Source organism: Pleurodeles waltl, chromosome 6 (assembly GCF_031143425.1).
Source record: "Pleurodeles waltl isolate 20211129_DDA chromosome 6, aPleWal1.hap1.20221129, whole genome shotgun sequence".
NCBI classification, from domain to species: Eukaryota; Metazoa; Chordata; class Amphibia; order Caudata; family Salamandridae; genus Pleurodeles; species Pleurodeles waltl.
In genome coordinates this window covers 96,650,211-96,794,389 of record NC_090445.1, presented here as the reverse complement: position 1 = coordinate 96,794,389, position 144,179 = coordinate 96,650,211, and positions in this window count along the sequence as shown.

Below are 144,179 nucleotides of genomic sequence, written 5' to 3'. Positions count from 1 at the left end.
ATCTATTTCGTTAAGGTGAGCCTCTTACACATCCCACCACCACACTCGAGGTATGGTCATTAATGGTTCATTTTCTTCTACTGTTTAACGTGTCGTATTCTCCATAATAATAGCATAAACTGTGTCAGGATTTCTTGCCACACACATTTTATTGCTTTTATATTCGTATGTTTGTGAATATAAATATAATTATATGTAAGTGCATATTTAAAACTGAACTAATGTGAATCACATCACGTATAGAATTACGATGGAATTACAGTCAATGTAATTCAGTAAGTAAGAAAACATTACTGCTCGTTACTCGGATTCAAGCATGTGAATCTATGAAAGATCCAATACTGGAGAAGAAAATTAGTTACTTACCTGTAACTGCAGTTCTCCAGTATTGGTATCTTTCATAGATTCACATGCGACCCACCCTCCTCCCCTCAGAGGCTCCCCTATTTTACAGATATTAAACTTCACACTCCTAATAGAAAATCTGAGGGAATTCAGCCTCTGCTGGGAGTCTTTGGGAGGGGCTGAATCCTGATTGGTTGATACTCAAGTTTGGGTCTTTTCACAAAACAAAGTGGATAGACTGTAAAATACCTTATGAGGCCTACTTGGGCCTACTGGTTTATTTTTACTGAATTACTGCTTTTTATATATTTAAGTTTACCGTGAGGCTCCCACCTCGACGACGGGGATGATTCAAGCATGTGAATCTATGAAAGATACCAATACTGGAGAACTGCAGTTACAGGTAAGTAACTAATTTTCTTATGGCTGATATTTTCTCATACAGTCATTCTGACAAGAATAAATGCAGGCAGTCGGGCCCGATTCTCATAGGATTCTTTCATTTATGTCTTATTGTGCAATAGTTTATGCAGAACGAAACACATGTAAATGCTTATTTTATCAAAAAATATTTTGTTACGTATGTGTTAGTATAGACTTAGACTTACAAAAATGTTTTCCTTGGATTCTGAATACCAATCTGTCTGTCCTTCCAGCATACCGTGAGCCGGATTACACATTTCAAATAACTGTTCGCTACTCCACAACACAGTGCGATGTACCTTCCAATGACAGGTTCTTTGAGGAACTTAAAACCATACTGGATGATCTAATATTTGGTCTGACTTGTCAGTTAACGGATGCTTATTACAAATGTCACGTCATCAAAGCCCCAAAGCATGGCCTCCAGAATGAAATATTTATAACCTTCAGATGTAAGTATAAACGGTTGGAAAACATTTTATTCAATTAATCTTTATTGCCTTTGTAGTTGAAAAGTAAAGACATTATGAGAGGATGTTAACGTTTTCCTAATGCTGCTATAGCCCTGTTCTAAACCGTGATACCTCAACCAGTCCATATTTTGCCCACCTTGTTGCATTTATGAATGTTCACTTTATACTGTACTCTGGATAACTGTTAAACTAGAATCTTATTGTAAGGAAATGCCTCCTTGGCATGGTTACCCCCTAACTTTTTGCCTTTGCTGATGCTAAGTTATGATTTGAAAGTGTGCTGGGACCCTGCTAACCAGGCCCCAGCACCAGTGTTCTTTCCCTAAACTTTACCTTTGTCTCCACAATTGGCACAACCCTGGCACTCAGGTAAGTCCCTTGTAACTGGTAGCCCTGGTCCCAAGGGCCCTGATGCCAGGGAATGTCTCTAAGGGCTGCAGCATGTCTTATGCCTCCCTAGGGACCCTTCACTCAGCACATGCACACTGCCTCACAGCTTGTGTGTGCTGGTGGGTAGAAAATGACTAAGTCGACATGGCACTCCCCTCAGAGTGCCATGCCAACCTCACACTTCCTGTGGCATAGGTAAGTACCCCTCTAGCAGGCCTTACTCCCCTAAGGCAGGGTGCACTATACCACAGGTGAGGACATAAGGGCATGAGCACTATGCCCCTTCAGTGTCTAAGTCCATTCTTAGACATTGTAAGTGCAGGGTAGCCATAAGAGTATATGGTCTGGGAGTTTGTCAAACACAAACTCCACAGTTCCATAATGGCTACACTGAAAACTGGGAATTCTGATGGATACAACTACCTGTGGATTCCTCACCTAATGAATACTCCCATGGCGCCAGCATTCGACTGAAATCTTCTTCCTAGTCTCTGCACGTCGACGAGGACGTCACTCTAGCCCACGCGACGCCGTCTGACGTCATACAGGCAATAAGAGGTCCTCGACGATGTGCCGACGTCAGTTCCCTTTTTTCCGTGCATTCGAAACGGTTATCTTCGAGGGAGCTACTGTTACTTTAGTGGTTACAGTGTGTTTTCTGCTGCGTAGTTCTTCTCTGCGGTAACAATGTCTCAGAGAAAGTCGGGTTTCAAGCCCTGTCGAGAGTGTGGGGGCAAGATGTCCGTTACAGATCCTCATTCCGACTGTCTCTGGTGTTTGAGCTCCGACCACGACGTTGTGACTTGCGATTCATGTCAGCACATGAATCCGAAGGCCCTCAAGGAACGTGAGGCTAAATTATTCCTGGCGAAGTCAAAGAGAAAGGAAAAACATCACAAAAAATCTTACTCGCCAAGGTCTCATCGCGTCATCGAGACTCCCGGCGCCGTAGAGATTCACGGCGTCATTCAAGCAAGGAGACTCGTTCGAGGTCGCCTTCGGCTCGGCGTCGGAGGACTTGGGAGGTCAGTCCAACGCTCACGCCGCATCCATCGACGCCGTTGCCCTCTCCGGCGTCACCGACTTCGCCTGGACAAGCGTCTGTGGTTGAGGTGATGCAGCCTCTTGTGATGTCTCCGGCGTCGCGGACGTCGAGGCCGGCGTTGGGGTCGCCTTCGATCCAGGTACCTCAGTATCCGGCTTTTCCAGCCCCTAGAGCCGATAGTACCGCATTTCTGAATGCAATGTATACCATCTTTCAGCAGATGGCTCCAGGAGGTGCTCCGGCTGGTCCTTCGGGGCCTTTGGCCTTTTCATTGGGTGATCCTGCACCTCTTCGGCCGGCACCCTTTATGCCCTTTCTCCCTTTTGGGAATGTGGGCTCGGCGCCGGTGTCGGCTCCGGTGGCCGCTCCGGTGGCTTCAGAGGGATTGGCTCCGGAGGTTTCCATCCCGTCGACGTCGGGATTTCGTCCTGTGACTCCGGTGGGTCCATCGGCTCCAAGATCTCTTTGTCCTGCTCCTTTATCGGCGCTGAAGCTGCCTGTGGCGCCGGATGCGGCGTCGGATGCTTCTGGAGATCGGCGCCGATCTTCGACTTCGGCAGAGGCCATGTCAACTCCGCGTATTGAGCAGAGACTACATTCAAGGAGGCGTGCTCTCCGTCTGTTGGAAGAGCAGGAGTACCAGCGAGTCCTGGAGGAAGGAGAGGTTGAGGACTCTGGTGATGGACTGCATGGTCTGGATACGGCCAGTGGGCTGGATACTTCCCCTGAGTGGGACCTTTCATCTCCAGGGGAGTATACGGAGGAGGCTGCTACCTTTCACGCGGTGGTGAGGAAGGCGGCTAACTTTCTGGACCTGCCTTTGCCGGTGGCAGAGGCGAAGAAGAATTTATTGACGGAGGTGCTGCATCCGGCCTCTGCTGCAGCGGAGCCTCTCTTGCCGTTTAATGAGGCTTTGCTTGATCCGGTATTGGAGGTGTGGAAGAAGCCTGTATCTTCCTCGGCAGTTCATAGGGCTGTGGCCAGGAGATATCGGGCTGCACCATCTGACCCTGGCTTTCTTTCAAGACACCCTACGCCGGAGAGCTTGGTGGTGCAAGCCTCCTGTTCATCAAAATCAGCGCCTGGATCTTTCCCGACGGTACCAGGAGACAGGGACTCCAAAAACCTGGATGCGCAATCCAAGAAAATATTTTATTCTTGCAGTTTGGCGTTGAAGGCCACCAACGCAACTTGCATTCTGGGGAGATATATCCATGCTCTTATGGATGATATTTCATCTTCTTTTACGGAGCTTCCCCAGGGTCTCTTGGATGTTGTCTCAGACGCCCAGGCTGCCGCAACCCAGATTATCCAGTCTGGGCTGGACACGACCGACTCGGTGGCTAGGGCGATGGGCACGGCTGTGGTGGCAAGGAGACAGGCCTGGCTCCGTAATTCAGGGTTTTCTGCGGATGTACAGTCGACCCTATTAGACCTCCCGTTTGATGGGGACAAACTGTTTGGAGCAAAGGCAGATTCGGCCTTGGAGCGATTTAAAGAGAGCAGGGCCACAGCCAAATCGTTAGGGCTGCAAGCTCCTTCTTCCTCTGCCTCTTCCAGGTTTTTCAGGAGGTTTCGTGGATTTGGGCGTGGCTCTTCCTCCTCTTCCTTTCGGGGGAGGTTCCAGCAACCCGCCTCTTCTCACCCCTATAGATCATTTAGAGGGAGAGGTAGGGCCCGCACCAGAGGAGCCTCTCAACAGCACTCTGCTTCTTCCTCGTCCTCTGGAGGGGTGCAGCAGGGAAAGCAGCCTTAGGCTTCCACCATTTCCCACTCACTCTTCTCCTGTAGGGGGAAGATTACGGCATTTTCTCCACAAGTGGGAGACTATTACAACGGACACTTGGGTTATCAGTATTGTGGAGAAAGGCTACACCCTTCCCTTTCGGGAGTTCCCGCCCCTCCTCCCGCCCCGCCCATCTTATTGTTCAGAAGAACAACTCCTGTTGCTAGAACAGGAGGTTCAAGTCCTCCTTTCAAAGAGCGCGGTGGAGTTGGTTCCAGAGCAGGAAAGGGGTCAAGGTTGTTACTCAAGGTACTTCCTGATTCCCAAGAAAGATGGTCGGTTGAGACCGATCCTGGATCTGAGGATCTTGAATTGGTTCCTCAATCAGGAAAAGTTCAAGATGCTGACCCTAGCACAGGTGCTTTTGGCGTTGAACAAAGAAGATTGGATGGTGTCTGTCGACTTGCAGGATGCTTATTTTCATATCCCGATACTCAAGTCGCACAGGAAGTATCTCCGGTTTGTGGTAGGGTCGCAGCACTATCAGTTTGCGGTCCTCCCGTTTGGTCTTACTTCAGCACCTCGAGTCTTCACGAAGGTGATGTCAGTGGTTGCGGCAGAGCTCAGAAGGAAGGGGATAGCAGTATTCCCTTACTTGGACGACTGGTTGATCAAAGCCAAGTCCCCGGAGCTTGTGTCGTATCATCTGCAGTCAACAACCCAGTTGTTGTTCGACCTGGGCTTTTCGGTGAACGTGCCCAAATCTCACCTGGAGCCCTCTCAGCGCCTCCTGTTCATAGGGGCAGTACTGGATACAACATTGAATCAAGCCTTTCCTCCGCCTCAGCGGGTTCAAGATATTCAGGAATTGGTTCCAATGTTTCGAGATGGAGCGGTAGTTCCAGTCCTCAAGGTCCTTCGTTTGCTCGGTCTGTTTGCCTCCTGCATACTGTTGGTCACGCATGCTCGCTGGCACATGAGGGCTCTTCAGTGGTGCCTCCGAAGGCAGTGGTCTCAACACAAGGGAGATCTAGAAGGTGCGGTCAAGATCTCCAGAGATGCTGCTGTGGACTTGAAGTGGTGGATTGCGAGCAACAATCTTTCACAAGGAAAGCCGTTCGCGCAGTCGCCACCAGTGGCCACGGTCATAACGGATGCTTCCACTCTAGGGTGGGGAGCTCATCTGGGGGATCTGGAGATCAAAGGACTTTGGTCTCCAGAGGAACAGATGTTTCATATCAATCTGTTAGAGTTACGGGCTGTACGTCTGGCTCTCAAGGCCTTCCTCCCATCCCTTCGTGGTCAGTCGGTACAGGTCCTGACGGACAATACTACCACGATGTGGTACATAAACAAACAGGGAGGAGTAGGGTCGTACCTTCTCTGCAGAGAAGCTCTTCGACTATGGTCCTGGGCAAAGGACCATCAGATTTGCTTGGTAGCAAATCATTTGGCCGGGGTCTTGAATGTACGTGCGGACAGTCTCAGTCGCCAATTCTCGTCCGACCACGAGTGGCGTCTCCATCCAGATCAAGTTCGTTTAATCTTCCAGATGTGGGGGTTTCCTCGGATAAATCTGTTTGCCACTCGGGAGAACGCGCATTGTCCGTTATTCTGCAGCCTCCAGTATCCGGTGCAGGGAGCATTGGGGGACGCGTTTCTGATAACCTGGTGCGACCAGTTGCTTTACGCGTTTCCCCCCATACCCTTGATTCCTCGAGTGTTGAGGAAGATTCGCCAAGACCGGGCCCAAGTCATCTTAATAGCTCCGGATTGGCCAAGGAGGGTGTGGTACTCCGACGTTCTCCAACTCTCGCTGTGCCCTCCGCTCCGTCTCCCTCTCAGGGCAGACCTCCTCTCGCAGTCGCAGGGGCAGGTTTTACACCCCAACCTCCAGAGTCTACACCTACATGCCTGGAGATTGAACGGGGCAACCTGAGTTCCTTCTCTCTCCCGCCTGATGTAGTGGATGTTATCTTAGCGGCCAGGCGACACTCCACTAGATCTATCTACGCTAATAGGTGGTCTAAATTTGTTACGTGGTGTGGTGAGAGACAGATTGAACCCTTACATGCTCATCTGTCGGACGTCTTGTCTTTTGCTCTGTCTCTAGCGCAGAAGGGTTGTGCAGTGGCTACCATTAAGGGTTATTTGTCGGCTTTGTCAGCCTTCATTTGTCTTCCAGACCAACCATCGTTATTTAAATCCCCTATTGTTCTCAGATTTTTTAAAGGTCTTCTAAATAAATATCCTCCAAAACCATTCGTTATGCCTCAATGGGATTTGTCCTTGGTCCTCACTTTCCTTATGGGGTCCCCTTTTGAGCCTATGCATTCTTGCCCCTTAAGGTATTTGGTTATTAAAACAGTCTTCCTGGTGGCTATAACATCTGCAAGGAGAGTGAGTGAGTTGCAGGCCTTATCGGTAAAACCCCCTTATACAACTTTTTATGGGGATAAGGTGGTGTTGAGGACCAAGGCTGCTTTCGTCCCGAAGGTTGTTTCACCCTTCCATTTGGCCCAGACAATTACTTTGTCCACGTTCTATCCTCCGCCTCATCCTTCAAAGGAGGAAGAGAGACTACATTGCTTGGACCCAAAGAGGGCGTTAAGCTTGTTCATTGATAGAACGAAGGATTTCAGGCTGGAGGATCAGCTGTTCATCGGATACGTGGGCAAGAGGAGAGGAAAGGCAGTCCACAAGAGAACACTCTCCAGGTTGGTTGTTCTTTGCATTAAAATCTATTACTCTTTGGCAAAGAAGGATCCTCCTGATGGCATTAGAGCTCATTCCACCAGAGCTAAGTCGGCCACTTCGGCCTTGGCCAGAGGTGTTCCTGTGGTCGACATCTGCAAGGCCGCAACTTGGTCGTCCCTTCACACTTTTGCGAAACATTACTGTTTGGACTCTGAGGTCAGAAGGGACGGCCATTTTGCACGGTCAGTGCTGCAGGATTTCTTGGTTTGACCATTTCGGCACCCACCACCGGGAGTGGTACTGCTTTGGGACTCTATTCATTAGGTGAGGAATCCACAGGTAGTTGTATCCATCAGAAGAACGAGTTACTTACCTTCGGTAACGACTTTTCTGGTGGATACATTAGCTACCTGTGGATTCCTCACGGTCCCACCCGCCTCCCCGTTGCCTTTCTGGTCTTACCAAGTAATCCTTGAGTGCGCTCCTCTTGGTCTTCAGGATTGCAATAGATGATGTATATATGGATACTTGTATATATATATATGTATATATTTTTGTGTATATACATGATTTACATATATTTGTTGGTTAAAAAAAAAAAAAAAGAGAGAGTTATATTAAATCGACAACCATTTTATTGCAATGTTGTGTATTTTACAATGTTATGGGATGTTGCCTTGCTCTTTCATTGCATTGGGTTGTTGTTCTCATGCACGTAAAAAATGTTGGTACTGACGTCGGCACGTCGTCGAGGACCTCTTATTGCCTGTTTGACGTCAGACGGCGTCGCGTGGGCTAGAGTGACGTCCTCGTCGACGTGCAGAGACTAGGAAGAAGGTTTCCGTCGAATGCTGGCGCCATGGGAGTATTCATTAGGTGAGGAATCCACAGGTAGCTAATGTATCCACCAAAAAAGTCGTTACCGAAGGTAAGTAACTCGTTCGTTTGGTATCAAACTTCTCAGCACAATAAATGCACACTGATGCCAGTGTGCAATTTATTGTAAAATACACCCAGAGGGCATCTTAGAGATGCCCCCTGAATACATACCCGACTTCTAGTGTAGGCTGACCAGTTCCTGTCAGCCTACCACACTCCAGACATGTTGCTAGCCACATGGGGAGAGTGCCTTTGTCACTCTGTGGCCAGGAACAAAGCCTGTACTGGGTGGAGGTGCTTCTCACCTCCCCCTGCAGGAACTGTAACACCTGGCGGTGAGCCTCAAAGGTTCACCCCTTTTGTTACAGCGCCCCAGGGCATCCCAGCTAGTGGAGATGCCCGCCCCTCCGGCCACTGCCCCCACTTTTGGTGGCAAGGCTGGAGGAGATAATGAGAAAAACAAGTAGGAGTCACCCACCAGTCAGGACAGCCCCTAAGGTGTCCTGAGCGGAGGTGACCCCTGCCTTGAGAAATCCTCCATCTTGAGTTTGGAGGATTCCCCCAATAGGATTAGGGATGTGTCCCCCTCCCCACAGGGAGGAGGCACAAAGAGGGTGTAACCACCCTCAAGGACAGTAGCCATTGGCTACTGCCGTCCCAGACCTAAACACACCCCTAAATTCAGTATTTAGGGGCTCCCCAGATCCCAAGAAATCAGATTCCTGCAACCTGAAGAAAGAAAGACTGCTGACCTACAAGCCTGCAGAGAAGGAGGAACACGACAACTGATTTGGCCACAGCCCTACCGGCTTGTCTCCAACTTTGAAAACCTGCTCCAGCGATGCATCCGACAGGGACCACCAACCTCTGAAGCCTCAGAGGACTGCCTTGGACTACAGGACCAAGAAACTCCCGTGAACAGCAGCCATGTTCAAAACGACCCCCCTGAGCCTCCACAGCAACGCCTGCAAAGAGAATCTAAAGGCTCCCCCTGCCTGCGACTGCCTGTAACAAGGGACCCCCTCCTCCCCCGTGCCGGCCTGCACCGCTAGAGTGATCCCTGGGTCCCTCCATTGAAACCTATATAAAACCTGACGCCTGCTTTGCTCACTGCACCCGGCCACCCCTGTGCCACTGAGGGTGTACTTTGTGTGCCTTCTCGTGTCCCCCCTGGTGCTCTACAAACCCCCCCTGGCCTGCCCCCCGAGGATGCAGGTACTTACCTGCTGGCAGACTGGAACCGGAGCACCCCTGTTCTCCATAGGCGCCTATGTGTTTGGGCACCTCTTTGACCTCTGCACCTGACCGGCCTTGAGCTGCTGGTGTGGTAACTTTGGGGTTGCCTTGAACCCCCTACAGTGGGCTGCCTATGCCCCAGGACTTAGACTTGTAAGTGTTTTACTTACCTCCTAATCTAACCTTTACTTACCTCCCCTAGGAACTGTTGATTTTTGCAGTGTCCACTTTGAAAATAGCTTATTGACATTTTTACAAAGACTGTGCATGATATTGTTTTCATTCAAAGTTCCTAAAGTATCTAAGTGAAGTGCCTTACATTTAAAATATTAACTGTAAATCTTGAACCTGTGGTTCTTAAAGTAAACTAAGACAATACATTTTTCAATATAAAAACCTATTGGCCTGGAGTAAGTCTTTGAGTGTGTGTTCCTCATTTTTTGCCTGTGTGTGTACAACAAATGCTTAACACTACCCTCTGATAAGCCTACTGCTTGACCACACTACCACAAAATAGAGCATTAGAATGTTCTACTTTTGTCACTATCGTACCTCTAATGGGAACCCTTGGACTCTGTGCACGCTATTTCTTACTTTGAAATAGTATATACAGAGCCAACTTCCTACAGTGGTGGATCAGCGGTGGGGTGTAAGACTTTGCATTTGCTGGACTACTCAGCCAATGCCTGATCACACGACTAAATTCCAACAAATTTCATTAGAAACTGATTTTTGCAATTTGAGCTATTTTTCCAAATGTTTAAAAGACCTGCTAGGGCCTTGTGTAAGTCCCTGTTAGCATTTCTTTTAGAGTTTCAAAGTTTTGTAAAAGTTTGGATTAAGTTCTAGAGATTGTTTTAGATTCTTAAAAAGTATCCCAACTTTTAGAGAAATAGGCCCTCATTCTGACCCTGGCGGTCGGTGATAAAGCGGCGGCCAAGCCGCCAACAGGCCGGCGGTCTAAAATATGCAATTCTGACCCTGGCGGGAACCGCCAACACAGCCCGCCAACTTAACACTCCGACCGCCACAGCGGTACAAACAAACAGCGCGGCGGTTCCCGCCAACAGCCCGGCGGCAGACAAAGTACCGCCCACCCTATTACGACCCACCAATCTGCCACCTTTTCCGGGGCGGGAGCACCGCCGATAAGAACACGGCGGAAACAGACTACGAACGGGAAAACGCTCACCTCTACGCACTCCACGCGAGAATCCGGCAGTATGGAGCCAGAGTTGCAGGTCATCCCCGCACTCCTATTCCTGCTCATATACCAGGAGCACGCCCGGCGGCGCGGAAGACATCGGTGAGTACGGCACCTACGACACAGGGGAGGGAAAAGATTACCGGCACACACCCACCCACCCACACCCACTACAACACACACATCAATGCATTCCCACAGATCACTGTCACAACCCACAAACCACCCCCCTCCGAAATAATGCAAAGACCAAAAGAAGAGATCATAAACGGGCAGATATATTGAAATATGTACACCATTAATCCCAATAAATAAATAAACTATGTACAAAATATATACAGCTACTAAATGTAGTCCAACCACTGTCCGTGGATCACAGGGGTCCTGTGCAAAGGGGCAAGGCCCAGTCCCACGACAAGAACTCCACGGAGAGAACACTGCAGGGGCATCAGAAAGAAAATAGGACAGGCACCTCAGGGGGAAGGGAAGGGGGGGCACCTCAGCCACTTGAGTACACGACGCCAGATCCACAAGGGGACTCCATGACCACTGGCCCATCCTGGGGAGAGCAAAGCCACAGTCCATACAGTCCATACAGTGGGTGGCCTGCCCACTGGGCCATCCTGGGGAGAGCAAAGCCACAGTCCATACAGTCCATACAGTGGGTGGCCTGCCCACTGGGCCATCCTGGGGAGAGCAAAGCCACAGTCCATACAGTCCATACAGTGGGTGGCCTGCCCACTGGGCCATCCTGGGGAGAGCAAAGCCACAGTCCAAACAGTCCATAACAGACTCCACTGCCACTGGAGGAGGCATGTTGGCCAGAGGACATCCTGCAGCCCTGCCCGAGACAGATCCTGCCCTGCCACGTCTGCCAAAGGGCCAGCGGTTCTTGCCCTGAAGGGCCCAGTTCAGCGGTTCTTGAGACGGCGGGGCCCAGTTCAGCGGTTCTTGAGACGGCGGGGCCCAGTTCAGCGGTTCTTGAGACGGCGGGGCCCAGTTCAGCGGTTCTTGAGACGGCGGGGCCCAGTTCAGCGGTTCTTGAGACGGCGGGGCCCAGTTCAGCGGTTCTTGAGACGGCGGGGCCCAGTTCAGCGCTCCTTGCCTTGAAGGGCCCAGTTCAGCGGTTCTTGAGACGGCGGGGCCCAGTTCAGCGGTTCTTGAGACGGCGGGGCCCAGTTCAGCGGTTCTTGAGACGGCGGGGCCCAGTTCAGCGCTCCTTGCCTTGAAGGGCCCAGTTCAGCGGTTCTTGAGACGGCGGGGCCCAGTTCAGCGGTTCTGGAGACGGCGGGGCCCAGTTCAGCGGTTCTGGAGACGGCGGCCGGTCTATGGCCAACTGCTAATTGCCTGGTGGTGCCCTCCTGGGCAGCGGGGATGGTGCTCCTTCACTGCCCACCTGGGCTGTGGGTGGTGGGGCCCTCCTGGCCAGCTGGGCTGGGTCCTCCCTGGGCAGCGGCTATGGGGGTGGTGGGCTCTCCCGGGGCAGCTGTGCCGGTTCCTCCCGGGGCAGCGGCTATGGGGGTTGTGGGCTCCTCCTGGGCAGCAGGCCTGCTGCCTGACCTCTCCGACTTGCTGCCCTTGCCCTCCTTAGTCGTGGGCCTGTGGCCCTTTCCTCCCTTTGGAGCTGTGGCTGGTGACTGTCTCTGGGTGGTGTCCGGGGGGGATGTAGAAGGCGGGCTCCTGCGGCGACCCTTCCGCCTTCTGCTCCTCTTCCCAGGGGGTGGGCTGGCTGTCCCCTTGCTGCTGGGCGAAGATCCAGACATGCGGGCTGGCGGGCTCCAATACCCCTGCACCCTTGTCAAGGGGGCTGCAGGGCTGGTGGTGGCTGAGGTGCTCTTCTTACCCCGACGAGAAGGAGGGGGGGGCTCAGGGTCAGGAAAGAAGTTAGTAGTGGCGAGGAAGAGCTTCTTGGGACAATGGAGAGTGGTAGGTACAGTGGGAATGGGAGTGGAGGGAGAGGATGTGGTTGTAGGTGAGTCACGTTTGCTGTCTTTGGGTGCAGGTGCAGGAGGGATAGGCTGTCGTGAGGTGGATGGCTGTTGGGTGGGTGGGTGGCTGCGTTTGTGTGGTGTGGAAGAGGGGGTGACAGACACAGTGGGAGAGGACACAGGGGACGTGTAAATGGCAGTGGGGGTGGTGACTGCACGTGTGCGGACTGGAGTGGAGGGTGTGCTGGTGATGGAAACATTGGCTGATGGTGAGGTGAATGGAGGTGTGAGTGTAGACGTCACAGGGAGGGAGGAGGGAGACGAGGAGGTGGGGGTCACAGAGGTGGTAGTGACTGTTGGCATGTCTGCATCGGAATGTTGCGTGTGTGAATGTCTGCGTGATCTGTGGTGCTTATGTTTGGATGAGCTTCTCTTGGGTGTTGAGGTGTGTGCAGGCTGGTCTGATGGTGTGGGTGGGACAGGCAGAGGAACAGGAGACTGGGAGGAGGGAGTTAGTAGAGGCAGGCAGGAGACAGGGACAGTGGCTGCCGTCAGTGCTGAGGCCAGAGCCTGGAACGATCGCTGATGGGCAGCCTGACCCGAATGAATGCCCTCCAGGTACGCATTGCTGCGATGAACCTCCCTCTCCACCCCCTGGATGGCATTCAAAAGGGTAGTCTGCCCAACAATGAGCGTTCGGAGGAGGTCAATGACCTCCTCACTGAGGGCAGCGGGGGTAACAGGGGCAGGGCCTGAGGTGCCTGGGGCGAAGGAGATGCCCGGCTTCCTGGCAGAGCGGGCACGGGGCGAACGCTGAGGGGCTGCTGGGAGGGCGGAGATGGTGCGCTGGGTGGCGGCTGTACCTGTAATGGCGGGGGGCACGGATGGTGCCACCCCCGCAAGGGAGCCCCCTTCCGAGGACGTGTCCGTGTCGCTGCAGGGTCCAGTCGTCCCCGTCGTGGAGCTCCCCTCGCCCTCCGTCTCACTGGTCCAGTCTGACTCTGTGGCATGGCCCTCCTGGGCCATGTGAGATGCAGCTCCCTCCTGCCCCGATGCCACTTCTCCTCCGCCTGATGATGCTGATGCACACAAGCACAGAAAGACAAACAAAAAGGGGGGGGGAGAGAGAAATAAAGGGATATTGAGTACATGGATCTCCGGTACAGTTAGCGGACATGACAGACACAGATGCCCCCTGCACTAAGTTGCGCACTTGGGGTACGCTACGCATTCCGTGGAACATGCCCTACACGCCTAGAGTTGACAACTGCACCCATGGATGACACGGCCCAGGGATGGCTGTACTGACAAACTACTGAGGGTGGTGGCTGGGGACACAGGGGCTTACGGGGGTGCCCAGCCTACAGATATGGCCCTGGCCTAGGGGGACCCACAGCCCTCCTCCCCCACCCAGACACCTCCACTGCGCGACAACAGAGTAGATAATGCTTGTACTCACCCCCTTGTGTCTGCTGTGCTGCCCTCACGCGCCCATCCAATTCAGGGTAGGCCACCGCCAGGATCCGGAACATCAGGGGGCTCAGTTGACGGCAGGCACCCCGCCTACGTTGGGAGGCCATCCCCAGCAGAGACTCGGCGGTCTTCTTGGTCCCGCGGCGGATGTCCTCCCACCTCTTGCGGCAGTGGGTGCCCCGTCGATGGTGGACCCCCAGGGCCCGGACTTCCTTGGCGATGGCACGCCAAATCCCGATCTTCTCATGGGCGCGGACCTATGTGACACGTACAGGGAGGGAGAAATACCACGTTCAAGTTTCTCAGCATTTTCCTTTCCAGTGGCCCAACGCCCCCCATCCCCGCCAGGCCCCCCGCCAGGCCCACCGCCATGCCCAACATGCCCCCCATCCCCGCCAGGCCCGCCGCCAGGCCCCCCGCCAGCCCCAACATGCCCCCCATCCCCACCATGCCCCCCGCCATGCCCAACATGCCCCCCATCCCCGCCAGGCCCCCCGCCATGCCCAACATGCCCCCCATCCCCGCCAGGCCCCCCGCCATGCCCAACATGCCCCCCATCCCCGCCATGCCCCCCGCCATGCCCAACATGCCCCCCATCCCCGCCAGGCCCCCCGCCATGCCCCCCGCCATGCCCCCCGCCATGCCCAACATGCCCCCCATCCCCGCCAGGCCCCCAAGCCAGCCAGTGGCCCCAAATCCATATTGAATTAAACTCACTTGTTGGTCTGGAGGACCGTAGAGTAGCGCATACTGGGGGAGGACCCCATCCACAAGTTTCTCCAACTCCTCTCCAGTGAAGGCAGGGGCCCTTTCCCCAGTCGCAGCAGCCATTGTCCCTTCCAGACCGAGGTCACAGCAACACTTGCAGTATAGGTCCTCTCCTGTGAAAGTTCAAGTCGCAAGTGGATAAGTAGATAGAAAATGGCGGTCACGTCCGCGGCGGTGCGTACCGCGGCGGTGCGTCCCGCCACCGCCGGCGCCCTTCGCCATTGGCTCCTGAAACCCATAGGCTTCAATGTTAACCAATGCGGCTTCGCGCCGCGGTCTTCGCCCGCCGCCCGCCGCGGTGTGCCACGCCAGCGCATTGACCTCACATCCCATTGTCACACTTCACAGGTCAGGCAGCCGCCATTTCCAGGGCCCACATGGCTCAATTTCAACTGCGTCACACAGGCCTAGGCCTTGCATAGCCACTCAGACACGCCATTCACTGCATAGAGAATCGTATACTGTGCTAGCTGTGAGTACGTACCTGTGGGTTGCTTGACTGTGTGCTCCATGTTGTCCTTCCTAGGCACCGTCCGCTGGGTTGGGCGAGGAGACGGATGAATCCTCCCGTGTACCGACCGCTGGTGGACCTGTCGACAATGGAAGAACGCCACATTATCCTGACCTACCGTCTTAACCGTGCCACTATCCATGAACTGTGTGCCCAGCTGGAGCCCGACCTGATGTCCCCCATCCGCCAACCCACAGGGATTCCCCCTCTGGTGCAGGTCATGTCAGTACTACATTTCTTGGCAAGTGGGTCATTTCAGACAACCGTGGGAATTGCTTCCGGGATGTCTCAGCCCATGTTTTCGAAGGTGTTATCCAGAGTGTTGTCTGCCCTGATGAAATCCGTGAGGAACTACATCATTTTCCCTGAGGTGGGCGAATTGGCTACAGTGAAGGGTGATTTCTACGCCCTTGGACATATTCCCAACGTAATTGGTGCCATTGATGGGACCCATGTGGCTTTGGTTCCCCCAAGAGACAGGGAGCAGGTGTACAGCAACAGAAAAAGTTACCATTCAATGAACATCCAGGTGGTGTGTTTGGCTGACCAGTACATCTCGCATGTAAATGCCAAATTCCCAGGGTCAGTGCATGACGCCTACATCCTCAGGAATAGCAGCATCCCTTACGTGATGGAACAGCTACAGAGACACCGTGTATGGCTAGTGGGGGACTCTGGGTACCCCAACCTGTCGTGGCTACTGACCCCAGTAAGGAATCCCCGGACCAGGGCAGAGGAACGGTACAATGAGGCCCATGGGCGTACTAGGAGGGTGATCGAACGCACCTTTGGCCTCCTAAAGGCCAGGTTTCGCTGCCTGCATATGACAGGTGGATCCCTAATGTACTCACCTAAGAAGGTGTGTCACATCATCGTGGCCTGCTGCATGCTTCACAACCTGGCTTTGCGCCGCCAGGTGCCTTTCCTGCAGGAGGATGGTCGAGACGGTGGTGTTGTGGCAGCGGTGGAACCTGAGGAGAGTGACGAGGAGGAAGACGACGGGGCTGAAACAGACAACAGGGACAGAATCATTGAACAGTACTTCCAATAGGACACAGGTAACATTTCAAAGATAATTTAGTAAATGTTAACTACTCTCCAACATCTCTGCTGCCTGTCTATTTGCCCCAGTGTATGATGACTGAGTTTTGGCTTTTCCCTCCCTATTTCAGATCTGGGGTCCCCACTACGAGTCCTGTGCTTCGTTTCCCCATGGACTACAGCTTTGTGGCAGCTGTTTGTTGACTTCACCATGTACAAGGACATATTTGCACTGTCATGTCAATTACAATCTATTGAAATCACAGCCAGACTCCTGATATTTTGGTGCAAAATACGTGTTTATTTAAGTGCTCAAAATGGGATGGGTGGTTTCAAGTGGGTGGGGGCTATGGTGAAGGAATGTCCATGGCAGAGTCCAGAGTAACAGTCACACAGGTGCATTGTCCAGAGGCCTGTGGAGAGATGGAGCATGGGCAGTTCAAGGATGGACAGGGTGACAATGTGGGACAGTGGGATGACATCAGGTGGTATCCTTTGCTGGCGGGGGTCTTGACATCCTACTCTGTCTTCTTGCGAGATCTCAGGGCCCTCTTGCGGGGTGGTTCTTCTCCTGCAGGAGGTGGGGGTCTGGTGGGCTGCTGCTGTGCGGGGGCCTCCTGTCCACTGGCGCCGGCGGAGGTGGATGGCTGTTCTTGGTCCAGGCTAGTGGCAGGGGCCCTTGGGTGTTGTTCAGTGTCCGCCCTGCTGTTTACGAGGTCCTGCAGCAGCCCTACCATGGTAACCAGGGTGGTGTTGATGGCTCTGATGTCCTCCCTGTACCCCCGATAGTGTTCCTCCTGCAGCACCTGGATCTCCTGGAACCGGGCCAGTACCGTCGCCATCGTCTCCTGGGAGCGGTTGTATGCTCCCATGATGGTGGTGAGGACCTCGTGGAGAGTGGGTTCCCTGGGCCTCTCCTCCCCCCCCCTGTCGCACAGCTGCCCGCCGAGTTCCCCTGTTTCCCTGGGCCTCTGCCCCCTGGCCGGTGTGCCCACTACCACTGCCCCCAGGTCCCTGTTGTTGTTGGGGTGGTGGGTTATCCTGGGTGCCCTGTAGTGGTAGACACACCGCAGATTGACGCGCCCTAGAGACAGAGGCATGGGCCCGCTGGGTGGGAGCTGTGCTGGTGTTCCCAGAGGGGTTTGGGTCTGTAGTGGCCTGGGCCTGTGTGAGGGGAACCGACTGTCCAGAGGTCCCCGATGGTCCGGGCTGGTCATCGGTGTCCAGGTCGACAGAGCTGCTGTCATCGCTGACGGCCTCTTGGGTGGGGGGTGTAGAGAATTCTGGCCCCTCCGCCGCGGTGTGTTGACGGTCGGGTCCTGCAGGGGTATAGAGGTATGGTTATAGTTTCAATGTGTGGCATATGGGTGTATCTGTGGGTTCTCGTGTCCCCAAGTGCTGGCATTCGTGTGTGGGGGCTTTGGTGAGGGTGGCTTGTGGGGGGGATGTGTATATGCATTGGGCATGCTTTGGTGATGGGTGTCCATGCTTAGTGGACGCATGCAGGCCTAGGTTTTGGGATGTGTGGGTTGTGATGGTGAGACATTGGCGGGGAATAGGTGTGCTGGGGGTGGGGGTGAGGATGGTGGTGGGGGTGAGGATGGTGGTGGGGGTGAGGGTGGGGGTGAGGATGGGGGTGGGGGTGAGGGTGGGGTTCGAGGATGGGGGTGAGGTTTGGGGTCTGATTTGGCATGCAGGTGGGGGGGAAGCAGTATTGAAGCTTCAACTTACCAGTATCCATTCCTCCGCCGACTCCTGCGAGGCCGTCAGGATGCAGGATGCAGGATGTTCAAGACTTCCTCCTCCCATGATGTGAATTGTGGGGGTTGAGGTGGGGGTCCTCCGCCAGTCTTCTGCACGGCGATGTTGTGCCTGGATACCATGGAACGCACCTTCCCCCGTAGGTCGTTCCATCGCTTCCTGATGTCTTCCCGATTTCTGGGGTGCTGTCCCACTGCGTTCACCCTGTCGACAATCCTCTGCCATAGCTCCGTCCTCCGGGCAATGCTGGTGTATTGTATCTGTGTGCCGAACAGCTGGGGCTCTACCCGAACGATTTCCTCCACCATGACCCTGAGTTCTTCGTCTGTGAAGCGGGGTTGTCTTTGGGGTGCCATGGGGTGGTGTGTATGATGTGTGGGGTGGAGTATGTGTATTTAAGTGAGTTGAGTGTGGTGGTGTGTGTTGTTTTGTGTGTGGATAGTGTGTGGGTGATGGTGTTGAGTGGCTGTGGCTGTTATTTTTTGGATGCTGGTGTCTCGCTCTTGCCTTCTTTCCGAATTTTTTAGCGTAGGTGTTTGTGGGTGATGTGGGTGTGTGTTTTATATTGTATTGTGTGTGTGGGAGTGGTGTGTGTATGTGTATCAGGTGTGTGGGATTCAAATCGTCCAATGTGGCTGAGTTTTGTTCGTTTGTGTGTATTCTGACCGCGGCGGTGTGTCCCGCCAATGGAATACCGCGTTTGAATGACCGCCGCGTGGATTCGTGGGTCGTAATGGGATGGGCGTATTTCTGTTGGCGTGGCGGTGGAGGTTTGGTCACCTCCACCTTTCCGCTGCCCGCTGGTCTGGCGGTCTGTTGTGGCGGTCGGATTTTCGGAGGTTTGCCTTCTGCGGGTCAGAATGACTGTGGCGGGTTTCCGCGACCGCGGCGGGATTATGGAGGATTTCTGACCGGCGGTAGGCGCCTTTTACCGCCGAGGTCAGAATGACCACCATAATGTCTAACACAGGAGAGATGGTGGTGGAGCTCAACCTCACCCCTTACCTGCATCCAAGGATGTCAGAGTTAAGGACTCTCTGTAAGATAAAAAATATAAAAACTGGATCAAACCCTACCAAAATACAGCTCCAGGAGCTCTAGGCAGAGTTTGCTAGAGACCACCCCTCTGAAGACAACCTCCCAGAGGGGGAAACTAGTTTCCTGGAGGATAATTTCCCCCTTGTGTCCTAGTTAGGGAGATCAGGGCTCCTCAAACCCTGACTCCACAAGTGATAGTCAGAGATGCTGCTTCTCCCACAGGAGAGTCCAGCTACTCTGGAAGCATTGAGGGCAGCCTCAATGAAGATGACCTCCCGTTAGCCAGGATGGCCAAAAGATTGGCTTTGGAGAGACAGCTCCTAGCCATAGAGAGGGAAAGACAAGAGATGGGGTTAGTTCCCATCAATGGTGGCAGCAACATAAATAGGGTCAGAGAAAATACTGATATTCTAAAAATCCCCAAAGAGATTGTAACAAAATATGAAGATGGTGATGACATCACCAAATGGTTCACAGCTTTTGAGAGGGCTTGTGCAACCAGGAAAGTAAACAGATCTCACTGGGGTGTTCTCTTTTGGGAAATGTTCACTGGAAAGTGTGGGGATAGACTCCTCACACTCTCTGGAAAAGATGCAGAATCCTATGACCTCATGAAGGCTACCCTGATTGAGGGCTTTGGATTCTCAACTGAGGAGTACAGGATTAGGTTCAGGGGGGCTCAAAAATCCTCGAGCCAGACCTGGGTTGATTTTGTTGACTTCTCAGTCAAAACACTAGATGGTTGGATTAATGGCAGTGGTGTAAATGATTATGAAGGGCTGTATAATTTGTTTATGAAAGAACACCTTTTAAGTAATTGTTTCAATGATCAACTGCATCAGCATCTGGTAGACCTAGGTCCAATTTCTCCCCAAGAATTGGGAAAGAAGGCAGACCACTGGGTGAAGACAAGGGAGACCAAGACTTCCACAGGGGTGAGCAAAAGAAAGGGGTCACAAAGCCTCCCCAGGGGAAGAGTGTTGAGACATCCAAGGGAAAAAGTAAAGAGTCTTCTACAGAGCCCCAAAAACCTGCACAGGAGGGTGGGTCCAAAGCCTCTTCACAATCCTCATTTGGGTACAAGGCTAAAAACTTTGATCCCAAAAAGGCCTGGTGTCGCAGCTGTAGTCAGCATGGACATCAAACTGGAGACAAGACCTGTCTCAAGAAAGGTTCCACTTCAACTACTACTCCAGTTAGCACTAGAATAGCCAGTCTCTAGGTGGGATCAACAGTTTGCCCAGACGAAATCAGGGTCCACACTGAAGCTACATTAGTCTCGGAGGGTGGGGTGGACTTAGCCACACTAGCTGCCTGGCCGCCTAACATTCAAAAATACAGGCAGCAGCTCGTTATTAATGGGATTAGAGTAGAGGCCCTGAGGGATACAGGTGCCAGTGTCACTGTGTTGACAGACAAGCTGGTTTCCCCAGGACAATTCCTGACTGGACAAACGTATCCAGTCACCAATGCTGACAATCAGACTAAAGTACATCCCATGGCTATGGTAACTTTAGAATGGGGAGGGGTCACTGGCCTGAAACAGGTGGTAGTCTCTTCTGCTATACCAGTTGAATGTCTGCTTGGAAATGATCTGGAGTCCTCAGCCTGGGCTGAGGTAGAACTGAAAACCCATGCAGCCACGCTGAGTATCCCTGAACTAGTGTGCGTCAAGACTAGGGCACAGTGCAGAGCTCAGGGTGAAAAAGAGGTGTTGGAGTCTGGAATAATGGCCCAACCCTCCAAGAGAAAAGGAAAGAAGACTGGGGAACCAGCTTCAGCACAGAAAAAGAAACAGAACCTCTCTTCTCAGGAAGAAGTTCTATCCCCTGAGGTAACTGAGCCTATAGAGTTAGAACCTTATCAGGTTGAGCTCCTGGGCCCAGGGGGACCCTCAATGGAACAGCTGAGCAAGGGGCAAGAAACTTGTCCCTCTCTTGAAGGCCTAAGGCAGCAAGCTGCTGACCAAGACAAAGGAAATGTCAGTGAAACACACCGGGTCTATTGGGAAGATGGACTCCTTTACACTGAGAAAAGAGATCCCAAACCTGATGCCACTAAGAGAGTGGTAGTGCCTCAGAAGTTTAGGGAGTTCCTTCTGACCTTAGCCCATGACATTCCCCTTGCTGGGCATTTGGGACAAACCAAGACATGGGAGAGGTTAGTCAACCATTTCTATTGGCCCAATATGTCCCAGAAAGTGAAGGAGTTTTGTGCCTCCTGTGCCACCTGTCAAGCCAGTGGTAAGACGGGTGGCCATCCAAAGGCCCCCTCATTCCACTTCCAGTGGTGGTGGTCCCCTTTGAAAGAGTGGGAATGGATATAGTGGCTCCACTTGAACCTCCTACAGCCTCAGGGAATCAGTATATCCTAGTAGTAGTGGATCATGCTACTAGGTACCCTGAAGCAATTCCCCTTACGTTCACTACTGCCCCTGCAGTAGCCAAAGCACTCATTGGTATTTTTACCAGAGTGGGATTTCCTAAGGACGTGATTTCTGACAGAGGTACCAACTTCATGCCAGCTTACCTAAAACACATGTGGAATGAGTGTGGGGTGACTTACAAATTCACCACACCATACCATCCACAAACCAATGGTCTTGTTGAGAGATTTAACAAGACATTGAAGGACATGATCATGGGGCTCCCTGAAAAACTCAAAAGGAGATGGGATGTCCTCTTGCCATGCCTGCTTTTTGCCTACAGAGAGGTGCCTCAGAAGGGAGTAGGGTTTTCCCCCTTTGAGCTTCTGTTTGGCCATCCTGTTAGGGGACCACTAGCTCTTGTGAAAGAAGGCTGGGAGAGACCTCTCCATGAGTCCACTATATCTTGCTGAGACTATGTACTAGGCTTACGTTCCAGGATGGCAGAGTACATGGAAAAGGGAAGTAAAAACCTTGAGGCCAGCCAACAACTTCAGAAGATGTGGTATGACCAAAAGGCTGCTATGGTTTAGTTTCAGCCAGGGCAGAAAGTCTGGGTTCTGGAGCCTGTGGCTCCCAGGGAACTTCAGGACAAATGAAGTGGCCCTTACCCAGTGCTAGAGAAAAAGAGTGAGGTCACCTACCTGGTGGACCTAGGCACTAGCAGGACCCGCAAGAGGGTGATCCATGTTAACCGCCTAAAACTCTTCCATGACAGGGCAGATGTAAACATGTTGATGGTTACAGATGAGGACCAGGAAGCAGAGAGTGAACCTCTCCCTGATCTCCTCTCCACTGACCCTAAAGATGGCACAGTAGATGGAGTGATCTACTCAGACACCCTCTCTGGCTAACTGCAGGCAAGTCCTCCAGCATTTTGCTGAGCTCTTTTCCCTAACCCCTGGTCAGACACACCTGTCTACCCATGATGTGGACACAGGAGACACCATGCCTGTCAAAAACAACATATTCAGACAGTCTGACCAAGTGAAGGAAAACATCAAAGTGGAAGTCCACAAGATGCTGGAGTTGGGAGTGATTGAGCACTTTGACAGTCCCTGGGCTAGCCCAGTGGTCTTGGTCCCCAAACTTCACACAAAAGATGGCAAGAGAGAGATGAGGTTCTGTGTGGACTACAGAGGGCTTAATTCTGTCACCAAGACAGATGCTCACCCCATCCCAAGGGCAGATGAGCTGATTAACAAATTGGGTGCTGCCAAATACCTGAGTACCTTTGACTTGACAGCAGGGTACTGGCAAATAAGAATGGCACCAGGAGCAAAAGAGAAAACAACATTCTCTATACCTGATGGGCACTACCAGTTTACTGTGATGCCCTTTGGCTTAAAGAATGCCCCTGCCACGATCCAAAGGTTGGTGAATTAAGTCCTTGCTGGCTTGGAGTCATTTAGTGCAGCTTATTTTGATGATATTGCTGTCTTTAGCTCCAGCTGGCAGGATCACCTGGTCTACCTGAAGAAGGTTTTGCAGGCCCTGCAAGCAGCAGGCCTCTCTATCAAGGCATCTAAATGTCAGATAGGGCAGGGTACTGTGGTTTACTTGGAACACCTTGTAGGTGGAGGCCAAGTTCAGCCACTCCAACCCAAGATCCAGACTATTCTGGACTGGGTAGCTCCAAAAACCCAGACTCAAGTCAGGGCATTCCTTGGCTTGACTGGTTACTATAGAAGGTTTGTGAAGGATTATGGATCAATAGTGACCCCCCTCACAGAACTTACCTCCAAGAAAATGCCCAAGAAAGTTAACTGGACCTTGGACTGTCAAAAGGCCCTTTGACACCCTGAAGCAAGCAATGTGCACAGCGCCAGTTTTGAAAACTCCAGATTACTCTAAGCAGTTCATAGTGCAGACAGATGCCTCTGATCATGGGATAGGAGCAGTCCTGTCCCAATCAAATGATGATGGCCTTGACCAGCCTGTTGCTTTTATTAGCAGGAGGTTACTCCCCAGGGAGCAGCGTTGGAGTGCCATTGAGAGGGAGGCCTTTGCTATGGTCTGAAGAAGTTGAGACCATACCTTTTTGGTACTCACTTCATAGTTCAAGCTGACCACAGACCTCTCAGATGGCCCATGCAAATGAAAGGAGAAAAGCCTAAACTGTTGAGGTGGTCCATATCCCTACAGGGAATGGACTTTATAGTGGAACACAGACCTGGGACTGCCCATGCCAATGCAGATGGCCTTTCCAGGTTCTTCCACTTAGAAAATGAAGACTCTCTTGGAAAAGGTTAGTCTCATCCTCTTTCATTTGGGGGGGGCGGGGGGGGTTGTGTAAGGAAATGCCTCCTTGGCATTGTTACCCCCTAACTTTTTGCCTTTGCTGATGCTAAGTTATGATTTGAAAGTGTGCTGGGACCCTGCCAACCAGGCCCCAGCACCAGTGTTGTTTACCTAAACTGTACCTTTGTCTCCACAATTGGCACAACCCTGGCACTCGGGTAAGTCTCTTGTAACTGGTACCCCTGGTACCAAGGGCCCTGATGCCAGGGAAGGTCTCTAAGGGCTGCAGCATGTCTTATGCCTCCCTAGGGACCCCTCACTCAGCACATGCACACTGCCTCCCAGCTTGTGTGTGCTGGTGGGGAGAAAATGACTAAGTCGACATGGCACTCCCCTCAGAGTTCCATGCCAACCTCACACTGCCTGTGGCATAGGTAAGTCACCCCTCTAGCAGGCCTTACAGCCCTAAAGCAGGGTGCACTATACCACAGGTGAGGGCATATCTGCATGAGCACTATGCCCCTACAGTGTCTAAGCAAAACCTTAGACATTGTAAGTGCAGGGTAGCCATAAGAGTATATGGTCTGAGAGTCTGTCATACACGAACTCCACAGCACCATAATGGCTACACTGAAACCTGGGAAGTTTGGTATCAAACTTCTCAGCACAATAAATGCACACTGATGCCAGTGTGCAATTTATTGTAAAATACACCCAGAGGGCATCTTAGAGATGCCCCCTGATTACATACCCGACTTCTAGTGTAGGTTGACCAGTTTCTGCCAGCCTACCACACTCCAGACATGTTGCTGGCCACATGGGGAGATTGCCTTTGTCACTCTGTGGCCAGGAACAAAGCCTGTACTGGGTGGAGGTGCTTCTCACCTCCCCCTGCAGGAACCGTAACACCTGGCGGTGAGCCTCAAAGGCTCACCCCTTTTGTTACAGCGCCCCAGGGCATCCCAGCTAGTGGAGATGCCCTCCCCTCCGGACACTGCCCCCACTTTTGGTGGCAAGGCTGGAGGAGATAATGAGAAAAACAAGGAGGAGTCACCCACCAGTCAGGACAGCCCCTAAGGTGTCCTGAGCTGAGGTGACCCCTGCCTTGAGAAATCCTCCAGCTTGAGTTTGGAGGATTCCCCCAATAGGATTAGGAATGTGTCCCTCTCCCCACAGGGAGGAGGCACAAAGAGGGTGTAACCACCCTCAAGGACAGTAGCCATTGGCTACTGCCCTCCCAGACCTAAACACACCCCTAAATTCAGTATTTAGGGGCTCCCCAGATCCCAGGAAATCAGATTCCTGCAACCTGAAGAAAGAAGGACTGCTGACCTACAAGCCAGCAGAGAAGGAGGAAGACGACAACAAATTTGGCCCCATCCCTACCGGCCTGTCTCCAACTTCGAAAACCTGCTCCAGCGACGCATCCGACAGGGACCAGCGACCTCCAAAGCCTCAGAGGACTGCCCTGGACTACAGGACCAAGAAACTGCCATGAACAGCGGCCCTATTCAAAACCAGCAACTTCTTTGCAACAAAGAAGCAACTTCCAAGGACTTCACGTTTCCCGCCGGAAGCGTGAGACTCTACACTCTGCACCCGACGCCCCTGGCTCGACCTGCAGAAAACCAACACTTCAGGGAGGACTCCCCGGTGACTGCGAGCCCGTGAGTAACCAGAGACGACCCCCCTGATCCACCACAGCGATGCCTGCAGAGAGAATCCAGAGGCTCCCCCTGACCGCGACTGCCTGTAACAAGAGACCCGACACCTGGAACCAACACTGCACCCACAGCCCCCAGGACCTGAAGGAACCGAACTTCGACGCAGGAGTTACCCCCAGGCGACCCTCTGCCTTGCCCAGGTGGTGGCTGTCCTGAAAAGCCCCCCCCCTGTGCCGGCCTGCTCCACTAGAGTGACCCCCGGGTCCCTCCATTGAAACCTATAAAAAAAACAACGCCTGCTTTGCTCACTGCACCCGGCCGCCCCTGTGCCACTGAGGGTGTACTTTGTGTGCCTTCTCATGTCCCTCCCCGGTGCTCTACAAAACCCCCCTGGTCTGCCCCCCGAGGACGGAGGTACTTACCTGCTGGCAGACTGTGACCGGAACACCACAGTTCTCTATAGGCGCCTATGTGTTTTGGGCACCTCTTTGCCCTCTGCACCTGACCGGCCCTGAGCTGCTGGTGTGGTAACTTTGGGGTTGCCTTGAACCCCCAACAGTGGGCTGCCTATGCCCCAGGACTTAGACTTGTAAGTGTTTTACTTACCTCCTAATCTAACCTTTACTTACCTCCCCTAGGAACTGTTGATTTTTGCAGTATCCACTTTGAAAATAGCTTATTGCCATTTTTACAAAGACTGTACATGATATTGTTTTCATTCAACGTTCCTAAAGTATCTAAGTGAAGTACCTTACATTTAAAATATTAACTGTAAATCTTGAACCTGTGGTTCTTAAAATAAAGTAAGAAAATATATTTTTCAATATAAAAACCTATTGGCCTGGAGTAAGTCTTTGAGTATGTGTTCCTCATTTATTGCATGTGTGTGTACAACAAATGCTTAACACTACCCTCTGATAAGCCTACTGCTCGACCACACTACCACACTACCACAAAATAAAGCATTAGAATTATCTACTTTTGCCACTATCTTACCTCTAAGGGGAACCCTTGGACTCTGTGCACACTATTTCTTACTTTGAAATAGCATATACAGAGCCAACTTCCTACACTTATTATATTACAGTACTTGTTTATGGAATCTTGATTAATATTTCTGAAAGCTGAATATAGCCCAAAATCTTTTAAGCAGAGTTTTAGTTTTTAATCATAGAAAAATGGCTATTATCCAACTTGCGTTTTCTTATTATATAGCTGTTTAAATGAAACATACATAAATCAGAAAAACCTACTAGAATATCTTTCATTTTATTTGATTTTCTTCCCTGTAAAAGAACGTATCAAAATAAGGATGGTGTTAAAAATTGGGTTACTGGTTTACTTGGGTATGAGCCCTTGTCAAGCAGCAACCACCATAACCACAATCCTATTCAGGGTAAAGTTAACCTGTACTCAACCTCTGGTATCTTGGCACAGAGCAGCCAGGCTTAACCTAAAGGCAATTTGTGAATTATTTGTGCAAAGACATCTCAGAAAAAGATTCCACACCAGGTTAGAAAAATAACTCCGATTTTAATATTTTAATAAAAGAAAGAAAACCAAAATGACAAAAATCAAGTAAGTAGAACTTGAGCTATGAAATGTTAAATAACTGTAAAATAGTGCTTGAAAGCAGGAAGTACCAACAGGGGATATCTGGTCTTGCTGGACAGGGACAAAGCCAAAAGGTCAGGTCGACCACAATGGCTGGCTACAGGGACCCAGTTAGGTCCGCTGAGTCAAACTACCTTATATGCTGGTTGTAGAGCATTGTGTGGAACTGAAAAACAGATGTGTCGTGCAGCTGAGACGATGCGTTGGTTCCGAGATGTGGCAAGGCTGCCTTCCAAGGTCCTGTTTTATCGTCATCGAAGATCCCCAGGTATAAAGGATGCGTTGAGCAGCTCGGGCGGTGCATTGTGTCCGATGAGCACAGAGGCTGCGATGTGGAGATGTAGTGTCATCATCAAGGCTGCCATTGACAAGGGATGCGAGGAGCTGGCACCAGGGAAAGCATCACATAGGTGCTGTTCCGAAGGCGATGTGCCTGTCCCAAAATGCGGCGATGCAAGATTGTTGCGTCTGTTCCGATCCACTCAGTAGTGGCAATGTGCCGGTTCTGAACCACACAGCAGCTGTCATGTGTCAATTCTGCTCCCACACCAGAGGATGTGTCAGTTCCACTTGAGCAAACACCTTAGGCACAGTTCCAAGGGTCAAGAACTGGGGTGGCACCACTCGGCAGGGCAGACTCACAGATGGCAGGAGGAGGGTGTTTGGAAGTCTTTCAAGTCCCTGAGACTTTAGATCAGGAGGCCAGCCAGTAGCTCTTGGAGTCACCTAGGTTTAAGAGGTTCAGACCCGGTCCTTCTCACCCAGGCAAGAGAGAGCAGCAAGCAGCAGGGCGGCACAGCAAGACCAAAGTCCAACAAGCAGCAGTCCAGCAGAGTGGCAGTCCTTCAGTAGCACAGCCATTATTCTTCCTGGCAGAATAGTCACAGGTCCAGAAGTGTACTGTGCGGGAATACCTATCCCATAGTGCTACAGATCAGAGGAGAAGCCCTGCAACACCTGCCTCTAATCCTACCTCTGGATCTGTTTAGCACAGCCTGCAACCCATGGTGCAGAAGTCATCACCGGAGCCGTTCTGCAGGACTACCTGTCCCATGCTGCTACGGGGCAGAGGAGGAGCCCTACAACACCTGCCACTAATCCTCCCTCTGATGCTTTATCGCCAGGAGGTGTCCAGGCCCGCCAGAACCCAGAGATGGCTGGGCTGGGCCACACCCCTTGGTCCTGCTCTTTAAAGATACTGTGAAGTTTTGTTAAGCTTGTTACTCAGTTGCGTCTCATCCTAGCTTCTCTGACATTTTGGTGCCATATTATGTGCCTAAATTCAGTTTGCTTCCTTTTGTTTATCGTGGGGTCTGGTATTTAGCGCTTGGTGTAACAAATGATGATAAAGCACAAGTTAGGCCCAAATCTAGAAGGATCGGCACCCTAGATGGGGACATAGAAAAGGTGGTGGGTGCCCTTGATAAAGAAATCCTCCCTTCGGAGAAGCGCCTCTCAACAGTTTTGTCTGACTCAGATGTATATTATAGCACCACAGAGCTAGATTTTGAGGACAGATTCCAATGTTTTCAGAGCAGTCTCGCCCCCTCTTGTCTATATAGCCACTCAATCTCTGGCCCTACCTGCAAAACGGAAAAAATGGTCCTGTGCCTAAAAAGGTCCTTAAGACTCTCGATACTGCAAAGACAACCATGCCTGCTCATCCAGACTTGACAACACTTGTAGAGAGACGGTTGAAGACCTGATTAGGCAACTGGGTAAAGAAATTGATGATATTTTTGACTGTAAGATGTCTGGGCTGCTTTAACGCTTGGGGCAAATTGAGCTAAATTATCTTCCATGGACCCTAGCAGGAACGGTTGTAGGGATGAAGGGGATGTATTAAAAGTTAATTCCTCCTAGTTAGCCCCAAGATCTGCGGGCAGTGCAGTCCTTGCAAGAGGAGAGGGGCGGTTATTTGTGAAATGACTAGTCTGACCTAGCTGCTTCTTTCCCTCAGGGCCCAAGAGAATGTAAGTTGTATCACTTATCGATCGAACACACTACCGCTGAATACATTAGTGCCGGGATCCCGAATAGCAGGAACTCCCTCACCTCAGCCGAGATATCAGAGTCAGCCAAAGGATGCATTTTTAGATGTGACCTCCCACCGGCAGCTTGTCCCTATCTGGTCATATTAGCAGGTGTCCGTGAATTGCACCCAAAAGCAAGTGAGTCCACCCTAGAGTTAATTAATCAAGCCGCACATTGGATTAAGGGGAACTCTAGGCTCCAAGGTTGTATATTTTCTGAACTTTTTGTGGCCAAAAGGGTGGGTTGGGTCAGGAAAATGTGAAAGGTGTTAGAGGGAGACTCTGTTACTGTTACTTCTGATGGATACAACTACCTGTGGATTCCTCACCTTATGTTCACCCTTGCGCCAGCATCCGACGGAAAATCTTCTTCCCAGCTCTCCATGTTGACGAGGACGTCACAACTGCACGCCTCCACCCAACTCCGTCTGACGTCACTGTGCCAATAAGAGGTCCTTGCCGGCGTGCTGATGTCAGTTCCCTTTTTTCTGTGCCTGCGCCGCTAACAGTTTTCTCCTAGCTCTCGCTTCTTTTGGAGGGTTTCATTTTGTTGCTATCAGACTTGTTAGTTACAATGTCTCCCCCTAGGAAGTCCGGTTTGAAGCCTTGCAGAGAGTGCAGGGTCGCATTTCAGTCACTGAACCTCATGAAGATTGTCTTTGGTGCCTTAGCTGTGAGCATGACATCGAGGAGTGTGTGTCTTGCCAGAGCATGATTCCAAAGGCATTGAAGGAAAGGGAGGCCAAACTCTTTTTGGCTAAGGCGGATAAGGGTCATAGGAGCCATCGTAGATCCTCTTCCCATGCTTCTTCAAAGAAGCATAAGAAACTTCTCCGTCATGACTCCTGGCGCCTTTCGGCTCGGAGCCGATCGAGATCGCCATCTCGTCAGTGCTGTGCAACGTGGGAGGTGAGTCTGACGGTGACTCCTCAACCCCAGAGCCCTGAGGCTTCTCCGGCGCCATCTGTCTTTGAGATTGTGGCGCCTCCGGACAGTCCTCGATTTTCACCTGCTGCTCAGGAGTCCGATGTTCAGCAAGCACAGGTGCATCAGGGAGACCGGCAGTATCCTGCCTTCCCTGCTCCGGGAGCAGATCCGGCGGCATTTGTGAATGCCATGTTCTCTATGTTCAATGCGATGGTCCGTGCTGGTGCACCGGCTGGTCCCACGGGTCCATTGGCATTTTCGTTGGGCTCCCCTGCTCCGTAGAAGGCGGCGCCGTTTATGCCATTCCGTCCGGCTGAGGGTACTGGACCGGCGCCAATGACATCGCCTTGAGGCCCTGTGGATCCCATGACGTCGCCTTCTAGATCTTTGGTGCCGATTTCATCACCCCGTCAGCCGGCGCCGATGGTGGAGCCACGAGCATCCATTAGGATCTGTGCCGGCGCCGGATCCGAATGTTGGATTCGACCGGAGTCAGCCTTCCTCTCCTGTTCTACGTCAAGTGTTGAAGCCGGTGTCTTCGACGTTGGCAAATTCCATGTCGACGCCGAGGTTGGAGGCTCGATTGAGGTCACGCAGGAAGGCCTTGTGACTCTTAGAGGAGGAAGAGTATCAAAGACAGTTGTTGGAGGAAGGAGAGATTGTCGAGCCCTGGGGAGAGTATCAATGCCTAGATTCGGCCAGTGGGTTGGATACTTCTCCGGAATGGGACTTGTCTTCACTTGGGGAATTTACGGAGGAGGGAGCTTCTTTTCACACAGTGATCAGGAAGGCAGCAACGTTTTTAGAACTTCCATTACCTGCTCCCGGAAGTTAAGACGAACATTTTAACAGAGATCCTGCATCCTTCTTCGGCTTCTGCAGATCCTTTGCTTCCATTCAACGAGGCTCTTACGGAGCCCATATTAGAACTTTGGAGGAAACCTGTATCGTCGCTTGCTGTGAATAGAGCAGTGGCAAGGAGATACAGAGTGGCGCCTGGTGATCCGGGGTTTTTAATCAAGACCTCCTACGCCAGAGAGTTTGGTGGTTCAGGCCTTTTGCTCTACACGGTCTGCTCCAGGCTCCATCCCTGTGATTCCATCAGACAGGGAATCCAAGCGGATGGAGCAATCCACAAAGAAGACTTTCTCGTATTGCAGCATGGCTCTCAAGGCTGCAAATGCTACCTGTGTGCTGGGTAGATATGTCCACGCCCTCATGGACTCTGCGAAGGCCATTGTTCCTGACCTGCGCCCAGGATGTACAGAGACCATTTGGGAGAACTCCTATCTGATCCTCAGGCTGCGGCAAAACAAATAATCCAGTCTGGTCTGGAGTCTATGGACTCGGTGGCCTGGGCAATGGGTACATCTATTGCTACCAGGAGGCCCACGTGGTTGAGGTCCTCTGGGTTTTCTTCAGATGTACAGACCACTTTGTTGGATTTGCCCTTTGATGGGGAAAACTGTTTTGAGATAAAGCGGACTCTGCCCTAGAGCACTTTAAAGATAGCCGGGCCACGGCAAAGTCTTTGGGATTGCAAGCCTCCTCTGCTACCCCTTTTAGGTCCTTTCAGAAGTTCAGGGGGTTTTGGCGTGGAGCCGTTTATCGAGGGAGACCCCAGTCCTCGGTCCAGAAGTCTACCAGCCTCCCATATCGGTCCTTTGGAGGGCGGGGGAGGGTTAGGACAAGAGGGGCCACCCAACAACACCTTACGTGATCATCTTCCTCTGGAGGACAACAGCAAGGGAAGCAGCCCTAGTTTTCTCCCCTTTATCGACTATACTTCTCCTGTAGGGGTAAGATTACATCTTTTTCTCCATGAGTGGGAGTTAGTTACACCAGACTCAGGGGTTCTAAATATTGTGAGAAAAAGATATGCTCTCCCTTTTCAGCAGCTTCCTCCTCCCATCCCTCGTTTTGTTCAGAAGACCATCTCCTGTTGTTACAGTAGGAGGTTCAGGCCCTGTTGTCAAAAGGTGAGGTGGAGTTGGTTCCAGAGAAGGAAAGGGGTCAGGGTTGTTATTCAAGATACTTCCTGATCTCCAAGAAGGACGGTCGTTTGAGACCAATCCTAGACCTGAGGATTTTGAATTGGTTCCTCAAACAGGAGAAATTGAAGATGCTGACTCTAGCGCAGGTACTTCTGGCGTTGAACAAAGAGGATTGGATGGTGTCTGTCGACTTGCAGGATGCGTACTTTCATATCCCTATACTCAAGTCGCACAGGAACACTACCAGTTTGCAGTCCTTCCCCATTTGGTCTTACTTCAGCACCTTGAGTCTTCACAAAGGTGATGGCAGTGGTGGCAGCAAGTCTCAGAACTAAGGGGATATCTGTATTCCCTTACCTGGACGATTGGTTGATCAAAGCCAAGTCTCCAGAGCTTGTGTTGCATCACTTGCAGATGACAACTCAGATGTTGTTCAGGCTGGGTTTTTCGATAAATGTACCCAAATCTCACCTGGAGCCCTCTCAACTCCTCCTGTTCATAGGGGCAGTACTGGATACAATATTGAATCGGGCCTATCCAGGATATTCAGGCGTTGATTCCAATGTTTCAAAATGGAGCGTTTGTTCCAGTCCTCAAGGTCTTACGCCTGCTCGGTCTGTTCGCTTCTTGCATTCTGTTGGTCATTCATGCACGTTGGAACATGAGGGCTTGCCAATGGTGCCTCCGCAGGCAGTGGTTTCAACACAAAGGGGATCTTGAGGAGTCGATAACGATCTCCAGAGACGCTGCAGCAGATTTACGATGGTGGGCTGTGGACGGCAACCTTTCTCAAGGAAGGCCGTTTTCACTGCCTCCTCCGGTGGCCATGGTCATGACGGATGCTTCCACTCTAGGGTGGGGAGCTCATCCGAGGGACCTGGAGATCAAGGGTCGTTGGTCTCCAGTGGAACAGACTTCTCATATCAGTCTGTTGGAATTGCGGGCGATACGTGTGGCTCTCAAATCCTTCCTCCCGTCCCTTCGCGGTCAGTCAGTTTAGGTCCTGACGGACAACACTACCGCGATGTGGTATATATAAACAAGCAGGGAGGAGTAGGGTCGTATCGCCTCTGCAGAGAAGCTCTGCGTCTCTGGTCCTAGCTTCAGGACCATCGGATTTGCTTGATAGCAAATCATCTGGCCGGGGTGCTCAACGTGCGTGCGCACTCTCTGTCGGCATCTTTCGGCCGATCACGAGTTGCGTCTCCATCCGGATCTGGCCCTGCACATCTTTCAGATGTGGGGTTCTCCAGTGATAGATCTGTTTGCCACTCAGGAGAACGCGCACTGCCTGTCATTCTGCAGCCTCCAGTATCCAGTGCAAGGAGCTTTGGGGAACACGTTTCAGATCTCTTGGTGCAACCAGTTGCTTTACGCGTTTCCCCACATACCCTTGATTCCTTGGGTTCTGAGGAAGATTCGCCAAGATCGGGCTCAAGTTATTTTAATAGCCCCGGATTGGCCAAGAAGGGTGTGGTACACGGACTTTCTCCAACTATCGCTGTGCCCTCAGCTCCGTCTCCCTCTCAGGGCAGACCTCCTCTCGCAGTTGCAGGGGCAGGTTCTACACCCCCACCTCCAGAGCCTGCACCTTCATGCCTGGAGATTGAACGGGGCAACCCGAGTTCCTTTTCTCTCCCACCAGATGTAGTGGATGTTATTTTATCAGCCAGGCGACACTCCACTAAGTCAGTTTATGCCGGCAGGTAGGCAAAATTTGTGGCTTTGTGTGGGAAAAGCAAATTGATCCTTTGAAGGCCCACCTTTCTGATATTTTATTATTTGCTTTGGACTTAGCAAAGAAGGGTTGTGCAGTGGCTATGGTTAAGGGTTATTTAAATGCTCTGTCAGCCTTTCTTTGCCTCCCGGATCAGGCCTCATTGTTTAAATCCCCTACTGTGGTTAGGTTTCTTAAGGGTTTACTTAATAGGTTTTCTCCCACTCCTTTTCATATGCCTCAGTGGGACCTAAATCTTGTTTTAACCTTTTTAATGGGGTCACCATTTGAGCCCATGCACTCTTGCCCGTTAAGGTTTTTCGTGCTTAAAACAGTTTTTCTTGTTGCCATAACCTTGGCTGGACGGGTTAGTGAGCTTCAAGCTCTTTCTGTTAAACCCCCCTTTACCTTGTTTTTCCCAGATAAAGTGGTGTTGAAAACCAGGGTGGCTTTCCTGCCAAAAGTTGTCACTCCATTTCATATAGGGCAGACTATTACCCTTCCATCTTTCTACCCTCCTCCTCACCCCTCGAAGGAGGAAGAAAGGCTTCACCGCTTGGACCCTAAAAGGGCGCTTAGTTTTTACATTGAAAGGATGAAGGACTTTTGCCTGGAAGATCAGCTGTTCGTGGGGTATATTGGACAGAGGAAGGGCAGAGCAGTCCATAAAAGAACAATCTCCATGTGGGTTATCCTTTATATCAAGATCTGCTACTCGTTGGCGAAAAAAGTTCCCCCTAAGGGTATCAGAGCCCATTCCACCAGGGCTAAGTCTGCTACTTCGGCCCTGGCAAGGGGGGTTCCGGTGGTGAATATTTGCAAGGCAGCAACTTGGGCAGCCCTCCACACCTTTGCAAAGCATTATTGCTTGGACTCTGAGGTTCGGAGGGACGGTCATTTTACACGATCTGTGTTGCAGGATTTCTTGGTGTAATCAGCCAGGCACCCACCTCCGAGATCGGTACTGCTTTGGGACTCAATTCATAAGGTGAGGAATCCACAGGTAGTTGTATCCATCAGAAGAACAAGTTACTTACCTTTGGTAACGCTTTTTCCATTGGATACAATAGCTACCTGTGGATTCCTCACAGTCCCACCCGCCTCCCTGTTGCCAGTCTGATTGCACTAGGATATGTGGTTGTATAGATGTATGTATATATTGATATTTTTCCTGTATATATAAATGTTGGTTTTGATTATGATGCATCATGAAGGTTTTGTGTGTTCAGTGGCATGTGTAGCTGCAGATACACATGCTGTGCATTATCCTGCCATCTAGTGTTGGGCTCGGAATGTTACAAGTTGTTTTTCTTCGAAGAAGTGTTTTCGAGTCACAAGACCGAGGGACTCCTCCCTTTTCGGCTCCATTGCGCATGGGCGTCGACTCCTTCTTAGATTGTTTTCTTTATGCCATCGGGTTCGGACGTGTTCCTCTTCGCTCCGTATTTCGAATCGGTAAAGTTAGCTAAATATTGAAAATTCGACAGTATTGTTATCGCTCGGTAACGGATTAGTGTTATTGTATCAGCACTGATCGCAGAGGCGCTCCGGCGGCCCTTTGGTGCTTCCGCTCTTCAGCTGGGCCTGGTCGGCCCAAACGCATCCATTGACGAAGACTAATGGATCGGACCCCCTTCCGCTTCTGTCCGAAGTGCCACTCTAAGTATCCTTATACAGACCAACACCTGGTCTGTAATCTGTGTTTATCACCAGAACATAGGGAGGATACTTGTGAAGGCTGTCTGGCGTTTCGATCAAAAAAGACCCTTCGTGATCGACGAGCGAGAAGACTACAAATGGCGTCGACACCGAGAGAGCAACTCGACGCCGAGGAGGAGGAAAGAATTTCCATCCAAGGGATGGACTCTGACGATTCCGAAAGTGAGCGAACCACGACAATGCAGAAAACAGTGAGTAAAACTGCCCCGTCCAAAACTTACACAAAGATCGTTAAGGCCAAGGGGACGCCACCGCCAGCAGGCTATGGCTTAACCCATCGAAAAGAAGGTGACCAAACATCGGCACCGAAAAAGGCCAGAGATATGCCGAAGACTTCCGACTCCGGACGAGATTCCGGCACCGAACGATCTCGACACCGAGAGTTCGACTCACCCAAGTTGAGGAAAATAACGTCGGAACCGAAAAATACTTTATCAGAAACATCGGTACTGAAAAAAGTGGCTTCGAGCCGAAAAGAAGCTCTTACACAGAAGAGCAAGGACTTTCCAGCCAAATGCATGAAAAGCACAGATTTGAGCAGGAAATAAGTATGGTTGAGCCAGACCATACGCAAAAGAGGTTGCATATCCAGAAAGAGACTGGGAAAATACAAACTCTTCCTCCAATTAAAACAAAAAGAAAGCTGGCATTTCAAGAGTCAGAAATGCAGCCAAAGGTGGCCAGAGAAAAAACACCACCACCAAGTTTTTCTCCACAACCTTCCCCACTACACTCACCACATTTGTCTCCGGTGGGAAAGCCTCCTATGCATTCACCGACGCATACAGGAATGACACAGGATGATCCTGATGCATGGGACTTGTATGATGCACCAGTATCAGACAACAGTCCGGACTGTTACCCAACAAAGCCGTCACCTCCAGAGGAAAGTACTGCATATACGCAGGTACTATCAAGGGCAGCTACGTTCCATAATGTAGCAATGCACTCTGAGCCAATAGAGGATGATTTCCTGTTCAACACCTTGGCATCCACCCACACTTCCTACCAGAGTCTGCCAATGCTCCCGGGCATGCTCAAACATGCAAAACAGGTATTCCAGGAGCCAGTCAAAGGAAGGGCTATCACGCCTAGGGTGGAGAAAAAATACAGGCCTCCCCCAACGGATCCTGTGTTTATAACACAGCAACTTACACCAGACTCAGTGGTTGTAGGAGCATCAAGAAAGAGGGCAAACTCTCAATCGTCAGGAGACGCTCCACCACCTGACAAAGAGAGTAGGAAGTTTGACGCAGCGAGCAAACGAGTGGCAGCACAGGCAGCCAGTCACTGGCGGATCGCAAACTCACAAGCCCTACATGCTCGCTATGACAGGGCACACTGGGACGAGATGCAACACATTATACAACACTTGCCTAAAGAACACCAGAAACGTGCCCAGCAGTTTGTGGAAGAAGGACAAGCAATTTCCAACAACCAAATAAGGTCTGCATTAGACTCGGCAGACACGGCAGCACGAACGGTCAACACTGCAGTAACCATTCGCAGGCATGCATGGTTACGAAGCTCTGGATTCAAGCCAGAAATCCAACAAGCAGTGTTGAACATGCCTTTTAACCAGAAACAATTGTTTGGGCCGGAAGTGGACACAGCAATTGAAAAATTCAAAAAGGACACGGACATGGCCAAAGCCATGGGCGCGCTCTACTCCCCTCAGGGCAGAGGCACATTTAGAAAGCCACAATTTAGAGGGGGGTTTCGAATGCAAACACCAGAGCCTTCCACCTCGCAAACCAGACCCACCTATCAGGCACAATACCAGAGGGGAGGGTTTCGTGGCTCATATAGAGGTGGACAATTCCCAAGAGAAAGGGGAAAATTCCAGATACCTAAAACAAGTTAAAAAAAACAGTGACTTCAATGTCACAAAACCCCAACACTTAACACCGGGGGGGGGGGAGACTTACCTCATACTATCAAAACTAGAGGCACATTACTACCGACGCATGGGTCCTAGCCATTATCCAACATGGTTATTGCATAGAATTCACAAATTTCCCGCCAGATGTGCCCCCAAGGGCACACAATATGTCCAAGCAACACTTACACCTATTACAACTAGAGGTCCAAGCATTATTACAAAAACAAGCAATAGAGTTAGTACCCAACCATCAGAAAGGAACAGGCGTCTACTCACTATGGGGGTCATTCTAACCCTGGCGGTCCAAGACCGCCAGGGCTAAAATGACGGGGGCACCGCCAACAGGCTGGCGGTGCCCCGCTGGGCATTCTGACCGCGGAGGTTCAGCCGCGGCCAGAAAGGGAAAACCGGCGGTCTCCCGCCGGTTTTCCGCTGCCCAATTGCCGCCATGGGGATTCTGACAGCCCATACCGCCGTCCTGTTCCTGGCGGTTCGCCCGCCAGGAACAGGATGGCGGTATGGGTTGTCGTGGGGCCCCCGTAAGAGGGACCCACAAAGAATTTCACTGTCTGCATTGCAGACAGTGAAATTCGCGACGGGTGCCACTGCACCCGTCGCACCTTCCCACTCCGCTGGCTCAATTCTGAGCCGGCGTCCTCGTGGGAAGGGTGTTTTGCACTGGGCTGGCGGGCGGCCTTTTGGCGGTCGCCCGCCAGCCCAGTGCAAAACCCAAAATACCCTCAGCGGTCTTTTGACCGTGGAGCAGTATTTTGGAGGGGGGAAGTCTGGCGGGCGGCCTCCGCCGCCCGCCAGACTCAGAATCACCCCCTATATTTCCTAATTCCAAAGAAGGACAAAACGTTAAGACCTATATTAGACCTCAGAACATTGAGGCGGTCATTCTGACCGCGGCGGGCGGCGGTTGCCGCCCGCCATGCGGTTACCGCCGAATGACCGCCCCGCGCTCAAAAGACCGCAGCGGTCATTCCAACTTTCCCACTGGGCCGGCGGGCGACCGCCAAAAGGCCGCCCACCGGCCCAGCGGGAAAGCCCCTGCAACGAGGAAGCCGGCTCCGAATGGAGCCGGCGGAGTTGCAGGGGTGCGACGGGTGCAGTGGCACCCATCGCGATTTTCACTGTCTGCTAAGCAGACAGTGAAAATCTGTATGGGGCCCTGTGAGGGGGCCCCACGACACCCGTTCCCGCCATCCTGGTTCTGGCGGTGACAACCGCCAGAAACAGGCTGGCGGGAAGGGAGTCGGAATCCCCGTGGCGGTGCTGCAAGCAGCGCCGCCATGGTGGATTCCCTGGGCCAGGGGAAAACCGACGGGAAACCGCTGGTTCCCCTTTTCTGACCGCGGCTTTACCGCCGCGGTCAGAATAGCCCAGGAAGCACCGCCAGCCTGTTGGCGGTGCTTCCGCTGCCCTCCGCCATGGCGGTCATGGACCGCCAGGGTCGGAATGACCCCCTGAATCTCTTCATCATGTCGGATCACTTCCACATGGTAACACTTCAAGACGTGGTTCCCTTACTAAAAAAGGAGGACTACATGTCAACGTTAGATCTCAAGGATGCCTACTTTCACATACCCATCCATCCTTCTCACAGAAAATACTTAAGGTTTGTAATACACGGTGTACACTATCGATTCAGAGTGTTACCGTTCGGGATAACAACAGCCCCAAAGGTATTCACAAAATGCCTTGCAGTAGTAGCCGCTCACATAAGGAGACAGCACATGCACGTATTCCCATACTTAGACGACTGGCTAATAAAAACCAGCACTCAACAACAGTGTCTTCTTCACACGCAATACGTTATAGAAACTCTACACAAACTAGGGTTTTCTATAAATTACCAGAAATCACATCTGCAGCAATCCCAAATACAACAATACTTGGGATCAACACTCAACACACAAAAGGCGATTGCCACTCCAAGTCCACAAAGGGTCCAAGCGTTCCAAAATATGACATCAAGCACACAGCCAAACCAACACTACCTAGTAAGGTTTGTAATGAAACTTCTAGGCATGATGTCTTCATGCATAGCCATTGTCCCAAACGCGAGATTACACATGCGGCCCTTACAACAGTGCCTAGCAAAACAATGGACACAAGCACAGGGTCAACTCCAAGATCTAGTGTTGATAGACCGCCAGACACACTTCTCGCTTCAATGGTGGAACCCTATAAATTTAAACCAAGGGCGGCTATTCCAGGACCCAGTGCCTCAAGATGTGATCACAACAGATGCTTCCATGATGGGGTGGGGAGCACACCTCAACAAGCACAGCATACAGGGACAATGGGACAATCAACAAAAACAACTCCACATAAATCATTTAGAACTGTTGGCAGTGTTTCTAGCATTAAAAGCATTTCAACCACTAATAGCCCACACACACATTCTTGTCAAAACCGACAACATGACAACAATGTATTATCTCAACAAACAAGGAGGGACACATTCGTCACAACTGTGTCTCTTAGCACAAAAAAGTTGGCATTGGGCAATTCACAATCACATTCGCCTAATAGCACAATACATCCCAGGCATTCAGAACCAGTTACCCGACAATCTCAGTCGAGATCACCAGCAAACACACGAATGGGAAATTCATCCCCAGATCCTACAGGATTACTTCCTACGCTGGGGAACACCAAAAATAGACCTATTCGCAACAAAAGAAAACGCGAACTGCCAAAACTTTGCGTCCAGGTACCCACACCCTCAATCCAAGGGCAATACGTTATGGATCAGTTGGTCAGGGATAATTGCTTATGCTTTCCCCCCTCTCCCACTCATTCCTTATCTGGTAAACAAACTAAGTCAAAACAGACTCAAACTAATACTTATAGCACCAACCTGGGCTCGCCAACCGTGGTACACAACACTGCTGGACCTATCAGTAGTACCTCACATCAAATTACCAAACATGCCAGATCTGTTAACTCAACACAAACAACAGATCTGACACCCGAATCCAGCATCGCTCAATCTAGCAATCTGGCTCCTGAAGTCTTAGAATTTGGACACTTAGGGGGTTATTCTAACTTTGGAGGAGTGTTAATCCGTCTCAAAAGTGACGGTAAAGTGACGGATATACCACCAGCCGTATTACGAGTTCCATAGGATATAATGGACTCGTAATACGGCTGGTGGTAAATCCGTCACTTTTCTGTCACTGTTGGGACGGATTAACACCTCCTCCAAAGTTAGAATAACCCCCTTAGACCTTACACAAGAATGTATGGAGGTCATTAAACAAGCTAGAAAACCTCCTACAAGACATTGTTACGCAAACAAATGGAAAATATTTGTTTACTACTGCCACACTAATCAAATTCAACAACTACATGCTTCCGCAAAGGACATTGTAAGCTACTTATTACACTTACAAAAGTCTAAGCTAGCATTCTCTTCAATTAAAATACATCTCACAGCAATATCTGCCTATCTGCAGATTACACATTCAACATCGCTTTTTAGAATCCCAGTCATCGAAGCATTTATGGAGGGACCAAAAAGAATCATACCCCCAAGAGCACCACCAGTACCTTCGTGGAACCTTAATATTGTATTAACACGACTCATGGGACCACCATTCGAACCCATGCACTCTTGTGAAATGCAATACTGAACTTGGAAAGTAGCCTTTCTAATAGCTATCACATCACTTAGAAGAGTAAGTGAGATACAAGCATTTACTATACAAGAACCCTTTATACAAATACATAAACATAAAGTGGTTCTCCGTACAAATCCCACATTCCTACCAAAGGTCATATCGCCATTCCACCTAAACCAAACAGTGGAACTCCCAGTCTTCTTTCCACAACCATACTCAGTAGCCGAAAAAGCCTTACATACATTACTGTAGACATAAAAAAGAGCACTGATGTATTACATTGACAGAACAAAACAATTTCGTAAAACAAAACAATTGTTCGTAGCCTTCCAAAAACCTCATGCAGGTAATCCTATACCCAAACAAGCCATTGCCAGATGGATAGTTAAATGTATTCAAACTTGCTATATTAAAGCAAAAAGAGATCTACCTATTACACCAAGAGCACATTCCACTAGGAAAAAAGGCGCCACAATGGCTTTTCTGGGGAATATACCTATGACAGAAATTTGTAAGGCAGCCACCTGGTCTACGCCTCATACATTCACAAAGCATTACTGTGTAGATGTGTTAACAACACAACAAGCCACAGTAGGACAGGCTGTATTAAGAACATTATTTCAGACAACTTCAACTCCTACAGGCTAAGCCACCGCTTTTTGGGGAGATTACTGCTTATTAGTCTATGCACAGCATGTGTATCTGCAGCTACACATGCCACCGAACGGAAAATGTCACTTACCCAGTGTACATCTGTTCGTGGCATGAGATGCTGCAGATTCACATGCGCCCTCCCACCTCCCCGGGAGCCAGTAGCCGTTATTAGTTGAATGAAAATTGTAAATTTGTAAATAAATATTATTTTAATACACATTATGTGCATACATACCTACTCAATTCCATGGGCACATCTAGTATATTCACAACTCCTACCTCACCTTCTGCGGGGAAAACAATCTAAGATGGAGTCGACGCCCATGCGCAATGGAGCCTAAAAGGGAGGAGTCCCTCGGTCTCGTGACTCGAAAAGACTTCTTCGAAGAAAAACAACTTGTAACACTCCGAGCCCAACACTAGATGGCAGGATAATGCACAGCATGTGAATCTGCAGCATCTCATGCCACGAACAGATGTACACTGGGTAAGTGACATTTTCCAAATATGTATTTATTGGAGTTATTATGGAGTCGGTTTTCACCTGTTTGCCTCAAAGGCACGTAAAACTTGGGTGAAACTGATGTCAGCACGCCAGCGAGGACCTCTTATTGGCACAGTGACGTCAGACGGAGTCACGTGGAGCCGTGCAATTGTGACGCCCTTGTCGACGTTGAGAGCTGGGAAGAAGATTTTCCATCGGATGCTGGCGCAAGGGTGAATTCATAAGGTGAGAAATCCACAGGTAGCTATTGTATCCACCAGACAAAGCGTTACCGAAGGTAAGTAACTTGTTCTTTTGGGAATCCCATGATGGCCAGGCACTTGATTGGGCATCCAGGGCTAATTAATGCCTATTGTGGTAAGATCAGGGTTTTGCCCCTGGGTTTCTTTTACAGGCACCTGGCCAGAAGGCCTCACTCCACGCTCTCCTCAGATATCTAATATTACTGTTCCCGTCTTTAACCCTTTTTTTCCCCTTGGATGACCTATCTGAAAATAATTGACTCAGCTGAACCTAACCGCTCTCCCACCAAGGACCCCGGGCAGGGTATGTGCCTCGTCAGGGCTTTCTGCACCATCTGCTTTATTTTGGAACCTGTTAATGTCCACAAGTGCAAATAGGTGGCCATTCCATCTAATAAGCCTAGCCCAACTGGTGACAGGGATTTGAATCAGGGTATGTATACAAATATGACATTGCTCTATTTCAGGAGACATGGGCCACTAAGGAAATAGTTTTGGGTGATTATTATTCATACTCGGTTCTTGCAGTTCGCTCTGCTGTAGGCAGTGCCAAGGAAGGCTTAACATCTTGGTTCAATGTCACCGTGGATTGTACCGTCACACCAATCTCCTGATAGCCTTTTAATTCAAGCCTTGTTAACTACATGGTCAAATGGCATAAATATTATCCTAGTCAATTTTTATAATGGTTTCTTTCACTCAGACCATATTGACAGCTTAAAGAGCTATCAGATTTCATATCAAGTCCTGAAGAACACTTAGCATCCTTGCACAATGGTTTCAGTATCATTATAGGGGGTGATGTCAATGTAAAACTAGTGCCCACCTGAGTGGAGAATGTACAAACTATGTTTAATAGCCTTAGAACTGGGAGTGACAGACAACCCAGGGATAAGAGAGGGCAGGTCCTTTATTAATGTATTAAACTGTTTAATCTCCAGAATGTTGCTGAATATCATGATCCACTCTATTCTACTAAAGTACCTTTTGAGAGGGGGAGAATTCCTCTGTGATAGATTACATTTGTGTAAACCAGGTGCTCTGTACTTGAGTCGATGAGGTCATAATTGATGAAAGATCTCATAGTGACCATAACCCCCTGTGCCTTGAATTACACATCCCAAGGAAGTGGGGGAGGGCTGAAGGGGAAGGATTCTCAATTTCAGCATCTGGAAACTAAGATGCAAGGGCAGTGATCAGTATGGAGAAAGTGGACATGGTCATCCTCTTCGAAAAAATATGTTATAACCACCTCCCTGTGGTACTAGCCAGTTTCCTGAGTGCTTTCACGCTGGGTCCACCAATGTTGCTGAATTAGTGTAGTAGTGAGTAGTCTGCTGATGAAAACCAGCAGACCAAGGCCAGATGGGCATACACAGTTTGACCAGGCTTGTAGATAGACCTCAAAGCAACTGCACGAGGCCTTAAAGGTTAAACCCAGGGATATGCACAAAGTGCATCAATGTAGACTGGATTTCAGGATTTTGCAAAGGGTTAGACGAAAAGAACTGCAAGATGAGTCCTGGGAGATCTGGTGAAGGCTTGCAGACTGAAAGACACCAGAGCCTTCTGGGCTGCCATGGAAATATCAAATCAGTGGGAGTAAAATCGAACATTGTTATTGCCACTATTAGTCAGGAAGCCTGGGTTGAATTTTTTTTTTAAATGTATGGTTCCTCGAGTGACTCTGGGATTGCTGAGGAGGAGGTAGAATGTATCTTATTAGTGGAATTCTGTGTTGAGGAAGTAAGAGAGGCAATTAATAAAGGCCCATGTAAGAAGGCTTGTGGTGCGGATGGGGTGCCAATTGACTTACATAAATCTGCCCTGAATCTTTGGGCTCCTTTACTCTGCAATTGTTTTTTAATGTTGTCTGCAAGAGAGGTCTACCTCAGTCTTGGCGATCAGCCATAGTTGTCCCTGTTTTTAAAAAGGGAAACCCCCAACACCCTGAATGGTACCGCCCAATATCGCTACTGGACTCCGCTGTGAAGCTGGTGGGCAGAATGGTGTTCGACCGCCTCTTAGACTGGGTCGGGGGTAACTGGTATCCTGTCTGAGGCACGGTCTGGATATTTTGAGGGGCTTGGCACAATGGAGCAATGTCTTAATTTGTACCTGTGATTAGTAAATACACCACTGCCAAGCAGGACTCCATGTGCCTGGCCTTTATGAATCTGTCCTGCGCCTTCAGCAGTGGGGGGAGGTCCCTACTCTGGGAGATTCTGATTGGCATTGGGATCGATGACGACCTGGTCCAGTTTTTTAGAGTCCTCCACATCGACCTCTCTGCATCGGTCCAGTTTGGACCCTCAGGAGAGAGGACAGATGGTTTTGAGATAGGACGTGGGGTATGCCAGGGGTCTGTTTTAGCCTCTCTGCTGTTTCTGCTGTACATGAACAGTCTAGGTACCTCCCTCACTGCCAAGCTTTTCGATGCACCTTCTATCTGCAGCATACAGGTTCCCGTGTTATTATATGCAGAGGATGCCGTTTTGTTGTCAAGAACTCCCAGTGGCCTAAAGATACTATTACAAGAATATCTTAGCTTTATAGGCCCCCTGAGTTTGGCCACTGATCGCTCCAAAACCTTCACAATGATGTGCAACTTAAAACAAGTTCACCCTGTGGCTCTTACCCAGGATTTTCCTACTTGTGTGTAGTTTTTTTTAATGAAAATGGGAACTGGGGACCTTGTATCTCTGCAGTCCAGCAAAACTTTTGAAGTTCGGTTGAGTATGTTTTCAACCTGGCCAGACGTGTTGGGAAAAACCTCGAGGTATATACGAAAAATTGTTTCCCCATCTTAATGTATTGCCCTGGCATGTGGGTATATAGTTACCCCAAGTCAATTCAGGGTACACAAAATAGTGTAATGAGGAGACTTCTGGGTGTTCCACCTACCTGTTCCACCTTTAGTTTGCATCAGGGTTTGTTAAGGGTGGAATATGTGGAGGACTCCATTAAGCTAGCCCTGTGTAAAAATGGCACCCCGTTGCAGTAACTTCCCAATTTTTTCTTTGTTTCTGGATTCAACTTGAACTTGAGTGCACTGGGATCCTGCTAACCAGGTCCCCACTTCCAGTGTTCTTTCGCTAAAATTGCAAAGGTATTGCTACATTTGGCAACACCTTTAACTGCCACTATATCACCCCAGTAAATGGTACTTGGGTACCCTGGGCATGTGGTTCAAAGGGTAGGTCCCTCAGGGCAGCAGCAAAGATTGTGCCACTCTCATGAGCCATGCATTCAGATGCACCCATTACTGCCATTGCAGGCTGAGTGTCCTGGTGCAATCCTAAAATGCAAACTCAACATGGCACACAGCCTATGTGCCCTGTCCACTGCACACTGCATCAAATATAGGTAAATCACCCCTCTAGCAGGCCTTCCAGCCCTAAGGCAGGGTGCACTATACTGTATGTGTGGGCATAGATGCATGAACAATCAGGCCTAAAAAAATCATAAAAATGTTAGTAGACCTGCAGGTCGAGTAGCTTGAATAATCTACTCGACCTAACTGTAATGTACTTGACCCGGAAATGGGTCTCAAATTGTGTGATCCTAGGCAAATATTGTATATTATATTGTATTTTACAGTCACCTTTTTCTTCATTCTCTCATATGAGTGCACCTTCAAATAAGGGAGTTCAGCTTTTCTGCTGTGAAAAACTCCTCTTTTGTTTCATTAAATACACTAAACGTTTGCTCCATGTATAATAAATCTAGCCCACATATAGGGTACACATGATCCATGCATGACTTGTGTAGGAAGTTGGCTCTGTATGTACTATTTCGAAGTAAGAAATAGCATGCACAGAGTCCAAGGGTTCCCCTTATAGGTAAGATAGTGGCAAAAAGAGATAATTCTAATGCTCTATTTTGTGGTAGTGTGGTCGAGCAGTAGGCTTATCAGAGGGTAGTGTTAAGCATTTGTTGTACACACACAGGCAATAAATGGGGAACACACACTCAAAGACAATTCCAGGCCAATAGGTTTTTATATAGAAAAATATATTTTCTTAGTTTATTTTAAGAACCACAGGTTCAAGATTTACAAACAATACTTAAAATGAAAGGTATTTCACTTAGGAACTTTATGAACTTTGAATTAGCAAAATAGCATATACAGTTTTCACACAAATGGCAATAAGCTATTTTAAAACTGGACACAGTGCAAGTTTCAACAGTTCCTGGGGGAGGTAAGTGTTTGTTAGTTTTGCAGGTAAGTAAACCACCTACAGGGTTCAAAGTTGGGTCCAAGGTAGCCCACCGTTGGGGGTTCAGGGCAACCCCAAAGTTACCAAACCAGCAGCTCAGGGCCGGTCAGGTGCAGAGGTGAAAGTGGTGCCCAAAACACATAGGCTTCAATGGAGAAGGGGGTGACCCGGTTCCAGTCTGCCAGCAGGTAAGTACCCGCGTCTTCGGAGGGAAGACCAGGGGGGATTTGTAGGGCACCGGGGGGGGGCACAAGTCAGCACAAAAAGTATACCCTCAGCGGCACGGGGGCGGCCGGGTGCAGAGTGCAAACAGGCGTCGGGTTTGCAATGGAGTTCAATGGGAGACCCAGGGGTCTCTTCAGCGAAGCAAGCAGGCAAGGGGGGGGGGGGCTCCTCGGGGTAGCCACCACCTAGGCAAGGGAGAGGGCCACCTGGGGGTCGCTTCTGCACTGGAGGTCGGATCCTTCAGGTCTTGGGGGCTGCGGGTGCAGTGTCCTTACCAGGCGTCGGGTTCTTAGAAGCAGGCAGTCGCGGTCAGGGGGAACCTCTGGATTCCCTCTGCAGGCGTCGCTGGGGGGGTTCAGGGGGGTCAACTCTGGCTACTCACAGGGTCGCAGTCGCCGGGGAGTCCTCCCTGTAGTGTTGTTTCTCTGCAGGTCGAGTGTCGGCTGCAGAGTGCAAAGTCTCACGCTTCCGGCGGGAAACGTGTTGTCTTTAAAAGTTGCTTCTTTGTTGCAAAGATGTTTCTTCTTTGGAGGGTGACTTATCTATGCCATAGGCAGTGTGAGGTTGGCATGGCACCCTGAGGGGAGTGCCATGTCGACTTAGTCATTTTCTCCCCACCAGCACACACAAGCTGGCAAGCAGTGTGTCTGTGCTGAGTGAGGGGTCTCCAGGGTGGCATAAGACATGCTGCAGCCCTTAGAGACCTTCCCTGGCATCAGGGCCCTTGGTACCAGGGGTACCAGTTACAAGGGACTTACCTGGATGCCAGGGTGTGCCAATTGTGGAAACAAAGGTACAGATTAGGGAAAGAACACTGGTGCTGGGGCCTGGTTAGTAGGCCTCAGCACACTTTCAAATCATAACTTGGCATCAGCAAAGGCAAAAAGTCGCGGGGTAACCATGCCAAGGAGGCATTTCCTTACAATTTGCCTCCTAGTTTATTAATAGGTTTGCCATCAGGCATCAAGTGTTTCTTGTGTATGTTTAAACACTGACTTTTAATAAACATATTACTAAAGTATGATGTGGTAGCGTACTATCAATTACAGACAGTAAATTTCCAAGAAATGTCCAAAAAACTTCCCACTAACTTGCAGCTTTACTGATAAAACTATATAGGCGGTCATTCCAACCGGCCATTCCGGCTTTCCCCGCTGGGCCGGCGGGCGACCGCCAAAAGGCCGCCCGCCGGCCCAGCGGGAAAACCCCTGCAACAATGAAGCCGGCTCCGAATGGAGCAGGCGGAGTTGTAGGGGTGCGACCGGTGCAGTGGCACCCGTCGCAATTTTCACTGTCTGCATAGCAGACAGTGAAAATCTTTGTGGGGCCCTGTTAGGGGGCCCCTGCACTGCCCATGCCAGTGGCATGGTCAGTGCAGGGGCCCCTAGGGGCCCAACGACACCCATTCCCGCCATCCTGTTCCTGGCGGTAAACACCGCCAGGAACAGGATGGCGGGAAGGGGGTCAGAATCCCCATGGCGGCGCTGCAAGCAGCGCCGCCATGGAGGATTCCCTGGGCCAGGGGAAAACCGGCGGGAAACCGCTGGTTCCCCTTTTCTGACCGCGGCGAATCGCCCGGGAAGCACCGCCAGCCTGTTGGCGGTGCTTCCGCTGGGTCGGAATAACCCCCATAGTGTATTAAGAACAATCTGTGAAATTGGGTTTCAGAAAACATTAATCATTTACCAAATAAAATGTTCTGACTTTTTTTCATCCCCTAAGAATATTTATTTCATCACTCAGAAATACACAGAAGGGTCTTTCACAACTACTGAAATATATTTTGAAATGTTTGTAAAGTTGACTTAGTTATCTAAATTTTGTGTATTAGGAAAAACCTGATCCCAACAGCCTTCCATTTCACATAGGTCAGACAGCTCACCTTACAAAATCCTGGAACTCTACAGTCACAAAGAAAAGTATTTGCATTGCAAGAAGACAAACTGACTTTTGACCTCTGTCTCTGAACACAGAGCAAATGTGACAAGAATATGAATCAAAACCATTGTAATTGCTAATTCAGTTTCTGACTGAACAGAACACCTGTTCTTTGTCCACTGAGAGAAGGGGCGAGTAGGATCTAAAAATAGCTCGACCTCATAAAATAAAACTTGCTATAGCGAGTGGTCAAGTATCCAGCCCTGACAATATGCCCCTAATGTGTCCTTGTCAAACTTGGGACATAGTAAGTGAACAGAGCCGCCATTTTCAGTGTATGTGCTGGGCCCTGGTCAGTACGAGTTTCACAGCTACATGATGGCTTTTCTGAACCCTGGGTTGTTTGGTATCAAACAACTCAGAATGATAAATCCAATCTGGTACCAGTATTGGATTTATTGCAAAATGTACCTAGGGGCCACCTTAGAGGTGACCCCTGCTAAGCTAACTAACACTGGCATGGTTGCTGGCCGGTCACAACCAGCCTGCTACCACCAGACAAGATTCAGGCACCCAGGGGTGAGACCCCCTGCTCTCTGGGCCCAGAAGAAAGCATTTTCTGATGGATACACCTACCTGTGGATTCCTCACCAAAAGAATTCTCCCCTCGCGCCAGCCCTCGACGGAAATTTCTTCTAGCTCTGCACGTCGACGATGACATCACAAACGCCCGACTCCACGTGACGCCACATGACGTCATCCAGGCAATAAGAAGCCTTCGTCGACGTGCAGACGTCAGTTCCCTTTTTTCCGTGCCCGAATAACGGTTACTTCTTCGAGGCTCACAGGGAGCTACTGCCATGAAGTCGAGGCATGCGGTTCGTGTCAACGCATGAACCCTAAGGCATTAAAAGAAAGGGAGGCGAAATTGTTCTTGGCCCGGTCCAAGAAGAAGAAGGAGAGGCGTCATAGGAGGGAGTCTTCGTCGAGATCCTCGAGGTCTCGCCACCATCATAGTGGCTCTCGGCGCCGTCATGGATCTCGGCGCCGATCGAGCAAGGGACGGTCCAGATCTAGATCGGCTTCTCCATCGGCTCGGCGTCGTCCGACGTGGGAGATAAGCCCGACCATCACCCCTCCGACGACCAGAGGCCTGAAGGTTCTCCTGGCCAGGAGTTACCTGGACCCTCTTCGGCAGCCTTGCCTGCGCCGGTGCAGCAGCAGCAGTACCTGGCTTTTCTGACTCTGGGTTCGGACCCTGCGGCGTTTTTAAACGCTATGTATAGCATCTTTACTTCTCTTCCAGGGGATCCTCATCAAAGTCATAAACATTGAATATTCCCCCCCTTGTGCGGGGACCCCGGAGCATGCATAAAATACACACATATAAAGTATGAAATATGCACGAAAAAAAATATATATAGCATTTTTAGTAGACATATCTTTCATACTAAATTCATATATACATGTGTAAAACAGCAATGCAGACTATAATCATAAACAAGCTAAAATGCGTTATTTCTATGGAGTTTTTTTATTTTATTTTTTAAACATTATAAAATTACAAAAGCGAATAAATATCTACCCAAGCCCCCAAAACTGGGCTTAGGGAAATAAGCAGCAGCAATATCTAGAGAAAAAAGAGAAAAACTACATTGAAAAACAATGGAGCATTCTTAGCCAATAGGCTGCATGCAGGTTAACACAGGAGAACCATAAAAACTTTGGCACCGTGCCTTTAAGACCCTGAGCACCTCCAGTATCCCACCATGCCTCAGGGGTGAAGGAAAGGTGACAGTTGGTTCACAGTTAGGTCAGTTCTTTTTTCCGGCTTCTTCTGAGAGGATCCTGGAGCATTGAGCTCTCTGTTTTTTCTGAGTTTTTCTCAGAAAAATCCTTTAAAACAGCGTTTTTTCCTGTTTCACTCGACAGATAACATCTTTGTCTGAGTTTGGCAGTTTTTTCCTGACAGAAAAATGCCTTCACTTTTTGTCAAATGCCCTTCTTGTGGGAAGAAGAAAGCCCAGTCAGACCCACACTCTCTTTGTATTGTGTGCCTGCCTCAGAGTCACTGCCCTGACACTTGCAAGCACTGCAAGAATATGTCAAAGAGGACTCTGAAAGACAGAGAGAAGATCAGGCTACATGGGCTTCATGAGAGGCAAAAGACATTGTCCTCTTCACTTCCCAGGCAACCAGCAGGCCATTCTCAGGAGAGAATGGCCAGGTCGACGTCAACAGGTAGGAAAGTCGCTGTCGACATCGTCGGTGCCACTGTCTCACCGGCATAGATCGCCGTCGACGGCGACCCGCCCGACGTCGAAGGGTACGGCGTCGAGGGAGCATGGTCATCGCAGGGGCATATCTCCGTCGACGGCAGCCTGCCGATCGACGTCGAGCCATCACTGGCGCACCCGTTCGCCGCCGAAGACTTCACGCCCCTTGACGTCAAGAGACACAACGTCGAAATCGCCATGATGGCATGAGCGACACCCGCCGTCGGCCACTCGCCGCTCCACGTCGAGGCACACGACGGCGAGTAGGTCAAGGTCCAGAGATCGCCGCTCGACGTCAAGACACTCTACGTCGAGGCACTCAACGTCGAGACATTCAACTTCGAGACCGGACCAACCAGTGTGCACTTCGACATCGGCACAGCAGTCGACGTCGGCACAGGTTTTACCTGTCTCGCAGGAAGTAGAGCATCGTCCTCCAGCAGATAAGGCACCATCTCCAGTGGTCTCCATACAGAGCGACTCATCTCATTCGAGAGCAGCATCATCGGGGCATGTTTCTCCCATCAACTTATCACCTAGATGGTTGGAGAGCCTGAATAGACCAGCGGCCTTCCCAGATTCACAATACTGTCGAATGTACTCTCCTACTGCCTCTCTCCCGAAAACACCATCGCCGACAGCGCGGACAGGACGGGCTCGTTCTGCTCCTCGTCAACCGACCGCGAGGCCTGGCCGCTCTGTTACAGCCTCTCGCAGCAGGTCTCGTTCCCAACGGAGTTCCAGGTCACGATCACGACACAGAAGATCACCCTCTTGGTCGTCGTCAGGATCATCTGTTGGGCGTTACTCCCCCACCCTGACAGATTCTCCACCTGCTAGGATCTCACCGGTGGATGACATTACCACTTTTAACGAGGTGCTGTTAAGGGGAGCGCAGAAATTGAGTATAGAGGTTCCGGAGCCAACTACCTCCTCGTCAGTCATCTTTGAGACTCTGCAGCACAGATCAGTTTCGAAAAAGCTACTACCACTAGTGCCTGGCTTATTGCAGCCAACCATGGACACTTTTCTGACCCCAGCCACACTCAAGTCTGCCCCGGCTAGGATAAAAAAAAAATACAAGGCTCCCGAACAGGATCCTTTATTCCTAAGAAAGGATCCGCCACCGGATTCTGTTATATTGGCCGCAGCCCGAAAAACCCACTCGGTGGCATCATCCTCCACGGTCCCCCCGGATAAAGAGAGCAGGCATCTAGACTCTCTGGGGAGAAAGATGTGCGGTACGGCGGCATCTGCAATTAAAGTCTCCAGCGCTTCTGCACTCCTGGGCAGGTATGACCGTTCTCTGTGGGACTCCCTCCACAGATTCACAGAAAAATTGCCCAGAGAAGACAGACAGGACTTTCAAGAAATCCTGTAAGAGGGATGCCTGGTATCCAACCAGGTCATCAGCGCGGCGGCGGATGGGGCGGACTTAGCTGCGCATGGGTACGCGCTTGGAATCTGTGCTAGAAGGTCTTCCTGGCTGAGACTGACTGGTTTAAAGCAGGAAGCACAGCAGCGCATCCTAAACCTCCCATTCAGCGGGAACTCGCTGTTTGGTACCCATGCAGATGAAGAGATGGCCCGCATGAAGACAGAGGTGGACACCATGAGGGCAGTAGACCTGGAAAGGAAGAAAGATTTCAGGCGGAGGTACAGGCCTTATGACAGGCGCCCGTTCCAGCAGAGGGTTCAAACCCCTCACTGGTCCCAAAGGCCACAACAACGGCAAGGACGCCCCCTTTTTCAGGCTCGTAAGCCCACAAGGGAGCGAGGGTCAAGTAGACCTCAACAGTCCACACCGAAAGCGCCGGCCAAACAATGAGATCTTGCTTCCCTCGACACTGTACACCACTCCGGTGGGGGGAAGTATCACGGGTTATCTTCACGAGTGGCACTCTATCACAAAAGACAAATGGGTGCTCAACATTGTCGAAAATGGCTACTCTCTTCTTTTCAGACAGCCTCCACCACACTTGCCACCAGCCAGATGCATTCCATCTCATCTCAGCCTGCTGCGCAAAGAGGCTCTCGCCCTCTTACAAAAGAAAGCAATAGAAAAGGTTCCACCTGCGCACAGAGGAAAGGGGGTTTACTCCCGTTATTTTCTGGTGGCGAAAAAGGGCCGAGAGGGCGTTTTCAGACCAATTCTGGACTTACGGCTGCTGAACAAGTACATAAGAAAACAGAAGTTCAGGATGCTAGCCCTTCACCAGATTTGCCCGCAACTACATCAGGGAGACTGGATGAGCTCCATCGACCTGCAGGATGCATATTTTCACATTCCAATAGCTCCCAAGCATCGGAAATTCTTGCGTTTCCAAATAGCTACACAGCACTATCAGTTCAGAGTTCTACCATTCGGAAATCTGCCCCGCGTCTTCTCGAAATGTGTGGCAGTGGTAGCGGCACATCTTCGAAAACAAAAGATCTTCGTCTACCCATACCTAGACGACTGGTTACTGAAGGCTTCCTCTCCGGATCAGGCGAGAAGCCATCGGGACATTGTGCTCAGGGTTTTCGAGTCTCTAGGTCTTCAAATCAACTACCAAAAGTCAACCTTGATTCCAACACAGAACCTTCACTACCTGGGAGCTATACTAAACACAGAGCTCCAAAGAGTGTATCCTTCGGAGGAACGACTTTTATCGATACACAGGAAGTGTCAAGACCTGTTAAAAGCCGACGCACCTACTGCCCGTCAGGTGACATCGCTACTGGGCTCCATGGCTTCATGCATTTTCATTGTCCCAAATGCCAGGCTGCACATGAGGCCCCTTCAAGAGGCATTGGAGAGCAACTGGAGCCAAAGGACAGGTCGCTGGGAGGACAGAGTGTGGCTACCGACAGCGGCACTTCAGTCATTGCAATGGTGGATGCACAGACCTCACCTGTCAGTAGGTTCTCCGTTTCACCAGGTAGTTCCATCCGACACTCTGGTAACGGATGCGTCTCTTCAGGGATGGGGGGCTCATCTGGGTCCCCTCCAAGCTCAGGGCCTGTGGTCCGACAAGGAAAGGAACTACCACATCAATCTGCTGGAACTCAGAGCGGTCCATCTGGCTCTCAAGTCTTTCTCTCCATTGGTTCAGGGGAAATATCTCTCATAATACAAACGGACAATACAACCACAATGTATTATTTGAACAGACAGGGGGGAACGAGATCCCTACCCCTACTCGAGAGTCCCAAACGATATGGCATTGGCTCATGGCCAGGGGAATGTCAATTACAGCGGTTCACCTGCCAGGTCAACAAAACGTGGAAGCAGATTTCCTGAGCAGACACCTAGAGGACGCACACGATTGGGTCCTACACGGCGAAGTCGTCGAGGACATCTTCGCTCAATGGGGTCGACCTCAGTTGGATCTCTTCGCAGACGAAGTAAACAAGAAATGCCCAGACTTCGCATCCAGGTTCTACCGTCCGGGATCTCGAGGGAATGCCCTGTTGATCGACTGGTCAGGGATATTTCTCTACGCCTTTCCACTGATTCCCCTCATACCGGCAGTGATCAACAAACTTTACAAATCCAGAACCAGAATGATTCTCATAGCGCCACAATGGCCCCATCAATTCTGGTACACAGATCTCCTCAACCTTTCGGAAAAACCTCACAGGAGGCTGCCGTGCAGACCAGATCTTCTGAGCAGGATGGAGGGCAGGATTCTACATCCCAACCTACCCTCTCTGAGCTTAACAGCATGGCTCCTGAATTCCTGCAGTATGGACACCTAGGGCTCTCGCAGGAGTGTATGAACATCTTGAAAGAGTCCAAACGGCCTTCCACGCGGCATTCTTACGCTTTTAAGTGGAAGAGATTCTACATATGGTGCTGTCAACAAGGGCACAATCCCATACGGGCTCAGGAGGATGTCATACTGTCTTATTTACTTCATCTGGCAAAGTCCGGTCTGCAGGTATCATCTATTAAGGTACATTTGTCTGCCATTACAGCCTATCGTAAGTCACCTTCTCAGGAATCCTTCTTTACGAAACCAGTAGTCAAGGATTTCTTAGAAGGTTTGAAGAAAGTTTTTCCGCCCATTCGAGACCCTCTCCTCCATGGGAACTGAACATAGGGCCAGATGTAGCAACCCTTTTGCGAGTCGCAAACGGCGAAAATCGCCGTTTGCGACTCGCAAACGTGGGTTTGCAATGCACAAATGCATATTGCGAGTCATTACCGACTCGCAATATGCAAGTCGCAAATTGCTTTTTTTGTACATCTGGCCCATAGTACTGTCAAAACTTATGGGCCCTCCTTTCGAACCTATACACAAGGCCTCTTTACAACACCTTACGTGGGAGACGGCTTTTTTGGTAGCCATTACTTCCGCGAGGAGGGTCAGTGAGATTCAGGCTTTGTCTTCCAAAGAACCGTACACAGTTTTTCACGACAATAGAGTGGTTCTGCGAACTCACCCATCTTTCCTTCCGAAGGTGGTGTCAGAATTGCACATCAATCAAACTATATCTGTACCGACTTTCTTTCCCAATCCGGAGACTCCGGCGGAGAAAGCATTGCACTCCTTAGACTTGAAAAGAGTGCTGAAATTTTATTTGGATAAGACAAAATCGATTAGACATTCCAACCACTTGTTTGTAAATTATGGTCATTTGAGGACAGGAGAGGCAGCATCTAAACGAACGATATCAAGATGGATAGTTTCTTGTATTGTTAATACTTACCAGCTGGCTAATAAACAATTACTAGCTAGGCCTAAAGCGTATTCCACAAGGGGAAAAGCGGCTACTGCTGCCCTCCTTAACAATGTCCCAATCTCTGGGATTTGTAAGGCTACTACATGGAAGTCTGTACATACTTTTACTAGACATTACTGTTTAGATTCAGATGCAAGAGCAGACGCCCAGGTTGGGCAGGCCTCTCTGAGAAATTTATTTGCATAATACGTATCTATTCCTGCACTTCTATTAGACAGTCCGCAGAGTTTAGGGATGGGCTTGCTAATCTATTCAATGTTTATGACTATTGATGAGGATCCCCTGGAAGAGAAGGATTAGTTACTTACCTGTAAATCCTAGTTCTCTTCCAGGGATATCCTCATCAAAGTCATAAACAACCCACCCTCCTCCCCGGACGCACGTCTCCTAGAAGTGCAGGACAGACTGTCTTTCGAATCAGTTTCACAGATTGTCACCGTAAAAAAGTACTGACCTAACTGTGAACCAACTGTCACCTTTCCTTCACCCCTGAGGCATGGTGGGATACTGGAGGTGCTCAGGGTCTTAAAGGCACGGTGCCAAAGTTTTTATGGTTCTCCTGTGTTAACCTGCATGCAGCCTATTGGCTAAGAATGCTCCATTGTTTTTCAATGTAGTTTTTCTCTTTTTTCTCTAGATATTGCTGCTGCTTATTTCCCTAAGCCCAGTTTTGGGGGCTTGGGTAGATATTTATTCTCTTTTGTAATTTTATAATGTTTAAAAAAAAAAAAACTCCATAGAAATAAAGCATTTTAGCTTGTTTATGATTATAGTCTGCATTGCTGTTTTACACATGTATATATGAATTTAGTATGAAAGATATGTCTACTAAAAATGCTATATATATATTTTTTCGTGCATATTTCATACTTTATATGTGTGTATTTTATACATGCTCCGGGGTCCCCGCACAAGGGCGGGAATATTCAATGTTTATGACTTTGATGAGGATACCCCTGGAAGAGAACTAGGATTTACAGGTAAGTAACTAATCCTTCCATGACGCCGGGTGGAAGTCGTGCAGGTCCGTCTGGTCCTCTGGCCTATGATTTGGGTGTTCCGGCGTCTTACAGGTCGGCGCCGTTCACCCCATTTTTATCTGCTGCACCTGAAGCGGCGCCGATGCCTATGACGTCGCCCAGGATTACTACACCTGTTACGGCGCCGTCGGATTCGCCTTCGATCCAATCGACGTCAAAGACCCCTTTGGTACCGGAGCCCCCGGCTTTGGACGGATCCGAGGTTCGGCGCCGACGGAGATCTTCGGCATCGGCCGACGCCTTGTCGACTCCAGGCTTGGAGTCAAGACTTAAGTCAAGACGTCTGGCTCTTCGTCTCTTGGAGGAAGAAGAGTACGCGAGGCAACATCTGGAGGAAGGTGAAGTCTTAGAGCCCTCTGGTGACTTCCAGGGACTGGATTCAGCTAGCGGCCTAGACACTACCCCGGAATGGGATCTGGCTTCCCCTGGAGAGGTCACGGAGGAGGCTGCTTCATTACACGCAGTCATTCGTAAGGCTGCAGACTTTTTGGATCTTCCCCTTCCTACCGCGGAAGTCAAGAGGAATTTGTTGACAGAGGTTCTGCATCCGGCATCTGCTTCGGCTGAGCCTCTTCTGCCATTCAATGAGGCTTTGCTGGACCCATTAAGGATATCTGGCTAAAGCCTGTGTCCACCACTGCGGTCAACAGAGCGGTGGCTCGGCGGTACAGGACGGCACCTGGGGATCCGGTATTTCTTTCTAGACAACCAACTCCGGAGAGTCTAGTGGTGCAAGCCTCGTGTTCGTCTAGATCTTCTCCTGGTTCGTTTCCTGGGACTCCTGCGGACAGAGAGTCGAAAAAGATGGACCATACCGCTAAAAAGACATTTTCATCTTGCAGTATGGCCCTGAAATCTTCTAATGCAACATGCATACTAGGGCGTTACATCCATGCCCTTATGGAAGAGGCAAAGGGCCACCCTAATTTGTCCCAGGAGATGCTACAACTTTCGGCGGATGCTCAGGCGGCTGCAACGCAAGTGATCCAGTCTGGGTTGGACACTTCGGACTCAGTGGCTAGGGCTATGGGCACGACCATAGTCTCTAGACGACAGTCTTGGCTTCGATCATCTGGCTTCTCTTCGGACGTGCAGGCCACTCTCCTTGATCTTCCGTTTGATGGGGAGAAGCTCTTCGGCACAAAGGCTGACTCTGCCCTGGAACGTTTTAAAGAAAGCAGAGCGACTGCTAGGTCCTTGGGACTCCAGTCGTCGGCCTCATCCTCCTTCAGAGGCTTTCAGAGATTTAAAGGATTTGGACGTGGTTCCTTTCGAGGGAGATTGCAAGGACCGCAACAATCTGCTTCTACCCTGCCGTACAGATCCTTCAGGGGCAAGGGCAGAGTCCGTACGAGAGGAGCCACTTTGCAGCACTCTGCCTCTTCCTCTTCCTCGGGAGGGGTGCAGCAAGGAAAGCAGCCGTAGTCCTCCTCCACTCCCTGTCCATTCATCTCCGGTAGGGGGGAGACTTGCCCATTTTCTTCTGATGTGGGAGGTTATAACATCGGACTCCTGGGTCATCGACATTGTGAAGAATGGGTACGCTCTTCCCTTTCGGGAATTCCCTCCTACCTTCCCTCCCCGCCCATCCTTCTGTTCGGAAGACCATCTTCTCCTGTTACAGCAGGAGATATTATCTCTATTAGAAAAAGGTGCGATAGAGTTGGTTCTCGAGCAAGAGAGGGGTCAGGGGTGTTATTCAAGATACTTCCTGATTCCCAAAAAGGATGGTCGGCTGAGACCGATTTTGGACTTGAGGATTTTGAATTGGTTCCTCAAACAGGAAAAATTCAAAATGCTGACCCTCTCACAGGTTCTTTTGGCGTTGAACGAAGGAGACTGGATGGTGTCGGTCGATTTGCAGGACGCGTATTTTCATATACCGATCCTGAAATCGCACAGGAAGTATCTCCGGTTTGTAGTAGGATTGCAGCATTATCAGTTTGCGGTCCTTCCTTTTGGTCTTACTTCAGCACCTCGAGTCTTCACGAAGGTGATGGCGGTGGTAGCAGCAGAGCTCAGAAAAAGGGGGATAGCTGTATTTCCCTATCTGGACGATTGGTTGATCAAGGCCAAAACTCCGGAGCTTGTGCGGTGCCATCTCCAGTCGACGACTCAATTGTTGTACGACCTGGGTTTTTCAGTCAATGTACTCAAATCTCACCTGGAGCCCTCTCAACGCCTCCTGTTCATAGGGGCAGTATTGGACACAACATTGAATCGGGCCTTTCCTCCGCCCCAACGCGTTCACGACATCCAGGCTTTGATTCCAATGTTTCGAAATGGAGCGGTAGTTCCAGTCCTCAAGGTTCTTCGTCTGCTCGGTCTGTTTGCTTCTTGCATACTGTTGATCACTCATGCATGCTGGCACATGAGGGCTCTCCAATGGTGCGTCCGCAAGCAGTGGTTTCAGCACAAAGGGGACCTCGAAGATTCAATAAAGATCTCCAGAGACACTGCAGTTGATCTTCAATGGTGGGCAGCGGTCGACAACCTGTCTCAAGGAAGGCCGTTCTCGCTGCCTCCTCCAGTGGCCACGGTGGTAACGGATGATTCCACTCTAGGGTGGGGAGCTCATCTGGGGGGCTTGGAGATCAAAGGCCTTTGGTCTCCAGGGGAACAGAGATTACACATCAATCTGTTAGAGTTGCGGGCAGTACGTCTGGCACTCAAGGGCTTCCTCCCTTCCATTCGCGGTCAGTCAGTCCAAGTTCTAACGGACAACACGACCGCGATGTGGTATATAAACAAACAGGGAAGAGTGGGGTCCTATCTTCTCTGTAGAGAAGCTCTGCGTCTCTGGTCTTGGCTTCAAGACCACAAGATCTGCTTGATTGCACATCACTTGGCCGGAGTCCTGAATGTGCGTGCAGACATTCTCAGTCGACGCAGTTCGGTCGACCACGAGTGGCGTCTTCATCCAGATCTGGTTCTGGGTATCTTTAGGATGTGGGGATATCCGCAAATAGATCTGTTTGCCACTCAAGAGAATGCGCAGTGCCCGCTATTTTGCAGCCTCCAGTATCCGGTGCAAGGAGCTTTGGGGGATGCGTTTCGGATGACCTGGAAGGGTCAGTTACTTTACGCGTTTCCCCCCATACCCTTGAGTCCTCGAGTTCTCAGGAGGATCTGCCAAGGCCGAGCCCAAGTCATCTTAATAGCTCCGGATTGGCCGAGAAGGGTATGGTATTCGGACCTACTCCAACTCTCTCATTGCCCTCCGCTCCGTCTCCCTTGCAGGGTGGACCTCCTCTCGCAGTTGCAGGGGCAGATTCTACACCCCCAACTCCAGAGCCTGCATCTTCATGCCTGGAGATTGAACGGGGCAATCTGAGTTCCTTTTCTCTCCATCCAGATGTGGTGGAAGTTATTTTATCGGCCAGGCGACACTCCACCAAGTCAATCTATGCAAATCGTTGGGCTAAGTTTACAAACTGGTGTTGAGAGAATAGTTTAGATCCTTTAAGAGCTGGTTTATCTGACATTTTGGGGGTGATTCTGACTGTGGCGGGCGGCCGAGGCCGCCCGCCACAGTCCCGCCGACAAATGACAGCACCGCGGTCAAAAGACCGCGGCGGCCATTCTTACATTTCCGCTGGGCCGGCGGGCGCTCTTCAAAAGAGCACCCGCCGGCCCAGCGGAAATGCCCCTGCAACGAGGATGCCGGCTCCGAATGGAGCCGGCGGAGTTGCAGGGGTGCGACGGGTGCAGTGGTACCCGTCGCGTATTTCAGTGTCTGCTTTGCAGACACTGAAATACTTTGCGGGGCCCTCTTACGGGGGCCCCTGCAGTGCCCATGCCATTGGCATGGGCACTGCAGGGGCCCCCAGGGGCCCCGCGGCACCCCCTACCGCCATCCTGTTCTTGGCGGGAGACCCGCCAGGAACAGGATGGCGGTAGGGGGTGTCAGAATCCCCATGGCGGCGGAGCGGATTCTCCCGAGCAGCGGAAAGTCGGCGGGAGACCGCCGACTTTCCGTTTCTGACCGCGGCTGAACCGCCACGGTCAGAATGCTCGAGGGAGCACCGCCAGCCTGTTGGCGGTGCTCCCGTGGTCGGTGACCCTGGCGGTCACCGGCCGCCAGGGTCAGAATGACCCCCTTTGTCATTTGCGCTCTATTTGGCACAGAAAGGTTTTTCAATTGCCACTGTTAAGGGTTATCTGTCTGCACTATCTGCTTTTCTGTGCCTTCCTGATCAACCGTCCTTCTTTAAATCACCAATTGTTTTAAAGTTTCTAAAGGGGCTCACTAATAAGTATCCGCCCACACCATTCGTTATGCCTCAGTGGGACCTTAACTTAGTTTTAACTTTTCTTATGGGGGCCCCATTTGAACCTATGCACTCTTGTTCTTTACGGTTCCTAGTATTTAAAACTGTTTTCCTGGTGGTCATAACATCTGCCAGAAGGGTTAGCAAGCTTCAGGCTCTCACTGTGGAAACCCCATACCTTTCCTTCTTTAAGGACAAAGTGGTGTTGAGGACCAAGGCGGCTTTCCTACCGAAGGTTGTTACACCCTTTCACCTGGGGCAGTCAATTACTCTCTCTTCCTTTTACCCTCCACCTCATCCATCCAAGGAGGAAGAGAGGCTCCACCGGCTGGATCCGCGAAGAGCACTGAGCTTCTACGTCGCCAGGACGAAAGAGTTCAGACAGAATGAACAGCTCTTCGTTGGATACGTGGGGAAGAGGAAAGGTAGAGCGGTCCACAAGAGAACGCTATCCAGGTGGGTCATTCTATGTATTAAGATCTGCTATTCTTTGGCAAAGAGAGATCCACCTGTGGGGCTTCGTGCCCATTCCACCAGGGCCAAAGCAGCTTCATCGGCTTTGGCTAGATGTGTTCCTGTGGCTGACATCTGCAGGGCAGCGACCTGGGCATCCCTCCATACTTTTGTCAAACATTACTGTTTGGATTCTGAGGTCAGGAGGGATGGCCATTTTGCTCGCTCGGTGCTGCAAGATTTCTTGGTTTGACCATTTGGGCACCCGCCACCAGAGGTTAGACTGCTTGGGGACTCTATTCTTTTGGTGAGGAATCCACAGGTAGGTGTATCCATCAGAAGAATAAGTTACTTACCTTCGGTAACGCTTTTTCTGGTGGATACAGTAACTACCTGTGGATTCCTCACGGTCCCACCCACCTCCCCGTTGCCTGACTGGTCAAACCAGGATCTCTTTGGGTGCGCATCCTTGGACTTGTATATATATGTATATAATATTTCATGCATATAGTTGTGTTCATACTTTTCCTTTACAAATTAAGATAGTGAAAAGGATGTTTCGAACTGGAATTGTACATATATATATATATATTTACTTATTATTGTCTCAAATTGAGCATTCATAACTGTGGTTTTTATTGAGTTTTATATTAAATGTTTTGTTTTCACCTATTCTGGATGAATATGTACTTTTTAGGGTGAATCTGTTCGCCTCTATGGCACGTAAAAAATGGTGATAACTGACGTCTGCACGTCGACGAGGGCTTCTTATTGCCTGGATGATGTCATGTGGCGTCGCGTGGAGTCCGGCGTTTGTGACGTCATCGTCGACGTGCAGAGCTAGAAGAAATTTCCGTTGAGGGCTGGCGCGAGGGGAGAATTATTTTGGTGAGGAATCCACAGGTAGTTACTGTATCCACCAGAAAAAGCGTTACCGAAGGTAAGTAACTTATTCTTCTGGGTGGAGGTGTCACACCTCCTTCCTCAGGAATGTGCATTGCTAGCAAGCGTCAAAGGGCTTACCGCCTTTGGGATTCAACCCCCAGGCCTGCTGCTAGCAACAATTGGCCGCCCCATTGCAAATCCCCACTTTTGGCGGGAGGAACGGCAGGGAAACACAAAGGCTTTTGATGATGTTGGTCTAGAAAAATGTCATAAAAATCTGAAGTATTTTTGTTAATTGGTTTTGAGATATGCCTTTGAGGGTGTGTCTTCATTTATTGATACTGTGAGGACGACACATGCTTTGCACTTCACCAAGATTAGCCTAACTGCTTGTAGGAAAGTACCCTCTTTTTGGCATGGTTACCCCCACTGTTTGCCTGATGTCAGTAAGTTTTGATTGTGTTCACTGGGATCCTGCTAACCAGGACCCCAGTGACTGTGCTCTCTCTCCCTCTAAACCTGGTTGCTTGGGACTTCACACACTCCACATTTGGCATACTGGTACTCCCATATAAGACCCTAGTATATGATACTTAGGTACCCAGGGCATTAGGGCACTAGGGGTTCCCTATGGGCTGCAGCATGTATTATGCCACTCGTGGGAGCCCATGTAAAATGTGTCTGCAGGACTGCCATTGCAGCCTGCATGAAAAAGTGCATGCACCCTTTCACTTCAGGTCACTGCACCAGGTCACTGTAAGTCGCCCCTATGGCAGTCCCTCCTAGCCCAGAGGGCAGGGTGCATGTACCTGTGTGTGAGGTCACACCTGCATGAGAAGAGATGCCCTACAAATTCCAGGTCCATTTTCTTGGACTACGTAAGTGCAGGGCCACCATTTTACGCGTGTACTGGACACACGTGACTACCTGCATCCAGTTACATAATGGTAACTCCGAACCTGGACATGTTTGGTATCAGACATGTCGGAATCATACCCCAATACTATTTCCAGTATTGGTTGTATGATTGCATGCACTCTGGGGGCTTCTTAGAGGGGCCCCAGTATTGCTCCTACCAACTTTCTGGGGTTTTCTGGGCAGTCCACACTCCTTTCAACCCCCAGACGGGTTTCTGCCTTCCTGCTGCTTGACCAGCTCAAGCAGAGGAAGGCAGAACAAAGTATTTCCTGTGGGAGAGGGAGATAACACCCTCTTCCTTAGAAATAGGTATTACATGGCTTGGCAGGGGTAGCCTCCCCAAGCCACTGGCAATGCTTCGAATGACACATTTGGTGCCCTCCTTGCAAAATCTAGTTTGCACCGGTCCAGGGACCTCCAGGCCTGCTCTGGCACAAAACGGGAGAATGGAAAGGGGAATAACCACTCCCCTGTCCAAATGGAAAGGGGAATAACCACTCCCCTGTCCATCACCACCACAGGGGTGGTGCCCAGAGTTCCTCCAGGTGGCCACCTGATTCTGCCATCTTGAATCCAAGGTGGGCATGGGCCTCTGGGAGCATCTGAGTGGCCAGGACAGGCAGGTGACATTACAGCCCCCTCCTGATAGGTGGTCATCCTGCTACGTGACCAATCCCCCTTCCTGGGGTATTTAGGGTCTCCCTCTTGGCTGGGTCCTCATATTGGACATGCAAGATTCTAGCAGGAGTCCTCTGCATCGTTTACTTCACCTTCTGGCCACTGGAACTGCAACTGGACCCTCTAGGATCCGACAGTCTGCATCCACAGCGATGACTCTGCTTTCAACATTATTTACATGGCTCCTTCCAGCAACTGCAAAATTTCCCCAGCTGTGCATCCTCTGAGGGCGACAAGTCTTCAGTCTGCACAAGAAGCAAGAAGGAATCTTCCTTAGAGTGAAGGATTCACTCTTGTCCATCCGCAGGCACCAACTGCAACGACGACCGACTGCGTGGATCTCCTCCAGAGCTGCGTGGATCCTGCATCACAGGTGGCGGTCTGAAGTGGTCTCCTTGGTCCTCTCTACCAGCTGTCCAACTTGAGAGATGGTAAGCCCTTGCCTCTCCACACAGGACAATGCACCCTGTCTCTTGCAGCTACCAAGGCTTGTTGGTATCTCCTCCAAGAGATCGTCAGGCTCCCAGTAGCCCCAGCCCCCAGCACTCTTCCCTGTGATGCACAGCCCTCTGCATGCAGCTCCAGCGACGTCTTTCTAGGTGTGCTGCATGAGCCTCACCGCGACTCCTGTGCTTTCTGCCTATGGGTCGCCTGTGGGGGCTGCCTCCTCTTCCTGTGGCTCTGCTCCTCACTGCTGACGGTCACCCGGGACTCCCCTCCGTGGGTTGAGTCCCCATGGACGTTGTTGGTCTCTGGCAGCTCTGCATTTCTTCTTCCATGACATTTGCCTTTGCTAAGGCTTGTTGGTGGTTTTTCCACACTACTGGCCGACTGCAATCCTTCTTCCGGCATGGGACGTCAACTGCATCACTTAAGGAACTCTTCAGCCTCTCCAGATTCTGCACTGCCGACTGTCTATGTTCACTGTCAACTGGATCCTGCATCCATAGATGGGTGAGAAGTGGCTCCTGCTAAGACTGGACACTCCAACATGAAATGGACTTGGTCCCTTTCCTTTACAGTTCTTCCTCTTCCAGGATCCACTTTTGGTTTCTTGCAGTCTTGTCTTGGTCTTGCATTATCCTCTTCTGAAGTCCTTTTGGTGGGTTTGGGGAAAACCAGATACTTACCTCCTTTCTCCTGGTCACCAGAGGGCACTCTGGTACTTACCTTGTGGGTTTCCTAGTTCCCCCAGCTCCCCTCTACCGATTCCACTTCCTCAGGTGGGGGATCGACTTTTGCATTCTACTTACTTAGTATGTGGTTTGGTCCCCACCCAGGCCTCCAGTACTGTCTATTGCTTTCACTGTTTTCTATTGCTTTTATGCTAATCATTGACTTCTAATGTGTACATAATAGTTATCTCCAGTTGGGCATGAGTTTTCATGAACTTTGCATGTCTCCTAGATAAGTCGTGGCTGCTCATCCACAGCTACCTCTGGAGAGCCCTGGCTTCCTAGACAGTGACTGCAACTCACTAATCGGGGATACCTGGAACTGGTATAAGGTGATGACTCCATAGGTGCTCACCACACACCAGGCCAGCTTGCTACACCTTGGTACTTACCTTTTGGAGTTCCTAGTTCGTCTAGCTCTCCTCTACTGATTCCACTGCCTTGGGTGGGGGGGCTGCCTTTCACATTCCACTTACTATATGGTGTGGTCTCCCCCTAGGGCCTTCACTATTTCTGTTGTTTTTACTATTTGCTATTGCTTTCTATGCTAATCACTGACTTCTAATGTGTACATAATAGTGTGTTTACTTACCTCCTATTTAAGAATTGCCTATTCTGTATTTTAGTATTTGTTTTACCATTATGAAGTACCTTTATTTTTGTAACACTGTGTGTTTCTTTCATGTGTATAAGTGCTGTGTGACTGTACTGGTATTGCATAAGCTTTGCATGTCTCCTAGATATGTCTTGGATACTCAGCCACAGCTACCTCTAGAGAACCCTGGCTTCCTAGACACTGCCTAAATCTCACTAATAGAGGATACCTGGTATAAGGGGCTAACACCATAGGTGCTCACCACACACCAGGCCAGCTTCCTACAGTAGCCATCACAACAGGACACAAAGTGAGTTAAATTAAGGCGTTATGTTCTGTAGAACCAATTACAGCTTTTTCAAGCAATAGAGCTGTGATGAGAACTCATCCCAGTTTTCTTCACAAGGTGGTTTCAGACTTCCATAGTACTCAAACCATCTCATTACTGACTTTTCCCCCTAATCCATCCACTCCAGCTGAAAAGTCTCACACTTTCTCAATGTTAATAGTTCTAAAATTCTACCTAGATAAAACCAAAGACATAAGAAAATCAGATCACCTCTCTATTAAGCATGGTCCTAAATAAGTGGCCTTTGCATCATCAAAACAAACTATCTCTAGGTGAGTTTCCTGAATACCTCTCTCATACCAGTCGGCTAAAACGTCCTTACCTGGGAGACCTAAAGAACATTCCACTGCAACTGCAGTTCTTCTTAGAAATGTTCCACATTTCGGAAATATGCAAAGCTGCTACATGGAGATCTCTACATACCTTTACTAGACTTTGAGGCCCTCATTACGACTTCGCCTGTCTTTTACAAAGACCGCCAAAGCTGCGGGCGCCAGAAGACTGCCAGTGTCCGACTGCCATATTACAATTACTGAAGGATTTCCGCCACAATTTGGGCGGAAATCCGTCAGCAGTCATGCTGGCGGTCGGCGGCGCAGAGGCGGTTCCACAGCAGTCACTGCCACACCAAATGGACTCCGCCCGCTGTAGTACGAGCAGTAATATGCCGTGGTGGTGTCCTGATGGTGGGGCGCTGCTGGCGGTGAAATCTCCGGGTCCCGTTCCCTGGCAGACTACCTTCTCGCCAGACAAGGTAAGTCGATCATCCGGCAGGGGAAGGGTGTGAGGGGTGTTGTGTTGCGTGTGTGAGGGGGTGTATGACGGCGTGTGTGAATGTAAGTGTGTATGCATGTGTGATTGTTGAATTGAGTGCGTGTTGGTATGTTTGTGTGAATGCGTATCAGTTGATGCAAGTGAATGAGTGTATGTAAGTGTTGGTGAATGCATGTATGTAAGTGTTGGTGTATGCATGTTTGTAAGTGTTGGTGTATGCATGTTTGTAAGTGTTGGTGAATGCATGTATGCGTGGAGGGGGTGCTGTCACGGAAGGGGGGTCATGTAATCAAAAGGGGCGAGGTTGGAGGAGTTGTCTGCTGGCACAGGGAATGAATTTCTTGTTGGCGGCAGCCTTTCCGCCAGGGTTTTCATGGAGGTGCTACTGCCGCAAAAACCCTGGCGGAAAGGTGACTCATAATATCGCCGGTGGTCCTCAGAGGACCGCCAACCTGGAGGTGCTGTCCTCCGGCCTGGCTGTCCTACCGCCCTGGTGGTACCAGCGGAGATATGGCGGTGTGGCAGAGGCCAAACTGCCACACTCGTAATGTGGCGGTCTTCAACGCCAGCCTGTCGGCGGTGAGACCACGGGCGGCCCTGGCGGTCTTCGGATCGCCAGCATTGTAATGAGGACCCATGTCTAGGTTCAGACTCTAAAGCAGATTCTCAAGTAGGACAGGTTTCTTTGAGTGACCTTTCCAGGTGATTGAGCTATTTTTATTTCATATTCGCATTTTGTAGGATTCGTTTGCTATTCTGTTCAGTGCTAATAACTTGATGATGCCCTGGAAGAGAAGGAAACATTGCTTACCTTTATCCTAGTTCTCTCCCCGGGGAATCTTCATCAAAGTCATAAGCAACCCTCCCACCTCTCCAGACAGAAACTATTATAGCTCTGTACAGTTGTTTCAACCATGATTCCAAATCTCTGTTAAAATGACTTGACCTAACTGTCACCTACTGTGAGGTTTTTAAAGGCTTGTTGCCAGTTTTCGCTACTATTCTTTGAATGGCAGCCTGTTGGCTAACAATGCCTCATATTCCCTTTCCTTTTCCTTTTAAAAAAAAGGTTTGTAAAAGATTTTCTATGGTCATGTTTATTAATGACATATCTCTATGTATTTGGGTTCTTTTTGAAATGAAAATTCAATGTAATGTGGCCATTTTTAGCCTTTCTTTAGACTGCAGATGTATATATAAGGTACTATGTACAAAATGTATTGCCTACATAAAAAATTTTTTTAAGAGTGCTCCAAGATCCTCTTACATGGGCTGGACTATTCAGTGCTTATGACTTTGATGAAGATTCCCCTGGAAGAGAACTAGGATTATAGGTAAGCAATTTTTACTCAGAGGTGAGTAACTTTTCGTTCTTTGAGTTGCCTGCAAAGAAAGAAATAACTATACCTGAAATAGTCCAATAACCATTGTATAATAAGACTAGGGCAGAGCAAGGAGTTGTTCCAGATTATACCAAATTGTTCCGAGGTTTATGAATGCCAAGTCCTTTGAGCAAGAAAAATCTCCACCAAAAAGAAAACACTTGTTGAAACTTCGAATTGGCAAAACAGTGATTAGCCCAAAGTGAAATGGCTGCTAGTAAATAGATGCCATCTATGTGGAATCAATCCAGTCTGATGATGAATGCCCACTAAAATATGGTGGCTGATTATGTTGCACCGATTTGATAGAAGAACCCTGGATAAAATGGCTGCTTCATGTGTCAGCATCACCCTGCACAACGTACAGCATATTGACCTGTGAGCCCAAAGGAAAATGACCACTGAGCTCATCAATGTCAGCCACGTTGTGACGTGAGGAGCCCGAGAGTAGCAGGAGAAGACAAAGCGCAAGCAACAAGGGCGCAAGCAGCCGTAGCGAGAGCCGACAAAGCTACTGGTTGTCTGCGCCATTAAAACAACACTTGAACATCCATTGCTAATGTCGTTAGGCAAGTAAAGGTGACCAGCATAGCTTGTAATCTACAAATGATGCACACATAAATGCATGGCTGCCCTGGACAGAGGTGCAGTTCCTTCCACATGTACAGTTAGCACAGATCAAAGCTTCATTCAAAACCTCCAATACTCAAATTGTGATGTTGAGGTCTTCTTTTCTCTGTTCTTACCCCTTAGCGCAAGTATGAGAAAGTACAATCAGACCAGTGTAGAGTGGATCCTGGATCTATTCAAATTCGTACAGTGAGAAGATCTCATCCATCAGGAGCAGCTTCAGCAACTGCCAACCTCTGATTGAGCATAGATATTCTAAGCACCCTGGTAACACTTGTGTTAGTATTCCAGAAAGTAGAACTACTAAGAATACCAATTTCTGCATACAAAAACAACCCTTTGGTTGTTTTTTTTTCCTCAGAGAAAATAATATTTCTCCTTGTTACACCAGCCTTAAACTGGTGCCGCATTTTGGTGCAAGTCCATGTGTACCAGTATTTCTACATATGTATTTGCGTTAGAAACCAAGGGTGGATGCACTGGAACGCCCCTGTTCCAGCCATGGAACTCCTAAAAATTAAAAAAATATGCCCACGGCTTGTCCCCCTGGTGGTCCAGTGGACTATGACCATTGTTTTCCTAGGGTGCAAGAAACTGCGCCCCTACAGGGGGAAACATACATCTATATAAATAGTTATGCCCCCAGCAGGGTCGGCCCATTTCCCGGGGTCCCCCCCTAAAAATGCAAAATCCCCACCGCAGTACGAGAGAGGACTCTCCTGTTGTTTCCTCGTATCACCTTGCCATGTGCTGATGGTACAAATGGAGAGGAGGGGGGCAGAAACGGGAGGAATTCTGTTTTGCCCCCACACACCGTTGTGAAAAAATGAAATCTCTGGTGTTTTAAACCCTCCCTAGCATCAGCCAGGGGCACACCAACATTAAAAGGGTTCAAAGGAAAGACTTGTTAGCTTTGAAAATGATTGCATTTTTTTAAAAGGAGACTTTGAAAGTAGAAGATTCTTAACCTCATCCGCGGAGATTAAGGCCTTGGCTGAAAGTTATAGCAACAGGGGTAATCGATGCCAGAAAAGGTCAGCATTGCTCTGCATGGAGCCTCTAGACCCTAGGGCTCTGCACTGCATTAAGGCCCAAGGATAAGTGGTTCACAACGGGTGCAACACCTCCAGCAGCACACCCGCCACACCGCTGCTGTTGCTGGGACATTGAACCACACTCATCCCTTGAAGCGGCAGCAACAGCTGAGCATGCGTGTCTAGTGGCATTGCCTGATAATATCCGGGTGCTACAATGGAGCGCTGAAGCCCACTCCTGATTTCTTTGCATAGCGCATCTAACATGACCAACATGACCCCGATTCATTACATTTGAACATGTTGGTCATATTGGGAAAGGGGAAATCCATCTGCAACAAATAAGAGTGCAGTACAGGCCGCCACATCAAGTTTGAATGTGGCTACAATGTTGGGTGAGCCAGTATAGAAGTGCTATAGTTGCACTTATCTGTGGAAGCACACATTTATCGAACTATCAAGTACACTTAATTTGCTCAACTTTTGGATCCTTCTTTTTGGAACACACCCATCCTAAGCACTGGATACTTCTTCTGCACTGCAACTCTCATAGATGGTAAATTGGAGCGTTGACTTAAGTACAGAAATTGTCATTGCACTTAATTCAGGCAAGGACTAGTAACGAGTATCTCTCATGTGCCAATAAAATAGCAATCTGCCCAACATACTTTTTGGACTAAAATCTGAGTAGTGCAGACAGGTGCAAGGGATTTTTCACATTAGGCAGAAAATAAAGGTTTGTGCCCTTTTCCTGGCAACTGTGCCATATATCTACTTCTAGGGGCACTCTGGCGCACGTTTGCTAGTAGCTAGTAGAGCTGTAGGCTGATGTCTAGCCGTAGCCTGAGGAAGCACTGGCCCAGCCTAGATCCTTGTTTAGGCTGGTTTTGTGTTGAACTGAGTCTACTTATATTTTTGACTCCGTAAATGCCACATGAGGTGAAGTTGAACAGGCAAAAGGCTACAGCTGGCAATACCTTCAGGCAGGTGTTTTCTCATACACCTGGAAGCAGTGGGCTGCATATTTACATCTACAATGAGATGTGCAATGCCAGGCATAGAGAGGGTGCAGCGGTAGCCTCCGAGACTGATGTTTTAGCATGCTCTGACTTTAACAGGTTGAGATTCACAACACATAAGAACGGATGACGTCAGCCACGAGACCCGCAGATTCCATGTGCTCTTGTATGACTGACCACCCCCTACTGAACCTAAGAAATAGTTAGCTACAATGGAGCACTTCAAGCAAATCCCAGTAGTAATCCATGCAATGCCTCACATGCCCCAAATGCCTACTGAAATGTACTTGTGCAGTGAAGCACATGTTAACACTCATTGTGTGTTAGGACAAGTACTTTAAAAGCGTGCAAGGTCGTGCCCAATGCATTTGGTTTCATTCACAGGCAATGCTATCAACTGTCATCTATGATATCATGTCTGGAGGCCTTTGCGTGTGTCCTGGGCATGTCTTTCTGAGGTTTGGCAGCATGACTTATAGGGCGGTACGGTAATGACATTTTAAAACAAACGTGCAGTTTATTCACATTTCTTCTACATTAATCATTTTACAGCGTATAATTTCATTTTAAAAAGAGATGCAAATAATGCGTAGAAGTACAACAAAACGGTTAGATTGTACACTTTGCGTTGCTGAATTTGGAGTCCGCAATTATAGATATTTTCTTGTAACTGGACCTAAATTTAGTGATCTAGGCAAGGACGTAGCTTAGTCAGTGAGATTCGGGGATGTGAATCTCAAATTTCCCAACTAAAAAAGCAGTGGGCCACAGGTGTGGGGGGGGGGGGGGGGTGTGTGTGTGTACCAAAATTCGAAATTGACTTTTTGCATGAGGTGCAGGGTCTGCACTGATCTGCATTTTGTGAGCCTCTGGAGCTGATTTAGAGTTTGGTGGACAGAACCTCTGTTGCAATGGCAACGGCATACCCTTACCACCAAACACAGTCCACTGGCCCAAATTTGGGTAGGGCAGAATGCACATTTTATGACAGTGGAGCAAACTTTACTGTCCTTTGATGGCCTGGCGGAGTGGGTGCCGTCAGAAGCAAGCCATCTGATCGTCCACTGTATTGTGGAGTGGAGACTTTTTTTTTGCTGCCCTTTACTGACATGTATATCCGGGCAGTGATAGACAGTAAAAAAAAGAAAAAATTACCCCCACACCTGGGAGAAAACTGTATTTTTCCTAAACAAACACCCACTTTGGGAATTTGGTTTTGAAAAATAAAAAACTTTGGAAAACTTTGATGGTCAACCGTCCATTAAACTTTTCGTACATTAACAAGAACCACCGTGATGGCAGTTTCTGCCAGTGTATAGAGATTTCCACTTAGCATCATGGTGGTCTTTACAACCTCGGTGGTCTTTTTCACAGACCGCTGAGGAACTGCCGTGCTGAAGACCGCCAGTGCAGGCGGTTTTCTGCTCGGTGAATTATGACTGCTGGCAGCCCTCCGTCCTTTTTCAGACGGAGAGCCTCCAGCAGCCACACCGGCGGTCGGCGGGGAAGTGGAGGTTGCTCCACCTCCACCGTCCCGCCATCAGAACACCGCCCACCGAATCACGTTCTGTGATTCGGTGTGGCGGTGTTCTGGTGACAGGATGCTGGCGGTGTAGCAGCCCCCATGGATCCCGTCCCCTCCCGGAAGATCAACAGACAAGGTAAATTGATCGTCCGTTAGGGGAGGGGGGTGTTGTGTGCGTGCTTGGGAGTGTGTGTGTGTGTGAGTATGTAGAGGGGGAGTGTGAGTGCGAGTATGCTCGCGGGGGGTGCTGTGTGATTGAAAATGTGCGCGTGTCTGTCTGTTTGTATGTCTGTCAGTAAGTGTGCGTGCATGTCTGCATGTATGTGTGCGTGTATGACTGTGACTGTGTCTGTTGGTATGTATGTCGGTATGCGTGCGGGTATGTGTATTGGTGGTGTCTGTATGCGTGTAGGGTGGGGGTGTGTTGCAATGTTCGGGGTAGGGTTGGGGAGGGGGGTCCTGCCACCTTTGGGGGGTGGGGTGGAGGACTCGGCGGTGGGGGTGGGGAAGACCCCTATCAGTGCCAGGGAAGGGATTCCCTGGCACTGATAGAGCCTACTGCCATGGATTTCATTGGAGTTCCAAACCACCTGAAATCCATGGTGGTCAGCAGGGTCGTGATACCGCCAGCGGTCTTGTGACGGCCGCCGGACTGGAGACCCAAGTCTCCAGCCCAGCGGTCGTCTCCGCCCTGGCGGTCGAAATGGAGAAGTGGCAGATGACCATGGCGGTAACCGCCATGGTCATAATTCCATTTCTTTTTCCGCCAGCCTGTTGGCGGTAATACCGCCACTTCTCCACTGACCGCCAGGGTCATAATGAGGGCCTATGTTTTGTAGAATGGCTAACAAATGAAGTCGCAAGGAAAAAAAGTTATTAAAGAACGTGCAGTAAGAGTGATTTTTTATATGGTATCCACAGACTCACGGGCTTTGTGTTACTGTTTTCACTGGCATGCTTTCAACAGTCTGAGTCTAGCACACTCCAAAAGAGGTGTGGTTATTTCATGTACCAGTCCAAAAATAAGCACTGTCATAGTCAATAGGGTTCGAATTTGGGGCCTGTTGGCTTGGCCAGTGCTTTTTAGCAATGCTGTGCGGCATGGTCAAAGAATTAAAGAAAAAACTGTGATGCGGCCACGTGTCACTTCGTAGGTGCACGCACCTCTCATGCACATGCCCACAAAAATATGCGAGCACTTATTTTTAATAAGAACAAAACACACTAAATGTATTTTTCTTTTTTTAATGTGGTTGTGAGGGAAGCAAAACGGAGGCACAGACAGGTAAAGCAACACAGAAGGTGCAGGTGGGGGTGGAGAAAAGTAAATGGGTGAGAGAGAGAGAACGTGGAACGTCGGTCGTCAGAGGGTAACGTGGTGCAGGTGCAAAAACAACATGGGGGAATAAGCATATGAGAAGGTGGGAATCATAGGGGGGGCAGAAGAGAAGCAAACAAACAAGAGAAAGTACCCTGGAGCACGGAGAGATGGGAAAGAAGCACACTAGGGAGACAGCTGGAAAACATCTGAACTGTTGTGGAGTGCCAAAAGAATAAAGTAGTTGCCTAAAGGCGAACAGCAGAAGGGCCCAAGTAAATTGCCAATATACCAGGGGAGGGACTGCCCAAGATGGACGAGGCAAGCTATGAAGCAGGCAAATGAGAATGCCAGTAAAGCCAACCAATGGAAAGCCGTGGGCAGCTGCAAGCCCGTCTGTATTTTTGGTAAGCCCATATTGGGCCTCATTATGAGTTCAGCAGACAAGATAACCCGTCTGCTGAACTTCCGACGGGGAGGTTGCTGCCATGCTGGCTACCTCCCCGCCAAGCCCATTATGACTTTCCTGTTGGGTAGACAGTCAGCCCAGAGAGAAAGTGGGGGAAGCATTGTCGCCGACTTATAATCACGCTGGCGGCAACGCTGCTGCTGCAGGGTGCACCAGCACCCGCATAATGCTCACTGTCTGCACAGCAAACAGTGAGCACTGCAAAGGTGCTGGGCAGGGGGACACCTGCACTGCCCATGCCAGGTGCATGGGCTCCCCCTGTGGTCCCCTGCGCCTGTTCTCTGCCAGCCTTTTCATGGCAGTGATACTGGCATGAAATGGTTGGCGGAGAACCAGGTCATAATCAGCAGGGCCGCCCTGGCTGATTTGGACCTCTGCCACCGTCAGCACCACCAGTCCCGGTGTAGACAGTGGTACCTGACGGTCTGACCACCAGGGTTGTAATGTGGCAGTCAGACTGCCACAGCAGCGGTGGTCCTCACCGTCACTCCGAGGCTGTCGGCCAAATATGTCTTTCGCAATCAGAGAGCTGTGCTGTCTAGGAGGCTTGATGTAAAAATGAGGCTCCTCAGTGACAGCATAAGAGAACATTTTGGTGCAAAGAAGTACTTTACAAGGGGATGTTCTCCTTCTCCTCCTCCATAACCAGCAAGGGGTCCTTGAGTTTCCTGCAGGCTGGTGGCAGGAGTGCTGGATATAAACAGATCAGGAGCAGCGGGCTCTCATAAAGGGAAGATATGGCAGCAGGAGGTGACATAAGATAGGCCAGCAGAGGAGGATCGGTCTGGAGACCTGTCTGTGCTCTCTCCCGGCTGGCAGATGTGCTCCTCATGCAGTTGCCAGAGCTTCTCTTTACTACAGCAGCCATAAAGCACCTGTCTGGACAGGAGCCAGAGGGAAGTAAATCCTGTACCAACGTGTTTTAAGAGTAAGCACACAGTGCTCCCCTATGCCATGAATTGACTCCCAAAATTTACACAGATGAAAACACTGGAGCTCTTGCAGTGTTTACACACTACAGATGCATGTGCAGAATCCATAGACATGAAGCCCTTCAGAATTCTGTTTAATGCTCTAAAATTGGTTGTGTGATACTCACTAACCAGCACAGCACAGCCCCAGTGTTTACACACTGCAGGTGTAGGCACAGACTCCACAACCAGTGAGCAGCTCAAAACTGAATGCAACGCTGCAGGATTTGAAGTTGTGCTGACAATGCTCCAGTTGTAGATCACCAGAATATTTCCCACTCCCTTACGATTTCCAAAATATTGTCAACAAAAGGATTGGCTGTTTTAACACGGTGGCCATTGTAGGTGATGAAAAATCCCTGAGAAGCCAATAGGAGTTCAGCAATCACTTTGCTTGGGATGAACACACAAATTGCAATCAAATTGTGTGCTATTGTCCGTTGAAGGAGTCAAATCCCATCCGTCTGGTAGTCTTGAAAGCTTGTTTTTTTCGATTGATTACATAAGGTCTGACAACAGCTGCCCTGTAAAACCAAACCTATAAAATGGCTTGACTGTAATCAAGAAGAGTATGGTTTCCATGGCAGGTTCTTATGGCTGAGGCTGCTCCTAAGAAGGGAGAGCAGCATCTAAGGAACACTGGTGAGGGTGTAGAAGATGGCAGATGCGGTAGACGGAGTTCTACACATGGATGCCATCTCCCCCATGCATTCGAAATGGCTGCTGTGAATCAGTGCTCCTATCTAGATGATGGCTGGGGTGCGTAACAGCTGGCACTGAGCTCCTACAGAGTTTAGGACAGCTATCTTGCCCGCTTGAAGATCAAAGCAGAGAGGGAAAAGTTTGAGTGGGCCTCGTCTGGGCTGCACCGTGGAGTAATCAAAGCCCTGTCTTACTTCACAGCAACCAGAGAGAAGCTGCAATGTGCTGGACTGGGGCAGGAGGTGCATGTGAGGTCTGGCCTCAGTCCAGATTGGAAAGATTAGTTGATTATGAAAATGTAGAAACATGCTGAGGAATTCTCTTTTATTTGCGCTCGAGTCTCCGGCGCATACATTCCTTACAAGAGGATACCAGCTGAGAAATTGATGAGAGAGTTGTCCACCGTATGCCTTGCATAGTCATTGCGTAGCTATACCATGATGGTGGATTGAAACCCTGTTGGTTGATTTTTGCTTCACATGATGTGTTGCTGAAATCCCTGTCTGTTTACAGTTCCTGAGATTTCGATAGCCTAATCGGACTATGTAGGAGGCTGGCCTTTGGATGTGGTGGACCTTTGGTGTTGGCACCTTATACTAGGTCCAGGCAACCCTTATTAGTAAATGTTGCAGTGTCTAGGAAGCCAGGGCTCTAGTGGTAGCTGTGGTGAGCAGCCAAGACTTATCTAGGAGGAGTGTAAAGCACTTGCAATACCACAGTAGTCACACAGTAATTTATCACACATGAAAGGAACTACACAGTGTAGTAAAAATAAAGGTACTTTATTGTAGTAACACCGAACTAGAATACTATAGGCAATCCCCCCTCTCTGGAGGTAAGGACACACAAAATATACACAGGTAAGTACTAAGAATTAGCACAGAAACATTTGAAATAGCAAGGGCCCTATAGGGAGGCCAAACTGTATACTAAACTAGTGGAATGCGAGAATTGGTCCCCCACCAAAGGATATGAAGTAGTTAGCCAAGGGCTGTGCGAGTATGGAACTCCAAGGGGTGAGTATCTAGAAGACCCCCAGCGACCAGGAGAGCAGAGATAAGTTACCTGGTCGTCCCATAGGCTAACAGGGGGACTTAGAATTGGAGTAATGCAAGAACAGGACCAGACTGTGGAACCTAACTGTGGATTCTGGATGAATAGGACCTGTAAAAGAAGGGGAGAGAGTCCAGTCCATGCAGGAGTGTCCAGACGGGGCAGTAGGCAATTCCCACCCAACCGTGGGTGAAAATCCAAGACGACGAAGATGGGTGAAGGCCAGCTGAGGAGTCCAGGAGGTGCAGAGGAGTTCCTGAAATCACCTAGGAGCTGTCCCTTAACGAGCACTGTATTGCAGATGGGCCAGTGGTCAGGAGGGCCACCAACAAACACAAGCAAATGCAAGTTAGGGGCTGAAGATTTGCAATGCTGGAGAGGACAAGCAAGGTCCTGGGGACTCGACCCTTGGAGGGGAGTCTGGGCTGATGCTCAGAAGACAGGAGAGCCAGCAGAAGCAGTTGGAGCCCCCTGGCAGCAGGCACAGTAAGTCGCACTGAGGCCCAAGCAGCACACCTTGGTGTTGCATTCTTGTTCATTTCCTGTGAAGTCCAGCAGCAGTTCGTTGGCCAGGAACAGAAGAGGTCATTGCAAAGGAGTCCTGGTGCACACCGAATTTGGCGTCCCGGCCGCAAAGGAGTACCTAAATAGCCCAAAAGTGGGCCTGGTCACTCTACAAGGTGACCACCTACCCAGACGGGGTCACTGAAGTCACCTACCTGACCTGACCACTCAGATGCTCCCAGGTGCCTCTGCCCATCTTGGTCTCAAGATGGCAGAATCAAGTGGCCACCTGGAGGAGCTCTGGGCACCACCCATGGGGTGGTGATGGTGATGGATAGGGAAGTGGTCACTCCCCTTTCCTTTGTGTAGTTTTGTGCCAGAGCGGGGATCGGGGTCCCTGGACTGGTGCAAACTGGATTATGTAAATAGGGCATCAAATGTGCTCTTCAAAGCAGGCCGGTGACGTGGGGAGGCTACCCCTCCCTAGCCTTGTAACACCTATTTCCAAGGGAGAGGAGGTTGCAAGCCTCTCCTATAGGAAATCTTTTGTTCTGCCTTCCCCGGTTTGAGCTGGTGAAGCAGCAGGAGGGCAGAATCCTGTCTGAGGGGCTGCAGCAGCGTGGGCTGCTTGCAGAGCCTGGAAGACTGGAAGGAGCAATACTGAGAGGTCCTCTAAGGTGCCTGAAGAGTGCATGGAATCATGCCACCAGTACTGGCATCAGTACTGGGGTATGATTCCAACATGTTTAATACCAAACATGCTTATTTTAGGAGTTACCAATATGTAGCTGGACCATGGGTATGGTCAGTACATAGCTAAAATGGCTTTCCCGCACTTACAAAGTCCAGTAAATTGAAACTGCAGTTCATAGGGGCATCTCTTCTCATGCAGGGATGCCCACACACACAGGGACCTGGACCGTGCCCTTAGGGCTGGAAGGGCCTCCCAAAGGGGTGACTTATACTGACCTGGAGTAGTGACCAGCAGTCAAAGGGTGCATGTACTTTTTCCCACAGGCTGCAAATGGCAGGCCTGCAGACACAGTTTGCATGGGCTCCCATGGGTACATGCTGCAGCCCATGGGGGACCCCTGGTGTACCAATGCCTTGGGCACCTAAGTACCATATACTACCGTCTTACAGGGGTACACCAGTATGCCAACCGTAGGGTGTAAAAGTTACCAAGGCAACCAAATTTAGAGGAGAGAGCACAATCACTGGTGTTCTGGTTAGCAGGATCCCAGTGAAAACAGTCTAAGCATACTGACAACAGAGAAAAACTGGGGGTAACTGTTGGAGCTGGCCCTTTATGTATGGTTATCCCCAAACATTTTGCTGCCGTCCTCTTATTTTTTCAGATCTGTTTTTGCTGATTTATTGTCTCTGCACACTTTTCCACTGCAGATCAGTGCTAATGTGCAAGTGTTCCCTGTGTAAATTGTATTAGTGATGGGTTTATCCATGATTGGCATATTTGATTTACTGGTAAGTCCCTAGTAAAATGCAAAAGCGATGCCCAGGGCCTGTAAATCAAATGCTACTAGTGGGCCTGCGGCACTGATTGTGCCACCCACATTAGTAGCTCTGTAAACATGTCTCAGCCCTGCCACTGCAGTGTCTGCATTTGCAGTCTTGCACTGCTAATTCGACCTGGCAAGTTTACCCACTTTTCAGGCCCACACCTTCCCTTTTAGTACATGTATGTCACCCCTAAAGTAGGCCCTAGGTAGCCCCATGGACAGGATGCAGTGTATTTATGAGGTAGGACATGTGCCGGTGTGTTTTGCATGTCCTGATAGTGAAATACTGCCAAATTAGTTTTTCACCATTGCAAGGCCTATTTCTCCCATAGCTTAACATGTGAACTGCCTTTAAATATCTTTTAAGTGCAGTTTCCTATTGGGAGCAAATAGAGATGTTGAGTTTGGGGTCTCTGATCTCACAATTTAAAAAAAAACCCTACCAAGAAGGAGATGATATCCAGAAATTGTTCATTGCCTTTGAAAGAGCCTGCATTGGGAGGATTGTCCAAAAGAAGCACTGGGGCAGTCTGTTATGGGAAATGTTCTCAAGAAAGTGAGATATGCTCCTGACACTGAGTGAAACAGATGATAAATCCTATGACCTCATGAAGGGTATCCTGATTGAGGGCTTTGGTTTACGACTGAGGAATACCGCAGTAAATTCAGAGACAGTCCTGGGTAGAATTTGTGGACTTCTCAGTAAACATGCTAAGTGGTTGGTTAGAAGGCAACAAGGTACATGCTTATGAAGGGCCGTACAATTTTATGATGAATGAACACCTTCTGAGTAATTGTATTCATGACCGGCTGTACCAGTACCTAGTAGGTTTGGGGCCAGTCTCTCCCCAAGAGTTTGAAAATAAGGCCTACCATTGGGTGAGAACTAGTGTGTCCAAAACCAGAACTGGAGGGGGTGATCAAAAGAAAGAGTCAGGGATGACCCCCCCTACCCCAAGTGAAAAATATGGAGCCCCCTAGAAATAAAGAAAAGGAGTCTTTAGGCCCCCAAAAATCTGTCCGGAGGGTCGGTTCAAAGACACCTCGGGTACCAGGGTAAAAAACGGGATGTCACTAAGGCATGGTGCCACAACTGTCAAAAGACAGGGCACCACACCAAGGACACTTCTTGTTCAAAAACAAGCCCCTTAGTAAGTCCTCAGGTGTAACCAGTGTAGCCATTGGGAATGACTCCTCAGATGAGGAGGTTTTCATAGCCTTTAACTGGACAGTGGGCCCCACGGGTGAGTTGGAGATTCCAGAGGTGAGTAGACACTTCTACCACCCACTGGTGAAAGGAATCCCAGCCACTGCCCTGAGAGACACCTGTGCCAGTCACACAATTGTGCATGACAGGATGGTGCTCTGAAACCGGTATGTCCCAGGAGAAACTGCCAGAGTAAGGGTTATCCCAGGGAAAGTCACTGATAGGCCAGTAGCTGTAGTGCCTATAGAGATACATAGGTCCCTTAGCTGGAGAAGGGTAGTAGTCAGTACACACCTTCCCCTTGACTGTCTCCTTGGAAATGATCACCCAGAGGTTGGTCAGTGCTCAGAAGAGGAACTGGTCCAGTGCTAGTCCTCTCTCAAGGATTTTGGAGGTGCAACCCCTGCAGTGACCTCACGTAGGCCCCAGAATGCAAAGAGAAAGCAATAAAAAAGGAAAGGTGGGCAATCTTGGAAGTAAGGCACCAGACAGCCAAGGAGTCTCTGCTCCATTGAGAAAGCACTCCACTGTTGGAACAGGTGAAGCCCAGAATGACCCCAAGAAAGCCTGACTAGTCAGGTACCTGCTCAGCCTGAGTTGGTGGCTACTCAGCTACCACAAAAGAGAGTGGAAGGAGGCTGTTCTCTGCAGGATGTAGAGATACCCCACTCCCTTACAGCAGACAGGCCCCCTGATCCCAAAGAAGCCTATAGGTTAGCCCTGTCCCCTGTGGATGTGGAGCTAACAGTGTGGTTCGGGGTACTGACAGCTGTCATTGTCCTCTGCTGGGTATTAGCCTTTATGGCTGCACTGTCCTTGGCATGGTGGTCTGACCCCATACTAAATAGTAAGTTAGGCCCCCTGACCCTGTTGGTCATGGTGGGGTTACTCCAGTTATGGGTAGCCTCCTTGGGTAAGCTAGGGCTTGCCCTGGCTAAGGTAGGGATAGCAGAGGTGGAAACCTCTGACCCCAAGACAGAAGGGAAAAGTGCAGACTCTAGTGGTACAGGTATAAGACATTTCAGATTGGGTCCTACAGCTGTTGAGGTGAGTCAGTTCCCCAGAGGGAATGATGTGGACAGTAGGATGTGAGGCAAAGTAGGTCCTGAAACTAACCAGTCTGTTTCTCTTTTCTACCTTGCCTGAGAGACTAGGAAGCCTCTCCCAGATATTGGCTGAGACTCCTGGTCCTGGGGGCAGCAGCAATGATTGTGCCACACTCTGGGGCCATTCATCCAGCCATTGCAGGCTGAGTGTCCTGGTGCATCCAAAAATGCAAACATGACTGTCCATTACCCACTACATGCAGTATAGGTATGTCCCCCCTCTGGCAGGCCTTCTAGCCCTGAGGCAGGGTGCACTGTACTGGATGTGAGGACATAGCTGCATGAGCAACATGCCCCTACTGTGTCCTTGCCAAACCTGGGACATAGTATGTGAACAGAGCAGCCATTTTAAATGCACGAGCTGGACACACACTGGTCAGTACGAGTTTCCCAGCTACATGATGACTACTCTGAACCCTGAGTTGTTTGGTATCAAACAACTTGGAATGATGAATCCAAACTGGTGCCAGTATTGCCAGTATTGGATTTCTCACTAAGGGCCATATTTATACTTTTTGACGCAAAACTGCGCCGGCGCACTTTTGCGTCAAAAATATTACCGCCGGCTAACGCCATTCTGGTATGCCGTGCGAGCGGCAAATTTATACTTTGAAGCACGGCGGCGCAAACCACAGGTGGGAGTCATTATTTTTTACGCACACCGCAGCGTCAAGTCGTAAAGCAAAACGACGTTAACGCGGCGGAAATGACTGTGGGTCGATTTACAACACCGCAAACTGGATATGTGCCGTTTTTTGACGCAATAGCGTAAAAAAAAAACGCAAACACTGCCATTTCACCAGAGGAGAGCCAAAATGGATCCCAAATGCCACTACAGACCCCAGGAAGATGACAACAGCCCAGGAACCAGCCAGGAGGACCCACACAAGAACCAGGACACTTATAAGAAGAAAAGAAAGTGTCGCTTCAGTGCAGAGGAGCAGGAAATTCTGGTTAAAGAGGTGACGGAACACCAGCACCAACTGTTTGTCACCACAAAGTTGCCAATTAGTAGGAGAGAGGCAATATGGCAACAAAATGTTGACAAGATTAACAGTGTGGCTGAAGTACGCAGAACAGTCATCGAGTGCAAGAAACGCTATCATGACTGCAGGCGCAGGACCAAGGAAAAGATGGCCAGGAACAGGAAGGCAGCACTGCAGACTGGAGGTGGGAGTCCAGCACACCAGGAGGCCCTGGACCACATGGAGGAGATAGTCGCAGCCGTCATCCCTGAGGAGATCGTCACAGGGATTCAAGGACAGGACAGCGCAGACTACCAGGAGACAACGCACATGCAGGGTAAGTCGCATGGGGAATCGAAATGCACTAATGTTAACCGTAAGCAGGGGAGGGATACCGACCACAAAATGCATGAAAGTCATCATATACATGGAGTGGCATGGGTAAAGAGGCACGGCATGGGGGCATGGCCTGCACAAACAGAAGCTGGGGCACACCATTACACTACAGCAACAACAGTCCCATGGGGGCATGCTGTCATGCCAACGATGGAGCAAAGGGAAATCCACGCTAGGAGGGAAGGCAACAACGTCAAACTGACATCCCGGCACACGTCAGCCACTATACCCCATACATTAACTAGGGCCCTCTTAACAACCTCTAGCCATACCAACAACTGGAATGTAACTGCGACAACAGTTGCCACTACCACCTCCGCTCTGAGTGCAGCACAAGTAGCCAATGGCAGTAACCTCCCCATGGATCATACACACCTAAATTAGGGGGTTGAGGATGACAACTTCCCAGTCCTGTCAAGTGTCAATGCCCATAGTTGTTGCAAACATCAGCCAATGTAAACAACAATAGGAGCTACACAGCACTAAGGACATACCCATGCTGCATATGTCTGGGTCCATCCTGTGCCTGGGTCACAATGTAACATCCCAAATGTCATACTGCTCAGACAACAGCATTGAGGGGGGGACACATGTAATTGGTCACTGAAATACACCTGCACAGTCAGAGGAGGAAATAGGACACTGCTACGACTATCAGGGCAATCCAATGTACCACGCATTCCCCAACATCAGTAGTACACATTACCAATGCCACCATCCATATCGTGTCATAACATTGCTATGCATAGGATATTCCACATGTCAAATACATTTAAGTGGATGTGAAAGATCAGAGATTGGGGCAGGTCGAGATTGTTAAGTGTGCTGCCAGGGCCATCAGAACACCCACAGCCAGTGAAAGGTCTCACCATGAGAATGGATGTAGACGGAGGGTTGAGTAGGACAAGAAGGTGGCAATTCTCTATTTGGCCAAAACCAACACCTAGAAGAGATGATGCCGACAAGTCTAATAACTCAATAACATACATGTGACATGCAGGTGGGCCATAGGCCTGGGAGAATACCCATCTGAAGGACTGGAGCAGTGAACACGAAACAAGATCACAATGTGAATTCATCACAAGGCAGGCATGTCACATCACAAATGCCACAACACAGACACACTAATTGTACCCTGTTTCATTGCAGAGAAAGATGAATCTCCTGCGGATATGCCTGTCCCAGATTACCCTGATGACATGGATGACGATCCGATAAACATTCCCCAGGAGACTATCCAAAAGGTCCTTGAAACCCTCCAGACCCCACCTTCAGTCACAAGGAGGAGCACAGAACAAGCAGCCATCGCAGAGGATCCACCCACCACCCCAATTGTAAGACCTGCCAGCTCCAATACAGCTGAGGACTCAGACGACACTGGCACCAGCTTTGAGAGAACTGTAGTTGGAGTACAGCGGGAGCTGGCCAAGGAGGTGCGGGTGGGGATGCAAACTATGGCAGCCAGGCTTGAGGGGGTGCGTTCGTGCATGATGTCATCTGCAGATCAGGCAGCAGCTATGCAAGCCCTAACATCTATCTTGCAGGAACAGCAAAAAACCCAGAAGGAAATCAGCACAGCTGTAATACAGTTGACCCAACACCTACAACAGCAATCCTGTCAACGCGTGCACGAATGCAACATTGAACCCATCAGGGCTGACCTGGCTGCCTACCATCGTGATGTGGCTGCTATTCTTAAGAACCAGCAGATCCTCCTTGCAGCAGTACTGCACTTAAGACCCCCACAAGTAGCAACTACCAGGATGTCTGACTGCACGTCTTCTAACACTGAGGTGTGTGTTGCCCTTTCACAACCAACAACAACAAGGACAGAGAAGGCAACACACACATCAGAAGAAGAAAACATGGAACAGATCACATTCACAAGGAAAAGTACACGGAAGCACTAGTCCCTGCCACATGGCCAACTATTACCAAGGTCCTGCGCTTTGTAACATGCCAGTCTTGCAACAACTCTACTTATTGACTGTTCTGCTTACCACTGTATATCTTGTCAGCCTGCCCAGTGATTGTCTCTCTCCTACTCATTGGCAAATCCTGTCCCTCTGCACTGTCTGAAACATCAACCCCAGCATGTCAAAAGCATTTCCGGAACCCCTTGTGTAGGATCACAATGTAAGATGTCACTGTAATGGACTCACAATAATGGACAATATACAGATAGCACTACAGCACTTTTCAATAAATAGCACTTACACAACAAATCTGTCTCTGGGTAATGTTACATATCAACTGTGCAGTAGATAACTGAAATGTGCCTACTGTCAAATTACGTAGCTTGTCAATACAACTGTCCTGATATTATGTAGTCAGATAAATCTGCACAGTGCCCATGATTGCATCATACTCTGCCCATCCTGAGGGACATATCTGATGAAGTGAGAAACCATACACCATCATGCTGTGTTGGACAGAAGAATGCTTCCTCAAGGGATATCTAAGTCATCAAATAGTGGCCGCAAAATGTCGTCACCATGCAATACTAACACATATAACAGTGCACACTAATCTCACCAAACACTACAAAAACTGCATAAATGAAGGTGTCTGAGTTTACATACAAATAGGTAATAATGCTGAACTGTGTCACAAATGACGTATGAGAGTCATGAAGACAAGACTACAAGAGTGCCTATGAGAACTCATCTTATAAGGGTGCCCTTGATCATCACACTGCAGTCAGACCTAAAACTGTTCCCCCAATACCAAGTCAGGAAGCACTGTTTGTGACGTAGAAAACACACTTATCAACAGAGACACATTGTCATCCATATTAACTGTGATTGGTGGTTGCAACGAAGGGTGGAAACATTACAAGGTAGCTCTGGGGTAGCTGCCAATCGTACAGCTCAGTTGGGATTTGTTTGTAGCATAGGACACAAATGTAATAGTACAAAATTCATGTACACCTATTCCAAACCCAGGATCAAGTACCATTTAACACATACTGTTAAGGGTTAACCAAATATTTATTAAATGCTAATCACAGAAGAGGAAACTGAGGGAAAAATCTTACCTACCCTGACTACTCATTACCCACAACTGTCCCTAACTAACCTAAGCTACACTTACTTATCACATGTAACGAAACGTTCTAAACATCCACCGCCCACCCCCCTTATGAGACGGGACACATGGAGGACAACACATACTAACCTAAACACATACTATACTATCCTAAACAAATATATATTTTTTTGTATATTTCTTTTTTATATATATATATATATATATATATATATATATATATATATATATATATATATATATATATATATATATATATATACTAACAGCCTATACTAACCTAACACTAAGCCCCCTAAGACCACTAACTATAAGAACAAGGAAAGAGGAGGGAGGGGAGGGAATCATGTCCATTTCAAAAACAGTCTAGAGGTTGGCCCTGCGGAGGGTCCTCTTGATTGACTTCACACGCCGGTTAATGTGGCGCACATCTCGGCTCAGGTGGCTTAACTTGCGCAGCACACGGTCCATCTTCCGTTCCATGTTGTGGAAGGCTGCAGGGTCAACAGATGGAGCTGGGGCAGTCTGGGTACCGGTGGAGGAGGTTTGTGTGTGTGTGGAGCCAAGGCCAGTGGGCTGTCCTGCACCTGTAGCAATGCTGGGGCCTGGATGTCCAGCAGATGTAGGCACAACAGTCCCAGCTGTGGGTGGGGCCACCTGGGTGGAAGTGGTGGTTGTGCTGGTGGTGGCTGTGGTGGGCAAAGTAGGGCCACCCTGTGGGCGATATCGACGGGCCATCCTCCTGAACCCCGACTCCACCAGCAGGATGTGCTGGTATTTTATGGTCCGGCGCTGGAATTCACGGACCTGGTCTGGAGTCATTTTTGCAGCTGTGAAGACAAATGCAAATATTCTACATTAGTAACTGCATTGTGTGAAATGGCACAAGAAGTTAATCAGACAATACATCTACTGTACTTGTAACAGCTCATATCACAATACAGATCATTGAATGTCCCTGAGGAAATACATGGCAGGCCAGCCTACAAAGGTCACATCACACATAGCACATCCATAACCTACAAGATGGGTAACAACTGGCTTTGACTTTCCACCTGGGCTACAAATGTCAGTGTACGGAATGCAAAACTAAAGCCACATGGTCTGCAAGTTGTAACTGGTCTTGCCAGTATAGTACCAAGTGCCAAACCTGAGTGTGTATAATAGGTTCCAACCAAACAGTCACTTATTCACATGTATGTGTAACATACTGGTAGCATCAGTACTAGGTACCCCATTCACAAACCCATGCCCGTGTTTGAGGGTGGGTAAACAACTATCAATTTCCAACAACATGTACACCGAGGAGTGTATAGAAAACTCCACACATGTTTGGCTCTACACACACACCACAGGTAAGGTCTATCAACAATTAGGAGTCAGCAAACCCTAGACCAATCATAGGGCCACACATGTCAGGAAATGCAGAACTTGGTACACAACATATACTTCCAGTAAGGCCTGACTTACATCAGACACAGAGTTGCAAGAACACCCATGATCATGATTAGCATGCACACCTAGGCCATTGCACTCAAGTTCCACATACTTGGAGCACTACATGTGGAAGTACATGCGGAAGTACATGCTGCTAGGAGGTTCTACCTACAGTTTAATAAGTACCTTGGTAAATAAGGAAGCAGAAGTCTATTGGAAAGCAATTTTCTGTACCAATCTTGGAGGATGTGGGTCTGACAGGCTGACTAAATCTGAGCTGACTTCCAGTGCGACTCTTGTTGATACAAGTGTCATACACATGACTCACCCCAGTACTCACTGTGGAGGCTACGGAATGGCCTACAATCCCTAGATAATACCATAGGATACGCATTGGCCAACTCAAAACATTTGAGAAACTGAAATCCCACTCATGGAACAAGAGAAATGATTGCCCAACACATCACACCTTGCTATGCGTTCAACACACACGAGTCCATAACCAGCAAACACAACACATAACAGACATATCAACACTTACTGGAGATGTCGGGTCCTCAAATGTCGCCACCTCTCCCACAGTGTAGGGTGCCGGTCCACCTGTAAGGCATGGAAGGAAGAAATGTGCTCAAAATCTGTGCACTGACCAACAATTTCAAAGACATATACAATGTGTAGGCTGAATAAGGAAATGGCAGCCATTCAGACATGATGATACTGCATCTGATATATCACGGCCAACTTGTACATAGCATGGGTCTCCTGTGACAGTTAAACACATATCTGCACACATGCATTGGCCCTAACTATCATGTGGTGGCAAACATGCCCCGTCATTGGTGACCTGAAAAAAATATGGAGTGTAATCGTCTCATCATGTGCATCCAAGAGAGACATCCAAAGCTTGGCTACTTGAGGACTGCATTACCAGTCAAACATGCTATCTGGCCATGACACATTAATGACACATAGGTACAATGTACAGAGGGAGAGGCAGGGACTTTTGTAAGCCCTCCTGTTGTTACAGTTTATTCAGTTGATGTGGCCCAGCTATGGTGATTTGCACCAACCATGGAGATGTGAACCCATGTGCATACCTTTGGACTGCCATCCCTAATTGGAATGTGGCACAACTAACTCCAACAAACATTCTAAGATGTTAGCTGAGGGCACCTTACATATTTTCACAATGTTTCCAAATCCAGATCTGACATGTACCCAAAAAGATAAAGGACCACAATAATCCCAAACATTCATAGTACTTCCGTGAATGCTTTCCTTCCACACTCACCAGACTCGCATGAAACAAATGTCTGAGCCACTTTGCTATAATCAATTGACGTGAAGCCAGCACTCATTTTCTGCATCATGTAGTGATTCTAAAGTCAGTCTAGCTATTGTGTCAACAAAGTTAGCCAATGTGTTGGTACATCTTTACTTCTCTGGCAAAAGTGCCTTATATAGACATGATTGGCTCCTATTTTGTTTGGTTGTCTGACACAAAGGCCGCACCAATTTACTTCATGGAAAAGTATCCTGTAAGTTTGCTGAGCACGTGCTACCTGACAGCTAGCAATTGTGATCCTTACCATAGTGCATCAATTATCCCTGTATGTTTCCCCAGCATTACACACAGTCAGCAAGTTAGCTGGCAGACATAGTACAAATCATCTGATGTCACTACAGAGCATTTAATCGTGCACATTTACATGATTAGTACTCACCAACAGGGCCACCAATCACGATTCCCAGGTGGTCCAAGAGATCCTGCTCCCTGGTGATGAGGTCAGCCCACCGGTGCTTCAGCTGGTGGTCACTCCTCTGGCTGGCATACACACGCTGCAGGTGATGCAGCACCTTTCCCCACCGGATTCTGCGGGCCTCTGTTTGACACCCCTGTATCACCCTGCCTCGATCATGAGTGGCAAGAAATGGCACACAAGCCAGATGAACCCCCCCAACTCCTCTTCACCCATCCTGCCAAGACGCGGCCTACCAGACATAGTAGAAATGTGAAAGGGATTGGGGGTTAAAGAAATAGAAAGGGGAAAAGGGGGAAAGTAGGGGTACAAATACAGAAGAAAAGTAAACTTAACCACTAAAAGAGCCCAACTATCCCCAAACTACCACTACCCACAACAGACTCCCACAAACAACAAAAACACTAGGTGAATGGACAAATGTACACAAAACACAGTAGGACAGAATACACCAACAATATTTATTTCACAAATTGACAATACAGACAGCACACAGGACAAAAAAGCACAAAATCTTAGGACACCACTCTCTACACAGCCACACAGTCTAGAAGAATCATAGACTGCAAAGTGAAAGTGAAAGTACACCCACTGTACATGATCTGTAAACAGGATATCCTATTACATCACTTCCTGTATGAAATGTCCGACCTTTTCGCGTTATGCGTCATTTTTTGTCCACCAATACTGTATTTGCATCATTTTTTTTTACACACAGGAGTGAAAATTTGCCCACATCCAAATAATAGTACATGGCCTGTACAAATATCTGGATGCTGCCTAATGTTCACTCCTGTGTGTCAAATAAAATGACGCAAATACAGTATTGGTGGCCGAAAAATGACGCATAACGCTAGGAACGTAAAAATTTCAATGCATGAACTGGTTTTGGGCATTTCTTCAGTTTTTATGTTATGTTACATTTGGGACACATCAGAGATAGGCTGATTGCACCCACTATGGTGTTGGTGTGTGTTCACATGTGTGACATCATATTGCAGCAGACCATGTTCCGCTACTTCCTTCACAGTATTTTTACGGTTGGCTGACGCACTAGATGGCCATATGTGTGGCCTACATAAATGTATTGCACAAATTGGGCATGTTTGGCATAAGGAGAGGATAGCAATGTGACGCACATATGTACAATACCTAAATGCCTTTTGCTCAATGTGTGTGCTTTGGCAAGTAATGTATTTGTTGACCAAGTGTGTGTGTATCACATGAAGCATTATTGCACATATGCTTGTATGAATGTGACGTCCATGTGTCCAATCCCTAGATGCAAGTCATTGTGGAAATGAGAGAGGACATGTGTTAGTCATACATGTAGCAACATCCTTAATGTGGATATCCAAGATTTAGGGTAACGTAGACACCACATGTGACAAAGCATTCACCAGATAGATGGCAGACGCTTTTTTATGTCAATGGTCTACATTTTCAACATCCTATGTCCTAGAGTTTTGGTAACAGCTTCCTAGGCACTAGTTGGTGAATCCCACAGTGAGTCATACACATGTATTGAGGAAGTGGGTACCATGTTGTTTGCCCAGACAGACAAAGGTGAATCACAAATGTATGATGACACCACTGTTGAGGTCATAAAAGTGAGCCACAACACTCAAGTGGCTGTGGTGGACCAGCAGACGAGGCAGCACGTGTCCACATATTTCCAGTGATCAATTGCACATAGGTGTCTTGTTCATGTGTGTGGTCCAATGATGATCCTGTAATGAGACAGTCAAGAGGGCAACCTTGGTGTGCTGAGTGAGATATTGTCTCAGGTGTCATGTTCCGGCAGGTGTCATTACAACATTTGTACACAGGTTAGCCTCTGCAATTCCCACTGCATCTGGGAACATTATAGCCTCTGTGCTGATTATTCTCGCAGCTATTAACCACACACGGCCCATCAATATGTTGTGAGCACTGTGATTCTGTGTGTGAACTGTCAGGGTCCTGACGTGTGGATTTTTCATGGACATTATCAGAGGTTGCTGGTTCTGCAGAAGTCCCCGTACCCAATCCCTGCATACGGCCCTGGGACACTGTCACACTTTGTCATTCATGCATAAATGAGACCCAGACAAGGGATGGGCCATGAATTTTGCTTTTCACAGAGGATTTAACTTAAATGGTACAGTTAAAAGGCAGATGATGCTATACAATGTATTTGTGTATGCATTGAAGAAGCCCATGCCCAATACCCCCGTTGAATGAGAGGTTTGCTAACGCAAGTGTGGTACATATGTAGACACAGGGATACTTTAGTGTGATGCACAGACAGATGCCAGTCAGGCTGACAGAATGCAGGGTGAATCAGGATCCAGCAATTTGACAAGTTACATAATCAGTGGTCTGACTCAGACTGTTTGGAGGACGAACTAGACAGTTGACATGTCAGACTGTGTATGTCCGGTGTTTTTGAAGGTGACAAATGAACCCAAGGGCTGTGTTACACGGCTTAATTAGTATCAATGCTTAACGGTGTATTCGACAAAATGGCAACTCCTATGCTGTTCCAGACATCAGCAGGGGCAGTGCTTGTTGAAATGGCTGGTGTGCATGGAGGTGATCACAGGTGTGGGCTGCATCTGTTTCTCACAAGTCACGGGTTGGCCGCTGGAGGGTGCAGTGCCACCAAACGTGGCACACTGGCAGGGTTTGTCCTCGCAGTTGTCGGTGTGTAGTTTGGTCCAGCTGCGGCATCCGGTTTAGGAGTTAGTGGCTGGTCAGTGAAGTGACCCTCACTGGCTTGTTGGTTTCTAGCAGTTTTAGAGTGGTACCTCCACTCTGGAGTGAGTTATCTGGCAATATGCAAAGCCTGGAGGTCCTCTTGGGTATTTGGAAAGTTGTCCAGTTGTCCAACAGGTCTTCAGCAGCGATTGTTGGGTCCCGGGTGCAGCAGGCAGGGTTTGGCGTCTTTTCTTTGGTGCAGCAGGTCCACAGTTCCCGTGCTTTAGATCTTCTTGGTGCTGGTATTCTTTTGTCTATCGAGTCTGATTTCTTGGTCTAGGGATGCCCACTAAATACTGTATTTAGTGGGCATTTTAGAGGGAACCTGGTAGTGACCAATGGGTCGTCTGCATTAGGGCAGCTACACCCAGTAAGTGACCACTCCCTGTGGAGATGGGTCACTTCCCTATACCTGATTGGCTATTTTCCTCCCATGCAAGATGGAGGAAAATGAAATGGAGTGTCCACCTCGCAGGCAACACCTTAGGCTTGGTGCATGCCAGGTGGGGCCACTCCTCCTACCCTTTGTGTATTTTCCTGCTGTTGCTCCCACCAAAAGTGGGGCTTTGCAAAGGGGGTGGCCATCTGCTGCTAGCAGCAGGCTGGGGGGTCGAGTTTAAAAGGTGATAAGCCCTTTGAAGTTTGCCACCAGAGCAGTGCACATTCCCAAGGGAGAAAGTGTTAGCATCCACACCCAGGAAGGGCATTGTCAACAACCCAGAGAGAAGAATCCCTCACCCCAAGGTTGTAGATTGTCTGTCTGGCGGTGGCAGGCTGGATAGAACCAGTCAGCATCCATGTCTGGGTAGTTAGCTTTTGCTGGGGACATCTCTAAGGTGACCCCTGGGTACATTTAGGGGCATATTTATACTCTGTCTGCGCTGAATGTGCGTCAAACATTTTGACGCACATTCAGCGCAAACGTTGCCCCGTATTTAAACTTTGACGCCCGAGCCCGGGGACGACAAAATTCCGCTGTGTGCGTAATTTTTTGGATGCGGCAACCCGCCTTGCGTTAATGATATGCAAGGTAGGCGTTCCCGTCCCAAAAATGACTTAAACGGCCGTGCGTCGTATTTATGCTTTCGGGCAAAAATGACGCACAGCCGGGAGGCGGAACTGGAAAATGACGCACAGCCCGATTTGCGTCAAAATTTAACGCCTGGGTCAGGGCAGGCGTTAAAATGGGGCAAACACACCTGTATTTAATCAGAACACACAGAAGCAACAGCAGAGCAGCAACAGGGAGACATGGAGGTGATTCTAATCCAGCGTGCACGCAGACGCAGAGCCCAGCAACAACAACACCAGCAGGGACCCCAAAGGCAGTGCAGAAGGCAGGAGAGGATATTCCGCCCCAGGACAACCCTTCATGGCCTCAGGGAACACAACATCATCCAGAGGTACAGGTTGAACTGGCAGGCCTTCAGCAGCTGCTGCGCAACATTGAACCGCAGTTGGCACCCACTTTGCTGACACCCCCACCATCCCAACAGAAACCAAGCTGCTTGCCGTACTTCACATGCTGGCAAGTGGCTCTTTTCAAACAAATGGTGCCCTGGTTGCTGGAATATCACAACCATCATTCTCTGCCTTTTTGCCCAAAGTATTGGATGCCATCATTGGACTTACACCCCGCCACATCTGCTTCCCTAACACACTGCAGAAGCAGCAGGAAACAAAACAGGGGTTCTAACTCATTAGTGGCTTCCCACACGTCCTTGGTGCCATCGACTGCACACATGTACGCCTTGTGCCACCTGCTGCAACTGAACACCTCTACCGCAACAGGAAGCACACACATTCCATCAACGTGCAGGCCATTGTCGATCACCAGGGTTTGATCACCAACATCGTGGCTAAATATCCTGGGAGTGTCCATGACTCCTTCATCTTCCGTCACTGCACCATCAATGAACACTTCCAGGATGGACGGTATGGCAATGGACTACTTGTTGGTAAGTACAGAAACCTACTTATAAATACACTGCACAGCAACCCTCTAGGACACAACACATACACCACAACAGCAACATGTGGACAGGAACACACTGAGGTCGTGACATCGCTAGCCATGTTTCATAGGTCTGCAGTGAACCTGTCACACATCTGAAATTAGTGTACAGTCTAATGTCAAGACGTCAATGATCACAACGTGTAGAGTGGGTTGCCTAAATGTCACCTTGCAAATTGTAAGTGTCCCAATGACGTTTACATTAATCCATTGCATAAGTCTTAAAGGTATGGGATGTCCAGGGTACATTGATATGAACGTGTTAACAACACTGTCAATTTTAACCTGTGTATGGAACTATCATCTCACCCCCAGTGAAGACACAGGGGCACCTGTATCACAAGTCACAATGCTAGTGAGGGCACACTGTACTGCAGATCCCAAAACATACTTCTGACAAACGGTCAGCAGACAAACACCCGTTCAGCCAAGGAAACAACAGAATGCAGATGGTACATCCTTGAAGCCTAGGATGCGACATTATAACACAAAAGAGTCACAGACAACACAAGGCAACTACTGCCATGAAAGGTAATTTCAATAGGGCCAGCTACATCAACATGATCCCATTCATTTTCTCTTGCAGCTGATCAGGAGTATGGTATCCAGCCATGGATAATGACACCTATTGGCAACCCGAGTACTGCAGCAGAGCGTGCCTACAACGACGCACATAGGAGCTAATGTGATGCCTAACATACAATGGTCACATACACACACACTGTAAATGACATATGTCATGTACATTTCTCCTTTGAAGGCCAATAGCAGAGGACCACACCTATTTCACACATACATATTGAAATCAAAGTCCAACGCAGCATATGGCACACAACTAAGACACCATCATTCAATAAGGGGAAAACAAGCCTCATACATGAGGCAGTCGATGTGCTTTTGCATCAGTAACAGGAATGTCTGACCAGACCCTTAACAGCAGTAAGTCCAACTGCATCCAATATTTGCAAGGACTATCTGTGACCAGAGTTCCATAGAAGCAGAACATAGACAGCACAAGTGCCACTCATATGAGCAGCATTGCGCACATGACATTCCATGTACATGTCAGCCCATTTCCTAACTCCTGACACATCCATGCACCTGATCACAAGCCACCTGTCGGAAGAGGTCCCTGGAATACTAAGATGTGTACCCTGAAATTCCCTCCTCTACACACACAGACTAACAATAGCAATCCAGTGTGCTACACCCTTTCCTATGGTATGCCATTGTCATAGAACATCTGACTGCATGGACGTCAGGTCAATCAATACACTGGCTTCTAGTTTCCAAGCCCTGTAGATTGCTTCCTGTGTGAAAATGTCTGTTGGCCATTAGAATGCAAATCTCACCTGCAACAGGACCAGGAGGAAACCCCAGTCGAGGGACTTCAGGTACACCCTGGACCTCCTGCCAGAGGGCTCCAATTGTCCTGCAAACGGCCCTTAATCCAATTTACCTCCGGCTCCTGAGGGCATCCTTGCGCATAGCACCTGGCTCACCGATTCGCTCTGCCACCGGCCGGCCTGTGCCTGGCAACGAAGGACGGACTGTGCTCTAAAGGTCCTCCACCCCTTGTGACCGCAACACTCCAAGGGGACCCCCAGGATTCATCGTTAAACTTACCTGTGCAGTGCTTTTCCAAGTGGACCCTCGCAGTGGCCCTGCACCAGCTCCATATACCATCTCCCACTGCTGCCGCCGGAACCGGGAGCTGCCTGTACTTCTCCAGCTGGAACGGTGTGCCCACCGACAAACTTGACCAACCTGCAAAAGAAGAATTTGGTAAACCAATTGAATGATTTTATATGTATTTTTAAAGGTGATCCTCCATTGATTCCTATGATGTGTAATTACTCACAAAAATACTATTTTTATTAAACTCCAAAAACTCATATCTCGAAAAGTACTTACCCAAATCTGATGATCTTGGTCTTAAAATGTATATAAAAATACAAAGTATTTTTATAAATTAGTCTCAAGTTATTCCTTTGAGTGTGCGAGTTGCAAGATTGATACTATGAGTACAACAAATGCATTGCACTTCCCCAGGATTGGCCTAACTGTTCGACCAACCTACCTAAACATTAGAGGATTAAGTGGTCTAGTTTTTATCTCTGTACACCAACGTGTGGTTGCTTGGACTCTCTGCACAGTGTGCCTAGCTTTGCACACTACATAGAGTGCCAGCCTCCTACAGATTGTCTGTTTGTAAACGCCACTTTTAGAACGTGGGCGTTTTCCTGCTTAACCATTCTGTGTGCCTCTGCCTGCCTATGAAATCAATGTCTGGGTCAGGCTGACAGTTAGGTTGTTTGTGAATTCCCTCTAGACAGTGACACAAAGGAAGCTGAGGTGTGTCCTGCATATCCTGAGTCTTCCTGGGCTACAGTGGGAGTGGGGAGGGAGGAGCTGACATCTTCACCTGAAATGGCTGTCCTCACAAAATGCAGTCTCCAACTCCCTGGAGTGTGCCTGGGGCCAGGCCTGGTCAAGGCAGGATACTGTGAACAACAGAGAGTTTCCTTTGAAATTTGCCTACTTCAAAGGCAGATTTGAGTATAAGTAGTGGACCCAGAACCACAGATTTTTAGAACACTTCTGGATCAAGAGGAACATCTGCCAAGGAGAGGAGCTGAAGAGCTGGAGGAGTACTGCCCCTGTGTTGTATGTGCTTTGCTGTGTTGGCCTGCAGTTGCTGCTTCTGCCTTAAAGAGGACAAAGACTGGACTTTGCTGTGTATTCTGCCTGTGAAGTTTCTCCAAGGGCTTGAAGAAGATCTTGCCTCCGGTTGGAAGTCTCAGGGAAATCAAAGACTTCAGGTTCATCTGCCTACAGTACTGGGAACTGTGTGTTTTGTGCTGCAACAGAAGTCAACAACACTGCTGCCTGAACCGAGACCTGACGACGACGCACAGAGCCTTTCCCTGCTTCACACTGCAACCGTGGTTTCACCGCCGACGCCACCTGACACAGTCACCAAGCTGCTGTTTGCACCGTGACCTGTGGGCCCTGCACTCCACATCGCCTTGCTCACACCGCAGCCTTGGTATCCCGACTCTGCCGCTCTATGCTGACAGTGATGCCACTGTCTGCACCGTGGCCTGAGGTACACAAAGCACTGTTCCATCCTACACTGCAGCCCCGGTCCACCGCCACCAGCGCCATCGACTCCAGCATCGTCAACAGATGCCCCTGTCTCCACTGCAGCCCGTGAGTGCCACACGGAGTCCGCCTCGCGTCCTACCACCAACTTGGGCCAACTGACGCCGCGCTTTAACAATGACGCCGCTGCTGCCTACACCACGACCTGGCGACACCGCACGTCGCACCGCCCATGCACCGTAGATTGCAAATTTGAGATTGCAAAAGATAAACACTCCATGCCAGTGCGATCCAATAAAAGTGCTGGTAGGGGAACCACACTGGTGGATCCATCTGGTAGAGTCAAAGTTAGGCATTAGAGGTTGAACTAAACTCCTCTGGCCTAATTGCAGCTGCTAGGGTCTGCAGGACTGCATTGAAAATAAAACTGATAGGGTGTCTTAGTAATAAGCCACCTGAGGGCTGATCTCCGAAAGACGGTGGCTAGAACTAAGGCCACAGAAGTGTTAGTGCATGCCATAAACGCTGACATGACAGATGTGAGATCTCTCTGTACATTTGTAGAGCATATGGCTACAGCAACATGGTTTTCAAGTGCTACTGAACTGTAGCTGGAAATTAATTGCATTTTAAACAGCTTACAAAAGTCCCAAAAAAAAGGGGCGCACGCTTATTTTCACAGGAAGAGAGTTCCATAAGGTTTGTCCAAGAAAAGCAAACGATCTTCCACCTTTTTAGATAATTGGAAGCGAGATATTGTAGCAAGAAGCAAACTACTAGAACAAAGCTTATGCTTTGGAGAATAGAAATGCTCCAGCGTGCTAAAGTAGGTGGGACTATAACCACTTAAAGCCTTGTGCATATAGCACAAAGTTTTAAATTGAACACACTTGTCAGTTGGTAGCTAATGAAAGGTGTATGTGAAGAGACTGATGCAGATCCAGATTTAGAAACATGACAAAGTAGACATGTTTCTGTGGTTTGTTTATGCATCACTTTTTTTGAGGCATCGAAGTATAGCGCATTTCTATAGGCTAGCCTGGAAATGATCAGAAACTTTACAATGTTTGCTTGTGCTGAAATATGAAGAAGCCAAAGAATTTTCCGTAGACATCTAATGATCATGAAACAGCAGGCCACAATCTTATTCATTTGGTGATCCATAGAAACCCTAGGGTCGAGCCAAACACTCACATTTTTGAACATCTTCCTAGGAGTAGCCACAGCCCAAGATCGTCCGGCAACCATTGTGGGACCCACAGTTGCGACTGATTGCAGACTAGTAATACCTCCATGTTATCACCATTCAGTTTGAGGTATTTGTTCCTCATCCATCCTACCTCAGTGAGGCAAAGGCTAAGCTTATAGGACCTTCTGTTGTCCTGCACACTCAAAGAAAGAATAATCTGGGTGTCATCAGCATATGTAGGCCAAAGGTAGAACATATATATTAATGTAGGGGTCAGGGAGGAGCCCTGTAAAACTACACAAGAAAAATGTGATATCCAAGGCGTATGGGGCTTAGAGAACACCTGAAATGACCAGTCTTGTAAAAAGGAAGTAAACCAAGACATTACTGGATCCTAAATGCCAATGATGGAATTGTCCTCTTCCAAAATGCCTGAAATCTTTGGACCCTCCTCCTGTAGATAGGAGCAAAAGGCTTCAGGATTCAGTTTATCCCATGGTCTATATACAGTGTTAGAACCAGAAATAAGCGTCTCAAAACCTTTAATACAGGGTGTCAAAGGGACTGCAAAGTTATCTTACCAATGTAGGGGTAGATGGGTGTTAACAAAAAGAAAAGACAAATTAAAGAAAACAAGATCAAGAATGTGTCCTGCAGAATTGGGTAGAAGAGTGTATCTGAAGCGGCAAGCCTAATCCTGACAAGTCATCAACAATAGATGAGGGCAGACTACCGTCTCCCCTGTCAAAATGAACGTTGAGATCGCCCAAAATAGTAAAATTGGCACTCTTCAGCATAAAAGGGGTGATGTCCTCTGCTATTGCCGAACTCCTCTGGGACGTTTAGGGGTTCCATAAGAACAGAGAACATGGACTTAAATATAATTGAAGTCTTATCTTCTCCCCCTCCCCCCACAGCCCACACACACGTCATGCCTTTTACGATATTCAACAGGCACAGTTAGCACCATTGTAGGCATAGAAAACTAATCCAGTTTTAGTGAGGAACAGAGCATCTGGCTTATAGTCAACAAAAAAACAGACTTCATAATTTGTTTTGCCGGTGACCAACTGTTTACAGGGAAAAAAAAGTTCTTGCCTGCCAACCATAGTACTATTGTAGGCGGAGAGAGTTGTTAATGTCAATTCGGAACTGATTACAAGCCGCAGAAGTGACAGCCGCTTATACTATCTGAGGGAAGTCGCCGGGGATAGATAGCGGAGCATATCAGATGAACAAATAAGATTACCTGAAGCAAAGCAATCGGGATTCCTGGACCCGTTTCAGACACTACTGCCCACGTCCGCATGCCGCTCTTACTTAAATAAAAGCTGGGCTGCAAAGGAATCATCATGGCGCTCAAGCACTAGAGCACAGGAGATAATTTGGAACGGCACCAACGAAATGGATGGCAAGTGTTCCAAAAACTTAAAACTCTGAACAATGAGATGATACAAAATTAAAAACACAAAAGCCCTCAAAATTATTTCATACCAGTGCCAACCCCCAAAAGCATCAGAAGGCACCAAGAACAGATTTAAAAACTCCACTAGAATAAAAAAATTGCGATGCGTCTAACAACGGAGTAAAATCAATGACTCCACTACCTCCAAGTCTTATGCTCCTGAAATCTACAATGGAAGGGGTAGAAGGAAGGTTGTGACTTAGCAATTTGTGCTACATTCGCTTTTTTGAGCAAATGAAGAGCCCATTCGTTCATTTGTTTCAGGAGCAATGGAAACTCAGAGCCCAGAAGCATTTTAGAGTTGTTTTCCAGTGAACATGCAGCCCCCTGTGGGCGGTGATCCCTCCATTTTGCATCTTAGTCATAAGAGATGCCATATTGCCAACACACTATCAACTGAGACTGTAAAGCCAAGGCACATTTTCAAATAGGGCCCGCAAGTATGTTCTTCACTGTGCCTTTCATATTTTCCCTCATTGTTCGTGCCTTCCTGTGGAAAAGGAACTTTTAACAGAGCGCATTTTGATGATGTAAATGGTATTCTGTAGGTGGAATGTCTCCCGCAGAAAATAGTTTCTGGTTTCCAGAAAGTCAGCTGAGCCCTCAGATTTGAATATCTGCCAGGCAATGAAGAAGGATTCTACGTTCATGAACTTGGGGAGATCAGCTTGTTTGAGGATATTTATTACACTTAATTAACGTTTCTCTATGCACGTATTCATTACTTTTTAGAGCACACAGTTTGTCAATTTTCTGAAATACATATAGCTGGAAAGGTTTTGACCAATGACAATTAGGTTTCGTTTTGCTAGGGAGTCTTCTTGGTGAGTTAGATAATGGGGGTGATTCTGACCGCGGCGGACGGCGGTCGCCGCCCGCCAAGCGGTTCCCGCCGAAAGACCGCTCCGCGGTCAAAAGACTACGGCGGTCATTCTGGCTTTCCCACTGGGCTGGCGGGGGACCGCCGAAAGTCCGCCCGCCAGCCCAGCGGGAAACACCCTTCCCACGAGGACGCCGGCTCAGAATGGAGCCGGCGGAGTGGGAAGGTGCGACGGGTGCAGTTGCACCCGTCGCGAATTTCAGTGTCTGCAAAGCAGACACTGAAATTCTTCGTGGGGCCCTCTTACGGGGGCCCCTGCAGTGCCCATGCCATTGGCATGGGCACTGCAGGGGCCCCCAGGGGCCCCGCGGCACCCCCTACCGCCATCCTGTTCCTGGCGGGAGACCCACCAGGAACCGGATGGCGGTAGGGGGTGTCAGAATCCTCCGCCGCCATGGAGGATTCTCAAGGGCAGCCGGAAGTTGGCGGTACACCGCCGACTTTCCGTTTCTGGCCGCGGCTGAACCGCCGCGGTCAGAATGCCCAGCGGTGCACCGCCAGCCTGTTGGCGGTGCTACCGCCGACCTCCGCCATGGCGGTAGTTACCGCCAGGGTCAGAATGACCCCCAATATGTTTTGGTACTGATAAATTCAAAGCTCTGGCTAACGCTAAATAAGTTTATTGTTCTTATAGATAAAGAAAAATTATGAAAGAATAGATGAGGCTAGAGCTGCTCACTTTAGGACTGGAGAATCAGGCTTGTGCCTGTCTCGGCTCAACATCCTGTGGTTCTAGGAAAATCATCTAAATTCCCTGTGTTTGAAAATTTGCTACGTAATCTCCCTCTCATGTAAAGGGCTCTATGGTTTGCGCTATATACAAATGCAAAAAGAAAATACAAATCTATTTTTTTACAAAATGCCTGTGCCATTACAGTATAGCTTTTATCCAAAAATCCTCATAGATAGTGTGTCCTAATTCACTATGTTGATCGCAAAATAATCAGGCAATGTGTCTAATGTCTCGTGACATTAAATGAAGAAATAGGTAATTAGGTTGGGCTGTTTTATATTAAATGCATTTCATGAATTGATTTCCTCTTTTATTTTTATTTTGTTCTATGTGCTAGTAAGTCCCTTTGGGGTTGGATGGGAAGCTGTCTGTCGTCAGATCGCCTATGACTGTGAAGATGAGACGAACAAAAGAGTTATGAAGGTTTGTCTTTATCAGATAAAACATTGTGTGAAAGGCCATGTTGTCCTTATTATCCATTCCTCCAAAATTTCTTGTTTATCCAGGTTTATATTACCTCTGCTTTACAACCTCTTCTATCAAGCAGTAACGTATTCCTAACACTTTTCTGTCAGCATTAAGGGAGGGCTTTTCTATATGTCTTCTGTAGAATTTCATGGCTCTGATTTTCCTGTTTTTTTATACATTTGGTGGGAAAATGAGCAGACAAATGGTCACTTCAAGTGATTACTCTGCCTTTCTAGAAGCTACAGTATGCACTAATCAGGTGAGTGACAGGTAATTATGTGGAGAGAGGGAGTATTTTAAAAGACACAGTACAGTAATTCCTCCCAAGCGTCATCAACCCTAATCCCCAACACTGCCTAGTCTGCAGTACAGGACAGTGATATTGTTAGAAATGGGGTTTCTGGTTGGCTAGGGTATGCACCTAATCCAGGCAGAACCCACCCACTCTAGTCAGGGCAAGGGAGTTACACGTCCAAGATAACCCCTGCTCATCCCCTTGGTAGCTTGGCACGAGCATTCATGCCTAACCCGGAGGCAATGTGTAAAGCGATTGCACAACACACACAACATGCACGACGCAAAATGTACACCACAAAGTAAACACAACACTGAGCTATGTAAAAATAAACTGTATTGCACAAAACATAATTAGACCAAACATTACACATCAGTAATACCCTGCTACCTTAGCAGTTGTCAGAATGTTACACAAGTTACTAATACTTTGCAGGACTAAGCAGTTGTCACATTAGAACACATATGTACTCAGGATTCTGCAACATAAGCAGTAGTCAGGAATCACAGTAAATAAATGTATGTCCTTCTCATAACCACATCCTAAATATCCATATTAGGAACATTAGAGAACATATGGCAAGTCATAAGAAAATAAACATACATCAGCCTAGCATGCCCATAACAGGAACATATAGCCAATATACTGTATATCATTAAGAAACAAACAGGTTAGCTTATAAACCCCTAAAGCCCCTATTAGGAACTTTTAAATATGTCCAAGCAAAAGTACCTGTTTTGTTACGATGGATGGCACTTTCTGTGCCACGAATGTCACTTAGAGGGGCCCCGGCTCTCCTATATGTGTAGCGGGGCCACGCGTTGATCCTGAGGAAAAGGGGGGCAGTATGGACCCCCTCCACTGCGGAGTGTCGTGGCCCCTCTGGGGCCTGTTTTGGAATCCGGCACCAACACGTTCGATGGGCCCCCCACGGGCCACAACTGACCCTCCTGCGGAGGTGGGGGGGCACCAAACAAATCGCCCAAGAAAACACGGGGGCGTTCGCGCCCCTAAGGCAGTGGCTGGGGGGGGAAGAAACTTCCTTTCCGTCCCGTGCCCTGCTTCATTGTAGGCAGCCACCCTCGTCCTCGCTGCGGCTGCCTAAAATGAAGAGTGAAGCAGGGGCCTCCGATGAGGCTTCCCTCCTGCTCCAATGCTCGATGCGCGAGCCGCTCTGCTGCCTTCCTTCATCCTCGAGGAAGGCAGCACACCACCAGGTGCTGACGTGTGCCCCGGGGGCGGTCCTCAAAGCGCGCTTCCCCCAGGGGGCGCAATAGGAGCTCACTAGCTCCTTTCCTTGAGTTGGGAAGTGCCCCGGGGGGTCCCAAGGGCGTCGCAACACTTGCGCTGAAGGACGGCAGTCTCCCGGGTCGCGGCGGTGATCTTTTATCGGCAAGGGAACGCTTTTAAAAGCGCATATAGCAATGCTGCAGTCCCAGGCTGCAGCGGTGATCTTTGCAGCCAGGAAGCGCTTTTCAAAGCGCTATGGGGTCACACAGGAGCGCTCTCCAAGCGCTCAGTCATTAAAGCAGCACTCCTCGTGCTGGAGTAGGTTCACAGGGGCCAGGGGCCATAACACCCTGCCCCTGGAGACAAAAATTGAAGGAGCACCGGGGTGGCGAAGCAAGCTACAGACCAGCGCAAAAAAGTGTATGCAAGCAGTGCATCCTGTGTATCAAAGGTCAGCACAACAGCAGCAGTCCATGGCGGTTCCTGGTGAGTCCTCTCAGCAGCCTTTGGTCCAGTTCCAAGAATGTTCAAGGAATGCCCAACTTGTGGGGAAAATTCCCCTGTACTTATAGTCAATTTGCAGTGTCTCTTACAATGAGGAGGAGAGTGGGTTCCAACCAGTTACAACTGGTTCTGGGAGTGCCTCTTCTCTCCTCCAGCACAGGCTCCAAACATCAGTGGGGGGTAAACGACACTATTGTGCGAGGCCAGGGCACAGCCTTTACAAATGCAGGTGTGCCCCGCCTCTCCCTTCTCTCAGCCCAGGAAGACTATACAATATGTAGATGCACCTATGTGACACCTCCAGCCTGTGTACAGGCTGTATGAAAAGTATGCACAAAGCCCCAACTGTCAGTCTGCCCAGACGTGGATTGGAGTCAGGCTGCAAAAACACGAGAGTCATAATCACAGATAAGTGCACACTTTCTAGAAGTGGCATTTCTGTAATAGTAATAAAAAATACACCTACACCAGTAAGCAGCATTTCTCATATCTATCACAACCATACCAAACATGCATACGCTACCCTTCATAAATCAGACAATACCCCTTACACATAAGGCAGGGCATTTCTAATGTAATCCTATGAGAAGGCAGCACTCACAGCAGTGAGACACCAAGTTAGGCTGTTTGTCACTAACAGGACAGGCCACAAACCTGGCACATGTCCTGCCTTCTACATACATGGCACCCTGCCCATAGGGCTAGCTAGGGCGTATCTTATGGGTGACTTGCATGTAGTAAAAGGGGAGTTCTGGGCTTGGCAAGTACATTTAGATGCCAGGTCCCTGTAGCAGAAAACTGTGCACACAGGTCCTGTGCTAGCAGGCCTGAGATATGTTTGATAGGCTACTTCAGTGGGTGGCGCAAGCAGCGCTGCAGGCCCACTAGTAGCATTTAATTTACAGGCTCTGGGTATAGGGATACCACGTTACAAGGGACTTATAGTTAAATTAAATATGTCAATTAGGTATAAGTCAATCATACCAATTTTACAAGGGAGAGCACATACACTTTAGCACTGGTTAGCAGTGAAAAAGTGCTCAGAGTCATAACGTCAGCCAACAAAGGTCAGAAAAATAAGGAGGCAAAAGGCAAAAAGTCTGGGGAACGACCATATAAAAGGGCCAGGTCCAACAGATATAGTACAGAAACAGTCTAGTTTTAGGTTTATGACTAGTCAATTGGGTGTCTCCACTAAGACGTGATTCTTTATATGGCACTGAAATAGAGGTAAGCTTGAGTGGTCAATTGCAAATGAGATGATCTGGAAGGAATGCCATACATAACTATATACAGAGCCTTTCTGGTCCCATTAGCTGCAAATATATGGAGTGCGTCTTCGAGTAGGATGTGCCAGTTAAGAATCCACAGATACTTTAAGGGGTTTCCCAGAGGTGGTTGTAGCCTTTTTACTGGCTTTAATTATACAGTTCCTACAAATAAAGTAGGACTGTGTATCTGGTCATCATAAACGTCAGAGTATCTGGACTCAGTCCATGCATACCATCAGGAAATGTTGATACGCTTCCTAGTTAGCTTTCAGTGCTCCGTTTGAACCCCTAAACACACCTGGGTACCTCAATCATGATTACTCAGATTCCCAAGAAAATCGTGGAAGCAGATCTACCTTTTTGTTGTCACTCAGCATACCCAAGATGAGACACAAGAAAGATGAGAAAATGTCTCACTCTCGATACACCATTCATTATTTAAGGCTCCTGAGAGGAGTGTACTTGTTCTTTGGCAACTACATCTATCTCTATCCGATCTTCTCCGAGGAAGATTCTTACTCCAGAATGTAGACAGAGATGTTTCTGTTCATTACCATGTAGGGTCTCAGAAAGGAATTGCAAAACGGCCTCTATAGGCCTATGTAGATTTAACCCAAAGCACATGGGCATTGTGGCTGCCCAAGGCTCTGTTTGCTTCTCTGGTTTAATTCAATCTCTCTGTAGGAGTCTGAAGCCACAATCTTGGAGAGTGCATCTGGCTCTCTGGCTAATCCCTGTACCCCTTCAATGCGGGTGGTTAGCCCAGTCTTTGATAGTGTATATTACCTCGTTATCGACAGTCACGGTATAGTCAGTCTGGAAATAGGCTAAATTGGTTCCACTCCTTAAATAGCCATCTGTGGAAACTAATTTGTTGTCCAATTTTAAACCTGTTTTGATTATTTCGGAAGTATCTAAAATGCTTGGAAGCTTATGAATAAGCAGTTTTCAACCTACCTGGAATCCCATAACTATTCTATTCTGGCCTATCTGGCTTGTGGTCTAAACATAGCACAAAGATGGTAGCACTTGCCCAAGGGGGGATAGTAGCAATGATTTTACTTAATGTCTCTATAGCGTTTGACAATGTTTGTCAAGTGATCCTTCTGCAACGCCTTGCCGACTTATGTGTTGGGGGCATGGCCCTTGATTGGAATACATTTTCCATGGAAAACAGAGGACTGAGTGTGTGACTGGTCTCTTTCTCCTCAGATACAAACCCCCTTTCGATTGGGTTGCCATCTGGCTCTTCTCACAGTCCACCATTATTTAACATCTGGATGGCCCAAATCACGGTGATTTAAGGTGATGTCTTATGCTGCTTGTTAGAAATTGGGTTGTTGGTTGACTGAGGTATGAGCCCTGGTCATGCAGTCTCCACAATCCCAGTCAGGGTAAGCGTCACGCAAACTGAAAATCAACCTGTGCTCCCTCTGGGAGCTTGGCACAGAGCAGTGAGGCTTAACTTAGAGGCACTGTGTAAAGTATTTGTGTAATTCTTCAAACAGTAAAACAGTGACTGGACCAGGACAAATTCAAAAGTTCAGGCTAACCGCGATGGAGCGCGGGCCGGCTAAAGGAACCCAGTTAGGCCCGCTGATCCAAAGTACCTTAAATCCTGGCTGTGGAGTGTTTCCTGGTTTCAAAGATTTGTTGCACAGCCAGTATGATGCATCAGTTCCGAGATGTGGCGAGGCTGCAGGGCAAGTACCTGTTGAGTTGTCGTTGAGGATTCCATTGACGGGGCTTGTGGTGCAAAGACTAGCGTCAGGAATGCATTGTGCAGCTGAAGCGATGTGTCGATTTCGATGGGCTGCAATGCGAAGCTGTAGCGTTGTTATTGAGGCTGTCGGCAAGGGATGCGAGGAGCTGACACTTTGGATAACGTTTCGCAGTGGTGATTCGTCGGTCCAGAGATGCGGCGATGCAAGTCTGTTGCATCGGTTCTGACCCACACAGTAGCAGAAATGCACCAGTTCTGATCCACGCAGCAACGCAGCAGAGACGTTCTGTCAGTTTTGTTCCCGCAGAAGATGACGCATAAGTTCCAGTGGAGCAAACCCCTTAGGCCCACTTCCAAGGGTCCAGGACTGGTGTGGCACCACTTAGCAGGGCAGACTCACGAATGACAGAGTCCAGATGCAGGAGTAGGGTGGTTGGAAGTCTTTAATTTCCTTGAGACTACAGATCAGGAGGGCAGCCAGCTAACACTTGCAGTCACTCTGGGTTCAAGTAATGTAGGTCCAGTCCTTCTCACCCAGGCAAGAGAGACAAGCAGGTGGCAGGGCAGTAAAGCAAGGAGTACAGGAAGGGAGAAGTCCAGCAAGCAGCAATCCAGCAGAATGGCGGTCCTTCCGCAGCACAGCAGTTCTTCCTGGCAGAGTAGTCACTGGTCCAGAAGTATACTGAGTTGGTGGTGTTAGAGGCCCAGTACTTATACCCAGCTGGGCCTTTGAAGTGGGGCAGGCGTCACAGACAGGCCTTTGAAGTGCACAGAGGTCCTGCCCTTCTGCCCTAGCTCCAGACTCACTACCAGGGGTCACGCAGCCTTTTGCGTGTTAACAGGACACAGGATATTTAAGTGTAAATGAGGCTGTGCCCAGCACCTTCCTCCCATTCTCCCAGGATGGTCAATTAAGTCACTAAGCTACCATTTTATGCAAAGCCTAGCTGTCACCCACCCCAGACATTTGATCAGAGACAGGCAGCAGGTGCCAAATGGCTAAATTAAGAAAATGCAAGCTTTCTAAAAGTGTAGTTTTCAAAATTGCAATTTAAAATCTGACTTCACCATAAGTTTGGATTTTAAATTGTGATTCCAGAGACACCATACTTGAAAAGCCTATCTCTTCACAAATGGGTATTACACTTATAAAATGTAATAAGGTATGTGATAGTCAAAGGAGGGGTCACCAGACGGTGTACTCTTAGTGATGGAGTTTATTGCTACAAAGAAATGTATTGAGGCATAGTCTGCTGAATATAAAAGTCAATGTCTTTGACCATAAGTCTGCTTTTGATGACTTGCGTCAGTTCTGCCCTTAGGTCTCCCCAATCCAGGGGTATTTCTCCCGTCTCTATTGACAACCAGTCTGCTTTAAGAGGCCCTAAAAAACCCATACAAAGGACCTGATTACTAGGGTTACAATCTCTTAGGCTAGATGCTATCACCACCAATAATGTTTTTCTTTCGGTTCATGAGATATATGCCTTCATGCACCCTCTCCCGGTTGCCTGTGTGCTTTAAGCCAAAACAAACACCTTATGCCCTTTAATATTAGCAGAGCATGCCCTTTCGCCTTTAGCAATTCATTCCCCACCAAAATGAGTGTGCGGCCTCTGGCCATGACCCAGTTCCAGGGTTGTGGTGTCGGGACCCCGGGCATCCAGTCCACTCCTTTAGCTGCTGGACGTGGCAGCTCTGTATGGCTCCCCTTTGGTTTCTGCTGCCTTCTACCTGCTTCCTTTGGGATTGAATCCCACTACTTCTTCCTGGCTGCAACGTCCTCCCTTTTCTGCTCTTTCATGCCTCTGCTCCTCCTTGTCCTGTGAAGGTGACTGCGGGGACCCTGCTCCATGTCACGTTCTCCTCCCCACCTTCTTTTTTTCCTCAAGTCTTCTCTGAGGTGTGCACCCTGCTCTCTTCACTCCAGCCCTCGGAGGACCCACAATCAATCAATCAATCAATCATGGTATTTATAAAGCGCGCTATGTACCCGTCAGGGTTTCGAGGCGCTGAGGGGGGGGGGGGGGGAGCGCTGCTGGATTAGCGGTCGAAGAGCCAGGTCTTGAGGAGCCTTCTGAATGTGAGGAGGTCCTGGGTCTGGCGAAGAGATGTGGGGAGAGAGTTCCAGGTCTTGGCGGCGAGGAATGAGAAGGATCTGCCGCCGGATGTCTTGCGCTGGATTCGGGGTACGATGGCGAGGGCGAGGTTGGCGGATCGGAGTTGACGTGTTGGAGTGTAGAAGTTGAGTCTGGTGTTGAGGTAGGAGGGTCCGGTGTTGTGAAGTGCCTTGTGAGCGTGGGTCAGGAGTTTGAAGGTTATCCTCTTGTCTACCGGGAGCCAGTGGAGTTCCTTTAGGTGAGGGGAGATGTGACTTCGGCGAGGTATGTTGAGGATCAGTCGGGCGGAGGCATTTTGGATACGTTGTAGGCGTTTGATGTCTTTGGTTGGTATGCCTGTGTAGAGTGCGTTGCCGTAGTCAAGTCTGCTGCTGACGAGGGCCTGGGTCACCGTCTTTCTGGTTTCTGTTGGAATCCACTTGAAGATTCTGCGGAGCATTCGAAGGGTGTTGAAACAGGAGGAGGAGACGGCGCTGACCTGTTTGGACATGGTGAGGGCGGAGTCCAGGATGAAGCCGAGGTTTCTTGCGTGGCTGGCAGGGGTGGGTGGGAGTCCGAGGACGGAGGGCCACCATGAGTCGTTCCAGGCCGAGGGGGTGCGTCCGAGGATGAGGACTTCCGTCTTGTCGGAGTTGAGTTTCAGGCGACTGTTGTTCATCCAATCGGCGATGGATTTTAGTCCCTCGTGGAGGTTTGTTTTGGCGGTGAGCGGGTCTTTGGTCAGGGAGAGGACGAGCTGGGTATCGTCGGCGTAGGAGATGATGCTGAGGTGGTGTTGGCGGGCCAGTTGAGCGAGGGGGGCCATGTAGACGTTGAACAACGTGGGACTGAGGGAGGATCCTTGGGGGACGCCGCAGATGCGGTTGGTGGCTTTGGAGCAGAAAGGGGAGAGACGGACTCTCTGCGTTCTGTCGGAGAGGAAGGATGAGGATCCAGTGGAGGGCTTTATCTTGGATGCCGGCATCTTGGAGGCGGGTCAGTAGGGTGCGGTGGCAGACGGTGTCAAAAGCGGCTGATAGGTCGAGGAGGATGAGGGCTGAGGTTTCGCCGTTGTCCATTTGATGTCTGATGTCATCTGTGGCGGCGAGGAGGGCAGTCTCAGTGCTGTGGTTTCGTCTGAATCCGGATTGTGAGGGGTCCAGGATGGAATTGTCTTCGAGGAAGTGGGTGAGCTGAGTGTTGACGATCTTCTCGATGACTTTCGCTGGAAAAGGGAGGAGAGAGATCGGACGGAAGTTTTTGAGGTCGTTGGGGTCAGCCTTGGGTTTTTTGAGGAGGGGTTGGATTTCTGCGTGTTTCCAGCTGTCCGGGAAGGTGGCAGAAGTGAAGGATAGGTTGATGATCTTGCGGAGTTCGGGGGCGATGGTGGCGTTGGCTGAGTTGAAAACATGGTGGGGGCAGGGGTCCGTGGGGGAGCCTGAGTGGATGGTGTTCATGGTTGCTATGGTTTCTGCCTCGTCCACGTGGGTCCAGGCGGTGAGGCGGCAGTCGCGGGAGGAGACGTCAGGGGTGAGGTCTGGCGGTGAACCGGTGATGAAGCTGTCGTGGATGGTGGTGATTTTCTGGTGGAAGAAGGTGGAGAGATCGTCGCAGAGTTTCTGGGAGGGCGGGATGTCGGAGTTGGCTTTCGGATTGGAGAGTTCCTTCACGATGCCGAAGAGTTCTTTGCAGTCGTGGGCGTTGTTGTTGATGCGTTCGGTGAAGTGGGCGCGCTTGGCGGTGCGGATCCGTTGGTGGTGTTCGCGGTTGGCGTTTTTGAGGGCGGCGAGGTTGTCGGGTGTGCGTTCTTGGATCCATTTCTTTTTGAGCTTCTGGCAGTTGCTTTTGGAGGTGGTGAGATCGTCTGTGAACCAGGCTGGTTTTTTCTTTCCTTGGATGGTGGTGGGTTTCTTGAGAGGGGCAAGGGTGTTGGCGCAGTCGAGGATCCATTGATGGAGGTTGATGGCGGCTGTGCTCGGGTCGATTGCTTCGGGTGGAGGGTTGTTGCTGAGGGTGCTGGTCAGTTGTTCTTGGGTGACTTTGCCCCAGCGGCGGTGGGGAGGTAGCTGGATGCGGTGTTGCTCTGTGGTTTTCTTATAGGTGAAATGTACACAGTGATGGTCAGTCCAGTGGAGTTCGGAGGTGTGGTTGAAGGAAATGTGGTTGCTAGAGGTGAAGAGGGGGTCAAGGGTGTGACCGGCGATGTGGGTAGGCGTGTTGACTAGCTGTCGGAGACCGAGGTTGAGGAGGTTGGAGGTCAGTGACGCGGTGTTGACGTCGTTGGCATTTTCCAGATGGTAGTTCAGATCTCCCAGGAGGATGTAATCCGGGGAAGCGAGGGCGTGGGTGCTTGCAAGGTCGGCGATGGTGTCGTTGAAGGGGGCTCTTGGTCCTGGTGGGCGGTAAATGAGGGTTCCTCTGAGGGTCGTGTTGGGGTCCGTGTGGATCTGGAAGTGGAGGTGTTCTGCTGTCCTGAGGGTGTCGTCCGAGTGGGTGTGGATTTTGAGGGTAGCTTTGTGAGCGATGGCTATTCCGCCGCCGATTCCGTTGGTTCGATCTCTTCTGGTGATTTTGTAGCCGTCCGGTATGGCGATGGCGATGTCCGGAGACGAGGAGTCGTTCCACCAGGTTTCGGTCAGGAAAGCCACGTCAGGAGCAGTGGTGTCGAGCAAATCCCAGAGCTCGATGGCGTGTTTTCGTGCGGAGCGGGTATTGATGAGGATGCAGTTCAGGTGGTTGGGGTTGGATGTTTTCGTAGTTGGAATGGTCGTTCTGGTGCAGGAGAAGTTGCAGGTACGGCAGGAAAAAGGTCCTTTCGTGTGCTTCGGGGATGCCCGGTAGCATTCAGTGGAGGGGCCGGGGTTGAAGGCGCGGAGTTCGTTGATCGAGTAGCGGATGCGGGGGGCGCGAGGGCCAGGGAGTGTGGCGCTGGGCGCGGTCCAGGCGCGGACGGGCGCAGACGGGCTTGCCTCTGGCGCGCCTCCGGCGCGCCAGCGGCGCGCCCGCTGCGCGGACGCGCAGCGCCAGCCATTAAGAAGGGAGGGGGGAGGGAGGAGCAGCTGGGAGGCGGGAGGGAGCGGCAAATGGGGGCGCGAGGGGGGCGGGGCCGCAGGGAGGCAGCGGCAGGGAACGAGGAGCGCACAAGGGGCAGAAACACTGAAAAACGAGCAAAATACGAGCAGATACAATAAGAAAAATCACACAATCAGAAAAACAGCATGGCACAATTTACGATCGGGGAGACAGCAATCAGGGGGGCACAAAGGGGGCAGAAGCGCCGGCGGCGAGGCGCTGAAAAAGCGAGAAAAATGAAAAAACACTTACGGGACGGCGGAAGCGGCACACGGGTCAAGCGAAGCTAGTCAGAGCCCACTAGACCCCAGGGATGAGGCGCAGGAGGATGCCTGCGGGTGGAGGAGGGCCTCGAACACGCAAACAGCAGCGTGGTCAGGGGACAGAGGCAGGAGGCAGCAGGTTGGTGCTGCGGTCGTGGGGGGCGAGCTCAGGACCTGAAACAGGTCAGAGGTCGCTCACTCGCGACGCGCAGCGCCAGCCATTAAGAAGGGAGGGGGGAGGGAGGAGCAGCTGGGAGGCGGGAGGCGGGAGGGAGCGGCAAATGGGGGCGCGAGGGGGGCGGGGCCGCAGGGAGGCAGCGGCAGGGAACGAGGAGCGCACAAGGGGCAGAAACACTGAAAAACGAGCAAAATACGAGCAGATACAATAAGAAAAATCACACAATCAGAAAAACAGTATGGCACAATTTACGATCGGGGAGACAGCAATCAGGGGGGCACAAAGGGGGCAGAAGCGCCGGCGGCGAGGCGCTGAAAAAGCGAGAAAAATGAAAAAACACTTACGGGACGGCGGAAGCGGCACACGGGTCAAGCGAAGCTAGTCAGAGCCCACTAGACCCCAGGGATGAGGCGCAGGAGGATGCCTGCGGGTGGAGGAGGGCCTCGAACACGCAAACAGCAGCGTGGTCAGGGGACAGAGGCAGGAGGCAGCAGGTTGGTGCTGCGGTCGTGGGGGGCGAGCTCAGGACCTGAAACAGGTCAGAGGTCGCTCACTCGCGACGCGCAGCGCCAGCCATTAAGAAGGGAGGGAGGAGCAGCTGGGAGGCGGGAGGCGGGAGGGAGCGGCAAATGGGGGCGCGAGGGGGGCAGGGCCGCAGGGAGGCAGCGGCAGGGAACGAGGAGCGCACAAGGGGCAGAAACACTGAAAAACGAGCAAAATACGAGCAGATACAATAAGAAAAATCACACAATCAGAAAAACAGAAAAACAGTATGGCACAATTTACGATCGGGGAGACAGCAATCAGGGGGGCACAAAGGGGGCAGAAGCGCCGGCGGCGAGGCGCTGAAAAAGCGAGAAAAATGAAAAAACACTTACGGGACGGCGGAAGCGGCACACGGGTCAAGCGAAGCTAGTCAGAGCCCACTAGACCCCAGGGGTGAGGCGCAGGAGGATGCCTGCGGGTGGAGGAGGGCCTCGAACACGCAAACAGCAGCGTGGTCAGGGGACAGAGGCAGGAGGCAGCAGGTTGGTGCTGCGGTCGTGGGGGGCGAGCTCAGGACCTGAAACAGGTCAGAGGTCGCTCTGGCTTCCTGTCTCTGATTTGAACAGGCAGGGGTTGTGGCATCCTCAAGCCCTCCTCCACTCTAGAGACTGGTGCGATGAACTCCTTTGTGTACTGTCCTACCTCGTCAGCCATGCTGTTGATCAAGGTAAACCCGTAAACTTCCTCATAAGGTAATCCCAATGTTATTCTATAAGAGAGATAGGCCTTATCACTACCAGGACATGCAGTACTTAAAACTGCATATCCTGTTTTTTAAATATATTGCACCCTGCCCTCTGGGTTGTCCAGGCTCTACATTAGGCGTGACTTGTATGTATAAAAAGAGAAGGTTTCGGCCTGGCAAAAGGGCTATTTTGCCAGGTCGACAGGGCAGTGTAAAACTGAACATAAAGCTCTGCAATGGTAGGCCTGAGCCACGGTTAGAGAAGCTACTTCAGTCGGTGGCACAATCAGTACTTCACTATTAGCTTTTAATTTACAGGCCCTCAGCAGATATAGTACACGTTACTTGGGACTTATAAGTAAATTAAATTGCCAATTGGCAATTAGCCAATGTTACAATGTTTTCAGGAGAGAGCACAAGCCCTTTTAGCACTGGTTAGCAGTGGTAAAGTTTGCAGAGTCTTAAAGCCAGCAAAAACACATTCATTTGAAATAGGAGGAGGAAGGCAAAAGGTTTGGTGACGACCCTGAAGAAAGGGCAATTTTCTAACTTTGCTAATACCCAGCTACTTCTCTCTTTGGCGAGAGGAGCTGAAATTGTATGTGGTTGCCTCAAAGCCTGTCTTCATGCGGTCTTTGGCTGGCTGCACACTAGACCTTACTGTTTGGGTCTTTTCAGCCTAACTGGTGGTAGAGTTGTTGACTTGAAACGGCACCCTATTAGACCTCCTGTTTGATGGGGACAAACTGTTTGGAGCAAAGGCAGATTCGGCCTTGGAGCGATTTAAAGAGAGCAGGGCCACAGCCAAATCGTTAGGGCTGCAAGCTCCTTCTTCCTCTGCCTCTTCCAGGTTTTTCAGGAGGTTTCGTGGATTTGGACGTGGCTCTTCCTCCTCTTCCTTTCGGGGGAGGTTCCAGCAAGCCGCCTCTTCTCACCCCTATAGATCATTTAGAGGGAGAGGTAGGGCCCGCACCAGGGGAGCCTCTCAACAGCACTCTGCCTCTTCCTCGTCCTCTGGAGGGGTGCAGCAGGGAAAGCAGCCTTAGGCTTCCACCATTTCCCACTCACTCCTCTCTTGTAGGGGAAAGATTACGGCATTTTCTCCACAAGTGGGAGACTATTACAATGGACACTTGGGTTATCAGTATTGTGGAGAAAGGCTACACCCTTCCCTTTCGGGAGTTTCTGCCCCCCCCTCCCACCCCACCCATCTTATTGTTCAGAAGAACACCTCCTGTTGCTTGAACAGGAGGTTCAAGTCCTCCTTTCAAAGGGCGCGGTGGAGTTGGTTCCAGAGCAGGAAAGGGGTCAAGGTTGTTACTCAAGGTACTTCCTGATTCCCAAGAAAGATGGTCGGTTGAGACCGATCCTGGATCTGAGGATCTTGAATTGGTTCCTCAATCAGGAAAAGTTCAAGATGCTGACCCTAGCACAGGTGCTTTTGGCGTTGAACAAAGAAGATTGGATGGTGTCTGTCGACTTGCAGGATGCTTATTTTCATATCCCGATACTCAAGTCGCACAGGAAGTATCTCCAGTTTGTGGTAGGGTTGCAGCACTATCAGTTTGCGGTCCTCCCGTTTGGTCTTACTTCAGCACCTCGAGTCTTCACAAAGGTGATGTCAGTGGTTGCGGCAGAGCTCAGAAGGAAGGGGATAGCAGTATTCCCTTACTTGGACGACTGGTTGATCAAAGCCAAGTCCCCGGAGCTTGTGTCGTATCATCTGCAGTCAACAACCCAGTTGTTGTTCGACCTGGGCTTTTCGGTGAACGTGCCCAAATCTCACCTGGAGCCCTCTCAGCGCCTCCTGTTCATAGGGGCAGTACTGGATACAACATTGAATCGAGCCTTTCCTCCGCCTCAGCGGGTTCAAGCTATTCAGGAATTGGTTCCAATGTTTCGAAATGGAGCGGTAGTTCCAGTCCTCAAGGTCCTTCGTCTGCTCGGCCTGTTTGCCTCCTGCATACTATTGGTCACGCATGCTCGCTGGCACATGAGGGCTCTTCAGTGGTGCCTCCGATGGCAGTGGTCTCAACACAAGGGAGATCTAGAAGGTGCGGTCAAGATCTCCAGAGATGCTGCTGTGGACTTGAAGTGGTGGATTGCGAGCAACAATCTTTCGCAAGGAAAGCCGTTCGCGCAGTCGCCACCAGTGGCCACGGTCATAACGGATGCTTCCACTCTAGGGTGGGGAGCTCATCTGGGGGATCTGGAGATCAAAGGACTTTGGTCTCCAGAGGAACAGATGTTTCATATCAATCTGTTAGAGTTACAGGCTATACGTCTGGCTCTCAAGGCCTTCCTCCCTTCCCTTCGTGGTCAGTCGGTACAGGTCCTGACGGACAATACTACCACGATGTGGTACATAAACAAACAGGGAGGAGTAGGGTCGTACCTTCTCTGCAGAGAAGCTCTTCGACTATGGTCCTGGGCAAAGGACCATCAGATTTGCTTGGTAGCAAATCATTTGTCCGGGGTCTTGAATGTACGTGCCGACAGTCTCAGTCGCCAATTCTCGGCCGACCATGAGTGGCGTCTCCATCCAGATCAAGTTCGTTTAATCTTCCAGATGTGGGGGTTTCCTCGGATAGATCTGTTTGCCACTCGGGAGAACGCGCATTGTCCGTTATTCTGCAGCCTCCAGTATCCGGTGCAGAGAGCATTGGGGGACACGTTTCTGATAACCTGGTGCAACCAGTTGCTTTACGCGTTTCCCCCCATACCCTTGATTCCTCGAGTGTTGAGGAAGATTCGCCAAGACCGGGCCCAAGTCATCTTAATAGCTCCGGATTGGCCAAGGAGGGTGTGGTATTCCGACCTTCTCCAACTCTCGCTGTGCCCTCCGCTCCGTCTCCCTCTCAGGGCAGACCTCCTCTCGCAGTCGCAGGGGCAGGTTTTACACCCCAACCTCCAGAGTCTACACCTACATGCCTGGAGATTGAACGGGGCAACCTGAGTTCCTTCTCTCTCCCGCCTGATGTAGTGGATGTTATATTAGCGGCCAGGCGACACTCCACTAAATCTATCTACGCTAATAGGTGGTCTAAATTTGTTACGTGGTGTGGGGAGAGACAGATTGATCCCTTACATGCTCATCTGTCGGATGTCTTGTCTTTTGCTCTGTCTCTAGCGCAGAAGGGTTGTGCAGTGGCTACCATTAAGGGTTATTTGTCGGCTTTGTCAGCCTTCATTTGTCTTCCAGACCAGCCATCGTTATTTAAATCCCCTATTGTTCTCAGATTCTTGAAAGGTCTTCTAAATAAATATCCTCCAAAACCATTCGTTATGCCTCAATGGGATTTGTCCTTGGTCCTCACTTTCCTTATGGGGTCCCCTTTTGAGCCTATGCATTCTTGCCCCTTAAGGTATTTGGTTACTAAAACAGTCTTCCTGGTGGCTATAACATCTGCAAGGAGAGTGAGTGAGTTGCAAGCCTTATCGGTAAAATCCCCTTATACAACTTTTTATGGGGATAAGGTGGTGTTGAGGACCAAGGCTGCTTTCCTCCCGAAGGTTGTTTCACCCTTCAATTTGGCCCAGACAATTACTTTGTCCACGTTCTATCCTCCGCCTCATCCTTCAAAGGAGGAAGAGAGACTACATCGCTTGGACCCAAAGAGGGCGTTAAGCTTCTTCATTGATAGAACGAAGGATTTCAGGCTGGATGATCAGCTGTTCATCGGATACGTGGGCAAGAGGAGAGGAAAGGCAGTCCACAAGAGAACACTCTCCAGGTGGGTTGTTCTTTGCATTAAAATCTGTTACTCTTTGGCAAAGAAGGATCCTCCTGATGGCATTAGAGCTCATTCCACCAGAGCTAAGTCGGCCCATTCGGCCTTGGCCAGAGGTGTTCCTGTGGTCGACATCTGCAAGGCCGCAACTTGGTCGTCCCTTCACACTTTTGCGAAACATTACTGTTTGGACTCTGAGGTGAGAAGGGACGGCCATTTTGCACGGTCAGTGCTGCAGGATTTCTTGGTTTGACCATTTCGGCACCCACCACCGGGAGTGGTACTGCTTTGGGACTCTATTCATTAGGTGAGGAATCCACAGGTAGTTGTATCCATCAGAAGAACGAGTTACTTACCTTCGGTAACGACTTTTCTGGTGGATACATTAGCTACCTGTGGACCGAAGGTAAGTAACTCGTTCGTTTGGCACATGCTTTGGGCTGCTCTGAGTTTTCAGGAAAAGGCTTTCCTTCTTCAGATTAATTCCAGAAAAATGGTTGTCCGAATCCTCATTACTACAAGACAGGAGGAAGCCAACATTTTTTACCTGTGTCTCCCTGATTACTTGATCAGTAGGTTACTGGTTGTGCAGAACGTGACAGCCCTTTTTATTCTTAACCTTCCCAATTGTATGTCTAGGTCCCCTTACCAGTGATCGCCGCATTGATTGCCAGTCAATCAGTCAATCAATCAGGAATTTATAAAGCGCACTACTCAACCGTGAGGGTCTCAAGGTGCTGGGGAGGGGAGGGTGGACAAGGGGGAAGGAGGAGTGCTGCTACTGCTCGAACAGCCTGGACTTGAGAAGTTTCCTGAATGTAAGGAGGTCTTTGGTCTGGCGCAGGTGAGTGGGAAGAGTGTTCCACGTTTGATCTACCACCGGTTGTAGCTCTGCGGACGCGTGGAGCGGTTGCGAGGTCGGCGGAGCGAAGATGCCGGGTCGGGGTGTAGAAGGAGAGTCGTCTGTTGAGGTATTCTGGTCCGGTGTTGTGCAGTGCTTTGTGAGCATGGGTGAGGAGTTTGAAGGTGATTCTCTTGTTGACTGGGAGCCAGTGCAGGTTTTTCAGGTGGTCTGTAATGTGGCAGTGGCAGGGGATGTCCAGGATGAGGCGTGCGGAGGCATTCTGGATGCATTGCAGCCTCTTCTGGAGTTTGGCTGTGATTCCTGCATAGAGGGCATTGCCGTAGTCCAGCTTGCTGCTTACGAGGGCTTGGGTGACTGTTCTTCTGGTTTCGGTGGGTATCCATTTATAGATCTTTTGGAGTATGCAGAGGGTGTTGAAGCAGGAGGAGGAGATGGCGTTGACCTGCTGAGTCATGGATAGTGAGGGGTCCAAGATGAATCCAAGGTTGCGTGCGTGGTCGGTGTGAGTTGGAGTGGTTCTGAGAGTGGCCAGGAGTCATCCCATTCGGAGGGGGTGGAGCCGAAGAAGAGGACTTCTTGTCGGAATTGAGTTTGAAGCAGCTGCTCTTCATCCATTCGGCGATAGCCTTCATTCCTTTGTGGAGGTAGGTCTTGGTGGAGTCTTTGGTGAGGGAGAGGATCAGCTGGTTGTCATTGGCGTATGAGATGATGTTGAGGTTGTGGGATCAGGCGATGTTAGCAAGCGGGCCATGTAGACGTTGAAGAGGGTCAGGCTGAGGGACGAACCCTGGGGTACGCCGCAGATGATTTCGGTGGCCTCCAAGCGAAATGGGGGGAGGCAGACTCTCTGGGTTCTGCCGGTGAGAAAAGAGGTGACCCAGTCCAGGGCTCTGTAGCAGATTCCAGCATTGCTGAGGCATGAGTGTAGGGTGTGGTGGCAGACTGTGTTGAACGCGGCCAAGAGGTCCAGGAGGATGAGGGCCGCGGTTTTGCCGCTGTCCAATATGGTTCTGAGGTCGTCGCTGGCAGCGATGACGGCGGTTTCAGTGCTGTTGTTGCTGCGGAATCCGGATTGGGAAGAGTCCAGGGTCCAGTTCTCCTTGAGGAAACGGGTTAGTTGTCTGTTGACAGCCTTCTCGATGACTTTTGTCGGGAAGGGGAGCAGAGAGATAGGCCAGGAGTTCTTGAGATCCTTTGGGTCTGCCTTGGGATTTTTGAGGAGGGCGTTGATCTCTGCATGTTTCCAGCTCTCCGGGAAGATGGTAGACTCAAAGAAGCTGTTGATGATCTTCAGTGGTTGGGGTGCGTTGACGGAGCTTGCTTTGTTGAGGATGTGGTGAGAGCAGGGGTGGGTCAGATGGAGACCCGGAGTGGATGGTTTTCATGATTTCGATAGTGTCGTTGTCGTTGATGGGGGTCCAGGACAGCAGGGGGTTGATCGGAGGTGAATATGTGGTGTTGGTGGTTGCCGGGGCGGGGGGTTCTGGGTGCGGAAGCTGTCGAAGATGTCAGCAATCTTGCGGTGGTAGTAGGAGGCTAGGGAATCGCAGTGGTCTTGGGATGGCGGGATGTCGTTGGAGCTGGGGTTGGAGAGTTCCTTCACGACGTTGAAGAGCTCCTTGTGGCTGTGTGCATTCTCTCGTAGGGGATTTCCATGTATAGTCATAAGCACTGAATAGTTCCGCGCGCCTGCGGGGACCCCGGAGCACTGTTGTGTAATATATTCTTAAGTGCAATCATCAGCTCCTTGACAAAAAAGGTCTGTGAAAAACACTTAAGAATAACAATGTGCAGCCTATGTGAACAGCTACACAGGCCAAATTGTTAGAAGAAAAAACAGTTGTAGTGTAAATTCACGTTTAAACCTCAATTTATTCTATAAATACATAAATAAATACATTCTCATATTTTATTTACACCTCTCATGAGAATAAAACAATGTAGGGCAGTGTAGCCCATAGGCTGCCATTATACAGAATGAAAATAGAGCTGTGCCTTTAAGAAAATAAAGTCTTCCTGTTTCCCATCATGCACAGCAAAAGGCAGTTGCCTCAGTTCTTTTTTCCGGCTCCTTTCTGACAGGACCCTGAAGCATTGAGCTCTACCTCACAAAATCCTTTTGTGACAGAAATTCATTTAAAATCTTTTGAATTTCAATTTCACTCGACGTTTTTAACATTGAGTGATCATTTTCTATTTTTTTCTGTTAGATTCTGACAGAATTTTGAGGTTTTTCTACTTCAGAAATGCCTTCACTGTTTGACAAATGCCCTTCTTGTGGCAGAAAAAAGGCCAAAACAGATCCACATCGGGTCTGCATAATTTGCCTTCCATCCAGCCACAAACCGGAGTCGTGTGACATCTGCAAAACCTTCTCCAGAAGGACCCTTTGTGACAGGGAGAAGATCCGACTCCAGGCGAAAGAGGACGGGAGGAAAAGTGGTCATTCTACCACAGAGCGAGGAGAAGGTCAGTCTTCTACCAGGGCTCACACTGTTTCCTCTATAACTCCGACCAGACCGGCTCAAAAACGGCACAGGTCTCCGACGACGTCGAGGGCGTCGACGTCGAGGCAAGGAACGGCGCCAACATGCTCGCCGTCGAGGAGTGGTTCGCCGGCGAGAAAGAGACATCGCTCGCCGTCGACGACGATTTCGCCGTCGAGACGGCGTGGACTTTCGCCGTCGAGATCTGGGTCGCCGTCGGCGAGGACGTTCCACGTCGAGGAGATCTAAATCCGGCTCGCCGTCGACACGGCGAAAGTGATCAACGTCGAGGGGTGCTCGACGTCGTAGGCGTTCACGACGTCGAAGGTCGTCGTCGAGAGATTCTCAACGGCGAGAAGAATGGACGGCGAAGGGCACTCGCCGTCACCGTTCTTCGACGTCGAGGAGTGTGTCGACGTCGAGACAATCAAAAAGACCTAGAAGGGTTTATACAACCTCAGAATCCTCGGCTTCACTCATCCTCCTTCCAGCATCTCCACAACTCTCTCCTCGACAATCACCATTGCCACAGACGCCGGTAACACCTACGGCGCCTCTTCCGGCTCCTCCTTCAGAGTCTGTTTTGAGGACTCCAACGCGGTCTGTAAGACGTTCGGGACATTCCTCTAGACGCTCTTCTTCCTCTCGGCACCGTCATGAATCACAGAGATCTCAGCATTCACATCACAGGCGTTCTTCTTCGTCTACACGGGACTACTCTCCAACCCTATCGGACTCACCGTCCCCGAGAGTGTCCCCCATAGATGATGTGAATACGTTCCAGGAGGTCTTAGTACGAGGGGCGACCAAGCTGAACATTCCGATGGCGGTACCTGCCCCATCGACGTCAGTGATCTTCGAGACCTTGCATCACAGGACATCTTCCAGACCTTTGCTTCCACTGGTTCCAGGTCTCCTTGAACCAGCAATGGATATTTTCCTTGCACCGGCCGCAACAAAGTCTGCTCCTTCCAGACTTATTAAAAAATATCGTCCACCAGAACAAGATCCTCTTTTCTTGAGGTCGGACCCAGTACCTGATTCGGTGGTCATAGTAGCGGCAAAGAAACTGCATTCAACCTCACCGTCTTCTTCTTCGCCTCCAGATAAAGAGAGCAGAAAGATAGATGCTGCAGGACGAAAAGTATGTTCTACTGCAGCCGTCACGATGAAGGCAGCCAGCGCTACTGCGTTATTAGGGCGATACGACCGTGCCCTCTGGGACTCTTTAATGCAGTTTGCGGAACATCTTCCTAAGGATAAAAGGGAAGATTTCCAGGAGGTTGTGGGTGAGGGAGCCATGGTTTCTAACCAAATTATAAGTGCTGCATCTGACTCTTCGGTGCTATCCGCACACAATTATGCACACGGGATAGCGCTCAGAAGGCATGCATGGTTGAGACTTACATCACTCAAACCTGAAGCGCAGCAGAGAATACAAAACTTGCCTTTCTCGGGCTCCACCTTGTTCGGTTCTCATGCCGATGACGAGATGGCTAGAATGAAGGCTGAACTAGATACCCTGAAAGCGGTAGGCATGGAAAGACCGAAAGAACAAAGAAAGGTTTTCCGGCCATATCAACGACGACTTTTCACCCACCGGTATCAGTCGCCACACTGGATGTCTTCGCGCCCCCAACAGCAGCAACAACAGCAGCATCAAAGGGGTTTCTCCACTCAGCGAAGGTCGACAAGGGGTCGTTCAACACCTCAAACTCAGGCAACTCGACAGGCTCCCACGTCTAAGCCCTGAATCTTTGCTTCCCCCTCCTCCGTTATCCACTCCGGTAGGGGGAAGTATCTCAAATCATCTGGACGAGTGGCTACGCATCACAACAGACGCCTGGGTATTGAATATTGTGAGACATGGTTACGCTCTCAGATTCACCAGTTCTCCACCATCTGTTCCACCCAAAACAGCCAACCACCATCTCGAAGCTCTACAGTTAGAGGTCAATATCCTATTGCAAAAAAGAGCCATAGAACCCGTTCCCATCAGCCAACAAGGGAAGGGGATTTATTCGAGATATTTCCTTGTACCGAAAAAAGACAAACAAGAGTTTCGTCCCATCTTAGATCTGAGGACAGCAAACAAATGGATTCGCAAAGAAAAATCCAGGATGTTAGCCTTACACCAAATTTACCCACATCTACATCAGGGCGACTGGCTCTGTGCGATAGATCTTTGCGACGCTTACTTTCATATCCCAGTAACCAAGAAACATCGAAAATTCCTAAGGTTCACCGTCGGAAAACGCCATTACCAATTTGCAGTTCTACCTTTCGGCCTAAAATCAGCGCCGAGAACTTTTTCCAAATGCATGGCGGTAGTAGCCGCTCACTTGAGGAAACAGCGAATATTCGTCTACCCCTATCTAGACGATTGGCTCATAAAGGCCTCCAGTTGTCTCGAGGCACAACAACATTTCGAATGGACTCTACAACTGCTGCAAAAACTTGGTCTTCAAGTCAATCTCCTGAAATCTACAGCAACACCGGTTCAGAGGTTGCATTACTTAGGGGCCATTGTAGATACCAGGCTAGGAAAGGTGTTTCCTTCGGGGGAACGACGGTTATCGATTCTCCAAAAGTGCAAACAACTGCAGGAAAGACCTCAAGCCACTGCAAGAATAATAGCTTCTCTACTGGGCTCGATGGCGTCTTGTATCCATCTGGTTCCCAATGCTCGCCTCCATATGAGACCATTGCAGGAAAATCTGGAGGATCAGTGGTGTCAACTGAGGGATGATTGGGAGAACAAAGTCCTTCTTTCTCCTCACACCCTACAATCCCTCAAGTGGTGGTGTTTACCCAGCAATCTCTTGGTGGGGATTCCGTTCCAACAACGGCCTCCATCTCAAACCATCGTAACAGATGCGTCACTGCTCGGATGGGGGGCGCACATGGAACATCTTCGAGTCCAAGGCGAGTGGTCACAGAGAGAGAGTCTCTATCACATCAACCTGCTGGAACTTCGCGCAGTCCACCTTGCGCTCAAAGCCTTCCTTCCCTCTCTGAGAACGGAAACTCTCCTTCTCCAGACAGACAACGTGGCCACTATGTACTACGTGAACAAACAAGGAGGCACCAGGTCCAGAATTTTATCCAGAGAGGCTCAGACAATCTGGCATTGGCTTCTAGCCAGGAACCTGTCGCTAGTGGCAACTCACCTGCCCGGCATCCAGAATGTTCAAGCGGATGCCCTCAGTCGGGTAATGGACGAGAACCACGAATGGGTGCTACACGACGACGTTGTTCGTTCCATTTTCGCACTCTGGGGTACCCCCTCTACAGACCTATTCGCAACCCCAGAAAACAAAAAATGCCAAAACTTCGCCTCCAGATATTACCATCCAGGGACATTGGGGAATGCCCTATGGATAAGCTGGTCAGGAGCATTTCTTTACGCTTTTCCACCGCTTCCCCTGATTCCGGCGGTCCTCCAGAAGCTGTCCAATGCTCAGACCAAAATGATCCTAATTGCTCCGGAGTGGCCACGCCAGTGGTGGTTCCCAGACCTTCTTCACCGGTCACTCAAACCACACATCAGGCTACCATATCGTCCGGACCTTCTCACGAAGTTCAGAGGGCAGATATCTCATCCCAACCCCTCATCGTTGAGTTTGACAGCATGGCTCCTGAGATAGTGCAATATGGACACTTGAACCTACCTCAGGACTGTATGGAAATTCTGAAGGAAGCAAAGCGCCCTTCCACACGATCAGCCTATGCAAGCAAGTGGAAGAGATTCTGCATTTGGTGTTTACACAACAACATTGACCCAGTTTCCTGTGGAGAACAATCTATCCTGCCATACTTGTTAAGTTTGGCAAAATCGGGCTTACAACTGTCGTCAATAAAAGTTCACTTGGCGGCGGTAACGGCATACAGAAAGAGTCCTTCACAAACTTCCTTTTTTCGGATTCCGATTATTAAGGATTTCCTAGAAGGTTTAAAGAAGGTTTTTCCTCCCATTAGAAAGCCTTCTCCTCCATGGGAACGGAACGTTGTCTTATCACGTCTGATGCTGCCGCCATTCGAGCCGATACATAAGGCATCGCTGCAGCATCTCACATGGAAAGCTGTTTTTCTGGTGGCAATCACTTCAGCACGTAGGGTCAGCGAAATCCAGGCCCTTTGTGCTCAGGAACCCTACACGGTTTTTCATTCTGCGAAAGTGGTAATGAGAACTCATCCAAAATTTTTACCTAAGGTAGTCTCCGACTTCCATGTGAACCAAACAATTTCATTACCGACTTTCTTTCAGAATCCAGCTACTCCTGCTGAGAGAACTCTGCACTCTCTGGATGTAAAGAGAGTCTTGAAATTTTACTTGGACAGGACAAAAAGCTTACGAAAATCACAACAGCTTTTTATTAACTATGGCCCAATCAGAACAGGTTTGGGCACATCTAAACAATCTTTATCCAGGTGGATTGTTTCATGTATAATGTTATGTTATCAGTTAGCAAACAAATCCCTTGGTGGTAGGCCAAAAGCCCACTCTACCAGAGGGAAAGCAGCTACTGTAGCCTTGATGAGAAATGTCCCTTTGGCAGAAATATGCAAGGCTGCCACTTGGAGGTCGGTCCATACCTTTACTAAGCATTACTGCCTTGATACAGACGCTAGGGCAGATGCGCAGGTTGGACAGGCCTTGCTCAAGAATTTGTTTGCATGATTCATGTTTTCTCAGTATTCTTATGTCTACTCCACCGCGGTTATGGGGATGAGCTTGCTACTCTATTCAGTGCTTATGACTATACATGGAAATCCCCTACGAGCGAAGGAATGGTTTCTTACCTGGAACTCCAGTTCTCTCGTAGGGGTATTTCCATGATAGTCATAAGCAACCCTCCCTCCTCCCCGGTGGAGTTGACATAGAACATGAATATTATTGAGGTTGGTACTCCAACAAATGTTTTGTTTCTTCATGTCAGGTTACTAGCCTCCAAAAAAGAACTGAGGCAACTGCCTTTTGCTGTGCATGATGGGAAACAGAAAGACTTTATTTTCTTAAAGGCACAGCTCTATTTTCATTCTGTATAATGGCAGCCTATGGGCTACACTGCCCTACATTGTTTTATTCTCATGAGAGGTGTAAATAAAATATGAGAATGTATTTATTTATGTATTTATAGAATAAATTGAGGTTTAAACGTGAATTTACACTACAACTGTTTTTTCTTCTAACAATTTGGCCTGTGTAGCTGTTCACATAGGCTGCACATTGTTATTCTTAAGTGTTTTTCACAGACCTTTTTTGTCAAGGAGCTGATGATTGCACTTAAGAATATATTACACAACAGTGCTCCGGGGTCCCCGCAGGCGCGCGGAACTATTCAGTGCTTATGACTATCATGGAAATACCCCTACGAGAGAACTGGAGTTACAGGTAAGAAACCATTCCTTGTTGTTGATTCAGTCTTTGAAGGTGGTTCTCTTGGCGGCTCGGATGGGTTGGTGGTGTCTGTGGATGGCGTTTTTGAAGGATGTGAGGTTGTCCAGAGTCTGATCTTGGCGCTACTTTCTTTCGAGTCTTTAGCAGCTTTGCTTAGATTCGTGGAGGTCGCGGTAAACTAGAAGGCCTTTCTTCGTTTAACCATGGCCGGTAAGCATTTATTCCATTTCATTGTGTCATCAATATCAAGCTGAACGTCGTTGTGGCATTGCACTTCAAGTTATGTCCATGTCATCTTTAATTTTCTCCTTATGATGTGATTGATGTGATTAAGGATTATTTTGGCATACATGTCTTTTGTTTCTACAGGTTACCAGTAGTCTTGTGCTAATAGACACAGACCTGTAGTGAGTAAAAAAATCCATTTTACTCTCTCCTTATTTTCGTTTTGCATTTATTTCTGATGGATACAACTACCTGTGGATTCCTCACCTAATTAATTCTCCCCCATGCATAGCATTCAACAGAAATTTCTCTCTAGCTCAGCACGTCGGCGAGGACGTCACAATTGCCCGACTCCACGCGGCTCCGCCTGACGTCATCGTGGCAATAAGAGGCCCTCGCCGGTGTGCTGACGTCAGTTCCCTTTTTTACGTGCCTTCGACAACGGTTACTTTCTAGCTACCTGTGTCGTTCACTCTTCGGAAGAGATACTTTGTGTTTTTGTCGGCATGTTGGCTCCAAAGAAGTCAGGTTTTAAACCCTGCAGAGAATGCGGAGGTCGGATGTCGGTGACTGACCCCCATAAGGACTGCCTTTGGTGCCTGAGTTCGGATCATGACATCCAGGAATGTGGATCATGCCAAAAGATGAATCCGAAGGCCTTGAAGGAAAGTGAGGCTAAGTTGTTCTTAGCCAAGTCGAAGAAAGAGAGAAAGCGGCACCATGGATCGTCTTCGGGGAAGTCGAGTTACTAGAAACAGCGTCATCGTGACTCCAGGCGTCAGTCCAGAAGCCGGTAGGAGTCGAGGTCTGCGTCGACTCGATGCCGTAAGTCTTGGGAAGTCAGCCCGACGGTGTCTCCACAACCATTGACTCCGCAGACGTCCCCGGCGCCGTCGGTCTTTGACCGGGAGTCCAAGCCTATGGAACAGCCCGCCAAGAAAGTTTTTTCATCGTGTAGCATGGCGTTGAAATCTGCCAATGCTACCTGCATTCTTGGCAGGTACATACATGCGATAATGGACGCAGCAAAGACAGTATTACCAGACATGCCCCAGGACTTGCATGGCCTACTTTCGGATGCCCAGGCAGCGGCTACGCAAGTCATTCAGTCAGGGCTGGATACCACGGACTCTGTTGCAAGAGCCATGGGGACCTCTGTTGCCACCAGGCGCCATGCTTGGTTGCGCACATCTGGTTTTTCTTCAGACGTTCGGGCCACGCTGTTGGACTTGCCTTTGATGGGACGAAATTGTTTGGATGTAAAGCGGACTCTGCGCTAGAGCGCTTTAAGGAGTGTAGGGCTACTGCTAAGTCCTTGGGCCTGCAGGCTGCTTCGACCCCATTTAGATCTTTTAGGCGGCTGCACGTTTTTGGACGAGGGGCTTCCTTTCGTGGGAGATCGCAGCAGCCAGGACAGCAGTCTTCGAGGCTCCCTTATCGATCATTTAGGGGGTGGGGTAGGGTTTGCACCAGAGGGGCCACCCAGCAGCAGCACCCTTCCTCTTACTCTTCCTCAGGGGGGATGCAACAAGGAAAGCAGCCCTAGTCCTCTCGCCATCCCGTCCCATGCCTCACCGGTATGGGGGAGGCTATCTCTTTTTCTTCCCATGTGGGAGTCCATAACATCCGATTCCTGGGTCATCAGCGTGGTGAGAAAAAGCTATGCCCTTCCCTTTCGGGAGATTCCCCCTTCTTTCCCTCCCCGTCCTTCCTTTTTTTTTTTTACAAAAGATCATCTTCTGTCCCTATTGTTGAAAGGTGCAGTGGAGTTGGTTTCCGAGCAGGAGAGGGGTTAGGGATGTTATTCAAGGTACTTTCTGATCCCCAAAAAGGATGGTCGTCTGCGGCCTATCTTGGACCTGAGGATTTTGAATTGGTTCCTCAAGCAGGAGAAATTCAAAATGCTGACCCTAGCGCAGATACTTATGGTGTTGAACAAGGATTGGATGGTGTCGGTCGACTTGCAGGATGCTTATTTCCATATTCCCATTCTCAAGTCACACAGGAAGTATCTCCGGTTTGTGGTGGGATTGCAACACTACCAGTTTGCGGTCCTTCCTTTTGGTCTTACTTCCGCACCTCGGGTCTTCACGAAGGTGGTGTCGGTTGTTGCAGCAGACCTCAGAAGGAAAGGGATAGCGGTATTCCCTTACCTGGACGATTGGCTGATCAAAGCCGAGTCTCCGGGGCTTGTGTTGCATCATCTGCAGCTGGCAACCCAGTTGTTGTTCAGTCTGGGCTTTTCAATAAATGTGCCCAAATCTCACCTAGAGCCCTCTCAACGCCTCCTGTTCATAGGGGCAGTGCTGGACACTACATTGAATCTGGTCTTTCCTCCGCCACAGCGGATCCAGGACATTCAGGTGTTGATTCCAATGGTTCATGAAGGAGCGGTTGTTCCAGTCCTCAAGGTCCTTTGTTTGCTCAGTTTGTTCGCTTTTGCATTCTGTTGGTCACTCATGCACGCTGGCACATGAGGGCTCTTCTGTGGTGCCTCCGCAGGTAGTGGTTTCAGCACAAAGGGGATCTCGAGGAGTCGATAAAGATCTCCAGAGACACTGCGGCGGATCTCTGATGGTGGGCTGCGGACGGCAACCTGTCTCAAGGAAAGCCGTTTTCACTGTCTCCTCCGGTGACCACAGTGATAACGGATGCCTCCACTTTGGGGTGGGGAGCGCATCTGGGAGACCTGGCGATCAAGGGTCGTTGGTCTCCAGTGGAGCAGATGTTTCATATCAATCTGCTGGAACTTCAGGCGATTCGTTTGGCCCTCAAGGCCTTCCTCCCTTCCCTTCGCGGTCAGTCGGTTCAAGTTCTAACAGACAACATGACCGCGATGTGGTATATCAACAAGCAGGGAGGTGTAGGTTCGTACCTTCTCTGCAGAGAGGCTCTTCGACTCTGGTACTGGGCTCGGGACCATCAACTTTGCATAATAGCAAACCATCTGGCCGGGGTTCAAAATGTGCGTGCGGACAGCCTCATTCGGCTCTTCTCAGACGATCACGAGTGGCGTCTTCATCCGGATCTGGTTCTTTACATCTTTCGGATGTGGGGTTTTCCTCGGATAGACCTTTTTGCCACTCGGGAGAATGCGCACTGCCCGTCGTTCTGCAGCCTTCAGTATCCGATGCAAGGAGCGTTGGGGAACGCGTTTCAGATGTCCTGGTGTGGCCAGTTGCTTTATGCGTTTCCCCCCCATACCCTTGATTCCTCGAGTTCTGAGGAAGATTTGCCAAGACGGGGCCCAAGTCATTCTAATAGCTCCGGATAGGCCACGAAGGGTGTGGTATGCAGACCTACTCCAACTCTTGCTGTGCCCTCTGCTCCGTCTCCCTCTCAGGGCAGACCTCCTCTCGCAGTCGCAGGGGCGGGTTCCACACCCCCACCTCCAGAGCCTGCACCTTCATGCTTGGAGATTGAACGGGGCAACCTGAGTGCTTTTTCTCTCCCGCCAGAGGTGGTGGACGTTCTTTTATCGGCCAGGCGACACTCCACCAAATCGGTCTATGCGAGCAGGTGGGCTAAATTTGTTCATTGGTGTGGAGAGCAACAAATTAATCCCTTAAGTGCCCATCTATCAGATATATTGCTATTTGCTCTGTCGTTGGTGCGGCGAGGTTGCGCTGTGGCCACTGTCAAAGGCTATCTTTCGGCCCTGTCGGCCTTCTTATGTCTTCCTGATCAACCCTCTATGTTCAAATCCCCTTTAGTATTAAGGTTTTTGAAGGGGCTTACCAATAGGTTTCCTCCCACTCCATTTATCATGCCCCAGTGGGACTTAAATCTGGTGGTAACTTTTTTTGATGGGCTCTCCCTTTGAGCCACTTCATTCTTGCCCTTTAAGGTATTTATTTTTAAAGACTGTGTTTCTAACAGCCATCACGTCGGCTATACGTCTGTGTGAGCTTCAGGCGCTTTCTGTTCATCCACCTTTTACAACCTTTCATAAAGACAAAGTGGTTTTGAGGACCAGGGCGGCTTTCCTCCCTAAGGTAGTGTCTCCATTTCACTTGGGACAATCCATCACTCTCTCGACATTCTACCCTCCTCCGCATCCATCTAAGGAGGAGGAAAGACTCCGTCGTCTGGACCCCAGGAGGGCTGTCAGTGTTTACAATGACAGGACGAGAGAGTTCCGCTTGGATGACCAACTCTTTATTGGATACGTGGGGAAGAGGAAGGGGAAGGCCGTCCACAAACGAACGCTATCCAGGTGGGTCGTTCTTTGTATTAAGATATGTTTTTCATTGGCGAAGTAGAATCCTCCTGAGGGGATCAGGGACCATTCCACCAGGGCGAAGTCGACCTCATCGGCCCTGGCCAGAGGTGTTCCGGTGGCGGACATTTGTAAGGCCGCGACTTGGTCTTACCTCCACACCTTTGTAAAGCATTATTGCCTGGATTCGGAGGTGCGGAGGGATGGCCATTTTGCGCGGTCTGTGCTGCAGGAGTTCTTGGTGTGACCGGACAGACACCTTCCTCCGAGGTGGTACTGCTTTGGGACTCTATTCATTAGGTGAGGAATCCACAGGTAGTTGTATCCATCAGAAGAGCAAGTTACTTACCTTCGGTAATGCTTTTTCTGGTGGATACAGTAGCTACCTGTTGATTCCTCACGGTCAATCCCGCCTCCCCGTTGTCTGACTGGTCATACCGAGATCTCCTTGGTTGTGCATTTGTATGTTTTCATTTTGTATATTTGTATATATATATATATAGATATATATATATATATATACACACATATATAGTTGCCTTTCGGCTTATTTGTAAGTTCTTAAATTTGTTCTTAATGGTGTAGAACTTTTAGGAAGGAGTATTGGTATTGTTTCTGTTATTGGCGTTTGCTTTTTCTATAAAGGTTTATTGAGTATGATCATGAAGTGTTTGGATTGTCAATGTTTATCTATTCGTCTCAAAGGCACGTCAAAAATGTCGTAAACTGACGTCAGCACGCCAGCAAGGGCCTCTTATTGCCACGATGACGTCAGGCGGAGCCGCGTGGAGTCAGGCAATTGTGACATCCTCGCCGACGTGCAGAGCTAGAGAGAAGTTTCCGTAGAATGCTAAGCATGGGGGAGAATTCATTAGGTGAAGAATCCACAGGTAGCTAGTGTATCCACCAGAAAAAGCGTTACCGAAGGTAAGTAACTTGCTCATCTTTGACGTTCTGGAGAAAGATTATTCTTCTAGTCCTGATTAAGCACCAGTGGATCCTTTTTGGACAATATTTAGGCGCGAAACATGTTGACTTTTTGTTGAGGTTGTAGTCATTGTGCTTTACCTTTTGAGCGTGTAAAGTGTGGGATCATTGCTTCACCTTCACTTTTTCTGTGTTTTTAACCTTGACCGGGTCCCCACTCGTCTATTAAATATATTTTTACACTGAGGAGGTACCCGAGTCAATTTTATTTTTTATTTCTGCAGCTGTTTCTTACTAACCAAAGATTTTTGGTACTAAGATATACACATTTTTTAATGGCTAGATTGTCCCATGCAGGACCCCATCAGTCATTGCAGCGCCAGTCTAACGTGGAGCAGAACCCGATGAGGATGCATGAGGGCTACTGCTTGCTAATGCATGTGTGCCTTTGAGAGGTGTTTCAATACCCTCCACTTTCTGGAACAGTGCACTCATCAATTGTCTTTGTGTTGGTGCGTCTGTTGGAGGGATTCTTGATTGGGGTGAGAGTATTGGCACAGGTGTTGACCCATTGCCTGAAGTTGCGGGCAGCAGCATCAGTGTCGGTGGTGTCGATGGGTGGGTTCTGGGAGAGGGTTGCGATAAGTTGGTCTTTGGTGACCTTGTTCTAACTGCGGTGGGGGATCCGTTGTGGGGTGTTGTGGGTTTCTTAAAGGAGAAGTGGATGCAGTAGTGGCTTATCCGACATGTGCACTGTAGACCCAGAAATCCCAGGGCTGTGAAAGAGCCGGGAGATCGCCAGCACAGGCCCCCAGTCTCAAACTAAGCACTGGGTTAGCCTGCTCCAACTAGTCCTGGACCTGGGCTCATGCTGAAAACAGCATAACAGCAGCTCCAGGACTGGTTGTTGGCACAGCAAGAAGTCGTGAAACACCTTCCTGTCACCCGGGACTCAAGGAGGAGAAACATGCAGCATGGGTGAGTCTTTTCGGCATCACACTGCAACCTGCTCCACCGTTTTTAAGTAATACTAGCCGCCTCTGCATAAAACTTAATTTTCTGCTGGCTTTCAGTACCTGATGGCCAGGCTGTAAACTATTCTCCTTTAAGAATCTTGTGTTCCTCTATGTCTTCTCTTGTAGTGGTGCCTATGGTGAGGCATGTCAGAAAGGGAGATCGTTCTTTACTCCAGTATTGGAACTTTCATAGATTCACATGCTTGACTCCTTCCCTGTCGTCGAGAGGGGAGTCCCCAGTGTTATACAAAACCCATGCTCCAATGTAGAGATACTTCTGATGGATACAACTACCTGTGGATTCCTCACCTTATGAATTCTCCCAATGCGCCAGCATTCAACCGAACTTTTCTTCCTAGCTCCCCACGTTGACGAGGATGTCACAATTGCACGGCTCCACACGCGACTCCGTCTGACGTCATCGTGGCAATAAGAAGTCCTCGCCAGCGTGCTGACGTCAGTTCCCTGTTTTCCACCCCTTTGACGCTAACGTTTTTTTCCTGGCTCTCGAACAGCTACTGTTTTGAGGAGTTGTTGTTGAGTTACAATGTCTCCACTGAAAAAATTGGGCTTTAAACCTTGTTGTGAGTGCGGGGTCGCATGTCCGTTACGGATCCTCATGAGAACTGCTTGTGGTGCCTGAGCTCGGACCACGACGTGGAGGGGTGCATGTCTTGCCAGCAGATGAACCCAAAGGCCTTGAAGGAGAGAGAGGCTAAGCTCTTCTTGGCAAAAGCTAAGAAGGAGCATAAAGGTCATCGAAGATCTAAGACAAGGGATTCATCTTAGCATAAGTCCTTGAGGTCGCATAAGAAGCGGCACCGGCACAATTCTCTATGCCGTTTTTTAGTGATCGGTCTCAGTCTTGGTCCCCTCTGAGATGGCGCTGTATGGCGTGGGAGGTCAGTCCAATGGTGACGCCTCAGAGTCCACAGGCTTCTCCGGCGCCGACGTTGATAGAGACCTTCGAGTCCCCGGCGAGCTCTCCGGCTCACTTTTCTCCTATGTGGAGGCCAGACTGAGGTCGAGAAGAAGGGCCTTGAGGCTCTTGGAGGAGCAGGAGTATCAGCAACAGCTGTTGGAGGAAGGGGAGATTCTTGAGCCTATGGGTGAATTTCAGGGCCTGGACTCTGCAAGTGGCCTGGATACATCCCCTGAGTGGGATTTTTCATCCCCTGGTGAAATCACAGCAGAGGCAGCATCTTACCACTGTGTGATAAGAAAGGCTTCTGAGTTTTTTGGACCTTCCTTTACCAACATCGGAGGCGAAGACGAACATTCTGACTTAGGTGTTGCATCCTTCTGCTATGTCTTCTGAGCCCCTCCTCCCTTTTAATGATGCTCTTACTGAGCCCATTCCAGACATTTGGAGGAAGCCTGTCCTAACTGCAGTGGTTTCCAGGACCGTGGCTAGGAGGTACAGAGTTGCTCCAGGGGATCCGCAGTTTCTATCTCAACATCCAACACCTGAGAGCTTGGTGGTGCAAGTCTCTTGTTCTGCCCGGTCTGCACCTGGTTTGTTCCTTGCTACTCCATCAGAGAGTCTAAGCGAATGGAGCAAACAGCAAAGAAGGGCTTCTCCTCATGCAGCATGGCCTTGAAGTCTGTCAATGCTACCTGTGTGCTGGGGAGGTATATTCACGCCCTGATGGATGCTGCAAGAGCTGTTGTGCCAAGCTTGCTTCAGGATGTGCTGGGGCAGTTTACTGAACTTCTGTTGGACAGTCAAGCGGCGGCCAAACAGGTTATTCAGTCTGGTTTGGATACTGCAGATTCGGTTGCCAAGGCAATGGGCACTTCAGTGGCGATCAGGAGGCATGCATGGCTCAGGTCTTCTGGCTTCTCCACGGATGTTCAGACATCTCTGTTGGACCTTCCGTTTGATGGCGAGAAGCTGTTTGGGTCCAAAGCCGACTCACCTTTGGAGCGCTTTAAAGACAGCAGGGCTACATCAAAGTCCTTGGGACTACAGGCTTCGGCGTCCACACCCTTTAGATCTTTTCAGAGGTTCAGGGGTTTTGGCTGTGGGTCCTCTTTTCGTGGGAGGCCACCGTCTAGTGTGCAGCAGCCTGCCAACCCTCTCTATAGGTCTTATAGAGTGCGGAGGGGGTTAGAACGCAAGGAACCACTTAGCAGCCTCCCGTCTCATCCTCTTCCTCTGGGGGAACCCATCAAAGAAAGCAGCCCTATTTTTCTCTCCATTTTGCATCATCCTTCTCCCGTACGGGGAAGGCTATTTCATTTTCTCCACAAGTGGGAGTTAATTAAATCGGACTTTTGGGTGCTGAATATTGTGGGGAAATGTTATGCCCTTCCTTTTCAAGAGTTTCCCCCTCCCGTCCCTCCCTGTCATTCGTTTTGTACGGAAGATCTTCTCCTGTTGCTTCAGCAGGAGGTGCAAGTCCTTTTGTTAAAGGGTGCAGTGGAGTTGGTTCCAGAACAGGAAAAGGGTCAGGAATGCTATTTAAGTTATTTCCTGATTCCCAAGAAGGATGGTCGATTGAGGCCTATGCTGGATCTGAGGATTTTAAATTGGTTCCTCAAACAGGAGAAGTTCAAAATGATGAGCTTAGCACAGGTGCCTCTTGTGTTAAACAAGGAAGACTGGATGGTGTCTGTCGACTTGCAGGATGCTTATTTTCATATCCCCATTCTGAAGTCGCACAGGAAGTATCTCCAGTTTGTGGTTGGGTTGCAGCACTACCAGTTTGCGGTCCTTCATTTTGGTCTTACTTCCGCACCTCGAGTATTCACGAAGGTGATGGCAGTGGTTGAGCGGCCCTCAGAAGGAAGGGAGTATCTGTATTCCCTTACCTGGACGATTGTCTGGTCAAAGCCGGGTCCCCAGAGCTCGTGCTGCTTCACTTGCAAGTGACAACCCAGTTGTTGTTCAACTTGGGCTTTACAGTAAATGTGCCCAAATGTCACCTGGAGCCCTTTCAGCGCCTCCTGTTCATAGGGGCAGTACTGGACACAATATTGAATCAGGCCTACTCTCCACCTCAGAGGATTCAGGACATTCAGGCGTTGATTCCAATGTTTCAGAATGGAGCAGCTGTTCCAGTCCTTAAAGTCCTACATCTGCTCGGTCTGTTCGCTTCTTGCATTTTGTTGGCCCCTCTGCACGTTGGCACATGAGGGCTCTCCAGTGGTGCCTCCACAAGCAGTGGTTTCAACACAAAGGGGATCTTGAGGAGTCGATAATGATCTCCAGAGACGCTGCTGTGGATCTGCGATGGTGGGCTATGGACGGCAACCTTTCCCAAGGAAGGCCTTTTTTCCTACCACCTCCGGTGGCCACGTCATAACGGATGCTTCCACTCTAGGGTGGGGAGCTCATCTGGGGGACCTGGAGATCAAAGGTCATTAGTCTCCAGTGGAACAGATGTTTCACATCAATCTGTTCGAATTACGGGCAATAGGTCTGGCTCTCAAGGCCTCCCTCCATTCCCTTTGCGGTCAGTCAGTTCAAGTCTTGACGGACAACACTACTGCAATGTGGTACATCAACAAGCAGAGAGGAGTAGGGTCATACCTTCTCTGCAGAGAGGCTCTGGTCCTGGGCACAGGACCATCAGATTTGCATAGTAGCAAACATCTGGCCGGAGTTCTCAACATACGTGCGGACAGACTCAGTCGGCATTTCTCGGCCGATCACAAGTGGCGTCTCCATCCAGACCTGGTTCTTCACATCTTCCGGATGTGGGGATTTCCACAGATAGACCTGTTTGCCACTCAGGAGAACGCACAGTGCCCGTCGTTCTGCAACCTCCAGTATCTGGTGCAGGGGGCGTTGGGGGACGCGTTTCAGAGGACTTGGTGCGACCAGTTGCTTTACGCGTTTCCCCCCATACCCTTGATTCCTCGAGTTCTGAGGAAGATTCGCCAAGATCGGGCTCAAGTCATTATAATAGCCCCTGTAGGAAGTTGGCTCTGTATATACTATCTCAAAGTAAGAGATAGTGTGCACAGAGTCCAAGGGTTCCCCTTAGAGGTAAGATAGTGGCAAAATCAGATCATTCTAATGCTCTATTTTGTGGTAGTGTGGTCGAGCAGTAGGCTTATCAGAGGGTAGTGTTAAGCATTTGTTGTACACACACAGGCAATAAATGAAGAACACACACTCAAAGACTTAACTCCAGGCCAATAGCTTTTTATATAGAAAAATATATTTTCTTAATTTATTTTAAGAACCACAAGTTCAAGATTTGTAGTAAATACATAAAATGCAAGGTACTCAACACAGGTAAGTTAGAAACTTTGAATTAGAGCAATAACATATTCAGTTTTTGTTAAAATTGAAATAATCTATTTTAAAAGTAGACAGTGCAAAAATCAACAGTTCCTGGAGGAGGTAAGTATTGGTTAGGTTGTGAGGTAAGTAAGACACTTACAAGTCTCAGTTCCTGGGCATAGGCAGCCCACCGTTGGGGGTTCAAGGCAACCCCAAAATTACCACACCAGGAGCTCAGGGCCGGTCAGGTGCAGAGGTCAAATAGGTGGCCAAAACACATAGGCGCCTATGGAGAACAGCGGTGCTCCGGTTCCAGTCTGCCAGCGGGTAAGTACCCGCATACTCGGTGGGCAGACCAAGGGGGTTTTGTAGAGCACTGGGGGGGACACAAGTAGGAACACAAAACATACCCTCAGCGGCACAGGGGCACCCTGGTGCAGTGTGCAAAGCAGGCGTCGGATTTGTATCGGATTCAATGGAGGGACCCGGGGGTCACTCTAGCGGTGCAGGCAGGACACAGAGGGGGGTTCTCGGGCCAGCCACCACCTGGGCTAGGCAGAGGGTCACCTGGGGGTCACTCCTGCCCTGAGGTTCGGTTCCTTCTGGTCCTGGGGGCTGCGGGTGCAGTGCTTGGTCCAGGCGTTGGGTCCCTTGTTACAGGCAGTCGCGGTCAGGGGGAGCCTCTGGATTTTCTCTGCATGCGTCGCTGTGGGGATCCCGGCGGGGTAGTCTCGGGCTACTCACGGGGTTGCAGTCGCCTGGGAGTCCTCCCTGTGGTGTTGGTTTTCTGGATCTCGAGCCGGGGGCGTCGGGTGCAGAGGGTAAAGTCTCATGCTTCCGGCGGGAAGAGTGAGGTCTTTGGAAGTTGCAGAAAAGTTGCAATATTGTTGCTGTTTCTTGAGCAGAGCCGCTGCTCATGGGAGTTTCTTGGTCCTTAAGTTCGGGGAAGTCCTCTGAGGCTTCAGAGGTCGCTGGTCCCTGTTGGATGCATCGCTGTTGCAGTTTTTCGAGTCAGGAAACAGGCCGGATAGGGCTGGGGCCAAAGCAGTTGTCGTCTTCCGTCGTCTCTGCATGGCTTGCAGGTCAGCAGTCCTTCTTCTTGTTGTTTTAGGCTGCAGGAATCTGATTTCCTGGGTTCTTGGGTGCCCCTAAATACTAAATTTAGGTGCCCCTAAATACTAAATTTAGGGGTGTGTTTAGGTCTGGGAGGGCAGTAGCCAATGGCTACTGTCCTGGAGGGTGGCTACACCCTCTTTGTGCCTCCTCCCTGAGGGGAGGGGGGCACATCCCTAATCCTATTGGGGGAATCCTCCAAACTTAAGATGGAGGATTTCTAAAGGCAGGGGTCACCTCAGCTCAGGGCACCATTGAGGCTGTCCTGACTGGTGGGTGACTCCTTCTTGTTTTTCTAATTATCTCCTCCAGCCTTGCCGCCAAAGTGGGCATATACTCTTATGGCTACTCTGCACTAACAATGTCTAAGGTTTTGCTTAGACACTGTAGGGGCATAGTGCTCATGCACATATGCCCTCACCTATGGTATAGTCCACCCTGCCTTAGGGCTGCCACAGGCAGTGTGAGGTTGGCATGGCACCCTGAGGGGAGTGCCATATCGGCTTAGTCATTTTCTCCCCACCAGCACACACAAGCTGTGAGGCAGTGTGCATGTGCTGAGTGAGGGGTCCGCAGGGTGGCATAAGACATGGTGCAGCCCTTAGAGACCTTCCGTGGCATCAGAGCCCTTGGTACCAGGGGTACCATTTACAAGGGCCTTATCTGAGTGCCAGGGCTGTGCCAATTGTGGAAGCAAAGGTACAGTTTAGGGAATAAACACTGGTGCTGGGGCCTGGTTAGCAGGGTCCCAGCACACTTTCAATCATAACTTGGCATCAGCAAAAGGCAAAAAGTCGGGGGTAACCATGCCAAGGAGGCATTTCCTTACAGCCCCCGACTGGCCAAGAATGGTGTGGTACACAGACCTTCTTCAGCTCTCACTGTGCCCTCCGCTCCGTCTCCATCACAGGGCAGACCTCCTCTCGCAGTCGCAGGTGCAGGTTCTACACCCCCACCTCCAGAGCCTGCACCTACATGCCTGGAGATTGAAAGGGGCAATCTGAGTTCCTATTCTCTCCCTCCAGAAGTGGTGGATGTTATCTTATTAGCCAGGCGACACTCCACTAAGGCTGTCTATGCCGGCAGATGGGCAAAATTTGTTGCTTGGTGTGGAAAGAGAAATTGATCCCCTGAAGCCCATTTGTCTGATGGTTTGCTTTTTGCTCTTTCCTTGGCACAGAAGGGTAGTGCACTGTCAACAGTGAAGGGCTATTTGTCAGCGCTGTCGGCCTTTCTTTGCTTTCCTGATCCGCCTTCCTTATTTAAGTCCCCTATAGTTATTAGGTTCCTGAAAGGATTTGACTAACAAGTTTTCTCCCATACCGTTTGTCATGCCTCAGTGGGATTTGAATTTGGTTCTGACTTTTTAATGGGTTCACCGTTTGAGCCTATGCATTCTTGCCCGTTGAGGCTTTTAGTTTTAAGTACAGTTTTCTTAACAGCTATCACGTCAGCTAGGCGTGTGAGTGAGCTTCAGGCTCTTAGTGTGAAACCTCCTTTTACAACCTTTTATGCTGACAAGGTAGTGCTGAGAACCAGGGCGGCTTTGCTTACTAATGTAGTCACTCCCTTTCATATGGGCCAATCTATAACACTCTCATCCTTTTACCCTCCTCCTCATCCATCAAAGGGCGGAGGAAAGACTTGATCGCTTGGATCCAAGAAGGGCTCTAAGATTCTACATTGAGAGGACAAGAGGGTTGTTATTCACTAGCAAAGAAGGTTCTCTCGTAGAGGATTTCCATGTATAGTCATAAGCACTGAATAGTTCCGCGCGCCTGCGGGGACCCCGGAGCACTGATGTGAAGTATATTCTTAAGTGCAAATACCAGCCCTTGAAAAAAGGTCTGTCAAAAAACACTTAAGAATAACAATGTGCAGCCTATGTGAACAGCTACACAGGCCAAATTGTTAAAAAGAAAAACAGTTGTAGTGTAAATTCACGTTTAAACATCTATTTATTCTAGAAATGTAATAACAAATACATTCTCATATTCTATTTACACCTCTCATGAGAATAAAACAATGCAGGGCAGTGTAGCCCATAGGCTGCCATTATACAGAATGTAAATAGAGCTGTGCCTTTAAGAAAGTAAAGTCTTCCTGTTTCCCATCATGCACAGCAAAAGGCAGTTGCCTCAGTTCTTTTTTCCGGCTCCTTTCTGACAGGACCCTGAAGCATTGAGCTCTACCTCACAAAGCCTTTTTGTGACAGAAATTAATTAAAAATCTTTTGAATTTCAATTTCACTCGACGTTTTTAACATTGAGTGATCATTTCCTACTATTTTCTGTTAAATTCTGACAGAATTTTGAGGTTTTTCTAGTTTAGAAATGCCTTCACTTTTTGACAAATGTCCTTCTTGTGGCAGAAAAAAGGCTAAAACAGATCCACATCGGGTCTGTATAATTTGTCTTCCATCCAGCCACAAACCGGAGTCGTGTGACATCTGTAAAACTTTCTCCAGAAGAACTCTTCGTGATAGGGAGAAAATCCGACTTCAGGCGAGAGAGGACAGGAGAAAAAGTGGTCATTCTACCACAGAGCGAGGAGAAGGTCAGTCTTCTACCAGGGCTCAACCTGTTTCCTCCATAACTCCTACCAGACCTGCTCAAAAACGGCACAGGTCTCCGACGACGTCGAGGGCGTCGACGTCGAGACAGGGAACGGCGCCAACATGCTCGCCGTCGAGGAGTGGTTCTCCGGCGAGGAAGAGACATTGTTCGCCGTGTCGACAACCATTTCGCCGTTGAGACGGCGTGGACACTCGCCATCGAAAGGATCTGGGTCGCCGTCTACACGGCGAGGAAGTTCCACGTCGAGGAGATCTGAGACCGGCTCGCCGTCGACACAGCGAGGACGATCGACGTTGAGGGAGAGTGCTCGCCGTCAGAGACGTTCGCCGTCACCACAGCAACGTCGAGGGTCGTCGTCGAGAGGTTCTCAACGGCGAGAGGAATCGACGTCAAGAGGCACTCGCCGTCACCGCACTTCGACGTCGAGGAGTGTGTCGACGTCGAGGCGACAATCAAAGAGACCTAGAAGGGTTTATACAACGTCGGAATCCTCGGCCTCACTCATCCTGCTTCCAGCGTCTCCACAACTCTCTCCTCGACAGTCGCCGTTGCCGCAGACACCGGTAACACCTACGGCTCCTCTTCCGGCTCCTCCTTCAGAGTCTGTTCTGAGGACTCCAACGCGATCTGTAAGGCGTTCTGGACATTCCTCTAGACGTTCATCTTCCTCTCGGCACCATCGTCATGAATCACGACAGAGATCTCAGCATTCACATCATAGACATTCTTCTTCGTCTACACGGGACTACTCTCCAACCCTATCGGACTCACCGTCCCCGAGAGTGTCCCCCATAGATGATGTGAATACATTCCAGGAGGTCTTAGTGCGAGGGGCAACCAAACTGAATATCCCGCTGGCGGTACCGGCCCCATCGACGTCAGTAATCTTTGAGACCTTACATCACAGGACATCTTCGAGACCTTTGCTTCCACTGGTTCCGGGTCTTATTGAACCGGCAATGGATACTTTTCTTACACCGGCCGCAACGAAGTCTGCTCCTTCCAGACTTATTAAGAAATATCGTCCACCAGAACAAGATCCTCTATTCTTGAGGTCGGACCCAGTACCGGACTCAGTGGTTATAGTAGCGGCAAAGAAATTGCATTCTACATCACCGTCTTCCTCTTCACCTCCAGATAAAGAGAGCAGAAAGATTGATGCTGCAGGACGAAAAGTATGCTCTACTGCAGCCATCACGATGAAAGCAGCCAGCGCCACTGCTTTATTAGGGAGATACGATCGGGCCCTCTGGGACTCTATACTGCAGTTTGCGGAACATCTTCCTAAGGACAAAAGGGAAGATTTCCTGGAGGTCGTGGGCGAGGGAGCCATGGTTTCTAACCAAGTAATAAGTGCTGCGGCGGATTCTTCGGTACTATCCGCACATAACTATGCTCACGGAATAGCACTCAGAAGACATGCATGGTTACGACTTACATCTCTTAAACCAGAAGCACAGCAGAGAATACAAAATTTACCTTTCTCAGGCTCCACTTTGTTCGGTTCTCATGCCGATGACGAGATGGCCAGAATGAAGTCTGAGCTGGATACCCTGAAAGCGGTAGGCATGGAACGACCGAAAGAACAACTAAAGGTATTCCGTCCATATCAACGAAGACTGTTCACCCACAGGTATCAGACTCCACACTGGATGTCTTCACAGCAACAGCAACAGCAGCAGCCTCAAAGGGGCTTCTCCACACAACGAAGGTCGACAAGGGGTCGTTCAACACCTCAAACTCAGACAACTCGACAGGCTCCCGCGTCTAAGCCCTGAATCTTCGCTTCCCCCTCCTCCGTTACCCACTCCAGTAGGGGGAAGTATCTCAAATCATCTGGACGAGTGGCTACACATCACATCAGACGCCTGGGTATTGAATATTGTGAGACATGGTTACGCTCTCATATTCACCAGTCCTCCACCATCTGTTCCACCCAAAACAGCCAGCCACCACCTCGAAGCTCTTCAGTTAGAAGTCACCATTCTATTACAAAAAAGAGCCATAGAACCCGTCCCGATCAGCCAGCAAGGGAAGGGGATTTATTCGAGGTATTTCCTTGTGCCCAAAAAAGACAAGCAAGAGTTTCGTCCCATTTTAGATCTAAGGACAGCAAACAAGTGGATTCGCAAAGAGAAATTCAGGATGCTATCCTTGCACCAAATTTACCCACATCTTCGTCAGGGCGACTGGCTCTGTGCAATAGACCTTTGCAACGCTTACTTTCATATTCCGGTGACCAAGAAACATCGAAAATCTCTAAGGTTCACCGTCGGAAAACGTCATTACCAATTTGCGGTTCTGCCCTTCGGCCTCAAATCAGCGGCGAGAACTTTTTCCAAATGCATGGCGGTGGTAGCCGCCCACTTGAGGAAACATTGAATATTTGTCTACCCCTATCTAGACGATTGGCTCATAAAGGCCTCCAGTTATCTAGAGGCGCAACAACATTTCAAATGGACTCTACAGCTGTTGCAGAAGCTAGGTCTTCAAGTCAATCTCCTGAAATCCACAGCAACACCTGTTCAGAGGTTGCATTACTTAGGGGCCATTATAGATACCAATCTAGGAAAGGTGTTTCCTTCGGAGGAACGACGATTATCTATTCTCCAAAAGTGCAAACAACTGCAGGAAACTCCACAGACCACTGCAAGAGTAATAGCTTCTCTACTGGGCTCGATGGCGTCTTGTATCCATCTCGTTCCTAATGCTCGCCTCCATATGAGACCATTACAGGAAAACCTGGAGGATCAGTGGTGTCAACTGATGGACGATTGGGAGAGCAAAGTCCTCCTTTCTCCCCATGCCCTACAGTCCCTCAAGTGGTGGTGTTTACCCAGCAATCTCTTGGTGGGGATTCCGTTCCAACAACAGCCTCCAGCTCAAACCATTGTAACAGATGCGTCACTGCTCGGATGGGGAGCGCACATGGAACATCTTCGAGTCCAAGGCAAGTGGTCACGGAGCGAGAGTCTCTATCATATCAACCCGCTGGAACTTCACGCAGTCCACCTTGCGCTCAAAGCATTCCTTCCCTCTCTGAGAGCGGAAACTCTCCTCCTCCAGACGGACAACGTGGCCACTATGCACTACGTGAACAAACAGGGAGGCACCAGGTCCAGGATTTTATCCAGAGAGGCTCAGACAATCTGGCATTGGCTTCTAGCCAGGAACCTGTTGCTAGTGGCAACTCACCTGCCTGGCATCCAGAATGTTCAAGCGGATGCCCTCAGTCGCATAATGGACGAGAACCACGAATGGGTTCTACACGACGACGTCGTTCGTTCCATTTTCGCACTATGGGGTACCCCCTCTATAGACCTATTCGCAACCCCAGAGAAAAAAAATGCCAAAACTTCGCCTCCAGATATTACCATCCAGGGACACTGGGGAATGCCCTGTGAATAAGCTGGTCAGGAGCATTTCTTTACGCCTTTCCACCGCTTCCCCTGATTCCGGCGGTCCTCCAGAAGTTATCCAATGCTCAGTCCAAAATGATACTAATTGCTCCGGAATGGCCACGCCAATGGTGGTTTCCAGACCTTCTTCACCGATCGTTCAAACCACACATCAGACTGCCTTATCATCCGGACCTGCTCACGAAGTTCAGAGGGCAGATATCACATCCCAACCTCTCATCGTTGAGTTTGGCAGCATGGCTCCTGAGCTAGTGCAATATGGACACTTGAACCTACCTCAGGACTGTATGGAAATCCTGAAAGAAGCAAAGCGCCCTTCCTCACGATCGGCTTATGCAAGCAAGTGGAAGAGATTCTGTGTGTGGTGTTTAGACAACAACATAGACCCAGTATCTTGCGGAGAGGAATCTATCCTGCCATACTTGCTAAGTTTGGCAAAATCGGGCTTACAACTGTCATCAATAAAGGTACACTTGGCGGCTGTAACGGCATACAGAAAGAGCCCTTCACAAACTTCCTTTTTTCGGATTCCAATTATTAAGGACTTCCTGGAAGGTTTAAAAAAGGTTTTTCCTCCCGTTAGAAAGCCTTCTCCTCCATGGGAACTGAATGTTGTCCTATCGCGTCTGATGCTGCCTCCATTCGAGCCAATACATAAGGTATCACTTCAGCATCTCACATGGAAAACTGCTTTTCTGGTGGCAATCACTTCAGCGCGTAGGGTTAGCGAAATACAGGGCCTTTGCGCTCAAGAACCCTACACGGTTTTTCATTCTGCGAAAGTGGTAATGAGGACTCATCCAAAATGTT